The sequence below is a fragment of the Haliotis rufescens genome, unplaced genomic scaffold (assembly GCF_023055435.1).
Source record: "Haliotis rufescens isolate VD_foot unplaced genomic scaffold, xgHalRufe1.0.p SCAF_4, whole genome shotgun sequence".
Lineage (NCBI taxonomy): Eukaryota > Metazoa > Mollusca > Gastropoda > Lepetellida > Haliotidae > Haliotis > Haliotis rufescens.
Genome location: NW_025964112.1, coordinates 9,527,530 through 9,647,056, shown reverse-complemented (window position 1 = coordinate 9,647,056; position 119,527 = coordinate 9,527,530). Strand labels below are relative to the sequence as shown.

The window sequence follows — 119,527 nt, the reverse complement described above, 5'->3', positions numbered from 1 at the left end:
CCAAAAGCAGAGTCAATTGTAAGACAAGCACTTTCCTAAAGCTCGATAAAGATTAGGAACCGACCATTTGGTATTCTGAGTCTGGGACTTTCAAAATAGTAGATAATTTGCTCCTGCAAATACTGGGGAAATAATTGTGCTACAGGCAAAGCTGGAGATCTTGTCGAACGCGTTGTGCAACCAAACTTGTTCGGCTCCTCCTTACAAAAAAGAAAGAAATGTATTTCTTGAAGTAGTGGCAGAAGACATAATCTGTCTCTAACAAAAAGTACAGAACATTGAGTGGTCGGTCTCTCTATCCCTTGTGTAAAAATAATTTAAGCGTCGAGAGTGCTTACATAAAATCTCACACAGGGAGTTCTATTATACACAGTCAGTGTTTACGTCGTTTGCGAAAGTTCATATCGTCTCAAAGATTGTCAGTGTCTAGGATGCGCAAAGCTGATGTTAAAGTACTCATGGAAATGAAAAAGCCCTGTTTTGCTGGATTTAATAATCGACACAATAACAAAACAACTGGAAAAGTACTAGTCTGGATGGGCTCAATACAAAATGTACTGTTGTGTGACAAAACGTGTACACCCATTTTTGTGCTGTCAGTATCGATATCCAAGTATCGTCTGAAAGATTGTCAGTGTCTAGGATGCGCACATAAAATCTGTTATACCGTCAACGCTGGTGTAAGTTGCTATGTTTTGTGACAAAACGCAAGGGCCCAGGTCACATATCGCGTTGATAAGAATTTGTATAAAAGCCGCAATACTATACATCTGTAGTGACTTTCTGAAGATCTTGAAGACTGCCATGCAGTCAGCCATGTTAACTAATGATGAACTCTTAATGTCTCTGGAATCTATCATTCTGAATACGACTAGATAAATCAGTGCAACAATAACATTAAATAGATTTCAAGTAAGTAAATTGAGATTGTTAAACCCAAATGGTAAAACTTGTCCTGATAAAAACCATCGGGTGTGGCAAAAGCAGAACCCTTATGTACCCTCTTAGTAAGTGGAATATGATCATACATACCCCTTCAAAAAAGGTCAAACTTACTCACAAACATAAGTAGTCAGTACACCCACGAGTGTCACAATTGAATGTCTTAAAAGAGGCACGAGCTCCGTTCTAGACTCCAGAAAATAGTGTTGGAAGCAGGCAGAGTCGGCCCTTTCCGATAGGTATCCTGTCCGCACTTGGCAAGTAGATGGGTCGCAAGTGAAGTAGAATGCCTCAAATCGCCCTTGTCTCCCTTGTTTATATGTACAGTCTTCTAGAAACTCTTACCTCTACAAACTTCACGAATGAGGAAGTAGGTCCCGGAAGAGAATCAACCTCGGTAAACAAGCTCATCACAGAGGAACTCTCTGTACCAGGATGATAACGAAGGTGTCAAGGTGACGTATCCTTGGACTGTAAACAACTGCGGCGGGTCACTCTAGTTTACGAGCGCTTCATTCTGCTACTCACAATTGTCCAAAAATAGCCTTATAATATACCCCGCTACATAAAAATGAGCACATAAACGACATGTGCAGCATTAACATGATAACCACATTAATCATGTCACAGCTAGAGCCATCAATCGCCAGACGATTGCCAGCACAATGCCACGTGACCTTGTAACAACGCCTTACAGGATCGGCTCACACCGCTACGTTATTTGCAGGTTACGGTGCATCTACAGCAACCTCTACAACGGTAGCACTTCCAGGATTATAAAGGATATCTGACAGCACCGAACATATAACGAGGGAGATGCAACTGGATGCAGGCTTTCATTGTGGTAACCTACATCCTTATATTCAGCATCAACGTCCATCTGAATTATGTAAGAAGGTGTGATCGCTCAAACCCCCATCGAAAGAGTCTCGCGCCGCTTAGTTTGTTTGTTGTTTAACGCCGCACTTAGCAATAGTCCAGCTATATGACAGCGGTCTGTAAATAATCAAGTCTGGAAAAGACAATCCAGTGATTGCCATCATGAGCATCGATCTACGCATTGGGATACGATGACAACTAAGTAAGCCTGACCACCCGATCCCGTTTGTCGCCTCTTACGACAAGCATAGTCGCCTTTTACGGCAAACATGGGTAGTTGAAGACCTGTTCTACCCCGGATCTTCACGGGTTCACGTCGCTTAGCTGATGGTAGGTGGTAACGCTCACAATCTACTGTCATATGGTTGATGCAGGAATTGGGACTCACCACTTGTTGGCTTCGACGAAATTCTGATATCTGGTATCTATCATATGTTCCTTTGAGTTTTTTAGGTGAACAATTGACTTGGCTTTGCATGTGTTTGTGACGGATGCCACCAGTGGAACTGATGCGCTGGATACCAGCTGGAACAAGTGCGTGACGTTGCTTAGGCACCCAGCGCTGTCCACCTATGTCCATGGCAGCGCTATACATCACCTCGCTGTGGCACAGTGAAAAAGAGCGAAAGTGAATCGCGTGTCCGACACAGCGACAATATGAATCAAGTTGAAATATTTCGGCCAAATCCTACTGTTGTCAATTTGGGTCCCTAGGCCGCAGAGATCTTAACGCACAGATATAGTAACTTGGAACGGGTCCCGCTAGATTGTCCTATAATAAATTGATAAAACATTACAACAATTAAGACAAGGGCGACGCCATGTTTGTTTGGAAACACTATAAGAAGAACCTACCATACCTTTTTATATGTGCATATTTATATATAAATGACCGAGAAACATACCCATTACATGAGTAAACTACACCTACATACATTCCGGTATTAGTTTTTAAATTTCACGAATATTCAGATTATATCGTTGAATCTACATCATCGCTACAGATGTCACTGATAAACAGTGAATTAAAATACAGTAAAATCCAAGTCAAGAGATGTTGTCGTATTGGAATATGAAACAAGAGGCAGAATATTGGTTTTTTTCGAGAGAGAACGAGGGAAATACATGCATTCTAAGACGAATTTGGTATAAACGGTATTATCCTTACTGTATAATCTGATATAGTAAAGATTTAATGTCAACTGGGTCAAAGTGCTGTCAACGCTTATCGTCTATGGCGACTTTGCGATTGTGACGTCATTGCTTATTAGGTCAACGATGAGTTGTTATTACAGGGACACTATACAGAGTCTATACAGACTCTCTGTTATTACGCAGACAATGGCCTTGATATGATTTTAGGTCGCTATATGATTGATAACACCACTATGGATAACGAGAACAGATATGCACTCCTTTGCAATTTTCAAGCATCTTGCAGACAACTTGAGAGGTGTGGGGGATACGCTCACATTTTCTCGAACACCTGTCATCATCACTATATAATTTCATACTTTGAAGTTTACACTGTTTCTTTCATGCTGATTGGTAGAAGGGGTAGTCACGTGATCTGATATTTGGAGTTCACACACCTGTGAACGGACAAAAAAAGTTCACACGATGTGAACAATTTTTGGTGAAATTGATCGTGTGAACTTTTGCCGGAACTACTTTCCGTGGTTTCCCCGTATTCTCAATCGGTGTTTACGATCAACTCGTTTTTCTATTTTCTTTTTAATACCTGCATTTATCAGCAATATAATTAATTTAGTATTTTTGCCTGGTCTTGTAACATTTCATATGACTTATAAATAAATAAATGCTTTGGTTCTGGTTATTGATGTCGTCTGTAGCTGCTACATGAAACAAATGGATTGTCCTTGCGGTGATTTGGATATGAGATGGCTGTCTTTCAATACTAATAACGCAAGTGAAGAAAATTAATTCTGTAAAATTACTGAGGTGAACAAAATTGATTTATTGGGCGATAATGACTTTGATGCCTTGTTTCCGGAAACGACAGGAATCCAGCACTAATGAAAACAATGTCGTATACCCTGCTCAGATGTGGCCGCTGACACAGAGCAAACGCGACTGCTCCTGATCAATCCCAAACTAAAACCCGATTTACTATCGTATCGGGAAAATAATCTAAGATTTTTAGAAACCATAAAACATAAAAGGTAAGGAAAGAAACTTAAATTTAAAAAAAAACAAAACTCAAGACTTGCCTACCGTGTTTATCGATTGGTCATCGGAGACGAGAAAATATCTGCAGACGGAATTAGAAATCTACAATTCCGGTTTCTGAGTTTGCCGACCTACTCAGTGCATTCTAGGCCGAGAAGCGGCGGCAAATGAGGATTTACGGGGCACAGTAAAGAAGCTGGCATCAGTCATACAGTAGGTCCATCTCAGGTGACAAGAAACACCAGCTAAACAAAGTAGTACAGTACACGCGACAAACCCAAAACGCCAAACATAAAACACCCTGACGCTGAAAATTAACACAAAACACACAAGTTTCAGAGCACTCGGTTCAACCCCCACCAGTCCATTCCGCATCGTCCGAATTGGTTTGCGATTATCCAAACACATGCAACACAATCATAAATCGGTGATATTCCCAATTTGCTAGTGCCATGCGAGGGTTCAAGCGTCGGGGTGTTTTACCATAACTGCTCCATAAAAGTCATTTTCAACAGCAGTAATTTTTTAGGTATAAATTTCATCCTCATGCTCCCGTTCGACTCGAAATGCACCGCTTTACAAACTTATGTGATGTCATATATAAATCCGCGCGTGAAGGTTGACCTCGCCTCGGTGCATCGAGGTCATGTTTATATTTTTGTTCACCTTCCTGTAACCTATTTGTAAGATTTGATTTATCCCAAATATTGTTTGTAAATTTGTTCAGAGAATGAAATTATGTTGACATATTTCTAGATTATGTTGTTTATATTCAAAGAACTAATTTTCTTTGCGTAACTGAGTATGAGTGGGGTATCGTATGTGACCGAGAGCCGGCAAATACCGACAAAATAACATTGTTGCAATGTTCTTCGGCGAAACCAGAGGACTTCAAAAGCAAACATTGTTACGATATTATTCGGCGAGACCAGTTAACTACAGAGTATGAAATTATAAGAATTGAACGTCAGTTTGGATGGGTTCATTGAAGTGTGAACGATTGAAAAGCGATGGTTAAACTTTCGTGTGAACCTCTTCGCAAGCTCGGAGGTTCACACAGTTTAACCATCGCTTTTCAATCGTTCAAACTTCAATGAACCCATCCAAACTGACGTACAAATCTTAATTGATACCTATACATAAACACTTAGGATATAGTCAGAATCTTACACTGACATGGACTCTACTTTTATCAGAGATTTCTTCGGAATATCGAAAGGGTTTTGTAGCTTTTATTTACAAGACCACCTGTAATAACCGGTAGCAGTGGAGATTGGTCAATATCCATGCGATTAGACAACGAGTGGCCTGTCGTTCTATGTATAGTGTAGGCCCGTCTGACCTTTTTATTATATTATTATACACAAGTACCAGACGCCCTCAGTATATTAACCTCGGTGGGGACCACAACGGTTCACTGAATAAATGTAAAACCCTACTGACCTAATAACCTTATTTACATCAACGGCAACTGGTATCATGGGGTGAATTGTGAGTATAGTTAATGTTTACTGTTAAATTGTCATTTGAAATCAAACGATAATACAATCATGAACCATTCGTTTCAGAACGACGAAAAGATTTTAATACGAATGATCATTACATTCCTCCTAACACCAATCACACTTCCAATCACCAATTCAATTTTATATTTAATTTTGTTATCGTTTTGAATAAAGAGTGAGTTAATATTTAACGTCACATCGGCAGTATCTCAGCCATATATTGACGAGTTGAATAAAGATAAATGTAAATAGTTTTAGATTCTATGAAAGAAAACACATTATACACGTTTTTTGGAAGAGTTCTATCTTTCATTCGAAACATTGGTACGTATTTCTGCAGAAAAATCCCGCCTTAAAAAAAATCAAAAAGTACCATGTACATAATTTTTAGATAGTCGAAAATTTATTGTTGTTTTATTCAAATGACTGGTAGGTCTGGCTATCCGGTAAAATCTGAATACCTCGCTAAAGTCAAGTTGGTTGATAAGCCAATATTTTCATAAGTAACCTGATGCGTTTGTTAAAAGAAACCGCATCAGTTAATTCGCGATATAATGAATGAGGACGGAAAGCCGCTTATCGATAGTGATGAACACGGATGACTACTTATGTGTGTTGATGTGAAAAGTGATATACCTGGTAGTTGCCGTGATACGTTGAAGAGCTAGTCCTGAGCCCTTTCAAATTCAGATATTTTTTTCTTTACATCTCCCAATAACGAGGTTATCTGTCAGGTCGTATAAATGAGCGAGGTGGTTTGAGCTTAATCAGTTTTCTCGATCACGTACGTCCTTCCACCTAACAGACGGGATGACTGACATAAATATTTGTAGTATCTTACACATTTATATAAATAAAAGCCACACAGCCCTTTCCATATTCATAAGAAATATCTGAAAAAAAAAAGGTCGATGGTACGATTCCGATCATATCATGAGAATGTGTTAATGAATCACTTTCAAATAGTGATAATACCTGGTCTTCGCGAAAGGTGAGCATTTCCTGCCCCACCGGTGGCACCATCACAAACACATGCAAAGGCAAGTCAACTGTTCACCTGAAAAAAACAAGGGAACATAATATTATGGTACAAGTCATCATATGGTAAAATGTCTTGAAATAATGCACATCTCTCGAGCAAGTAATTATATCTGACTTAATTAACACTTACAAGAAAGCACCAATGTCACATGTGAAACGATGAAATATATATTTAATGACTAAAATACTCTTATCTAATATACACTTATATGGGAAAATGGTAGCACAATCTTTTATACCCACAGAGTGGTGTGTGTTTATGTGAGTACAAGAGTGAGTGAGTATGGTTTTACGCCGCTTTTAGCAATATTCACGCAATATCACGGCGGGGGACACCAGAAATGGGCTTCACACATTGTACCCATGTCGGGAATCAAACCCGGGTCTTCGGCGTGACGAGCGAACGCTTTAACCACTAGGCTACCCGACCGCCCCGTGAGTACAAGAACAGTTTTCAGATACATAATGGCGTATTAACATGGTAGATTGCATAATGTGGATGAAAGCCAAAAGTGAGATCGTACATTTGGAAACCCATGTGCGCGGGTATGATCCTGACCACCAAGGATCATAATCAGCGCGAATTAAGAAACGCAACTCTTCATAACAAATTATGGCTTGGTCATATTGTTATAATGATGTAAAACGAGTTGAAAAGAAAGAGGGGCACGGGTGGTCCAGTCGTCTGAGGCGCCGCGATTCGCCGTGCAGAATTGCGTCCCTTGGGCACGCCACAAACCTATGATTGTGAGTTCGAATCCAGGTTCGCCCCGATTATGTTTCTAGGTTTGTCAGCACCATTCCCGTGCTCGCGGGGTTTACCGAAGTGGTAAACGCCTGAGACTTGCATCGTTTCGGGCTTTCCTCCCACATTAAGCCGACACGCCGCGATATAACTGGAATACTGTTAAACCCAACTCACTCACTCACTGAAAAGAAAATAGGTCAGAACAGAAATGACATTGGGTGTAGTCTCATGTGGTAATCCTGAGATCCTTAGATTTGACTGTGTGTTTCTATCTGAATATTGTAGAAGAAAATAATAAAAAAACCCACTGAGATGTACATCAATGTTTACGCTATATAATCTAGTTTGGTGAATCCAAAATGATTAACCCTTTGCGTTGGAGGCGACCTCATTTTTTAATCCGGATTAAGCAAGACACCCACATGACCGATTGCGAGAAAACTTCGCACGACGTCCCAGTAGGGTATACCGCCTCCGTGGTCTAGTGGTAGAGCGTCCGCCCGGAGAGCGGAAGGTCGATCCCCGACCGCGCCATACCAAAAGACGTTAAAAGCTGGTACTTGTTGTTACCCTGTCTGGCGCTCGGCATGAAGGGGCTAAAACAAGGACTGGTCGGCTCGGAGTCAGTATATTGTGTCTGAGTGGGGTATTCATGTTAAACTGCGGCATGGTATCTCAGTGAGCTAGCACTATAAATCGGCATCAGTCCGGACTAGTACAAGCAGCCACACAAACACACACACGTACATGCACGTCGCTATATAAGTGCAATAATCTTGGACGCGACGTTAAACCCCATTTCACCTCACCTCACCCAGTAGGGTATAGGAGTGAAAAAGTTGGTCACTGTCACTGAATGAACCAAAAACAGGTGACTGGCGGGTGCTGCGGCTAGGACATGCTTATCCTTTTTGGGAACACCTGGTGTCATCACTGATTTTCAATGGTCCATTCATATGATTTTCACCGCTCTTTTGCATTTTACGCCCAGCTGAATCTGTTTAGGCAGACAAGGGAGACTGTTTATTGATAATTGACGTTTTATAAATATATTTATGATAATGGGAAGGGTTTTGTCGCTTATATTTATTTGGGTTGACAGGATAAACCCGAAATACGTCTAATCTTGCATTATGATTTGTTTGTATGTTTGTTGTTAACGCCACACTCAGCAATAGTCCAGCTATAAGATGGCGGCTTGAAAAACAAACAAACTTGGACTAGACTATCCAGTGATTGATATTATGAGAAACTGTACGGGTACGATGGCACGCAATCGATCCGTGCTTGACCACCCGATCCATTCGATCGCCCCTATCTAACCAAAATTCCCCACAGGGGGCTTGTGTGATGAAAAGGGTTTTCTCTTTTAACGGTAATGGTTGTGTCGATAACAAACTACATTAAGCACTGGAGCCCAGGGCGTAATAGTTATGTATGGGTGTAGACCAATACAACAATAATACTCCTCAAGGGCGGAACATGTTGCCTTTATTCAACGCCTTAGTCATAAACGTTTTATTTCAATATCAAGGTCATATATTTTCTTTCGTGTGACGGCTGTAACAAACTCAGACAGCAAAACACATAACGAGATCTAGTTTAACCACACCGTGAATTTGAAATATCCTATGATGTTGAAATGGGGCACAGTTTACAGTTGATCCTATTCTAATGGGAAATTTACCCTCGCTCCCAAACATCCATAATTGGAATAAATCCCGTTCAATGCCCCGGACAGCAAAGCTGCCTTAAGGATGGATTAACCTCTGTTGCTGTCTTCCTTTTCATTATCGCTTGTGTACCTCGAAACGACTGTTATAAAAGATGTTGTATCTTCATCAGTGTCACAGATACAGGAGCGTAGATTGTTTTGTTACGATTAACCGACACGGCATTCCTTGTTTAAGCCACGGAAGTAACGAATAAGGCCTAGGCTTTTATTACCTCCGTATGTGTGTTGCTGACATGGGTCTCGCTGTGGGTGTCATTTTCAGACAACATTATTATACAGGGTTACTCTGTAATTTCGGCTCTACGACTTTCTATGAACAGATAATCTTGGTACACTGGTTTTAACAGTATGGACGTTGACGCGTTGCACGAATATATTATTTTCCGGACGGTTACAGAACTACATAAAAAATAACAATTATGTGTTCCTCAGAGTGAAGATATCTGTGAGCACTTGATAAGCGGTTGATAAAAATAACCCGAGAACCCGGGTGACAGTTACAGACCTCTTATTCAATCTGCTTGGAAATGTGTTTATGGACAAAACGACATAATACGCTGACATATTCACAAACACCTGGTATCATCACTATTTGATAGTGATTTATAAAGACACGCTCATTATACAGTTGGAATCAAACAATGGACTCTGTCTTGTGAACATGGAAACGATGGTTTCATCTATATTATTTTGCATGTAAAATATTTATTTTAATGTTTGTATCTGTCGTTAGTCTTAATGTGTGATTCAAAATGTGTTGACTATACGTGTAGTTTGCGCCACGCGTGTCCATACATGTATTTAAGTGGAGCCACCTTTATGAATCAAAGGTGATCCTTTCTTTTATCTTGCAACCTATGCAGCTTCAAATACCACAAATAACTGGCGGTTATCTTGACATGTTAAACTGTAAATCTGTGAAAGAAAGATAAGTTACATGTTTCTATCTAATATATATGAACATGAAAGGCATCAAAACCCTTTTTAATTCATAAGCAGTCTCTAAGTCCATTGAACCTTATATCCCCATTTTAATATTCACAATAAAGCCGATAGCCAGAGATTATTTATGACGAATCCCCAGCTGTTAATTAATCGGTTCAGGTATTTTGAAGTTTTGATAGCTAGTAAAACAGGTAGTTTGTTGTACAGACGGATTGTAGTACAACTAGTTTGAAGGACGGGTATTTTTTATTACAGACACTTTGTCGTACATGTTGTTTGTAGGACAATTTGTAATTAAGATTGATTTGTAGTACAAATAGTTTATAATGCAGGTAGCATTTTACAGGCACAGGCACTTTGTAATACAGAATAGTTATAGTACAGATAGTTTGTAGTGCGCGTACTTTGTGACACACATGTTTTAAAGATTCAGAGTGACTAAACACTCTCCACAAGACTGTATGACAAGAGGGTTGACTTCAACTATTCAAAAGTCAACTTACCCTTCATGTCGCGCAATATTCCAGCAGCTCCGGGATTTGGTCTCCACATTTCACACCTTTGGAGATACAATCGAACAAGCTCTTTCTACCATGATTTCAAAGAGCGTCATACGACTCTTACTCAGAAGTTGTTTGATCAAGATTACCATATTCAAGGCTTCAGAAAAGCTTGCAAAAAGTGTAAGGGTAGACATGTGTAGGATATTTCCAAACTTGACGCATCAGTGACAAAAATGATGTCAGATGCAATTACCTATTTTCACTTGTACCATATGTTCCCGTGTTTTGTTTCAGGTGAACACATGGCTTGTATTTGCAGTGTTTTTGTGACAGTTGGGGCAGGATACGCTCACATTTCCACGACCACCTGGTGTCATCACAGTTTGATAGTGATTCATAAACAGATTACCAGGATATAGTCGGAATCGCACAATCTACTCTGCTTTTAGCAGAGATTTCTATTGATTATGGAAAGGGGTTTTATTAATACAGATAGTTTTGTTATACAAGCACTTTGTAGTTCAGATAGTTTGTAATGCCAGTCGTAATACAGGGTATGTATAGCACATGTCCATAACCATAAGCAATCTCTCCTGAAAAAGCAATATAGCGTTGAAATGTTTGTGAATGCATCACTGACAATCAGAATGACATCAGGTGTTCGCGACAAGGTTAAGCATATCCTGTCCTACCGGTTCCATCCGCCATTCACACAAATTGCACCGTACAATTCGACTCTATCATCAGTATAGGTTTACAAAACTCTATGAAGTAGAGTATAGTGTAGTAGTATATGGCACTATTATGGAGGTAACACAAGAATACATTGTTCTCATGTGGGGAATCGAACCCGGGCCTTCGGCATGACCAACTAATGTTTTAACCAAGAAGTTACCCAACCGCCCACAGACATGGAATAAGGTTATACAATTGTGACGGAGCGAATAACGATGGTTTTAATGCACTTTCATACATTCTGTAATGTAATGCGCTGAACATTTCCAAAACATTATCCAATGTATTATATCTTTACCCTATTATAATGATAGCTTTAGCCAGATTCTAATTGCATGACGCTACAAATTCCATTCATGAGCAAGAGAAATTCTGTACTTAGTTGAGGATACGAGAGATTGAAATGGTGACGTTACTTCCGATACGAAGCTTTGGTGGCGACTGGTGATATACCCTGGATAGTCGAGGATGTGTTATACCTTTATGTTGAGATATGTTTACAGTCATATTCTTTCTTCCAACTTCACGAAGTGTATGTTTAATTGCATATATTTCAATCAGTGGTAAAAGATTGGGGGCACGGGTGACCCAGTCGTCTAAGGCGCGGCGATTCGCTGTGCAGAGTTGCGTCCCTTGGGCACGCCAGAAATCTATGATTGTGGGTTCGATTCCCGGTTCGCCCCGAGTATGTTTCTAGGTTTGTCAGTACCATACCCGTGCTCGTGAGTTTCACCGAAGTGGTAAACGTCTGAGACCTGCATCACTTCGGGCTTTGCTCCGTACATTAAGCTGACACGCCGTGATATAACTGGAATACTGTTAAAAGCGGCGTTAAACCAAACTCAAGAAGAAGAAGAAGAAGGTAAAAGATTATTATTGTGAACTTCAAAATGGATTTTGAACTGGTGTTATGAGTACACGGAGTTTGTAAGTGCCAGACTCAACTTTCCGTCACGTTGGCTAAACCAATCTGAGTGTCCTGTTAAGGTCTTTCACACACCAATAGACACCTATGAAGTCGCCTATAACAACCCTTCTTTGTATTGTGCTAGACATCACACCCTCTTTGGTCTTCCTTAAGCCCGGTTTAGGTTTCAATTATAATAAATAACTTACCCGTTATAAAATATCATCTGAGAAGAGAATTTCTCAGGGCCACCTATAACTATTAACTGGGATTACTTCTGAGGTAAACGAGAGACAAATTCAGAAATGGGAGTATTTCATGCTCTGTTGTTCACAGGGGCCCCTGGGGGAATACATCCTGTTTGGAGTGAAAAGGAGGTTAACGGGTTATTCGTGTGGGTTAGTTCGACCAATAGCAGCAAGGACATCGTTAAGAAAGATATAGAATTTAAGGATTTCTCTTACTTATTTGGATGAAGGAAACTGTAAGCTCTAACAAGCATGGATGACGGTCAGATGTGCCATGAAAACTCACATGATTATACTTGACTCGCTGAATATGTACAGTTATTATCTGTCTCATGACACCCTGATCTCATTTTAGCTCAAGTTAGCACGTCCCTCCTTTATACACGGTAATGAATCATTTACTGGTGAGAAACAGATATATGAATACTGACACTTGACCGTGAAATTGAACATCATGAAGGACACTGCTGGTCTAGGAACGTTCCAGTTAACATAAGTCTCAATGTAGAAGACTTACCAGCTTATATGTGAATAGCATGACGTGTCTGACTACATGTATTCCTTGATTTGTGTCTACCCGTATACACTGTAGATCGGAACACCAAGTGCCAGATCACATCGTTTATTGCGGAGGAACATTCGGGGTTGCAAACAACAGAGTATGCCTAGATACCCCATTATTCAGTAAACCTTGCCTCCGCACGATCACTGTTAGAAACGTATAAAAGATTGCTACGCACTACTGATGAATTAGTCCGGAAAGGTTCTTATATTATGTTATTTTATATTCATATTATGAATGAGCGAAACAACTACAACTTTTATTGCCCATGATATGGTAATTATTCTGCACAACTCTGTGTGTATTTGCCACCAATGTCAGTGTCTTAACGGGTGTGAAGGGGTTGGGAAAAGGAGGTGGATTTCAATGTACACCTATTTTCTTAATATATATTTGGGCCACTGTTTGCGCGGTTGCATCCTTTTGTAAGCTGGATCATGTGTTTGGGTCTGCAAGGGAATATCATTCTAAGAGCTTTTGACCATTAATTGAGTTAAACGTGGTATTCAGGACAAAGGAATATCGGTTTGCCGTGACCTACTTGAATATTTCGTCATGGTATTTACTGGTATTGTTCCCTTAACGTCAAGTTGATGTCATGCGGTCAGATACTCCAGTGAAGGAAGATACTGTGCACGTGATTTATTGAAGCATAACGTCTCATTTGCTGTGCGGGCTACACGGATCTTCTTTTGAAAAAAACCGGACCTGAGAGTTGACAGCCCAGCAGGAGCCTTTAAGATGATAACAATAAAAGAGTAATAGAAAATACGTATGGGCGTAGTCGCAGATCGACAGAATAAGGATAGCTTTGTTCGGAAAGAATGGTTGTGTCAGAATGGTTGTGGTTGTGTTGTTACTGTAAACGGCACCCAAAAATCACATCATATCACAGTGTAAATGACTTCCACAAATTAAAATGTAAAAGGGCTGATCTAGTCTTTGAATGCATCAGATAGTAAGTAATCTATTATACTTATCAATCACAGTGTGCGACCAGTGACACCATTTTGAGAAAATTAACGAATCTTTAACGGAGCAAAAATGTTAACAGCATGGTGTCACCTTATTTTTTTATTTATGTATTTGAAAGAAGTGATATTGTGAAAGATACAATGTGCACAGTGTTTATCGTATACGGTGACAATAATAAAACAAATCGAAACGATCCATGTGACACTATTCCTTGTAAGCTAATAGTTATCTTGTTTTACTTCAATAACGTTCAAGTGAGGAATTCGAAGGTCGGGCTGTTAAATGTATGTTAAAGGGTCTAAGACGATTAGAAATCCAGGCGCTCTAAAATATGTCATCTATGGAAACATAAAACTTAAGCACCTGAAAAGTTCAAATGATATTGTTTTGATATTTGAACGTATAAAAGTATTAAACTCTTTGTACAACTCTGAAAACACAGTACGTGTGAGTGGAACCACGTGGTACCCATGAGCATGGGTATGGTGCTGACAAACCTAGAAATATAATCAGTGCGAACCGGGATTTGAACCCACGATCATAGGTTTCTGGCGTGCCCAAGGGACGCAACTCAGACAACAAATTGCGGTGCCTCAGACATCTTCACGTTCGTTCGAATAACATAACTTATAATATTGAACAAATACAGATAATTCAGAAAGAGATCATTTGTACCCAATCATTTTCATGAGAATAAAGTATGTTTAAGCTTACGCATCAACTATTAGACGTAATGTTAGATATATATATTCAATGTCCTCCATGTGTGGAAGACTACATTCGTTAGTATGGGTCTTGAATTCCGTTGGAATCAAATTTCTCGATCATTAAAAAAAATGTAAGAAATAGGTTGTTGCCAAGATGTCCACAAATGCTGAGCTAGATTAAACGCGGAAGAAGAGATAGATCTATGTTTTATTCATTCTTTTCATTTCATTGGATATGCGATATGGCCTGTTTCTTGTGACAATCTGATCTCAAACGTTTAGGTCTCGTTTGGTCGAAAAACAATATTGTGGCTTCAAGTATGTATGTAAAGTATCACCACACCTGGAACAACGATGCCGCAGATGTAAGCTATTTCAACTTTCATTTAAAAACGCCATAAAATATAAATATATTAAGTGTTTAACATACTTCTGAAATATAAGCCTGTTTGTTTCTGAGAATATAGCATTATCCCCCATTTGAAGAACTATTACTAAAACAAAAGAATTAATCACATGATAAAGTCAAGGATATATCTAATTGTGTATATTCCGTTTTATAGGCCTTGTGGTTTCAGATAGGAGTGGATGAGTGAGTTGGGTTTAACGTCGCTTTGAACCGTATTCCAGTTTTATCATGGCGTGTCAGTTTAATGTGGGAGGAAAGCCCAAGTGATGTAGGTCTCAGACATTTACCACTTCGGTGAAACCCACGAGCACGGACAAACCATGAACAAAGATCAGGGTAAATATGGCCTTAAAACACGTCATCATACTATTTTTGCACGTCGAAGGGAAGCAACTTCGAAGAATAAGGCACCAATGCTCCAATTAGGTAATATTATTAAATATTTACAAATATGCTACTTAATTATTAAATATGTTTGTTTGTTTTATGTCTGTAATACATTTGTGTCTCAGTGTGTTGATACGTGCGACGGACAACTAACACCATAACCTCACTTGGACTTCAGGACTTGTTCAGTTACTGATAATTACTGCAGTTTGTTTTAAGAACGAGCTATTTTACAAAAGTTACATATATTCATTGATAGCTGCTTGCTTTTAAAAATATATAACAAATTCGTAGAGCATTATTGTTTATTGTTTTTATGAAAACATACATGCATGTTATTGACTATCATGAAAGTAATATGTTTTTAAAGATGAAAATCTACATGAGAATTCCTACAAATATCATAAAAGAAATATGTATGGTATAAACTAAATATCTGACAATAAACACCAAACAATTACTAAAAAAATGCGGCAAGCACATTTTCATAATCATAAATATAAAACGTCAACGCAAGAGGATAATCAATCTCGATTATCCATCCAAACAGATTCAGTTGCGTGTGAATGGTAAAATAGCAGTGAATTGTATGTATGGATCACTGAAAATCATTGAGGACAGATGTTTCTTTGTTGCCTGACGCTGTACAGCACTACTCCTGCAATGAGAAATCTCTGCTGAAAGCAAAGTTCCTTGTACGATTACGACCATATCATAAACAAGTGTTTATGACTAACTATCAAACAGCGATGTACATAAACTGCATAAACAGTCCATTGGCATCCGAGATAACAATAACCATATTCTTATCAACCACAGTCATTGCTTTAATGGTATCAGATTGCTGTTACATTCTTTATGAATATCAGTTCCAAATCAATACATATTATAAGTACAGGTGTGAACTGTGAACGTAACATGCTAGTACAAAGAGTATCATAATATACATAGAATATACATGATCTTGCAAAAATGGAATGGAGAAATTACCATGAGTCTCAATGCGTGGCTACAGTTCCCTTCAATATTAAGGTTTAAATTAATTCGTTTTATGGATAACAATATTCCTTATTGTTTCAGCGGTTTCAAGGCTTGACTAAGCGATGAACGGATCCATGAAATGGCGTTAGAAAAAGATGAGGAAGTTATTACTAAAAGAAATAATTTCTTCATGTTTCATAAACTTCTAAATTATAAGAGTTCATGTTCTGAACAGTATATCTAAGTGTCTAAAATCAAATAAATACCGTTGCACATGTTTTATCGAAATCGTTATTAATCGTGGACTACATGTAGGTTGATCGATTTATTTATAGGGAAAACATGGAAATATAAAATTTATCACAGCTTGCTTACTTTGAACTTAGGGGATATATATTTATGACAGTCGAGCATAGTCATTTAAAACTATTGAAATTAGTAAAAGAATGTAAAATAAATCAGCGGAGTGAGTGGTGTTTCTATATTTCTTGTCAAGTGTGAGTATTGTTTATTGTATCACGAGGTATAAATAATTACATTGCGACATCTCCGCCTGTTATGCACTGATGATTATTATGTACATTGCAAGGATTAAACAGTTAAAGTTAATATGCTGAATTAGTTCAACTGTATGGTGTTCCTCTCCCTGTTCCTTTTCAACCATTGTGTTCTCTTGATGTTCGTTCTCAGCTATTGTGTCTTCCTGGCTTCCATCTTTTATGTTCGTCCTGTGTGCCTGTTCGGCTACCGTGCCCGGCTTGGTGTTCCTGCTCAACTATTATGTTCCCTGCGTTGTGGAGGTATCTCTTGAAGTTGAATATTGCCTGAATCGACCACCGGCATATCAAAGTCATAATCCGGCACAGGCTCTGTGGGAGGCTTGCATCCTGGGCTGAAAGATACAATAGGTCTTGATAAATATTGGCACACATCAGGCCATAAAGAAAATCGGGATTAGGCCTTGAAAGTTGACCCATATATATATCGCACAGGTGATACTGATTTACATATATGTAAATATAAATTGTCGAAAGAAGAGAATAACTAGCCTAGATTTTCTGCCGCAGCAGACTCAATTTGGCGCAAGGGGCTGTGGAAAATAGATGTGGAAATTATACGAATGGACAACTGAAAATCAGTGATGAGACCAGGTGTTCGCGAAAAGGATAAGCATGTTCTGCCCTACCGGTAGCACCAGCCATTTATACAATTTGCATAAAAAAAGTAAGTATTTATTGTCGTACTCCTGCCATGCGACGTCAGTCTGTAAACCAGACAATCAATTGATCGATGAACCAGAAACCCAGTGACACGATAGCACCAGTACTGATTTTGTTGAAACTAATAAAAACGATATGTTAATTTTGAATTAAGACGTTAGCACATAAACGATTTGTGTAGCATGAATATTATATCATATATATGGAACGACACTAAATATGTCATTGTTTGGAATTTGAATCGCAACAACCAAAACATACCTAACAAATATTTAACAATACAGGAAAGTGGCATTGGAACATGTAATTGATGTACATGCATGTTGTGCATGTGCAATATGAATATGGCAATAAAAGTGAGAACATTTTGGTTGTTAAAACGTTGTCTGTAGGCATCCGCTGAGCTGCCACGATTGACTGAAGCACAACGGAACAACGTCGTCGGAAGCAGGGCGGCCAGGGCATTCAATGTGTCCCTGAACACCATCTCTAGGCGCCATGCGTCGTACAGCTCCGACAGAACCCGTAGTGCAACCAGTGCCAAGGACAACAGCATCATCGACAACTGCAACAGTTCCCGGATTGTGACAGATATCTGACCGCCATCTTGAGTCTGCTCTCAGAGCTATGCGACCTTCAAGAGACGTAGCTTTGATGCAACAACACCTTCAATTGCCAGTTCATCCACGATGCAATATCGAGTTTATTTAAGAGTTACTGTGTACTGACGTCGGCATGAACTTTTCGCTTTTCTGCTGACAGGAGGTCGACAGATTTGGCGGTGTCAAATGATGTAGGCGGAAGTTTCTGGTGATGAGGTCCTGCAGTTGCACGTTGAGAACCATGTTTCGAACATGCTAGACCGCATGCATCAAGTGTAAAGGCAGCATTCCTATGTACATGTTCACGTGTCCAAATCGCCCCATTTGAACCGGATAGAACACTTATGGAGCGCGATTACTTGGAGCGCCGTCTACGACAGCTGTCACGTCTTGCACAGGAGGCACTTCTCAAGGTGTCATCCGTACTCTCCTATCGTCCATGGGAAAGAGGTGCCAGGCAGTAGCGCCAATGGTGGACACGGGAAACATTGAGTTCTCCTATGTTATTTTCCATGTAATGTATTCCTATTGGACACGTTTTGCCATGTTATGTAATCACTCATCAAGTGTTCAGATGTGCAGTGAAAGCGAAATGTTGCATATCAAACATTAAGGTGGTATTGTTTTCAAATTAGAGTGTCATTTCAAGACAGACTAATACGCACAAAACGACTGAATAAAGGGCTTCATATTGTAACGCCAACATGTTTGTCAGTACCAGTTTGTAAACCAAATGGTGTGGAGGTTTTCATGGTGATCTACAGCGACGCCCTAGCCGTGTTTGGATACGCTGATTGCGGATTCGAATCACAGATTCGCCCTGATTTCGACATGTATAAGTAGTTGTAAGTATAAGTGTGTTTCACCAAAATATTAAACGTCATACGTCACAATGACCATTACTCCTACGTTACTCAGACACCCGGTGGTATACGTGAAATACTTGGCATGAATCCCGTCACTCACATAAAGGTGTTCGATATCAGCTGGGATACCTGACGTATTGTCGCTCTTCTCACGACGGCGACAAACATGACTGCCTCCGTCACTACAAGTGTTGGGTTTAGTGTAATGAGAATAAGCCACAACTCATCGCAAACTAAATAACCAAAACATACCGTTCGCGTAAGTTCCTTCCAGTTGGAGCTCGTGCGTATGCAGGATTTACCACGCCATCTGGCGAAGACTGAAACAACAACACGGTTATCATATAGAAAGTAGAATACTGAAACAGCAATACGGTTATCATATAAGATGTAGCATACTGAAACAACATCACGGTTATCATATAAGATGTAGCATACTGAAACAACATCACGGTTATCATATAAGATGTAGCATACTGAAACAACATCACAGTTATCATATAAGATGTAGCATACTGAAACAACATCACGGTTATCATATAAGATGTAGCATACTGAAACAACATCACAGTTATCATATAAGATGTAGCATACTGAAACAACATCACGGTTATCATATAAGATGTAGCATACTGAAACAACATCACGGTTATCATATAAGATGTAGCATACTGAAACAACATCACGGTTATCATATAAGATGTAGCATACTGAAACAACATCACGGTTATCATATAAGATGTAGCATACTGAAACAACATCACGGTTATCATATAAGATGTAGCATACTGAAACAACATCACAGTTATCATATAAGATGTAGCATACTGAAACAACATCACGGTTATCATATAAGATGTAGCATACTGAAACAACATCACGGTTATCATATAAGATGTAGCATACTGAAACAACATCACAGTTATCATATAAGATGTAGCATACTGAAACAACATCACGGTTATCATATAAGATGTAGAATACTGAAACAACATCACGGTTATCATATAATATGTAGCATACTGAAACAACATCACGGTTATCATATAAGATGTAGCATACTGAAACAACATCACGGTCATCATATAAGATGTAGAATACTGAAACAACATCACGGTTATCATATAATATGTAGAATACTGAAACAATAATACGGTTATAATTATATTGTTGAAAACTGAAGCAACAATATGGTCATCATGTAAGGTGTAGAATACTAAAATAACAATGTGGCTATCATACTATGTTGTAGTAGACTGGTACAACAATAGCTTGTGTAATACATTCATGCGCCTAGTACAATATAGTGTACAGTGTATTAGAAATACTGACAAAGTCATCAACAGTGTTTCATATGCCATACTTGGATGAAACAATAACAGAGTCTATATGAAACTGAACAACGATTAAGCTTTCGATTTTATGCTTTTTGATACTCAAAAAGCGGTTGAGTTGTAGTAATATTATATACAGTCGAACCTCGTTGCGTCGGGGACCTGGAAACATGTTCGAGTTATCCGCCGCGAAGACAACTACAACGTGAATTTCCGTAAACCTAACATCATGTTATGAGATATTAGTAATGTAATGTAGTCACATATTGTGTCATACTACGTTTCAAAGTCGATATCCATGTTGTTACAATTGTAGTGTAGGTTACGTTAATAATGATAAAATAGTGTTAATGTTCGATATGAGACTGGACAACGATTTACTCGATGTAATATGCTACATGAGACTGAAACAAGTAGTCGTCGACATATGGAAGCTGACATATATTCAAGGCTTACTTAATGACACGTGAAGCATAACTACGTGTTGCCTCGCACAATAGTCGAGCCAACGATCTATGTCATTGAATAAATTTGGTCTCACGGAAAGTAAGTAGGTGGATGTGTGTGTGTGTGTGGGGAGGTGGGGGGGGGGGGGGGGGGGGGTAAGGATATTTATTTACAGTGGAAGTCACAAGTCAAGTGATTGGAGACACATCAAACACGCTGGTGTCAATGCTTTTTTGAGTGCGAGATGTTATTATATGTTTTATTAGAAGCAGGGTGTGAAATAGTATCAATATATTCCTGCCCATGTGGGCAAGCTAGCCTTAAAGTTACTAGCGAGTATCAAATTTCACAAGCTTAATTATGCGACAATATATTTTTCCAGAAATTTGAATCTGCAAAGGTATCATTAAAGTAAACCAAAATTGCAATTCATTAGTCAAATAACTTCTTGGATAGGCATTTAGAAGTTGGAGTACTAAGTAAGGATAAGAATTTATGGATGAACAACTTCAAATTGTATAACAATTCTACTCTACTGTATAAACATTGCCTCCTACTTGTATATATACTTGCCAACCACACTCTGTAAAACGCTTGCTTGATAACGGTGTTAGAACCTACACCGAAACGTCGCTCTCAATTGTAATAAAGAAGTTGTTCATCCATAAATTCTTATCCTTACATGAGTCAAATGTTATAAAGGGGTAAGTCTGATCTAGCAACCTCGATTCGTTACGGGTATTAATTTGATGTATGATGGTCGTATTGATTTTTTAGAAGCGGGAGGACCGTTTCGACTTTGATCAACTAAGAGGTGTGTTACAAAATTCACAGTTTGTATTTCAGTAGTCAGTCGGCCTGGGGCATTTCATATTATTTAGCTCGACTGATATTTGCCAGCCACGGGCTAGCGGGCAAGCGTCTTTTTCGCACACTACTTAGAAGTGGTGATAAAACGAGTCATTCTGATTACCTAAACAGCCGTACAATAGAAAGTATATATCCATTTTTAATGGTGGCTGATATGAAATCGTTATTCGATAGTGATGAATTTTATACGAGTATCGTATTTGTGTTATGGCTGAAGTGTTTATTTTGATATCAATAACGATGTTCTTACTTTTGAGTGGGGAGTTTGACATAACACTGTTTCTTACTAACAGTATTTCACGAATGGTCACGCTTGGAACAGTTTTGATTAATTGGTAAACATGTATCGTCGACCTCCTGTATCGATAACGTGTGTGTTACCACGAGCATTACATTTGCTAGAACATATTAGGTATACTGGTACGTACGTATTAGACAGAAAATAAGTCCATTTTAAACAAATTGAACTAAATCAACCTGAGTCCAACAAACGATTGAAAATGCAAACGGGAAGGATGAAATAAAGTGCTTGTGATACAGTTTCGAACTTACAAAGTCTCTCGTTTCATGGCGTTGGTAAGCGTGTTCTGGTTCTTGGACATATTCTCGCAATCCATCGTATTCTTCTCCACGTTTTGTTTGTCTATCTTTGTCGCCTAAACTGTAGTTCTTGCCTTTTTTCCTGTGCAGTTCCACTTCCTTTCTTGAAACACGCCACCTAGTGAGAACGGATATTGTGCGTTAATACATTCCTGTGCATGTGTCCTAAAACGTTTTAATGCATGTAATTAAACATGTATCACGTGAGCGTGTAGTAGATGTCAGTGCGTAATGTTGGCACAGTAGTGCATGCAAGAACACGTCAGTGACTCGGGGTAATTGCTTTGAACCAAGTCAGCATGAAACGTCAGTGCGTGTAACAAAACAACGGCGTAATAAAACAACAGTGTATTAGCCTGCCTCACACTCAGACAAAATAAAATGACAAACTGGAAACATCTAATTTCAACAGTAATATGACAATGACACCAGATGTTCCCGAAACGCTTTTGAGTGCCCTAAACATCGCTTGTGCCTGTCGTGAATAACAATCACGATAACATACAGATCGCTGAAGAACGACGACATTCTCAAAGTGCTGGTGGACGCCAAGCACAAAGCACATCTCGATAAATTCTATCAAAATTGTTTGCAAAGAAGAAACTGATACTGATGACCTAGATTCAATCGATACCTTAGAGTATAAGGATGGACCGTTCTGGACTTTTGTCGAAAAGAAATGTCTTCTGTAGAAATAGAGATGCTTGAAGAGGAATAGAATTAAGGGAAGAATGCCTTGCGGACATAATGCCGATGCAACATTAAATATCATCTCATGTACTCATTCGCCACTAATAAGGGCTATAGGAAGATATACCGAAGTTGAATATACAGGATGACGTACTTGTAACAGCTGACCAGGACTGCAATTACAGCAAGGACCAGCAGTGCAGTGATGACGCCAAACAGAGTCATGAACGTTGCTTTCTGCTCACTGTCCTCCCCCAACCGACTGTATTCCCTCTGTGGGATACACTGGGTGTCTTCCATGTCTTTCAGTGTTATCAACACTTGACATGTACTGAAACAAACAGTTAATGCGTGAAATAGTTATTATAGCAATGGTAATAGTTCATGACACATTGGTCCGACTCCGTGGTATCGTGGTAGAGCGTCCCCCCGGAGAGCGGAATGTCGGGGGTTCGATCCCCGACCGCCTCACACCAAAATTAAAATGGTACGTGCTGTTACCCTGTCATTAAGGAGGTGAAACGAGCCTGGTCGGCTTGGAGTCCGTAAACTGTCCGAGTAGGTGCAGTCACACACACACACACACACACAACACACACATACGTGCAATAATCTTGAACGCGACCTCACCTCATGATATACTGATTTCAGCCACATATATATCACGTCATATCATGTCCCTGTCGTCTAAGGCGACGCAATTCGCTGGCAGAGTTGCGTAACTTGGGCACGCCAGAAATCTATGATTGTGGTTTCGAATCCCGGTGCGCCCCGATTATGAGGTTTGTCTGTATCATACCGTTCTCGTTGGTTTCAGGAAGCTCTGGAACACATCACGTCTGAGACCTGCATCACCTCCTACAATATGCTGACACGCCGTGATATAACAGGGATAATGTCCAAAGCGGCGTTAAACCCAACTCACTCACTCACATATTATATGTCTGGATATGGGAGGAAAGCTCAAAGTGGTGCAGGTCTTTCCCACTTGAAACCCACCAGCTGACAAATAATAAAACAAAATCAGAGCGTATACTGGATTCGAACCCACGATCATCATATCTGACACGCCAGGGAACAGAAGTCTGCATAGCATATTGTGGTGCTTGAGGCGACTGGATCACCCGTATCCTTGGTACTTAATGTGATGAAAGACGTCAACTGCACAGAACTTTAAATAGTTCGGGTAGGTGCGTATGGTTTGAAACCGTTTTATGACATGATTCTAACCATACGTCGGCTTGTATTTGGCTTCTCACACCGTACACTTGTAGGAAGCACTCCAGTGTCTTTTCCGCGACAATCGGACGCTTTAATCATTGTCCCATTAGCACTTTACACCACCACTGGAATTAGCAGACTTTTCTGAACTCTCCCTTCAGTTGATTGATTAATGTATATTTCACCATTATCAGTTCCTAATTATATTCAATTGACAGTTAGGTAGTTGGATATTTTAGTCTCAATATCATTCAAACATATACACATTATGCCACTACTTTAATAGCACTCACACGCATTCAAACTGTATTGTCCGTGCCACCACCATTTATAATTTACCCTAAGGAAGAGAATCCATGAATGTCAACTTCTTTATTATGAAGAAAACAAACGTTTCGGAGTATATGCTTACACCTTCATCAGGTGAATGAATGCCATGAGGCAGAGAGCATATGTATGTACATGTAAGGACAACAATATTAATAAGATAACAAAAGGTAGAAAACTAACAAGGGAAGCCAGCAGATGATTGGCGCTGATAGGTGATTATCAATCGACAATGGAAGCCAACACTTTACAGTTATAGCGTTGATAGTATGGAAGCCAGTACTTAAGTTATCATAGATAAATAATAGGCAATGGACAATTGGCAAAAGGGAGGCCGGGGCTAATTAGCACTGACTAGGTGAAAGAGTGGACAATGGGCAAAAATAACTACCCTGTTTTCGGATAAAGGGCATCGTCTGTTGCTGTAATAGTCAAATTAATGAGGGCATCGATAGTGCTGTCCAGATCATAGTGGAGTGTCATCAATCCGGAATCCGCGGACATCACGAGGATATCCTGAAACCGTATTGAAATAGATATAGTAATGATTATACTATTTGATACTCCACATCCACTCCACCTCCATCGCCCACACCCTCCCCGGCCGCCTTCCTCACGACCTTCGCCCTCTACTTCTTCTCAGCAGGCTCAGGCACCACTCTCTCACTAGAACTTTCGGCAGATAAAATAGGACTTTGGTTTAAAAGAGAAAAAATAAATTACAACAATATTAAAAAAGCCAACAAAGGATACCAGATAATCTTCCCTAACCGAGAATCTTACAACGCAGCAAATAAAATAACTCAAATATTCCACGTCACAGTAATCAAACAAACACCTAATTGGCAACAATATACACGAGGCGTAATTAGGGTTAACCCAAGGGAAACAACTGAGGACTTACAATTATACTCTCTAGAAGCTAACATAAACCAAGACCAAAACCCTCAACCCCTAATCACCAGCACGCGTAGAATAACCTCAACTAGAAACGGAAAAACGGTCCCAACCTCCATTGTCATAATCAACTTCAAAAAGACCGCTAAATTCCCTGAAGCCCCCAAACACATATCCTTCGGAGCCCACACCAACTTAGAAGTCAAACCCTATATAAAGCAGGTTAAGCAATGTACAAAGTGCCTCAAATACAACCACACTGCCTCCCAATGCACATACCGTAAAACTAAATGTAAAAAATGCGCACAAACAGACTGCCCAGGCACATGCACACCCTGGTGCATCCACTGCAAATCCACCCAACACACTTCACTCTCAAACCAATGCCCATACAGACACACACTCACCCAGCAGGCCAACAAACACATAAACATAGACACGGCTAAAATCCAAACACGAAAATTTGCTACACCTGCATCTAAACCACTCCTCCCTACACCACACCCAAACACCATCCCACAAACAAACACCACACCCATAACCGACAGCTCTGTCTGGGGCCCCTACCGAGAAACCGCACCCACCTCACACATACAAGCAGCCACTCAACCAACCACGAACCCTCCCACATCTCACATAACCAAAACATCAACCCCCGCATGCAAAACAAACCTCAAAATGACCACCACAACACGACCCTCATCCAAGCACCCTACAGCCAATATGGTAACAACGCTCTCCCACAAGCAAGCACAACAACAAAACACAAACACTATGAAATCATCAGCTACACCCATCCCACAAACACCTTCACAATCCTCCACATCACATGCCTCCCCCATGGAAACTCAATCAGCTAAACCTAATCTAACCGATGACGAAGATTTCTCCACTACTGAGGAAACAATAGACACTACTCCAACTAAAACAAACCAAACTCCCCAACCAGCCAACACCCAAAACCTAAACAACCTCACCTTACTCCTAGCATACATGCATAGTCAAAACTCACCAAAAGCTAGCATGAAATCCTTCTACAAAGTAGCTTTCAATCTAAAATTAACCGATCTTCCCTTCTTCCTCTTTAACCTCCATCTAAAAGAACTCACCGAATAAAATAAAAAATAAAAAATAAATCACCAATCACCCGAACCCAATATTCGAAGGACTAAATATTTTTCAGTGGAACGCCAACGGACTCACCTCCCACGGCCATGAACTAAAAACTAAATTTAAACTAAATAAAGGCCCTCACATTGCTTGTATACAGGAAACCAAATTCTCAAAAAAATCCAAATTCACACTACCTAACTACAACTCAGTTAGAACTGACAGAGCTAAACCGAAAACAAGAAGAGCCGCAGGAGGACTAATCATATTTATCAGGGAAGATATAAATTACGAAGAAATAAAAATAGACACGCCAAACCTAGAAGCCAACGGCATTAAAATCACATTAAATAACCGAAACATAAACATCATAAATATTTACCACTGGGCGGAACAAAAAGTCCAACCTGAGGATCTAAACAAACTACTCCAAATAAGCGATAAATCTACTATATTCCTAGGAGACTTTAACGCTCACCATCCTACATGGAGCATAGATGATAAAATAGATAATCATGGCAAATTAATCTCCGAATGGATAGAAACAAACGACCTAGTACTCCTTAATAGCAACCAACCCACGAGGTACGATAAGATAAACCAAAAAATGTCGGCTATCGACCTAACCATATGCACCGCAGATCTAGCCCAAAGTACTCAATGGGAAGTGCACGACGTCCCGCTAGGTAGTGACCACTTCCCCATAAACATAACCATAGGAAATACAAACGTACCAATCCAAACAGAAAACCAAGAACCAAAATTCCATTACAATAAAGCTAACTGGGACCAATTCCAAGATATCTGCAACGAAGCTAACCTAAACGAAATAGAAAATAATGATCCAGAAACCTATTGTAAAAACCTAACAGACTATATAATAAACGCAGCCAAAACCTCCATCCCCTTCAAAACATCTAAGACAGGCAAACCGACGGTACCATGGTGGAATGAGGAAATAGAACAGACTAGACGAAAACGTAAATCAGCCTTCAATAAAGCAAAACGCGACTACAAATATTTAAACATAGCCCACGAACTAAACCACCAGGTTCAAAAACTAGTCCAAATAGCCAAAAGTAGAGACTGGAAAAAATTCTGCGAAGGTATAAATAACCGTACAGATGCCAGAACGGTCTGGCGCAAAATCCACGCCATCAGAGGCTTAAAACGACATAAAAAAACCCCTAACATTGACAACTCAACCAACCCCGCCCAAAAAGCAAATAATCTCGCCAACCACTTTTCGGCCGTTAGCAGTAACACCAACTTCAGTAAAAAATTCCAAGATAAACTTAAAACAGAAAACAAACCTACAAAAGAACCAAACAATAACAATCTAGAAATAAATCAACCCTACACAATGGAGGAGCTCCTCTACGTAATCCAAAACAGGAAAAAGGGCACAGCCCCAGGATTAGACCTAACTTCTTACCAAATAATTAAAAAACTCCCCCTAAAACTACTCCAGGCACTACTCAAACTATACAATCTCATCTACCTAAACGGACAGGTTCCTACTCCGTGGAAACAGGCCCTAGTCATACCAATCCCTAAACCTAATAAACCAGCTAATCAAGCTAACTCATATAGACCAATATCCCTAACTTCAAACTTATGTAAAGTAATGGAATCAATGGCTAAAAATAGATTACAACATTACTTAACCCAAAATAACATCATAAACCCAGATCAAAGCGGTTTCACTCCTGGCCGCTCAACCCTAGATAACCTCACCCGACTAGAACAAGATATTAAGACAGGACAGCTAAATAAACAATATACCACAGGCATCTTCTTAGACTTCTCTAAAGCTTTCGACATGGTATGGCACGATGGGCTAATACAAAAACTTAAAAAAATAGGTCTCAAAGGTCAGATAATAAACTACATCCAGGACTTCCTAAACAATCGTAAAATAACCGTGGGTATAGACCAAACTCTATCGGACCAATGTCCCCTAGAAAATGGTACTCCACAGGGCAGTATCCTCAGCCCCACCCTCTTCAATATAATGATAAACGATCTATTCGAGGGCCTATCCCCTAAAGTAAACACATCAAAATTCGCGGATGATGGAGCCATCTGGATCCGCACTAAAAGCATGAACATGGTCCAAAATTTACTCCAAAAATCTCTTAATAAAATACAACAGTGGGCTGACAAATGGGGCTTCTCCCTTAACTCAGAAAAAACAACAGGAATAGTATTCAAACATAAAAACATGAAACCCGCCTCCCCAATCCTCCAGCTAAACAATCAAACAATCAAATTTCAAAAACAAACCAAATTCTTAGGACTTATTTTCGATGAACATCTCACCTGGGATGCTCACATCCAAAACCTAACAACTAAATGCAGTAAAGACCTAAACACCCTAAGATGCCTAACTGGTTCTAACTGGGGAGCATCCAAAGATACCCTCCTCTCTCTCTACATATCACTAATTAGATCAAAACTAGACTACGGCTGCGCCATATACAACACCCTAAACAACTCTCTATCTAAAAAAACTTGACTCAATACAATATCAGGCTCTCAAACTAATTACACGCACCCAACATGGCACCTCCTACACCTCACTTCAGGCCTTAACAGGAGAAATGCCACTAAGTCTACGCAGGGAACAGCTAAGCTTAAATTTCTGGGCCGCGTCCCAATCAAACCCTCTCATCCAAAACTTAATAAACCAAAACATCAGCCCCAAAAACCAAGCTCTAGCTCGTAAACACCCCTTACTTACCCCAATATCCCAAAGAATAACAAACTACCTAAATGAACACCAAATTAAAAATCTTAAACAAAACTGCAAACAATCAAATATCTTCACCCCTAAACTTAAAATACCCAAAATAGACACAACACTAGCTAGCCAAATAAATAAACAAACCGACCCAAACATAGCTAAAACTACCACACTAGCATACATACACGAAAATTGGCCAAATTGGTGTCACATTTACACGGACGGATCCTCAGATCCGACCTCCAAACACACAGGTTTCGGAGTCCATACCACACAACCAACTAAAACCACACAATCCTTCCGACTCCCAAACAACCAATCAATATTCACGGCAGAACTAATGGGCATGGCCTCAGCCCTCCATAATCAAGAATCCAAAAACCACAAAAAAATCCTAATACTTACCGACTCCCTAAGTGGACTGCAAGCCCTCCAAAACAAAAATACCAAAAACCGACCTAAATTAATAAATCAAATACTTAAAAGCTCCAACGACCTAACTAAGGCAGGCAAACAAATAACCTTCTTGTGGATACCCGCCCACGTAGGAATATACGGTAATGAAAACGCAGATAAAGCAGCTAAACTATCCCTCAAAATCCCAGAAATAAGCTTAAACTTACCCATCTCAAAATCAGAAATTAAAAGTGTAAACAAGCAAAAAATCACCAAAAAATGGCATAACCTATATCTAAACTCAAATAGCCAAATCAAAAAAGTGCTCAGCAAACCACTTACCAAACCAAAAATTCTCCATCCATCCAAAAAAATCGACAGAGTAATCACTAAACTCCAAACAGGACACACCAACCTAAATAACCACCTAAAAAAATTTAAAAAACACACTACAGGTAAATGCCCGCACTGCAAACAACCAGAAACCCCAGAACACGCACTCATCCACTGCACACACTACCTAACACATCGAACCGCATTACAAACCACCCTCAATCTAAACAAGGCTCTAACTCTAGAAGCAATACTAAACCCACAAAATAAACTAGAAAACTTCAAGGCCTTAGGCGTATTCTTAATCAAAACGGAACTAATAAAACGCATCTAAAAACACAATAACTCACCAAATCAAAATCACATAAACAAACAAACATCCACCATACCCAGCTCCCTTAGTTCTCCTCCCCAATCCCATCGGCATCTATTCCAAATCTCAAAATTCCCAAATTCTATATAAGCAACCCCTAAAACCCCCCTCTTGGGTTGCACAGACCACCTTCGCCCCTTTCGGAAACACATTAAATGGCCTGGCCGGGCCCGTGTGCGAAATACGCATCAGTCGGAAAGCGCACGTTAAATCTCCAAAGTAAGTAAGTAAGTAAGTATTTGATACATTGCTTTCCGTTTTTACTCTAGTTTTGCCACCGGTGGGGCAGAATAGGCTCATCTTTTCGCGAACACCGGGAATCTTCACTATTTGAAAATGGTTCATAATTGCATGCATTAATTGCCAGAATTGTACAATAGATACTTCTTATGGATATGGAGTTGTGTTTGGTCGATTTTGTTTGCATGTACATCTATGTTTACATATAACGTCAACGCAAGAGAATAACCAAGCTCGATTATCCGAGGAAAACAGATTCTGTTGGCTGTAAAGGGCAAAATGGAGGTGAAGATTCATTATTTGAATAGATCACTGCAAATCTACAGGTAGCACCTGTCACTCACAATTTGCATAAACAACTTACCCTTACGTTTCCGTGTATTATTACATAGGTTATGTTGTCCCCATCTTTATCAATAGCTTTGAAGTCGGGTGGTTTTATTTCGGTGCCTTTACGACTTGTAAAGTCCAATTGTGTACTGTATTGAGCTGGCAAAAGATTATATTCATGAATATATAATTCATATCAATAAGTTATCATATCATATTAATATGCATTGGAACGTTACACAAACATCACTGAACACATTTCTTTTGATGGTACATTACATCATTATAATGTTCAAAACGAATACTATTTAAATATGTATGACAAATGGTTGCCAATGGTTAATTATAAAGAAGAATACCTTTGGTAAATTTAGGAGGGAATTCATTCGGCTCACTGTAGTGAACTGATATCGATACCAGTGCATTGGCAGATGTGTTCTCTTTTTCTGTAACTGATGACCAATGCAGAGGAAGGCTGTCCTTCACGCTAACTCCAAACTGCACAATTAAAGGGTTTAAGTTTAACATTATATATTATGTATTGATCAGGCAATGGTGTTTTTAACATGGATGTTTCAATCCCTATTTTTCGAAGACGAATACCAATAAATGTTGATGATACAACGAGGGAAAGTAAAGAAAACAATACTCTTGCCCTATCATTTTCACGTACAATTTGGGGGGCACGGGTGGCCCAGTCGTCTAAGGCGCCGCGATTCGCTGTGCAGAGTTGCGTCCCTTGGGCACGCCAGAAACCCATGATAATGGTTTCGAATCCCGGTTCGCCCCGATTATGTTTCTAGGTTTGTCAGTACCATACCCGTGCTCATGGGTTTCACCGAAGTGGTAAACGTCTGAGACCTGCATCACTTCGGGCTTTCTAACCACAATATCCTCACACGCCGTGATATAAGTGAAATACTGTTAAAAGCGGCGTTAAACCCAACTCTCTCACTCACTCGCGTACAATTTGACACTCTTAACTATTTGTTTCTGTCATATTATTCCGAGAACCTGGGGATGAGGCTGTGCTCGGTTGGTTTCACACAAACATGGGCATCAAGATGTCATGTCATGGCCTGTAGATGGTAGATCTATATTTGTAGATAACATGAGTCAAACAACGTGATTTGTTTTGATGCAAAAACATACGAGGTAAATACGCATTTTTACCTCTATGACTATGGTGGTTGATGTGACGGAAATATGGATTGACTGGTTGATGGATGGACAATGCCGTTTTCCAATACCATTCATCCATGGCAGGGGTAATTATTCCTCATGACTAAGATAATTTAAATAAATATTGGGCTTGACCAACCCCTGTCATATAAGCATGTGTACCTACCTCGATCTTATAAAACTCTTTCTCGAGATCGATGAGGGGTTTGTTGATGACAATGGTACCATTTACATGAATCAATAACCTTTCATCAATTTGGACGACGTTATAGGAGCTGTTGGAGTAGTGATCTTCGTCGTCATCAATACTCACGACGTGGCCAATCACGCTACCCACTGGAGCAGTCTGAAAACAGTTTCTTTTGTTTTATCTAACTGGATGACATGTAGACGTTGGTGTATTGAACAAAGACATGTCCTTTTGGATAACTTTATTACAACTGATGCAACGTTTCGGTGGACGTTCTAACCTGTCCTTGTCCAGAGTTTTTTTGTGACATTAGTGACAGAATACAATTTAGACACACTGAACAATGACTTGTGTGAAACTAAGAATGAATAGTAGGAGTTTGTTCAGAAATATTCTCAAAAGGTTGTTAGCAGTAGTGAAAAAAACAAGTACTAGTTTGTTTTGTGGAAATTACCTGGACAGTAGAAAACGTCTGATTTTGTAATGATGTGTTAAAATATGGCCTGTTATCGTTGATGTCAGTTACGTTGATGGTAACGAATACAGTCTCGCTCTTGGCTGGATCACCATCATCAGAAGCTTCGATCTCTATTTTCAATGTGTTTCCGGTAGATTCTCTGTTTATTTTTTGGGTCTGCCTAAAATCTCCTGTTCTCTTGTTGATAGTAAACATGCTGGAGAATTCTGAAAAGTACAGGTTATGAAGAGAAAATATAACACCACGATGAAGGGTTTAATTCGGTCGAAATCGTGGGGATTCCATGGACTAGATAGGTCCATGGTAACCCATGCGTGTCTTAAGAGCCAGCGTATGAGGGTCGGATTTAACCAATGTGCCACCTGATTGTTTCCTCTCGTACTCGGCGTGGATCGTTGATAGTTCTGTCAACCAATGGTTGAATAACCAAGAAACGGTTGTTAACAAATTGCTGTGATATACCTGGTACACTGATAACTGCAGGGATAACTTCGACTCACTTACCTTGTCTCAGAAAAAGCAATTACAGGCTCTGTAAGAGATTTAGAAATGGTACCTGATGTCTTAAGCTCGTATGTGCAGTTGCAAATAGTAACCATCCCGTCTTTTCGATCTAAAGCCGTCATGTTGAGGCTGGTTCCGTCAGGGTCCTCCTCTTCCAGGATCTGCATGGTCTGGGTCTTCGGAAACCACGGTCTAGGATTGTCGTCTAGTATTTCTATTGTTATCTATGGAAAATAATTATGCATTATCCCTAAGTCTAAGATTTTATTACGGTATATTTCATTATTTCTAAAAACTAAGCTCCATTCTGTCAAATATGTAGATCTGTAATTTGGCCAAAAAGGTTTATCTTTGCTCCAGGTATATTGATGATGTGATATCGCTCAATGACAATTAAATCGCCAATTCCCTTCCACTGATTACCCACCGGAACTAGAAATTAAGGAGACTAGTGAGATCATTTTAGCGAACACCTGGTATCATCACTATTTGATAGTGATTCAAAAACAAATGCGCATGATATAGTTGGAATCGTACAATCGACTCTGCTTTATGCATTTCTATTTGATATGGAAAGGGTTTTGTCGCTTTATATATATCTGTAATAGGTAGGACACACTGAACAGATACTTCTCAAACTGTAGTACCGTTGTTGTTGTCTGGAGTTGTTTGTCATGACTAGGATTGTCCCGAGCTTCAATTGTAAGAGTGACTTTGTCGTGGTCAAGTCCAGACAATTTAGACCAGATAGAGATATTACCGCTTATGTCATCTATCCTGAAGAAATTGGACCCTGCAAGAAATTGTTATAAGCGAAGAGGTGACTGAAATAAATTGCCATTGTTGGTGTACATGTGATCGCCCAAAGTCATCTGAGATAGGTCAACCGAGATAAATATTTGCATATACCAGGGAGTGAGTGAGTTTGGTTTTACGCCGCTTTTAGCAATATTCCTGCAATATTACGGCGGGGGACACCAGAAATGGGCTTCACACATTGTACCCATGTCGGGAATCGAATCCGGGTCTTCGGCGTGACGAGCGAACGCTTTAACCACTAGGCTACCCGACCGCACCTGCATATACCACTGTTAAGGTGTCTTGTGCAGCTGAGTGCGGCGTTAAACAACCAACCAACCAACCATTTCATTATCAATCATTCGAATCACCAACTTTAATTTTATATTTGTCTTCATGCTCCATCGTTGACTTCTTTGACGATTAATTAGAAAATATAACACATGCTATGTAATTATTACACAATAAATTGTGTACTCTATCCCGATGATCTCCTTTGTTGATAGTCTCTACTCACCAATACCATCTGTGATGTTGTAGGTGATGATGCCATTGCCGTCCTCTGAATCTGCATCTGTAGCTTTGATGACGTCAGTAATAAGAGTTGGGACTGGGCTGTCCCGTGTGACGTTGGCGTTGTAGGGCGCTGCTTGGAAAACGGGTGCGTTGTCGTTTACATCTTGGACGTTGATTCTAACGGTTGCAGTTCCCGTCAAGCGACCCTTGCACTTATCACCAGAGCAGCGACTCATGTCCACCGCGGTGACGTAACACTCATACACATGCGTCGTCTCGTAGTCAATGGAGCCGCCAACAGACATCACACCCACTACTTCCATCGTTGTTTGGTTAAATTCTTTGAAACAAACATGTTCGTTTACACAGAAATATCATACAATACATTTTGTCAAAGAGTTAGTACTGTAAAGCATACAACATCACAAACGCTATTAATAAATATGTTCAGTAACAATTTGGCATCTATCTTTTCAGATAGCGTCCTGTCAACGTGGGCCGTAACGCTCTCTAAACTGTAAATGGTAACTGAATGTAAACTGATCCGTTTCCAGGGGTAATAATAGCCCCAGCTATAAGCCTGGGTGGTGTGGATGTATTGCTACAAATCACCATAGGCATGATTGTTATTATATGTTACAGATTAAAATAAAGAAATGCAGCAAAGAGGGTTGGGGTTCCCCTGCACTGTCAGGCTGGTTAGGCTCATCGACAGCTCAGGGCCCTTGCCCCCTTCACATGCAACACAGGCATTTCGCTTGGTTGACACTCATTTCTGTACTTCACAGAACCATCAACAAAATCAACATTCACATTGAGATGAAAACTGTTAAATGCCTGGTTTTCATCACGAACCTTGACATGCTTCACAAGAGTTCATTAGACAAATAAATGTGTGCAAAAATGCACAATAGAATTCTATCATGGTGAGCCTCCACGTTAATCAAACCACGTCCTCCCACTATAACTGGTGAATGTAAGCGATTGAGGAAAGAGCGAGGGTGGTGGGATGTATTGTCTGACATGAATATTATAAGTAGTATTATGACACCTACTATCTGTTAGACTGAAAGGACAGCTGTTCGTTGGGTCACTGACATTTGTAGTTTCTCTGACGTATGTAACTGTGCCGTTGTCGGAGTCATCGAGATCAGTTGCGAACACAGTTACGTTAAGCTGCAACATCATGATGATTCCCGTCAAAACAATACTTCACGAAATGTTCAAATACCATGGGATAGCCAAATTATTCATTTTGAAGGATAATGCCATTAAGACTTGTTTCTAACAACTGAGATTTAAAGGTAATTAACATTGCATCTTATTGGAAATAGTTGACTTAAACAATGAAAATCAAAGAATGTAGAAAAAAAATTCAGAAGAAAATATAGTTCCGAAATTTCGTTTTCTTTAGCGGATGTGGCAAATTATATTGAATAATTGTGAAAGTTTGATTCATTGTTCAAAAGTTATGTTTCAGATTCAGCTTATGACAAATTATCGCCCTTTGAAAGGAGTGATGTTTGAGCGCCGCCAGAATACCTGCATAAATGTCACTACTTCATCTACAGCTCCAAATTTCCATTTCTCGTGTTAGAAAACATTTTATGCTGAAATATGCCCCTTTAAGTTCAAATTCCAAGACACATAAAAACAATTACCCTGTGTTACTGTGGGTAAAAGCTGTACATGGACGTTGACCATTAACGTGTCAATGAGGAATTAGGTTTCAATACTTGAGCAATATTATAGCAATTGGCATCAGAAATGTGCTACACACATTGTACCCATGTGTTGAATCGAAGCCGGGCCTCTGGGCTACACCACTTTCCCAATAAACTAATACTAATACTATAGGGTGCCTTACCAAAGTACCGTGAAGAGCGTTTTCCTTTATGGTTTTGGTGTAGGATTCTGGGCTGAATATTGGAGCGTTGTCGTTAACGTCCAGTACGAGGATTGTGACATTGGTAACAGCAGACCGGGACGGATTTCCGCCGTCCTTTGCCTGAAGTATGAGATGAGAGTAACTAAACTGCCTGGCAAAAGTATGTATATTCCCATGTTTGATGGTAGATAAAACAAACAAGAAATTGTCATTTAATGGCCTAGTAACGTTTGGATAACGTTTATAACTTTCAAGTGTATACGTTCTTCTCCCAGGCAGTTTACGTTACAGTAGAGAGTGGAAGTGAATTGAGTTTCTTGCTGATCTGTTTGTTTATGCACATGAATGGGAATTTCTGATCGGATTTACAGATACAAAAAGTGAATTTGGTCAAGAAGTTTAACTTGAGTTTCAAATATATCGATGATCGGATATTGTTCAATAACGGTCAAATTGCCAATTCCATTCCACTGATTTACCCACATGAACTAGACATAAACGAGACCATTGAAACCGCCTCATCTTTATTATATTTAGAGCTTTGCATCTCCACAAGACTATATAACAACTTTCCATTTACGTCAAGCGATATTCCAGCAGATCGAGTCTTTGGTGTTTACATTTCACAAATTTTGTGAACATGTTTTTTCCTACAAAGATTTCAAACAACGGCATTCAATGTCTCGGGAAAACTTTCAAAACGTTGTATGGTAGAAATGTGGAGGAAAATTTCAAATTGGACGCGTCAGTTACAAAAATTATGTCGGATGCAAATACCTTTGACCTGCCTTTGCATGTGTTTGTGACAGGTGTCATAATGGTGGCAGGATACGCCCACCTTTTCGCGGACACATGGTATCACAATTTGATAGTGATTCATTACACATGCTTATGACATAGTCGGAAAGGTACAATGGACTGCTTTTAGAAGCGATTTCTTATGAATATGGAAAAGGTTTGTCGCTTATATTTGAAGACTATGAAAATTACTTCTGTCAGATTTTAGCTATTCCGCTTATATGGAGCGAAAGCCTGACGTGACGTAGGTCAGACGTCTATCTATCACTTTGGTGAAACACCAAGAGCTCTGGTATGGTTCTGACAACCAAGTATCTGGAATTAAACTCACCACCAGAGGATACTGACACGGTGCAGGCACACAACTCTCCTGAGCCCCCTTCAATACAGTGTGTTAGCTATAATGTACATACAAGTTATAACTGAGTATATAGCTCTCTTCACGTAGTACATCTATACATGAGACATTCCGAATGAATGCAAGGAAGAATGATAACAGACGTAATGTCTATGCCATCCCGTGGAACGTACTTGAATAGTTAAAGTGTAACTCGGTGTCCTTTCTCTGTCTAAGTTGCCACTCGTCTTCAATTGACCAGACTGTTCATCAATTTCGAATGCTGAAATGTAAAATGAACGATGAAATATTCACTTCAGGGAATGCTCGAATTTGATGACAATCAGGAGTTTATCACTGTAAAGCGTACGCGAGACATAGATGTACTTCGAAAAGAAAAACAGTATTTTATCTGAACTTTGAAATAATTCTTTGGTCCGTATTTACCAATGAACTAAGAGTTCAGAACCTGAAGCCAAATTGTATACTCATCTCTGTTATAATTCAAACAGTAAGATCCTTTATACTGACGCTTGCAGAAGATCTATAAGGCTTTAGTCCATGACATCGATTGTACTTACGCATTAAAGTTTGGAGATAACTTACGGGTCTGTTCGTTCTTGTTCAAGATACTGTATGTTATCGTTCCATTGATGCCTTCGTCAGGGTCACTGGCTGCTATGGAGGATATGACACTGCCGATGCCGGCGTCTTCAGATAGCGTGAACAACAATTGTTCTGACCGAGCCTCAAACACTGGATTGTGGTCGTTGATGTCACGGACATTTACAGTAACCTCAAAAGAATAAAAAGGAATTCCAATGAAATTTATGAATAAGAGCCATATCTGAGTCAGTTTAAGATATTGATTACTCAGGGGATATAGACCGTTTTAAACCTCAACATTTCATATAATACTTCCCACACTTGTAAGATTAACAATGATACTGTGATTATAATGTGTGATTCTACTTTGACGTGATGTATGTGTGTCATCCATTGCCTATTGAGTGGATCGTAGCTCATGATACCTATCACTGGCCTTGGCTCGCCCGGCCATGGGTAATCTATAATACGGCTGAACTTTTGCTGACTGAAGCTACATCCACTCAATTTCCTCACAAAAGAAAGGGAATTCTTCAGTACATATTGTCATCTAATACATGAGTAAAGCTAATTCTTACAATTGCCACGTCGCCACCATCGTCTTCTGACTGTGGTAATACCCGTACCACCAGCTTGTATCGATTGATTTCCTCTCTATCCAAAATGACGTTGCAAAATATTTCTCCAGTGCTAGAATTGATCCAAAACAGCTCTTCATATCCTTCTACAAATGAGTATTTTGCAACTCCTACAGTTACTTCAGCTTGTACTTGTCCAATAATGGCACCTGTATAATTTGTTTCCTCAACAATATCAAATTGGAAATCTGTAGTATTAAACAGTATTGGGTTATCGCCTTCCTTTTGTCCCACGCGAACCTGTACGAGAGTCTTATTGGTATTTGGGGGGTGACCCTTATCGGTCGCAGTTATGTTAAAGTTGTACACTGTTCCCGCAGCTGGTGCACTACCCTTAATTCTCAGTACGCCAGTGGTGCCAGACGTTATGTCAAAGACATGGCTGTAATTGTTAAGGCTCAAAGCAATGTCCGCGTTTGATCCAGAATCCTCATCCGATACCTTCAGAACAAGAATCGGTTTGCCATCAACCCATTCGCCGCGTAGGACGCTGGTATTGTAGAACTGTTTGGAGAAAGCAGGGGCATTATCATTGATATCCAAAACCTGAATCTTAACGGTCAGAGAAGCGCTCATTGGCTCAACACCTTTATCCCTGGCTACAACTGCGAACTCGTGGATGTTCTCGAGCTCGTAGTCAAGGGGAGAATTACATGTGACATATCCACTAACTTTGTCAATAGAAAAGTTGCTGCTCTTGAGCGAATATTCAACCGTTCCATTTATTCCTTTGTCGGGGTCTGTTGCTGTAACCGCAATACTTAACTTCGAACAGTCCTGATCCTCGGCTCTGTAGAATACCATATAAGTGATGCCATTTTCAAACATCGGTGCGTTGTCATTGGTATCATTAATGTATATTGTAGCGTTCTTTTCACAGGTTCTGGAGGGGGAGCCCTTGTCCCTTGCCTCAAAAGTTAATTCTATTACATCGTAAGTTTCTCGATCAATTGGGTGGTTTATGTAGACTTTGCCGTCTTGTCGATCAACCGAAAAAAACCACCCTCCCCCATGTACACTATACATAATTTCTGCGTTAGGTCCTTCGTCAATGTCTGTGGCAGTTAGCTTCGTAAGTAACTCGAAACCAACGTTTTCAAGAACGTAGAATGTTGAAGGCCAGTCATTACAAACGGGATCATTGTCGTTTTCATCCAAAATTGTAATGTTAAGGAGAGTAGAATTACTGTTCCTGGCGTTCGGATCGACTGGATTGTCAGTTGCAGTAAGATTAAGTAGATAAGAGGAAAATAATTCTCTATCTAGAGCTGTTTTCACTTTGACTTTTACATTATTATCCGAATACTTAACAACTTCGAAATAGTCGCTTCCGTTGCCCGTAAGTGTAAAAGAAAGTATTGCGTTTTCACCGATATCAGCGTCAGATGCGTGGATGTTTATCTGAAAAGAAAATTGAACCGTGTGTTTCTTCAATATATTTATTCATATGTTCATGGGTACTGTAATATTTGAAATTGCGAAACAAAGCAAACAAAACTCACATTATCTACAAGCAGTTAATATATATTGGAAGTAACGTGATCATTCCACAAAGCGATCTTAGCACTACGTTTGTTTGTTTGTTGTTTAACGCCGCACTCAGCAATATTCCAGCTATATAACGACGGTCTGTAAATAATCGAATCTGGACGAGACAATTCAGTGATTGATATCATGAGCATCGATCTAGGCAATTTGGATACGATATTATATATTGTTAAACTTCCGATAATACAAGGCGGTTGGGTAGCCTAGTGGCCAAAGCGTTCGCTCGTCACGCCGAAGACCAGGCTTCGATTCCCCACATGGGTACAATGTGTGTAGCCCATTTCTGGTGTCCCCCGCCGTGATATTGCTTGAATATTGCTAAAAGCGGTGTAAAACAATACTCACTCACTCCCGATAATACAGGCTTTTGAAGATTGATGACGTTTTTTTAAAGATTTAAGAGGTATTTGTTCTAATCACAAGGTCCATTTTCAACGCTAGAGTAATTGCTTTTTTGGAAAAGTAATTTTTCAAATTCATGAATCAAAATTACGCATACACGGATACAAGCATACACGCAAGTTAACACTCATATTTTTAAACGACCCCTGAAGATCCGGGGTAGAATAGGTCTTCAGCAACCAATGCTTGCCGTAAATGGCGACTATAATTGTCGTAAGAGGCGACCAACGGGATCGGGTGGTCAGACTCGCTGACTTGGTTTATGCATGTTGATGCATGTTGCGTTAATAGATCTATTCTCATAATGTTAACCACTGAATTGTCTGATCCAGACTCGTTTATGGCTGCAGTATTTAATTTTTACAATAAACAAATAACCCAATCAAATTTATTTTTGTGTCTCACAAGCCATCTCCTTACCAAACCGGATACATCGGTGTTAAGTGGCGAGTTTTCTGGAACTTGACCGTGGTATATCGTGCGACTGAAGATAGGATAATTGTCGTTGATATCTTGCAGTTCGTAGATTAGTCGTCCAAGTGTCTGCAACGAGAGAAGTAGCAGTCTGCTGCATAAATGCATACTTAAAAGTCACTGGCAGTAATATGAGAGGCATGAGTATGACATTGTAAAGGACATACTTAATAAAGCGTCATACGACTATTGTTCAATTGTTGTTTGATCAGGATTACAACATTCAAGGCCTCGGTAAAGATTTCAAAAATATGGAGGACATTTCCAAATTTGACGCATCAGTGACAAGACGCACTCGATGCAATTCTATATTTTGACGTGTACCTTATGTTCCCGTGTTTTTGTGTGTGAATAATTGACTTGCCTAGCATGTGTTTGTGACGGGTGCCAAAGGTGTGAAGTATACGCGCACCTTTTGGCGAACACCTGGTATCAGCACTATTTGATAGTGATTCATTAACACACGGAATCGTACAATGGATTCTGCTTTTGGTTGAGATTTGGAATGTTTTTGTAGCTTTTATCAATATTACTATCCACTGAGTTTGGTGTATGGTAGGGACACTTAATAAGAATATGTTTTGACCAATCATAGAGCGTAACCCAAGGCTTGTTGTGTATCAATTCTGTGACATCTGATTCAATTTATATTATTCTTGGTTTTTTTTATTATCATGATATGAAACAATTATTGACCAAAATTCGGGCAGTATCATGTTTTAGTGACCCAAGAAATTGATATTAACATCGGCCGCTGGCCTCGGTCAGTACCAGATTCCTGGGTCAATAAAACATGTTGTTATACCTCTGTTACGAATCTTGCATTTTCATTGGATAATCCGTACCACGCAACGAAACAATACATTTCAATGTAGACCCCGTAATCATGTGACTGACACGTACCTCGAATATTGACTCGTCACATGATCAGTATTGACCTGTCATGTGATGAATATTGACTCGTCTGCTAGAAAACAAGATGGCGTCTGGTACTAACATTTCAAATTCACAGCTAAATTACTGTAATGAAACAGGGAACGGTTTAAAGACTTCATAAACCTGTGTATTTCGGAATTACAAAACGATGGATTACTCTTAACGAGGTCAATATGCGAAAACAAGGATCACATGATTTGGGGGGTCCTCATTGACATGTATTGTTTCGTCACGTGGTACGGATAAACAAATGGAATTGCAAGATTCTTAATTGAGGTTTAACAACAGAAAGTTCTGGATGCTCTTCTGAAACTACAATTAACCCATTGGTGTGTTCCTTTAAAAAATCCAAAAACAGGGAATTGAGAAACGATTCAAATTTGCTCTTGTTTAGTTAACAAAACTAGCTTAAATTATAAACGCTGGCAAATAAATAGTGTCATGTGTGAAACATTGTATCTGTGTATGTAGGGGCATCATTAACCGTTCAAGGTATATAATGATCAGAAGTGCGTCTTAACTTGCCTGGGACAGCCATAACTCTCCCTTTAACTAGGCATGGAAGCAAATGTGTGTCCTTACCACGGGAGTACACTGATCCTCGTTGTCCTTTCTAGCCTGGACATCAAAGAAGGTAAACGTAGCATCAAGGCTCTCCCTGTCAATAGGTCTTTTTGTTGTTATCTGTCCCTGTGCCAAATGAAGACATGTTCTAATTTATAAGTGGAATAAAAGTACTCTGTCATTAAAGGACTACACGCTCATATGGTATCCAGCCCAATCCCCGTCTATGTCTAGGAATTGTAATTAGTGCCAAGAGTAAATGGTTAAGTGAATGAGTGAGTTAGATTTAACGCCGTTTTGAACAGTATAGCAGTTATACAGATCATTGCTTGATGTGGGAGAAAAGCCTGAAGTGATGCTAAGACTGTCCTAGACGTTGCTGCTTTCGTCAAACTAAAGAGCACGGGTATGGAGTTCACAAACCTAGAAACATAATCAGGTCGAATCTAGGATTCGAACTAAAGATCACAGGCATCGAAATGCAGCAATTTAGATGACATTAGATACACACTGAGTATAAATGAGACAATGCCTAATTAGCGTAATCATTAACTGATTCCATATACTTGATACAAGTTGAATAAACAGACAAGCATAGCAATGACGGACTTACACGGACTCCAAATGTGGGCGAGGGGAGTCTCCCTTCAATTAATGCGTAATGTGACTACCAACTACACAATGGTAAAGGGACGGTTTACCTACAAAGATTGTTTTTTCACGTCTAACCTAACATTGGAATGTGGAAGGGTTTATACCGTTTGTACAATAAATGTCCTGAAAAGCGCAGGCACAACAGCTTCCATTATTAATGCAAAGAATAACATAGCTATGACACATTAACATTACCTGCCTGGCGCTCAGTATTAAAGGGCTAAATCAAGGACTGGTCGCCTTGGAGTCAATATACTGGGGTATTCATGCTAAACTGTGGCATGATTTCTCAGTGGGCTAGCACTATAAAATCGACATTAGTCCGGACTAGTACGAGCAGCCACACACACACACATGCATGCACGTGGCTATATAATTGCAATAATCTTAAACGCGACGTTAAACCCCATTTTACCTCACCTCATATTAACATGTAAATGGCTTACCGTTGTTGAATTAAGGTTGAATAGTTGCTCAGCATGCATACTGTTGAAACGATAGTTGCTGTAATTGGCAATATTAACATTGGTTACCCAATGTCCAGCTGGTTCCTCTTCCGGAATTTTAACAGTAAAGTTTTTATGCAGATTTTCAGAGTCCGGATAAATAGTGATCAGGTTGACATTGACAACAGCTTTAGAGCGCGAGGGTTGCTGTCCATCGCTCGCTGTAATGCTCATACTGAACCCTTCTCCAAATTGTTCCTTTTTCAGATCCACCCTCGATTTTATGGTACCCGATGGATCAACACTAAACCAATCTTTGTACATGCCTTCTATGGTATAATACGTCTGGCCCACAGTGTCAGGGTCAGTGCTGCTTATTATGCCGATAACAGTGGCATTGTATGACCCAGCAAAGATATCGAACACATAGGTAAGTTGATGAAACTGAGGTGCTTCATCGTTCAAATCATTGATGTTCAAAGTAACAGAAATATATGTTTGCCTGACTATAGTTTGGCTTGTCTGGACAACAAGTGAAAAGGTACTGCTTTTAAATTCTCCTTCATAGTCTCTAGATGTCATCAGTTGAAATAAGCCATTGGTATTGCTGATGTCAGATGGCAAACCATGTGGGGTTATCGTAAAACTATCACTTTGGAGCTCATACTGCATGAAAATTGCTTCCTCATTCTCGTTAAGAGCTATCTCAAACTGAGGTCTGAGCACCAATATATTTGCCCGGATGAGGGCCATGGATGAACTTCCGGATGTAGCTATAACCTTAAATATGTACTCCCGTGCAACTACCTGTTCTGATTGTATAATGATATCTTGTCGGCATACGACTCTGCCAGTGTGTTCCTCCACACTGAAAAGCAGTTTTGCGCCATCGGTAGATTCAATTGAGAAAGTATATTGTCCATTTTCAAACTCGAAGCCCTGCGCCCTGACATCCGCGACCAACGTGTTTCTTCTGGTGCCCTGGACCACGAACGTCGAAATGTTTCGTACATTTGGTATTAGTGCTGTGTTTACCATTATGCTGACTGTGTCTGTATCCGTCACGGTATGCCTCGGAGTGGAAGCAGCCATAGTCAGAGCATATATTGTTGACTTTACCAAGGGAACTGTGATTTCAAGTGTTACATTATCAGATGATGTAGTCATTTTAAGATGTACGTCTCTTGGTATTATATCAACCTTCAGGGTGAAGAAGTTCTGTTCGAATTCCAGGAGGCCATCGAAAGGTATACTTCCCACTAGATAGAAAAAAGTGTGAAATTCATTTCAGTATATCAGCTCGGTAGAAAACCACAGGCCTTCTTTAACGAAGTAACATTGAGGTCCACGTTTTCAGTCTAGCAACAGAATCTTTATAATCTATACAATGTCTGGACACAAAAATAAGGTAGATATTTATGAGAAACAAAGAAATATGTGGACCGTTAACATCCGAACACGTTTTAACCCGTTTCACCAGTTTTTTTTTATAAGTAGGTACCTTTGCCAGTGAAGTCTGTGGACACATTAAAGGTGAATGACGATGTCTTGGTCACTAAGTCAGGAGCTGAAGAAAAATAGTTTATACTGATAGTATTTAAGGTGATACTGACGTCGTACTTACCCATGGCTTTAACACATGCGTAACGTATGTATTATGAAATGGTCATGATGCACAGGACAATCAACAGCTTATGTGGGTGCAACAAGCTTAAGTTGCAAACACAGCTCGAAGTTCAAGATGCTCTTGCCTTTGTTCTTTAGGTCGCAACGCGATATAAGTGAATGAGGTGCATATGCTTTGGACATTAATACTTTGTTAGGAAACAGGAAATGGAATGTCCATTTAAGACGCGGTAATTCCATGTAAAGGGTTGCGTCCCTTGCGGGTCACCTGAAGCGGAAGTTACACTTCTTGGCCAAATAACCTTGCTTTGATTTTGCCAATCCAAACAGACCCGTATGCAAAGAACCAATGTAAAGGAGGGGAGCACACTTGGTGTCCATGGGTACCTCCTACCCAAACGTCCCATCCCCAAACCCCACACAGATGTCTTCTATGAGGAACTCCAGCATTTCACAAAATGCTTTCCAAGCAAAGGCAAAACGATATTTACATATACTTTCATTTGTGACAAACGGTCCTCAACCATTAAAGAGAGCGATGTAAGTATATGAGTGATCACCACATTTACTGACAAATACCTTCTGGATAAAGAAATAAAGCTCGCGTGGGGACGTGCCTACAAAGTTAAAAAATCAATTTGGGTGTTACAAATTGTAAATTTAAAAAGTCTTTTTAAACGCAATTGAACTTTTCGGAGATAGCAATTCCACTTGTCTCAAATACTTTCTGTGAATATTAAGTCCTTCATCAATAACAGGAAAGTACAAAGTAGCAATGAACTTCAATGCTAATGCAAGCTTGTCAGCTATTTAATTACTATTGAATCATAACTCATGACCATGTACATGAACTATAGATGCTATGGCATGCAGTTATATACTTCATATATGACAGGGAGCGATGACACGCAATCAGTTTACCCTAATAGAGTGCTGGGGATTTACTCTTAAGTTGGATCCTCGCTGAGCTCCAACATTGAACCGACACAGCCATACATAACCGAAGTGTTGTTCAAATCTGCGTTAAACCAATCACACTCACCCAAACAGTGTTAACGCGAAATGAAGGCAACTATCGCGTCATAGTAAAAATGACAATGCTAACAGCAGGTGTTCTCGAAACGGCTGGGCATGACCGGCCCTATCGATAACATCCGCCGTGAGTGAAGGTCGAGATAAGTCTACAATCATCCATGTATTAGTCTTCTTGTATGTATGATAAGGGGATTTCTGTCAGTTCAATTGGCGGGTTTATCGTTAGGTTGTCGGTAATAAGAAGTCTTACTTGGGAGGTTCCGCGAATACAAAAAAAAACAACCTGCCCTGCCAAAAAGTAAACGCAAAAGTAATTAAAGATGTATATTTTATGTATCATTACAGATGGTAATCGATTGTTAGAAATTGGAATACATCATTGCCATTGGCCCAGGTTCCATATGGCACACATTGAACAGTAGATTTTCAAGGTGTTTGTCATCTGTTCTCAATATCCTATATGGCCAGCATTAGAGACCAGAACTGACTGGCATCGTCGTCCCATGGAAGCAATCAGATCCTAAATTGTGGCCTGGAGAGTGGTCATCCTCTGCAGTGCTTGTGCCAACTGTCGGGGGTTCTGTGGTTGTTGTTGATGTGTTCGCAGTCATTGATCAAATGGATCCCTAAAATGTTCCATTGGGTTTAAATCTGGAGACCTGGAAGGCCATAGCAGGACCTGGATGTTGTGATTCCTGTGAAAGGTTGTTGTTAGTGAGGTCGGGCGTTGTTTTGTTGGAAAATGGCGATTGCTTGTTGCATAATGGGAAGGACATGTGGCCGAAGAATCTCATCCGTGTAACGTTGTGCCGTTAAATTCCCCCAAACTTGCACCAAATCATTTTTACCAATGCAGGAGAAGGCTGATTACACTACCACCACCGAATCCGTCCACTTACTGTATGCAGTTTCATGCATAACGTTCCAAGCGACGCCTGTAAACACGACGTCTACCGTCCGCACGGCGAAGCATAAAACGTGACTAAACCAAACGAGTTGTGGTCATACCCAGTGACTTTGAGACCATTGACGTCGCAGCCGACGATGCAGCTCCGTCAAAATGCAATCTCATTAAAATCCGATCTAAGTTCTCGCTGCAGCTAAACAAAGATCTGGGGACATCCCATTACGGGTCACGTCAGAACGACCTTTCGCGAACTTTGACCGACCACTGAAATGACTAAGTCGATATCAGCCAATTAGAAAGCAGCTTTCTCAAGCTTTACGGCACTCGTTTCAACCTGGCGACTACGCTTGAAAAATATTTTGACACAGTTCTCGATTAAAATTTTGAAAACTGAACAAACGAACATTCCGGAATGTCTAATATATGGTTGAGATTGTATGGCAGCGCTTCCCGCGTACTGTACAACGCCTCCTCCGTTCAAGTGCTTATCCCACAGAAGCGAGAGATAGACGATAATGTTGACGGAATCAGTCGTACGGGCCGTAACTGTCGTTCGGAATACACCGTGTTAACGTTTTCGAGGTTGAATGATTCGAAAACACATTCCGATAGTCACTTTTATTATCTGGTAAGCGACGCTTTGATTGGTCGGATGAAAGGTCGTTCTGACGTGACCCGTAATGGGATGTCCTTTGTTTAGCGATAGCGAGACCTAAGATCTGATTTTAATGAGATTGGTCAAAATGACGCTTCGCATTCGGTTGTCTAGCGCGAATACCTTCAGCGCGTAAACGGTTCTTCACTGTCTGGGCAGATATCCTAGACGTATTCCTGCTATTGTCGCAGTTGTGGAGGAGCTGTGCTTGTTCTTTCACGTAAGTATGAAGCTGTCCTGAACTCTAGTAGTAGCTGGTTGGATCTGGGAAGATCACGTGTTGTCCCGTGTGTCTGATAACGGTTCCAGTCTTGAAATGATGCTTTGTGCTACATGGAAAACCTGGCAACAGATGAAGATGATTCTCCTGTATCCAGTCGGCCGATGGTACTGTTGAGTTGGGTTTGTCAGTCTTGGCATGTTTTCGCTGTTCACTTGCTGTAGGATTGTGATGGTATGCAAATGAAAACCCAACGCTTTCATAGCCCAACAAATAATGGTGCACGTACATGTCATGTTGGTGTGTTTTGACATCAGGTTCTCACGTGATGTGTTTTTGAGATTTTTCTATCTTTCAGCCAAATTTCGGCAGTAACTCATTCCTTCCACACAAATCAATCCCAATCCATGCAGGAATGACAGTTCATTTTCGGTATCAATTTCGGCAACTCTTTGTCAGTATAGTGTAATATAAATGATGAAAGTGTTGTCCCCAATTATTACCCGTAATTTATACGAAACGCTAATGTATAATATAAAACGAGCCAAGGATGTGGGTCACAATCTCAATGTCAATGTCGATTTTGTTGATGGTTATGTACTGCTGGACTCAGACTCAAGGAGAGGCTTTATGTGCACAGCGTTGAGAAGGTCAGCAACCCTACAGAGTCCTTCGCTTGGATGAAGTCGGCTGGCCTGAAAAGTGAAACAGAAGGCTTTCCTTTGCTGCTCAGGACCAGTCACTCCCCTCTCGAAACCGTCCGTCAATGTGTGATTTTGCATCAAAATGTAAATATGAAATGTAGATTATGTAATGATTTTGATGAGACTGTCCAAAACATTGTCAGTGGATGCCCAGCTGTGGCAAAAAACACATAAGCGACATGATGGAGTGGTTCGATCATTTTATTACCGTCTTCGCCATGCTTGTGGTTTTGACAGAGAGGTCCATCAATGGTACGACCCTGAATATGTAGAGGACGTCATGGAAAATGATAAATACAAAATCCTTTGGAATAAGCCCGTTTACAGCCTGAGACATATCCTCAGACAAACCTGATCTTGTCCTTTTTGATAAATTCAATGAAATCGTATATATCATTGAATTTTCTGTCCCTTTTGACAGTAATGTGATTGACAAGACTGAGGAAAAACATGGCAAATATGCAGACCTCGCTTTCGAAATGTCACACTTGAATCCCATGTACCAAGTTGTCCGACTCCCCATTGTTCTCGGTGCCTTAGGTTTGGTACCTCCCAATCTGTTGACTGACATTGGGAGAGTACCAGGGTTTGCTACCAGGAATACAGCCCTTCTGACAATCTGGGTAATGCAGAAGGCCGTAGTGTTGGGGAGTCTTCACATTCTCCGAAAAGTTCTGGGTGGGTTTGACTAGGCAGTGCTTCCTGGGAGAAGTCCCATTCTCTGTCTGAGCAGCGTGTAGAGGGGCCAAGGGCCCTGAGCCGACGATGAGCCTAATCAGCCTGACTGTGCCCGGATCACCCAAACCCTCTTTGCTGCATTTTTAATTTTAATCTGTAAATAATAATAATAATGTGTACCTCTTTTGCAGAATGTCGAATTCGTTTGTAGATATTTATTCACACACTCGCAGGTTCTGATGCCGTCCGCCTTCGTAACGCATGCGCTGTTGACCTGAGCGCAGTGGGCGTAATTGCAGCTTTGTCCTAGGTTCACTTCCGGGAGAGGACCGGAAGGAGGTGTGGGCGCAGGGGTCGTGGTTGCTGGAATATGGACCTTGCTTTATTCTTCATACAAATAGAAGAGACATGCTGTTTGTAACACCGCTAAATAAAGTATTCATAAAAAGTAATTCAGGTGAGTAAACAAACAGAATGCCTCTTTCGTATCACATCTGTAATTTATAGTCTAAAGTTATCTACTACGAGAGATATCGCTTGGGTGAGATCAAGCAATGCCTCCTTGGAGTTATCGTTGCAACCAAAGTTCACTAAAATGCTTTGCAGACCATTTACCATTCTTGCATTCATACTTCGCACTTTGCCATTCATTCTTTCTTACCTGTATTCAACTGATAGATGCCAAGACTCAGATCTCGTTCACTTACCTTCAGCTTGAATGACCATTTTTACAGGAATCAAAACTGGTAAAGACTATGTTTACATGTTGCTTAGAGGTTAGACCTTCCTCAAGGGGGAAGTCCACATCTCCCGTGAGGAGGGGCTCACTGGCTTAAACCACGCGGGCCACGAACGCGATGCGCCTTCTGCGACGACGCAAAACCGCGAACCGATGCTCGCTCCCCTCTCGTCCGACCACGGCGCGTTGCGGGTGGGCCCGCCAAGACATTTGGTGCTATGCACGCTAGTTGTGTAAACACTAATTAGACGCACAGCGAGCTACAAACAAACGATACCGACATCAAGGAGCTTGTGCTGATGGATCGCCACATCGGGAGGCACAGGAGCTATCTGCAAAGAAGATAATTGTTTGAAATGCAATGCTATTTAAAACATATTTTTAAATGAAACATACTTGAGATTTGTGTTTAATCATAGTGTGTGTGTGTGCGTGCGTGCATGTGCGTGTGCGTGCGTGCGTGCGTGCGTGCGTGCGTGCGTGCGAGCGTCTGGACCAGACATGATACGCACAGATGATATTGATGTGTTGCTGTCAATGTGTCAGTCAGTTTGTAAATTGCCTGAATTTTTCGGACTGATTGTTAACTGCCTGATTCAAGTATTCCATGTTACAGAATGCCTACACATTTCAGTCATTTTACAATTTCATTGAAACTCTGTCCATTTGACCGATTAACTGAACATTATTAAAAGGTTGAAAATAGCTTATCAATAGACTAATTAGATAAGGATGATATGGTTATTATTGAGCTTATCATTGAGATTACTGTAATCTCGCATTGTGTTGATAACTTATTGTAATCTAAATGTTGCAACGGAATTTACACAAGTTGAAGAGCAGAAACAGATTTAGTGATGTATGGTTTTGTTGGATACAATAGTTTAATTATATTTTAGTTGGAAGCCAGATAGTCACTGTGTCATGTATAGGCATCTCTGTACGAATGCCTTTCTATCGTTGAGAGATGGCAGACACAATGGAAGATACCTTTCGTTAAGAGTTGATGGAATGAGTGAGTGAGTTTGGTTTAACGCCGCGTTGAACAGTAGTCCAGTGATATCACGGCGTGTCAGCTTAATGTGGGAGGAAAGTCCGAAGTGATGCAGGCCTCAGACGTTTACCACCAGCACGGGTATGGTGCTGACAAACCTAGAAACATAATCGGGGCGAACACACAATCATGCCCCCCCCCCCCCCCCCCCCCCCCCCCACACACACACACAATACCCCCCACCAGTCCCCAACCCACCCGCACACACACACACCACCACCACCACCACCACTCAATATGTAAGCTTTTCGTTTTATATGGGTTACAAATTCTGATCGTAATCTGCCTTATCACAAGACAAGGAAGGACATGCTGACATAGGCTTCTCGGTTAGCATTATACGAGACTTATCTTAGTCGCTGAGGCTATAAATCAACAAAAGCAAACGAAGTTAACAGTCTGGGTAAACATTGAATGGCAGTTGTGAGGGATTTGCATTCGCTATGTCGATCCGAGTTTCAACCCTTACAACTTAAAATTACGTAAGGGTAAGAGGATCGGTGGTAAATTATTTGCATGGTTATCTTGTGTACGGGACGCAAAGGGGTCCCACTGTTCTCCGTGTGTGCGTGTGTGCGTGTGTGCGTGTGTGCGTGTGTGTATGTGTTCTTGTAAGTGATAGAGTTGAAATCAGACAAGGATGGCTGTTGGCTCTGATAAATCCTTCATTATTTCACTAATACTAAGATATTATTTTTCTGTTCGTATATTATTTGCATTATTTTGTGTGGTGGGGGAACAAGGCGGGGAGCATTGGTCTGCCACTGCATCTTACATGATCAAATGTACTCTCCCAATGTCAGTCAACAGATTGGGAGGTACCAAACCTAAGGCACCGAGAACAATGGGGAGTCGGACAACTTGGTACTTGGGATTCAAGTGTGACATTTCGAAAGCGAGGTCTGCATATTTGCCATGTTTTGCCAGTATTTCTGTAACTGTCGTCTCTCATTATCTGTTAAATATCTGTCTAAAACATTATATTGAGAAATCACTTGTGGGAGCTTATATTTAACACTATTTGTATTTACAGAAGGGTATTAAACTTAAGTGTGAGATAGAGCATGGGGGTACATGTGTATAGGTATCGTTAATGTTTGACATATTCTAGCCCACAGTATGTTGGTCAACACAACCAACAGTCATTCTACATATTTAACACATAAATTTATTACTCTAAGCAAGGAATATATAGATACTCTACCTTAATCAAAATTTCACGTGTATTTGAATCATGTCTCTTTCTTTCAATTAGGGGCGGTCGGGTAGCCTAGTGGTTAAAGCGTTAGCTCGTCACGCCGAAGACCCGGGTTCGATTCCCGACATGGGTACAATGTGTGAAGCCCATTTCTGGTGTCCCCCGCCGTGATATTGCTGGAATATTGCTAAAAGCGGCGTAAAACCTCACTCACTCTTTCAATTAGCAGCTGTAATGAAAGTATCTTACCTCAGTGAATACAGCTGATTCTAGTTGCTGTTTCTGCAGAGAAGCGTGTGGTATAACATTGTTTAAACCAGGAAGGAAATTTGACGCCACTCATCACGTGGTGTGTCGCTAAACACCTTTGCACCTGTGCTGTATTTGACTATATGCCAGACCGCGTGGGGTCGGTCTGCAGGATCAAGGTTCTGATAAACTATGCATGACAGTTTAATGCCCGCTATTGACTAAGGAGGGAGGAAAACTGATTAGTATGAGTCATAAAAGCAAGGTAATATTCATGATAAAGATAGCATGCATACATTTATCATTATGTGGATAGGACAAGTCGTATTGATTTTATGCCGTGTTATAACCAATTTATTGGGTAAAGCGGTGTTAAACCCAACCTCATTACACACTCAAAGTGCTTACACTACAGGCGCACATCACAAACAGGGAGGAGGGATATCCTAGTGGTTTATTCGTTCACTTGCCGGGGAAGCTAATTTTTTTCCGTTCATGTAACTCACTTTGAATCTTGTTAAGAGACAGTAATTGATTTTACTACACGGGCACACGAATAGTAACTACTCGTACATGCAGTGGGACGTGACGCGAGTGGAGCACCTCCACACAAGGGCAAGCAAAGCGACTACAGGGCTCACACGCTCACATGCGAATGTGACTGACAGGATAGAGTTTATGAAGCAAGTGGAGGACCTACACATTATGGTAAACGAAGCCAGTATTGGACTCACACACGAGTGGTAATTAAGCTCGTATAGGACTTACATATCAGGGAAAGCGAAGCCAATACAGGACCTCAACATTAGGGTTAATGAAGTGAGAATAGGACACGCATATTATGGGAAGCAAAGCCAGTATAGTACCAACACATTTCGGGTATTGAAGCAAGTATAGAACCTACCCGCAAATATAGGGCCTACACACTACGGGTAATATAGCAAGTTCAGGACTTACACATATTAGGGGCTTGAGAGGGAGTAAAGACGCTACACACGCTACACAGTAGGGGAAGGGCAGCGAGTATTTGGACCTACACACTTGGGGTAATTCAGCAATTATATGACGTACACACCAGAAGCATAGAAAGTAAGTATGGGACTTACATACCCGAGAAAGCGAAGCGAGTATATGGCTTACATGCTTCGGGTAATGAAGAGAGTATAGGACTTACAGGCTAGGAATAATAAAGTAAGTATAGGACCTACACACATGTGGTCATCAAGCAAGTGTAGAGCCTACACACTCGGGGTCATCATGCAAGTATATGACGTACACACTATTGGTCATAAATCAAGTAAAGGACCATCACACTCGTGATAATGAAGCATGTATAGGACCTATCCAATCGGGGTCATCAAACAAGTATAGGACCTACACACTAGGGATAATGAAGCATGTATAGGACCTATCCAATCGGGCTCATCAAGCAAGTATAGGACCTACACACTATGGTTATCAAGCAAGTATAGGCCCTACACACTAGGGGTAATTAAACAAGTATAGGACCTACACACTCGGGGTCATCAATGAAGAATAGGACCTACACACTCGGGGTCATCAATGAAGAATAGGACCCACACACTATGGTTATCAAGCAAGCATAGGCCCCACACACTAGGGGTAATTAAACAAGCAAGGACCTACACACTCAGGGTCATCAATGAAGAATAGGACCTACACACTCGGGGTCATCAATGAAGAATAGGAGCTACACACTATGGTTATCAAGCAAGTATATGGCCTACCCACTAGGGGTAATTAAACAAGTATAGGACCTACACACTCGGGGTCATCAATGAAGAATAGGACCTACACACTGTGGTTATCGAGCAAGTATAGGACCTACACACTAGGGGTAATTAAACAAGTATAGGACTTACACACTAGGGGTCATCAATGAAGAATAGGACCTACCAACTCGGGGTAATGGAGCAAGTATATGGCCTACCCACTTGGGGTAATGAAGCAAGTATAGGACAGTGAGAGTACCTGAACACTAGGACAGTGGGTGAGAGTTTAATCCCTGAACACTAGGACAGTGGGTGAGGGTTTAGTACCTGTACACAAGGACAGTGGGTGAGAGTTAATTACCTGTACACAAGGGCAGTGGGTGAGAGTTTAATACCTGAACACTAGGACAGTGGGAGAGAGTTTAATACCTGAACACTAGGACAGTGGGTGAGAGTTTAATACCTGAACACTAGGGCAGTGGGTGAGAGTTTAATACCTGAACACTAGGGCAGTGGGTAAGGGTTGAGTACCTGAACACTAGGGCAGTGGGTGAGGGTTGAGTACCTAAACACTAGGGCAGTGGGTGAGGGTTGAGTACCTGAACACTAGGGCAGTGGGTAAGGGTTGAGTACCTGAACACTAGGGCAGTGGGTAAGGGTTGAGTACCTGAACACTAGGGCAGTGGGTAAGGGTTGAGTACCTGTACACAAGGACAGTGGGTGAGAGTTTAGTACCTGTACACAAGGACAGTGGGTAAGGGTTGAGTACCTGAACACATTGGCAGTGGGTAAGGGTTGAGTACCTGAACACTAGGGCAGTGGGTAAGGGTTGAGTACCTGAACACTAGGGCAGTGGGTAAGGGTTGAGTACCTGAACACTAGGGCAGTGGGTAAGGGTTGAGTACCTGAACACTAGGGCAGTGGGTAAGGGTTGAGTACCTGAACACTAGGGCAGTGGGTGAGAGTTTAGTCACTTGACACTAGGGCAGTGGGTGAGAGTTTAGTATCTGAAGACTAGGGCAGTGGGTGAGAGTTTAGTCACCGTACGCTAGGGTAGCGGGTGAGAGTATAGTACCTTTACACAAGGGCAGTGGGTGAGAGTTTAGTACCTGTACGCTCGGGCAGTGGTTGCGATATTAGTCACTGTACACTAGGGTAGTGGGTGAGTGTTTATTACCTTAACACTAGGTTAGTAAGTGAGTGTTTAGTATCTGAACACTAGGGCAGTGGGTGAGAGTTTAGTACCTGTACACTAGGGCAGTGGGTGAGAGTTTAGTACCTGTACACTACGGCAGTGGGTTAGAGTTTTGTACCTGTACGCTAGGGTAGTGGGTGAGAATTTAGTACCTGAACACTGGCGTAGTCGGTGAGGGTTTAGTACCTGAACACTGGCGTAGTGGGTGAGAGTCCATTACCTATACACTAGGGTAGTGGGTGAGAGTTCATTACCTATACACTAGGATAGTGGGTGAGAGTTTAGTACATGTACACTATGTGAGTGGGTGAGATTTTAGTACCTGTACACTAGGGTAGTGGGTGAGGGTTTATCACCTGTACACAAGGGCAGTTGGTTAGAGTTTAGTACCTGAACACTAGGTTAGTGGGTGAGGGTTAAGTAGCTGAACACTAGGGCAGTGGGTGAGAGTTTAAAACCTGAACACATGGGCAGTGGATGAGGGTTTAGTACCTGAAGAGATGGGCCGTGGGTGAGAGTATAGTACCTGTACACAAGGACAGTGGGTGAGAGTTTAGTACCTGAACACATTGGCAGTGGGTTAGGGTTTACTGTATCCCCGGGTAGTGAGTGAGTGTTGAATACCTTAACACTAGGTTAGTAAGTGAGAGTTTAGTACCTGAACAATAGGGTAGTGGGTGCGATATTAGTCACTTTACACTAGGGTAGTGGGTGAGTGTTTAATACCTTTATACTAGGTTAGTAAGTGACAGTTTAGTACCTGAACACTAGGGTAGTGGGTGAGAGTTTAGTACCTGAACAATAAGTCAGTGAGTGAAAGTTGAGTACATGTACACAAGGGCAGTGGATGAGAGTTTTATACCCGAACACATTGGCGGTGGGTGAGAGTTTAGTACCTGTATGCTCGGGCAATGGTTGAGACATTATTCAATTTACCCTCGGGTAGTGGGTGAGTGTTTAATACCTTAACGCTAGGTTAGAAATTCAGAGTTTAGTACCTGAACACATGGGTAGTGGGTGAGTGTTTAGTACCTGTACAATGGGGTAGTGGGTGAGAGTTCATTACCCATACGCTAGGGTAGTGGGTGAGAATATAGCACCTTATACTAGGGCAGTGGGTGAGGGTTTAGTACCTGTACATTAGGGCAGTGGGGGAGAGTTTAGTATCTGAAGACTAGGTTAGTGGATGTAGGTTAAGTACCTGAACACTTGGGTTGTGTGTGAGAGTTTAGTACCTGTACACTAGGGTAGTGGGTGAGAGTTCATTACCTATACACTAGGGTAGTGGGTGAGAGTTTAGTACATGTACACTAGGGTAGTGGGTGAGAGTTTAATACCTGAACACAAGGGCAGTGGGTGAGGATTTAGTACCTGTACACAAGGACAGTGGGTGAGAGTTTAATACCTGTACACTAGGGCAGTAGGTGAGAGTTTAGTACCTGTACACAAGGTCAGTGGATGAAAGTTTAGTCACTGTACACTAGGGCAGTGGGTGAGAGTTTAGTACCTGAACACTGGGGTAGTGTGTGAGAGTGTAATACCTGAACACTGGGGTAGTGTGTGAGGGTTTAGTACCTGTACACTAGGGTAGTGGGTGAGGGTTTAGTACCTGTACACTAGGGCAGTGGGTGAGGGTTTAGTACCTTAACACTATGATAGTGGGTATGAGTTTAGTGCCTGAACGCTAGGTTAGTGTGTGAGATTTTAGTACCTTACGCTAGGGCAGTGTGTGAGAGTTTAGTCACTGTGCACTAGCGTAGTGGGCGAGAGTTTAGTACATGAACACTAGGGTAGTTGGCGAGAGTTTAGTACCTGAACACTTGGTTAGTAAGTGAGAGTTTAGTACCTGAACACTGGGTTAGTGGGTGAGGGTTTAGTTCGAGTACACAAGGTTAGTAGGTGAGAACTTCGATCCCGAACACTAGGGTAGTGGGTGACAGTTTAGGGCATGCTCTCTAGTGGTAATCAGAGAGAGTTTAGGACCTCTACACTTGGTCATGGAAACAAAAACCCTCCGTGTTGGTCCGTGAACACCACGTCAAAATAGACGATATGCAACACTGGTGTTTAAAAACATCAATCGCACACTCACATCCGACGGTTAACTTGAATACACATGTATGTTTTAAAACCTACACCATTAATTGTCAGATGCCCCTGCACCATAACGTTCCAGGGCCATCTGATCAGTACATATCGTAATGTGACATAGGTCTTTGCAATGTATGGCAATTGTTTCAGTGTTTAGCTTTGGTATTTTTGGGTACTTCACAACTTTTGAGATACAATTTTGAGATTGCAGGATTTCAAAGAACGTCATACGACTCAAAAGGTCTTTAATCAAGATTACAACAATCAAGGCCTCAGTAAGGCTTTAAAAAAAGTTTTATGGTAGACATGTGGAGGACATTACCAAATTTGACGCAAAGTGACAATACTGATGTCCGATGCAATTCCCTGTTTTGATTTGGATCCGTGTTTTGATATGTTCCCGTGTTTTTTTATGTGAACAATTGACTTACCTTTGCATGTGTTTGTGACATGTGCCACTGGTAGGACAGGGTACGCTCAACATTTTGCGAAAACCTCATCACTTTTTGATAGTGATTCATAAACACATATTCATGATGTAGTCGGAATCGTACAATAGACACTTTATGAAAGGGTTTTGTCGCTTTATAAATATGCACATATTTAAGCTATGTCACAGTTCGATGTGGGGGGTAAACCCGTAGTGATGCAGGTCTTAGACGTTAACTAACACACGTGCAATGACATGGTGCTGACGAACCTAGAAACATCACTGGTGTGACTGTGGGATTCGAACCCACTATCATAGGTTACTGGCACACTTAAAGAACGCATCTTTATACAACATATTACGCCGTCTTCGACTATCCCCGTTTTGCATGTAATAAAATCAAAGGAGAAGACATATCGTAATTGACGTTATCGAGAAATATCATTCATCTGTTTTGAAAGAAGAAACTTTGCACAGCATTAAGATTATACACTGTATTAACATCACATGTAATTTAATTTCATAATTGGATGCTGCTTTTCATGACCGTGTTGGTAGATAAAATGTCATGTTCAATATATAACTAATAACAGTAAGCCTAAGGGATACCTTGATAAAAATGCAGTGAAACCTTTACAATGAGCATTTAATCAACCTGACAGTATCAGTCTCCATGCAATCGTCCAGACTAATAAAAATCTGGATAAATGAATGATTCGTGCTTAGCAATGCATTTAAAATGTCGGTCATAAGAAAGTGTACACGCCAATCTTGGATTTGATCAAACGATTACAAACGTTATCAAACGCAACGAGGCTGAGAACCCTGCAAACAGTGGGCAAACACTGCAAACATATGGTCCACAACACAACTATAATACCCGTATCACATACATCACCATCGAATACACATTTCTTGTTTGTTTTAGTAAAACCACCATCAAACATAGCAGTAATCTTTCTGTAGAAATCAACATTACTTTCTGAATCTAAATGGTATCGTGTTTTCCTTTTTATAGGATTCCAAATATAACTCTTTGTTCCAGTGGAGTACACAATTGGTTGATGCAAGGATAATACATAATACTAAAGAGATACGTCTCCGCCCTTGGATGGGCCAATAGTCTTGAGGGGCATTCATGACAGGCAGACGAGAAAAACAGCATGGGTTGTTTTTATCGAACCTGGGGGCGTGTTTATTCTTGTTGTTTTTTTATAAATAGGTAGGGGTTTGGTTGACGGTCAGAGTTCCTCGGTCCAGGGTAAAGTTGAAGACGATATAAATTACATCTAAATTGGAAGTTTCAGGTAGGTATTAGTTTCTACGTACATTTTCTATACACTTTACTGTCATTCGTGTTTGCATTTTATTCTTTTCAATAAACAAGATCCTTTTGAATGGCAATACTTATTTCTAATATATTAAGTATTTTTAAGATATAACCAATAAGAAAACATAACATGTAAGATATATGTGTTGCTATGAGATATATGTTCCATCTATCACTGCCAATGTGTTTTGTTTTTAAATACAATGCTGCAAATACGTAAATGTGGGCTTTGCGCCTAATCGTGCTTTATACACGACTTGTACACAAACTGTAAATCTTTGTTTAAGTAATCTTCTGTACAGAATAACAGGTTGCACGGTAATGTGAAAGTCTAGCGTAGTGCTGGTTATGTTTCAGCAGGGTAGGTTAGAGACACATGGTTGTAGAAAAGTGGCACTTGCGCATCTTGATGTGCATTCACTTACTTAATATGCACTGTTTGTTTTTACGATTATGGTTGTGCAGGTGTGTCCTCATTGATGTACTGAGATATACCACTTGAAAATCTTTTTAAAAAAAATCATTGGGGATTTAAGTAGCGCTGTGTTCTCTGACAATAACCATTTCTACTGTTGTGTGTTCGATGTATTGATGCAAACAAAATATGTTATTTACTGCGTATAATTCTTTGGGTCACATATATTAATGTAGTCCCTTGCATACCCGTGGCCAACGCATGCTATGACTAAATGAAGGACAGGACAAATTCATCCGTTTCATGGACAAATGGTGTCATAAATAACCTATCCAAACTTGTGGTGAGTGCTTTTCCATCGCTTCATGTTATTTTGGGCTTGAACGTGTTGCCTTCAGAATTCGTAACAAATTGAACATCGATATACATGTATAAGTAGAATTCGAAAATATGTCATGTATGTTTCCACGTATCTACACGTATTTACATACATTAAAACAACATGTGAATATCATATATGAAGGTTATTTTAAAACATAAATGTACAGTACTGTAATGAAATAATTAAACAGGTTTCCTTCTTCATGTTTTTACCAGATAAAGGTTATGTCATGCTGGTGAAAGGCGCAGTAACAACTGATACAATTGTTTCTTACAGGACGTTTCCTTCATGTCCAATAATTCTGAAATAAGCATGCTTTACTTGGTCATGTGTGTTTTTGTTGTACCAGGTAAAAACCAGAGTAGTTAAGGTGAAGTGTTTGATTTTATGGACGGCTCCATAAACCCATGAAGTCCGATGAAGGACAAAGCGTAACATTGCTTTCTTTTTTACCACAAAATATATGGTCTTTCCATCGCTGTATCGGTCTTAGTTAATTCAATTTGAGGCAGAAAAAAATGAAATGAAACTTTCAACATACATGCACGGTTTGCTTAAAGTACCTCGAGTATATATCACATAGAAAGACTTGAAAAGAAAATGCATTCGAATGCAAAATGTTACTGTAATCATATAGATTTATTTATATTGCTCTACAGATAGACACGATCATGCTGTATACACCTCGAACCACTTCTTTCCGTTTTAAAGCATATAGTTTATGCGCAACCGTGAATGTAACGGTTGATGTGCTGGTCCATATTCACGGTTGTGTTGGGGAATTCACATTAGTGTGGCTACTGAACCATAATCTCTTATCATTATATGAATCAGTATTTATGTCATTCACTTAGGTGTTTTGGTTCATGGGTTCCATGATATGTTTCTTTATGTGCCTGTATCTGCCGATCCTCTCCATCTATATTTTTTCTTTCTTGTTTTACGCCGCTGTCGGCGATATCCAAACGCACTGTAACGCACTTTTTAAACATGTTGGCTTTTCATCATTGAACTGTATATTTACATCTCACCTGATCTTATGTCTATGCTTGTTCGGTTCCATCCGTTGAATAATTAATGTCGAACATACAAATGCCCATGTTAGACATGCAATGGGGTGATGTAGCTTCGCGTTGAAGTCTACAGAAATTTGTTAAAGGAGGATACTATAGGATAGATGTTTAAAAACGGCGTATTCTGTACTTTCACTGCGATAGTTAGTTGCCCGTTTTATGCTTATTTGCACTTGGACATTCAACCACATTCTAGCTGAATACGACCATGTGACGCTTCACTAAAAACATTTAACGGGGAACCAATGAAGTCTTCACTTGTACGGATAAGGTTCACACTGACGAGTGATTTGCCGTACACATGCATGATAACCTTCATTCAAAATGTTCAGCTAAAAGCAATTGCTACTGGACTTCGCTTTTTACTACAAATAGTTAAAATAGAATGTATGAGTGAATGGTGATGGCAGGATTCAGCAAAATGCCAGTTAATTTCACAGTGGCCTGTAAATGATCGAATCCTAGACCAGACAAACCAGTTTCCGTGCCTGATTATCCAATCTTCTTTAGTCGGTTCTCACAATATACATGGAGTTCTGGAAATGTATCCGTCTCCGGAATCCCCATGGGGCTGAAACGGTTTAAAGGGAACTATTTATGTGATAAGGGAAGCATTCAACGGTCGTGTTGGTAGTTGTGATTTATTCGGATTAATATAAAATTTCATGTTTGGTCAGTAATATGCTATGCTGGGTTAGCAAAACACAAGAAACGTCATGGATTTCAAACAAAAATCCAAGTATCAGGGGTGAAAATACATTAGCATTGGCACACTTGTTCTCAGGTGAGATCAGATGAAATAGGCTTTAACGTCGCTTTCAAGATTATCGCACTTATATAGCGATGTGCACGCACGTGTGTGAGCGTGGCTGATTGCACTAGTCCAGACTAATGCCAATTTTTAGTGCAAGCCAACTGAGATACCATGCCGCAGTTTAGCATGAAAACCTCACTCAGACACAAACTACTGACTCCGAGCCGACCCCATATTGCCGAGCGCCAGACATTCAACAAGTACTATCTTTTTACGTCTTTTCGTATGTCGCGGCAGGGGATCGAACCCCTGAATTTCCGTTCTCCGGGTGGACACTAGACCACGGAGGCGGCCACACTAGTTCTCAAGGCACTGAACCACATATAATGTTTATCGACATGGTATATACAAAAGATATTGGTAATGTTAGGTTTTACTATATTGCTCAAGAATGAAACTATACCTCAGGAAAAACTATTATATATCCCTCTTTAAGCATCCTCGGACATCCTCATTAATTTGGACCACCGAATAACCACTTCTGTGATGAGTCGATTCATACCCAGTACATGAAGAGAAATAATCCATAAATGGATTACCTTACGCATGAATGTCGGATTTTGATTGGCTGTGAGTATGAGTGAGTGAGTTTGATTTTACGCCGCTTTTAGCAATATTCCAGCAATATTACGGCGGAGGACACCAGAATTGGGCTTCACTAATTGTACCCAGGTCGGGATTCGAACCCGGGTCTTCGGCGTGACGAGCGAACGCTTTAACCACTAGGCTACCGGGCCGCTCTTGATTGGCTGTGACCCATTTTATTATGTCCAATGTACCCCGCTAACCATCTTCCCGAGGCAAGGGAACTGACTATAAAAGTCAAGTTTCCACCCTTGTCGAACTAGTCTGGAATGTCAAGGCTCCATCGTACCAGCGCCGGTGTCTATTACGAGTTATGTCCCTTCTATGTCCCCCCTATTCAGTACTCAGATTCCACCTCTCATATCACTTGCATTTGCTTCATTCAAAATGGCGTCGCCCACTCAAGACGATCTGATTAAATTACTCGAAGAGACGTTTCACATTCCCTGTCCTACAGAAGTCCAGTGCGTGTGGATTGTCGCACAACACCAAAACAGGTAGATTAAAAACATGAAAGGTTTGGACAGTATCTGTTAACGCCTAGTTGAAAGTACACTTGCTTTGCAAATCCTGCAATCGACCGAAATGTTCTTTACAAACAGGAAGTCCATTTGGTTACGCAATTTTGATTGGACTATGCATAAACTCATTAGTCCAGCCAAAAATACAACCAAGGAATTCGGCAAGGATGGAAACTGGACTTTAATAGTAAGTTAACTCCTTTGTCACGGGAAGATGCTAACAGTTGAGGTACATTTCCTATGTTCCCCCCTTCGAATTGCCGAACCGTTGGCATTTCATTTGCAACATAACAACCGCATTGTTTTAAACCTGCATGATATCGTTGTCAGCAGTATTTATGTCAAACTGTCAGTTCTATTCCCTCTTTATGTAGACACCATCATAACACGATGCAAAGACTGCTGCAACTTTTAGGAATCATTGGAATTGCTTTTGTGCAAGTACAATCCTCGGCAGGTAGGTCAGCAGTGCTTTGTATATATACTACAGTCTAAGCAAATACTGTAGCAATCAGTACTAGTAAGATAGCGAAATATCTGTTAAGAGGCTGTTTCTTACACCATGTTAATTACTTGTACGATGTCCATTGTATACATAGATTTGAAGTTAACATACATCTATATCTTCAGACGTTATTGGAATGACAAACATGTTTGATTCTTTTCCTGAGCTTCATGCCTATATTATCTTCAGTCGAGCATTAAATGAGATGTCTGTTAAATAGATCCAGAAGATTGATATTTATCATGAAAAGCATATCTTAATTGGGCTTATAATGTAAATTTGACTATGAATGATAGAATGACGTAGAAAGTTCGTTTCAAATAAACCTGCACTGAAACATGACATTTAAGCAATTCTGAAGACACGATATGGATGTCCACCAAATTTACTTTTATGACGCCGTCATGTAGGTTATATATGCCAGTTTCTGGCCATGTTGTTCACAAGCAGAGGATGAGTTACATTGTAATTTCCCCTACCATTAATCTGAACGGCGCTATTTGGGTGGATGTAATTTATCAATAATCGTTGCATGATGCTGATAATTTCAGAATTCAATTGCTTAAGGACGAGTGACACTTGTGCAGCTGACACATGCGATAGCAACGGAGACTGTGCGTGTGTATCTCCTAATGGCAACTATGACTGTGGAACAGGTAGGTGGTCATAAAAGTCCTGTGAAAGTCCTCCGCAAAAATAGGTCACACACTGGTTGGGGTGAGGTGAAATGGGGTTTAACATCGTGTTCCAGATTATAGGCAAGTGTGTAGTGATGTGCATTCGTGTGTGTGCGTGTGTGTGTGTGCGTGTGTGTGTGTGTGTGTGTGCGTGCGTGCGTGCGTGCGTGCGTGCGTGCGTGTGTGTGTGTGTGTGTGTGTGTGTGTGTGTGTGTGTGTGTGTGTGTGTGTGTGTGTGTGTGTGTGTGTGTGTGTGTGTCTGTCTGTCTGTCTGTCTGTCTGTGGATGTGCTTGTGCTCCTGACTTATAATTATAGACTGCTAGGCCACCGAGATACCATAACGCAGTTTAACCTGGATGCCCAACTCAGTCACATTGTACAAACAAACAAACAAACAACAACATACAAACAAACAACTGTATGCCACACTCTAATTGCTCTGATCTTATGTAGGATGGTTTGTGAGAGTGTGATCTAGGCGTTCGTGTACGAGGTAAAGTGCGCAAATCTTAATTTGTTCTTCTCATTTCTCATCACTGAAACGTAATTCAACAAATGTGTGTTATTGAATTTTTCAGAAATATGTTTACCATGAAAGATGTACATTTAAACATGAAGTTTTCGCTTTAACTTCATAACCGATTTCTTTCAGATACTACATCCGTTGGCAGTGGTTGTGGTTGTGAAAACACCGGGTCTATATGCCTACCAGATGATACCACATGTGTTTGCTCAGAGAAATTCTACGGACCCAAATGCCAGTACAAAACATGTAAGTACATCTTCCGCTTTTGTATTTCACATTTGAGAAGGAAACATCTTTACTAGTTAACCTCTACTGTATGCTGTTAAAGGAACATTGGATGATCATGACGGTGATATCGATTTTGTCACAGTATGTTTACATCCCAATTTGCCCTTTTCCACAACAGAACAAGAACAACCTTTACCATATCAGTATTTTCAAAAAGGTCACTGTTACAAGTCTTAACATCTATGTGTTAATGTCAAATGATAGTTCATCTTTACTTTTATATTAAGTTATACAAGTGCACCTTCTGCTTATATCCATATTTATCCATATATCCTCGTCAGGCAATTTCAACAATTTGCTTCTTGGTAAATCATTGCTTTTGATTATTGAAATGAATTAGTCCTTAGACTTCCGATGTACAAGATTAAATAAAGTTACAATTACATTGTATTACATTACAATTTTATCATTAATATGAAATATTTGATTAATCGCTAGCTGTGTAGAGGGTTGGGTTGCAGGGGGTCCCGAAAATGCCGGAAATAAATATTTGTCCTCGGGTAGCATAAGAGATGCGTAAATTGAACACGGATGTTCGGAAAAAAAATGTGTTGTGGTTCTCCTTCTTTAAAAGAAAGGAAATATGTATGTATGGAAGGGCTAACTAAAATAATAAAACGGCTTTCGAAGTCTTAACATGTATGTGTTAAGGTCAAATAAAAGTTCATCATTACCTATTTATTAAGTTATACAAGTGCACCTTCTGCTTAGGAATGCGATTTTCAAAGATCCGATTGAAACTGTTTCGGTGAATAATTGAGACTGGTTATTTTATGGCGTTAATATTTTACATTTAATAGGGTGTGGAAGGTGTTCACATTCATTATTTCATCTTAAGGAGTTAAGATAATATTTGAGTCCTACAATTACACGCAAGATAAATTAACGACAACACGCTTGATGCCATGGAGATTCCAAGGTAGAATACAGCAGCATAACCAGGCGAAAATAATTCTAGATTAGCTATTATGTGGTCACTGAGGTAAAACAGATTTAATAGTCACGATATGGCTGAAACATTGCCGATGTGACTTAAATCACTCACTCACTCACTCACTCACTCACTCACTCACTCACTCACTCACTCACTCACTCACTCACTCACTCACTCACTCACTCACTCACTCACTCACTCACTCACAAGAATTTAACCAGGTTACCGCCTTAGGAGACAGTCTTCTGTGTTACAACCGCGAAGATGCTTGTCTGATGATTACGTGAGAGGCCACAAATGTTGGTTCATTTACACTCTACTCGAGTGTCTTTGAGTTTTATTGACGCTTTGATCAGTATTTTATTCATACAAAGACGTGACAGCTTAATATGGTAGGAAAGACGCAGGTCGTTGTGTTAAAGTGATATTATTGACTAACGACATGTCACACTCACCACTAATACGCTAACGCAATCCTTTCCTGTGGAATTGCAGTGGATGTGAGTTGTTCAAATGCTGGGTACCACATTCTGAACGTCAACGTACCCGGTACCCCAACGTGTTATGTGAAGGGCTTTGAGAGCACCTGCAGCTTTACCACAACTACACCCACCGGAACACCGGGGGGCTGGACGGGAAACTATGTGGAAGCATCCCTTACAGACCCTGCAAACTGTGGACCACCGACAGCAACTACGGTTTGGAACAACTGTTGTAGTAATTAAGCTAACATAAAAAAGTAAAATTTTAATAGAAATGAATGACAAGGTCATGAAGTAATGCCACTACATACACTGTACTATCCACATGTCATGTGAATAAATTATTATTGTGTTTCTCAATAAACAAAAGGATTTATTGTATGTAATGTTAAATTACAGGACGTCGATGGAGTATCCACTAAGTGCTTTACAGTGATTTGCCGGTATGAAGCCTTGTATCTCACAGGGCTCGATTTTGAGGCCACCTTCTGCTGCGGTGATGCACAGAAGACGGTTACCACCGAAGCCTTGTCCTTGTCAGAAAAGTAAGTATATTTCCGTGTCCTCGTCTCATTAACATACTTGAAAGGTAAAACCCTCCTGACAAGTTAACGAGATTGTGATGGCAACATGCTTGTCAAGATTTTAGAAAAAAATTCCGTACAACATCAAAGCAAGGGCTACATCTTCTTTTTTCTTACAAATATGAGCGAGTAAGTGAGTGATACTTTTTAACACCGCATCAGCAATCTTACACCTTTTCGCGACGATTCTATCAAATATGATAATTGTTACACGATAATAAAATTAAAAGCCTAAATAAGGGTTTTACTTTGTCATAAATAACGTGATATAATGTAGAAAACACAGCTATATGTGTTCTCATTATCTTGATAGACACATATTAACATTGGACATACTGCTCCATGGCCCCGTGCTCTATTCCCCAAATAGCTTTGTTACAGTGTTCACACATCCCTATTTCTGCCATAACATTTGCACTTTGTTGAACTCTAATAATAATACTCCAGTTTATATGCTTCAAATCACTTAAGGATTGACTGTGGATTTTTTTTTCCATTGAGATAGGAATAGAAAAACCGATGTGCAAACTGTATGAGTTCAATTGGACAACGAAAACATGTACAATTGTTTAACAAAAGAGTTGTATGACGCGATTGATAAACATTCCAGGTGCAGGAATACATACTGTGGCGTGACATGAATCTGATGATTGTTTAATATATGCACATGACTTGACACGGCCACAAAGACAGTAGCCAATCAACGGAGATTGGGATCAAAACAAAATTCAAAGAACCTGTTAATCAAGGCAAGAGGTGAGAAGAACTAGGGGAAGATTTTGGGATTCCCCTACATTCCGCAGTAATAAAAGTAGTCCGCTTACTTTTTTTACATTCACTTGGAAATGAATGCAATAACACATGACAAATTCAGGTAATCAAAATTCAGGAATTACAATGAACACAACGAAAATTTAATTATTAATATCTTAATCACAATTTGAATTTAGTAGTTTCTAAAATGTACTGATTTCAGTGGACTGACTCCAACAAACGTTGATGCAGACCCTCCAGGGGATGTTGTGACGGTTGTGATGAAGGACGGTTCTGACGCCCTAATAATCAGTGGGTCTGCAGTTGATATCGGTTCGACGGTTAAGCTGGAATTCACACTTGATTCTGAATCTGGTATATATTGTTTTATTACATTCAAGTTTTAGTAGATACCTTTCCATGCATCATCGCGACACTATCTTATATTTACTTTTTCTGCTTAGTCTTTGAGGACATGTTTATGTGTCATTAGCTTTTACGTTTAAAATAATTTATATGACATTGTCATCTGAGGAATCTGACATAACTCCATGATTCTAAAATGTTCTTCAACAGATTTTGCTGCAATACGCGTCCTCTCGTGCAAAGCCAAAGATACCTTTACCAATGAAGTTGAATTTATTACGAACAGGTATGGTTTTAATCGTCAGGGTAAAAATATTTTTTTATTAATCTTTACTGTCGACAATTTCCATTACTCGAAACTGAACTAAAACTTGAATTCTTTAACTGCAGTTGTCCCGCAAAGACATTTGTTAAAGGCACCACGCGTACAGATGGCAGTCCAGTAACGATTGAAACAACAGCTATCAAGTTCACATCAGGTGTCACCGTCACTTACGAGTGTACAGTTCTTGTCTGCAGACAAATGACCGAATGCGCAGCGGTGAGTGTATATAATATATAATTCTCATTGAGCTTTATTGTCTAATTACAATAAATGTTTGTTATTTAACTGAATAATCAAAGGTTTAAACAGTTTAACAATACAGTTAATTCAACATTTGGGATTCTAGGGCAACGTAGCAGAACAGACTTGTGATTAAAGGGCGGTTATGTGATAGTTTAATTAAACTAAACATACAACTAAACGAAAATGAAGTTCTTACCATTATGCAGAAATCGGTAGGTTAACATTCGTTAACATCCTCCCAGACAAATACAAAAATATAGGACGAGTGTATCGGAGTAACTGCAGAATCACGGATAACATTTTTTTATTCTTGTTTATAGGTAACGTGTACTGATGGAACTGACGGTTTCGGGCGTAAGAAGAGAGAAATAGTTCCCTCGTCTAACTCCACTGAACAAAAAACGCTTGTCACATTTATCAGAGTCAACGACCCATTTGCAGCATCCGAAGGTACGTTATTATCAATCTAAAACGAGCGGATTTACAGTGTTTTTGTTTTGGGGTGAATAGAAAAAAACGGTTTTTTATGTATACATTTTATTGTTTGTGAAATTGTCTCCTTCCAGTAAAGAGTGCTGTTCAAGACGCTGTTGCGCGGACTGGTACAATCAACCTAACAGCCGCAGTGATTGGCCTGGCTGTCGTTGTCCTCGTCCTCCTTGGAGCCTGTCTTGTCCTTGGCGTTTGTCTCATCAACAGGCGGGCACCTGTTACAGACACCAAAGGATAAAATGTTGGCCTGTGTTTCTCTTGCCAGTTACAAATAAAAAATGATTAATCACCATGATGTCCTAATGTTGTAGGATAACTATTATTGCAGTTCTTATATTTTCATTTTCGCTTTTGCGTAAATTGCTAAAATGACCCCGAGCTAAGGACATTATTTTAAAGCTGAACTTTTTCATATATTTTAATCATTCGTTCGCTTACTAAGCATATGCGATTAACATCTATATCATTTATCTTTGTTACGTAATGTAAGTTACTCTCTTGTGGCTAGCGTTTTGGTTCTGTGGATGTACATGGAATGTATATCAGCCGAAGAATTTAATAAATGTATGAAAATGTAATTTGGTGTTGTTTATGAACATATATTCATCTAAGGTAGAGAATTTATGGATGTTAACTTCTTTATTATGAGGAACACACCGTTTCGGAGTTTATGCATGATATCAACCACTGGATTGTCTGGTCCAGACTCAATAATTTACAGACCGCCGTAACATAGCTGGAATATTGCTGGGTGCGGCATTAAACAACAAACAAATACTGTAATGCCCCACAACGTGGTCCTATGAACAGGTATATTTATTTGAGGTTAGACTTTCACTGTGCTGTGTTTTGAATTCTCACCAGCACATCAGCGCAGTCAAAGTTACAGATTTTAGGAACGACTCTGTAAACTAGATGAATGAAGAGTTAACTCCCATGGAACAAACTGTGTCTTCGTTTCTGTAGAAACAGACAACGAAACAGCAATATCAATCCAGCATCACTTCCTTCAATACTGTCAATAATGTAATATCGGATTTTCCGCATTACTTTCGATTTTTTAACTGCATAATAAACTTGTTGTTTGACGGCTCGACACTGGGTTAGATATCAAACTTCTGTTCTAAGTTGTATGGGGGCGGTCGGGTAGCCTAGTGGTTAAAGCGTTCGCTCGGTATGGGTACAATGTGTGAAGCCCATTTCTGGTGTCCCCCGTCGTAATATTGCTGGAATATTGCTAAAAGCGGCGTAAAACCAAACTCACTCACTCACTCTAAGTTGTATGACCAGAGGGGTTATTTCGCCGCCAACAGTGCAATTCGTCTTCATGTCGAGTATACCATCAGCTCCATCTTATGCGGTCTAGTCCAGTTGCTTTGGTACTCATAAGAGCAATTACATACGTCGAGAGGCATTAAAACGCATATTGTGTTTTCACTAAGTATGTTTAGGTTCTATTTTCACGTTTTCAAAACAGGGACGTGATATCTCGAACGCCACGAGGAACATATGTGATGATAATCGGTCGGATGAACAAAAAATCATGCACGTGCATGATGTACTCAGGTTAGAAAACGGCTATCATTCACATTCACAATGCCACGGTTGACCAACGCCCATAGGGACCAAGCTATAGGAATGCTGCAAGCTGGCCGGACACAGAGAGATGTTGCTAATCACTTCCATGTCCACCAGGTGACAGTTTCGAGGCTGTAGCAAAGTCATAGGGCAACATGAGTGAGTGAGTGAGTGACGTTGTGTGACGTCACGAAGACAAGACCAGCACATCGTCGGCAGCCATCATAGGAATCGCTTTAGGATTGCGCGAGAGACTGCTAGTGCAACGATAGTAACGAGACGAAGGCCCATCAGTGAACTGACATTCAGACGTCGTGATGCGGCACGTCACTCCCGATATTTTCGACCCTATTATGGACAGATCCTTACCCAAGGACATCGTCAACGTTTGTCAGCCGCTGTAGGTCATCTCGGTGCCAGACCTTTTTTCCTAATATGCGTTTTTGATGCCTCTCAGCATATCATTCAGTATATTCTTACGAGGGCAAAGACCATTTACTACATTAAATATATAAATGTTACATGGAAGGCGAGATAATGTTTGTTTGTTGTTTTAACGCCAAACTCAGCATTATTACATGATGGGATACTAGGGGATTTGAATATATGGAAACAGGTAGTGTTACCTCAGGCATGGAAGCAGCGATCTTAGCTAGGTCAACAAATGGACATATGGCGGAACCAAATTAGATTAGAATATACAAATGCGCAGAAACTGCAGCAGAACTCACCTTTATAAGCATCGCAAAACTAGGTCGTGGGGTCATTAATATTCATGAGTTATTCCTTTTATGGAACAAGTTCCTAGAATTGTTTAGGTCACATAGGCTTGTATCATGACCGAGTTCGATTCAAGTATGGACATAATTTTCAGGTTCATATCGCCACCGACATTTATGATTAGATTCATGTGTTATGCTGGAAAACATGGATTGGTATTGTCTCTGAAATTTAATTTGATGTACGTTACGGGGGGTTTTGAGTTATTAATTCCATTGGCAAGCAACGTTTTTGATTTTCTGCAAGTTACGGATGGGAAGAAAAATATATATTGTCTTCAAACATTTAATTAAGATTACGGTTTACCTTTGGGATTAGTTGGCCAATTAATAATTGGACCAACGACGAGGTTCAGGCAGGTGTCCCGCAATGCAGTATTTTTTCTGTCACTATATTTAAAATTAACATAAATAGTCTTTCAAATATTTTAAGTGACGCAGTGGATGGATCGCTTTTCTTGACTGTTTTTAATATTTCTTGTTGTAAACATATCCATACCATAGAGTGGCAGTTACAAACCTATATATCTGAATTAAAATTGCATGAGATTGCATGAGATCTCTTGAAAATTTTCTAAATTTAAAACTAATCGTTTACATTTCTGCAGAAAATATAAGCCGCAATAGGACACTGAAATATTTTGAATGACACCCCAATCAAATTGTAAAGGAGGCCAAGTCCTTGGGAATTTTCTTTGATAACCATTTAACTTTCTTACCTAACATTAAATACCTTAAAGCTAGATGTCTGAAGGCCCTCGTTTTATTGAAAGTTTTATCAAATTCAAAGTGGGGAGGTGATCAGACTGTTACAATATCCAGTGATGACTGGTCCATATACCCTTTCTGTCTAGCACAATGACTGTTCCCTGCACATCCGTACTTGTAAATGATGGCTACCGAGTAAACTAGTGCGTAAACGTGCGTCTTGTTGTCGTTTGGTTTAGTGAGTGAGTGAGTGAGTATGGTTTTACGCCGCTTTTAGCAATATTCAAGCAATATCACGGCGGGGGACACCAGAAATGGGCTTCACACATTGTGCCGATGTCGGGAATCGAACCCGGATCTTCGGCGTGACGAGCGAACGCTTTAACCACTAGGCTACCCGACCGCCCCCGTTTGGTTTAGTGTTAGGGTAACACATGATATTGAAACATGGTGACAACGGTGGGATTCCGGACCAGTTGGTCAGTGATAACGGAAATAGGTTCTACTGAGAGGAGTTTCACAAATTTGATATTGATTGGGACATAGAGCACGTAACCTCCAGTCCTCACAACAGTCAAGCCAATGGAAAGGCAGAGTCTGAGGTTACGACTGCAAAGAGACTACTGCGAACAGCAAAAGACAGTGGAAACGACCAGTATATAGCTATATTGGACTACAGAAATACACCAACTCAGAGACTCAGATCTAGTCCCTTGCAACCAACGACTTATGAACAGACGATCAAAGACCCTCCTTCCAAAAAGTGAAACTCTGTTTAAGCCGAGAACAGTGAAGGGTAAAACAGAAAGATTTCGTCTTAAACCACAAAAGCAGACGTCATCCTTTGACAAATCAGCAAAATATTTAAAGCCTTTAGAAGAAGGTAATATTGTTAGGACAAAGCCATTCACAATGAATGACAAAGTATGGAAAAACGGGAACAGTGCTGAAGAGATTTGACGCGAGAAGCTATGAGGTAGACACACCTACAGGAATATTGAGGAAACAGCTTAACAACATACATTGAATCAAACACCTGTAAAAGTTGGGAGACAACATATACTCAGAAAACTATTAGTCAAGAGAACAGTTTGTGCCATCTAACAGGCCTACCAGCAACTTCTCGCGTGACTCCACACCGATGACACCGATGAAGACCGACAGACTGACGACAATCATGAAGCAAGCACATGACTATACCACCGACTGCCAACAGAGGTGGCCGTTCAGTGAAGTTGCCCAAACATCCCAAAGACTTTACTGTGAAGAGTATAGTTTGTGCTCGAGTTCGACAATAATTATTATGTGCTGAAGCCCTCAGTTATTCTATTATGTTAATATGAGTAAATGTTTACAGACCAGGAAGGTCATGGACACTAACTTGATTCACTTACAGTTATAAAGCCCTCATAATTTAGTAGCTTTATTATGAATGCTACCCTAAATGTTACTTCAATTTAAAGTTAACTGACTTCGATGCCAGTATAGTTGTAATATAGTATATTTGAGTGTGTGCCAAAGTATCCTATGGACTCACGGACACTTAAAGAAGAACGGATGCTGCAATATCCTGTAATGACTGGTCCGTATCACCCTTACTGCCTAGCACAATGACTGATCCCCGCACATTTGGGCTTGTAAAAATGATGGCTACCGAGTAAACTAGCGAAGGCATCACGTACGCCTTATTATCGCTTTATTTAGTCTTTGGGTAACACTTGATATTGAAACACGGACAAACCTCTTACACTTATAAAGATCACTGATCCGTTCAAAACTTGATCATGGCTCCGTCTTCTATGGTGGAGCATGTTAAAGTAATTTACAAAAAACTAGATACGAACCATCATCAATGCCTCGGGTTTTGCCTTTCGAACATCTTCCATTCATAGTCTGTACGTGGAGGCGGATGAGTCATCCCTTAAACAACGCCGTCTGAAATTATACTCACAAAACATCACCAAATTAGATTCTAATCAGTCAAGTCCAGCTTTTAATAACGTATTTAATCCTTTTTTACGAATATATTAACAATAAGAAAAAAATCTCTATTCCACCCCTTGGAATAAGAATCAAATCTAAAATTTAGCTAAAATTAACCTTCAAGATATAGCTCCCTTCCAACTTTTGACATCGCCTACTTGGCAGATGATGCGGCTAAATGTCGACCTGACATTAACTAAACTTAAGAAATCTGACACAAACCTTCTAGTCTATAAACAAGTATACAATTAATTAAGAAACCCGTATGACAAGTTGTATCCCCTCATTTTTCCAAAGTTATGGCGACCCGTGAAGATCCGGAGTTAGAATAGGTCTTCAGCTACTCATGCTTGTCATAAAAGGCGTCTAACGGGATCGGATTATTTACAGACAGCCGTCATATAGCTGGAATATTGCTGCGTGCGGCGTTGAAACAACAAGAGAAGCAAGCAAGCAGATTTATAGACCTTCTTTCTTGCTTTCCATCTGAGTGTATACTGCGTGAAATGGGGACAAGTTTTCTCAGACACTACTGAAGTTACATGAATGAAAGTTTGCATGCTTATCTATGAGATACTGTCAAGACTTGGGTAATGCATGTAATCGAATCCCAATTGCGTGGATCGATGCTCATGATGCCAATCACTGGATTTTCTGGTCCAGACTCGATTATTTACAGAGCGCCGTCATATAGCTGGAATAGTGCTATAACAAACAAACAAATCTGATTATAATTAGCTACAAATACATTGTGATTACTTTTGGAGGATGCATGCAGTTTGAATGGTATTTCTTTAATTATTCTTTCATGTTGTTTTGTCAGTCACTCGTTCTAATAGTACTTAAACTGTGATTATGTTTACATTTAAACTCACACGTAACGCTATCAACTGAAAAACCTTGAAATCGAAACTGACAAAACATTCCCACACATATTAGAATATTTTCATCCTTGGTTATGTCTTTGTACAATACGGATGTTTAATAGTATACACAAGTAAACAACATTTTAGACACGTTTTAGAGATGCATATGCGCAGCATTGTGTACAATGTAGGTGTGTCTGTCTTCTAAACCGAATAAAAGTGTTATGGGCCCATCAGTCGGATGTTTAAAGAACAAAAATCTGCAATGGGAAAAAACTTGGACACCACCTCTTACGTCGGCTCCTTTTGATCCGTTATCTAGGCTATTATCAACCACCAACCTGGGCGTGCCATTATGACGTTAAAAGGGAATTACAAGAGTTATCTAGGTTGTTATCTGCAAATACGCTGGGCGTTCCATTTCGCAAAGAGGCAATCATACAGATAAATAACTTTACATATAATACAAACGAAAGAAAGATTATATCCGCAGAGCCACCTGCTACCTGCGAATTTGCGCTTTACGTCATAAACTGGGTCATTTTTATGTTCGACGAGGTGTTTGAACGGCGTTTAATATTTGATATCAGCGATCGCATGTACTTTCTCCATCGATAGAACTACAAACCTGTTCGACAGTAAAAAAACAAATCAGTGTGCAGTTTACGATTCCGACAGAAAATAGAAAGTAGAAACCTTTATATATTCATATGTATGACTGAATTTTAAGAGTAACTGAAAATGGGTAGTACAGCATTGTTCCATAAGTGGGTCTGATAAATATTTACTGGATATCTATACGTATTCGGCACGTTTTGGGCTGCGAAACTGACCTAAATATGTACATTTCCAGGCATAAAAATTACGAAAGATATATATTTCAAAATGAATTTGAGGCTATTTGCTTTTGAAAATATATCAATATTTGGTGGAAAACACAAAAAGCCTACAGTAATAGGATGTAATAATACGGATTGCTGCGCGTTCCAAACTCAATCGTCTTCCAACTTTCAGGAAACGTTGAAAATATATTATGTTTATCTCCAAATCAACCTGATCAGAATTCATTGGGTCTATTACAAAACAAAATCTTTTTCATAATCAAGAGAAACTACATTGAATAATATCAGATCATCGATATACCTGAAGCGTTGGTTAAATTTCTTGGTCAAATTCAAGTATGTTGATTTTAGCAATCCCTGCAGAAATTCCGATTTTTAGCATAAAGTAACAGATCAGCAAGGAGAGGGGCACAGATGGTACCCATGCCCACATATTATAACACATATAATAATTCCACATAGGCGTTATCTAGGAGAAGGTCCAGCATACACATAATGTTTTTTAGTAAAATTCAGATGCCATTTGGTTTAGTTTTTGACAAATTGTCCTAAATCCTGTTGTGTATTCAGGAATGAGAGAGTGAGATTCGATCTGTGCCTCTGTGATTAGTATATCTGTAAGTGGACTGTTGGGGGAAAGATATAGACCATATTTAAAGTCAGGATCTGAATAAGGAAATTTGGAGAAACCATCACGCATACAATGTGTCAACTCCACCGGCCTAATAGTCCCAAAGGAGACATACAAATACAGTAACGTTAGAAGAACTAGGGTTTTGAAAAGCTTGTCAAAGGTCGAAGTGTGTTAAAAAATCAAAATATAACAACAACCGTATTGTATGTAGTTCCGCATACCACATACTTACGGCATATCAATACAGCCGCCGTGGCAGCCAGACTTGGCATCGGGTGGGAATTACGTGAATATTCTTTCGAGACACGAAAATAGCTGGGACTCTTCACACAAAGTTTGAGCTCCATGGGCCTTCACGTTTCAGAGGAAATTTGTCTGATGATCCATGTCAACACTCATGATGAAAACAATACATTCCATAGTTTTCTTAAACGAGCCAAGGACTAAGGATAGAATCTCAGTGTCAGTGTTTATTTTGTTGATGGTTCTGTACTGCTTTGACGGTACGGAAAAGAGTGTGAACCAAGCGAAGTGCCATATCAAATCGGACCAGGTTCGCTTTCTCAAGGGAAGGCTCCCCGAACGACCACTGCACCGAGTTGATGTGAAGTGTGTTGAGAAGATCAGCAACCCTCGCTGTTATGAAGTCGGCCTGCCTGAAAAGTGAAACATGGCTTTCTGTTTGCTGCTCAGGACCAGTCACTTCCCACTCGAAACCGTCAATGTGTGATTTTGCATCAAAATGTAAATATGAAATGTAGATCATGTAATGAAATTAATGAGACTGTCCAACACCGTGTCAGTAAATGCCCAGCTTTGGCACAAACACAGTATCTTAAGCAACATTATGGAGTGGCTCGATCCTTTTATTATCGTCTTCGCAATGTTTGTGGTTTTGACACAGAGGTCCATCCGTGGTACGACCCAGAATGTGTAGAGGGCGTCATGGAAAATGATAAATACAATTTTTGTTTTAATAGGCCCTAAACAGCCTCAGACGCATCCAGGCCAACAAACCTGATCTTGTCCTTTTTGATAAATCCAATGAAATCATTTATATTATTGAATTTCCTGTCCCCTTTGTCGCTGATGTGATTGACAAGATTGAGGAAAAACATGGCGAATATGCGGACCTCGCTTTCGAAATGATACCCCAAGTACCAAGTTGTCCGACTCCCTATTGTTCTCGGTGCCTTAGGTTTGGTACCTCTTAACCTGTTGACTCACACTGGGAGAGTACCCGGGTTTGCTACCAGGAATACAGCCAATTGCGCCACATTCCATTCACCAAGTGGATGATCATAGCACAATACTATTTTTACCCCGGTAAATGGATCAGTGGTCACTCGATTTTCATTCTCAGCTCCCTGGGGAGTATACAACCCAAGATGCCCGTGAGGCGCTAGAAGGCTAACAGCCACCTCATCCTACTCGGTACCCATTCACTGCTGGGTGTATAGGGGCACATGTCCATCAAAATCACTTGCACAAGGCGACAGCACATGTGCTACAAGCGCTTCAGTGTGAGGCAGGAACGAAACCCTAAAAATTCAAACTGCTGAACGCGGTCACCCAACCAACTACTCTCCGAGACCGACGTTGCTTAACTTCACCTTTGTAACCTGTGTGTAAAAGTTTACGGTATGCGGAAAACCGGGCAACGGGACAACAGACAACGTGCCACTACCAGTATGGTGAGCTTACAATATATATTATGTACGTAATTAATTATGGCAAAATGAAGTCGTTTAAATAGTGACATCTGATTGCTCCACTTATGGACAGGAGGATTTTGTTGTACAGCTTACACAATGTTGTGGTTACTTGATAGTGCGTGTGCATTTTAACCATAATTGATCTATAACTTACAATAATTTGTTTAGTTTTCCACAAATAAATGAAATAAATAACATTGATATTAACATTTCATACAAATTTCATCTCAGTTGAAATAATCCCGAACTTCATCTTAAACAGTATCGATATATCTGTGTAACTATAAGTATCTTTTAATAGAAGATTGAGTGGACCTCACGACAGCAGTCAGTGTGGCCCAGTAGACCTCACAAACAACAGTAGTCAGTGTGGACCAGTGCGTCTCACACACAAAAGTAGTCAGTGTGTCCCAGTTGACCTAACATATCAGTAGTCAGTGTGACCCAGTGCACCTCAGAAAAAAGTAGCCAGTGTGGCCCATTGGAGCTCAAAACCTATAAGTGTGTGAGTGTTGCCCAGTTGACCTCACAAACAAAGTAGCTAGTGTGGCCTAGTGGACCACACAAACAACAGTAGTCAGTGTGGCCGAGTGGAACTCACAAACGAAGTAGCCAGTGTGTCCCAGTCGACTACACAAACAAAGTAGCCAGTGTGTCTGAGTCGACCTCACAACAACAGTAGTCAGTGAGGCTCAGTCGACCTCACAACAACAGTAGTCACTGTGGCCCAGTGGACCTCAAAAACAGCAGTGGTCAGTGTGACTCAGTGGAGCTCACAAACAACAGTAGTCACTGTGGCCCAGTCGACCTCACAACAACAGTAGTCAGTGTGTCCAAGTGCACCTCAGAAACAAAAGTAGTCAGTGTGACCCAGTGGAGCTCACAAACAAAGCAGCCAGTGTTTCCCAGTCGAACTCACAACAACAGTAGTCAGTGTGTCCCAGTGCACCTCACAAACAACAGCGGTCAGTGTGACCCAGTGGAGCTCACAAACAAAAGTAGTCAGTGTGACCCAGTGGAGCTCACAAACAAAGTAGCCAGTGTTTCCCAGTCGAACTCACAACAACAGTAGTCAGTGTGTCCCAGTGCACCTCACAAACAACAGCGGTCAGTGTGACCCAGTGGAGCTCACAAACAAAAGTAGTCAGTGTGACTCAGTGGACCTCACAAACAACAGTAGTCAGTATGGCCCAGTGCACCTCACAAACACCAGTGGTCAGTGTGACCCAGTGGAGCTCACAAACAACAGTAGTCACTGTGGCCCAGTGCACCTTACAAACAAAGTAACCAGTGTGGCCCAGTGGAACTCACAAACAACAGTAGTCAGTGTGACCCTGTGCACCTCACAAACAACAGAAGTCAGTGTGTCCCAGTGCACCTCACAAACAACAATAGGCAGTGTGGCCCAGTGACCTCACAAACAAAAGTAGCCAGTGTGTCCCAGTGGAGCTCACAAACAACAGTAGGCAGTGTGGCTCAGTGCACCTCACAAACAAAGTAGACAGTGTGGCCCAGTGCACCTCACAAACAAAGTAGTCAGTGTGGCCCAGTGCACCTCACAAACAACAGTAGCCAGTGTGGCCCAGTGCACCTCACAACAACAGTAGCCAGTGTGGCCCAGTGCACCTCACAACAACAGTAGCCAGTGTGGCCCAGTGCACCTCAAAAACAACAGTAGCCAGTGTGGCCCAGTGCACCTCACAAACAACAGTAGCCAGTGTGGCCTAGTGCACCTCACAAACAAAGTAGTCAGTGTGGCCCAGTGGAGCTCACAACAACAGTAGTCAGTGTGGCACAGTGGATCTCACAAACAACAGTGGTCAGTGTGGCCAAATTGACGTCACAAAAAACAGTAGTCAATGTGGTCCAGTGGACCCGCAATGCCCAGTGGTCAGTGTGACCAAATGGATGAATGGACTGTTGAATGGCCCAGTGCACCTCACAACAACAGTAGCCAGTGTGGCCCAGTGCACCTCAAAAACAACAGTAGCCAGTGTGGCCCAGTGCACCTCACAAACAACAGTAGCCAGTGTGGCCTAGTGCACCTCACAACAAAGTAGACAGTGTGGCCCAGTGCACCTCACAAACAAAGTAGTCAGTGTGGCCCAGTGCACCTCACAAACAACAGTAGCCAGTGTGGCCCAGTGCACCTCACAACAACAGTAGCCAGTGTGGCCCAGTGCACCTCACAACAACAGTAGGCAGTGTGGCTCAGTGCACCTCACAAACAAAGTAGACAGTGTGGCCCAGTGCACCTCACAAACAAAGTAGTCAGTGTGGCCCAGTGCACCTCACAAACAACAGTAGCCAGTGTGGCCCAGTGCACCTCACAACAACAGTAGCCAGTGTGGCCCAGTGCACCTCACAACAACAGTAGCCAGTGTGGCCCAGTGCACCTCAAAAACAACAGTAGCCAGTGTGGCCCAGTGCACCTCACAAACAACAGTAGCCAGTGTGGCCTAGTGCACCTCACAAACAAAGTAGTCAGTGTGGCCCAGTGGAGCTCACAACAACAGTAGTCAGTGTGGCACAGTGGATCTCACAAACAACAGTGGTCAGTGTGGCCAAATTGACGTCACAAAAAACAGTAGTCAATGTGGTCCAGTGGACCCGCAATGCCCAGTGGTCAGTGTGACCAAATGGATGAATGGACTGTTCAGGGGTTTAACAAATTGGCTGACGTCTTCGACCTGCGTCACTTCAGAACTTTCTCCTGGGTCATCTGACTAACCGTCACACAGCACATGAACTGTTGAGATCAACGTTAACATTGAACCTCAACTCAATAAGTTCTTACATTTTCGCCCAATGTGGTCCCATGTGAACTGAACCTTTCTTTCCATAGTGTAAAAGTCAGTTCTGACACTTGATTATAATTAAACGGTATTCAGAAGAACAAATGCGATAATCTAAGATTACAAACAGAAAATATATGTATCATGAAACTCAAAACATGTGGCAATTGGTAATGAAATAATGATGATTTCAACTTTCCAATACTCAATTTTTCAAAAAGCTCCAGCAGCTCTAGCCTTTGGTGTCTACTTCTGACAACTTAGGAGATATACTCGAAAAAGCTCTTTTTATTAAGATTTCGAAGCGTGTCGCACGGCTCTAGCGCAAAGAAGTTTTATCAGGGTTATAACATTCAAGATAAACTTTCAGGATTCATGGTTAACAAAACTGTAAACTGTAACTGTATACCCTCGGTGTGTGGGTGTTTTTTTAGGTGTAAAATTGGCTTGACTTTGCATGTGTTTGTGACAGATGCCACCACGGGGGCAGGATACGCTCACCTTTTGGCGAAAACCTGATATCACTATTTGATAGTGATTCATAAACACATGCTCATGATATAATTATACTCGTACAATGGACTCTGCCTTCACCCGAAAATTCTAATGATCACGTAAAGGGTTTTGTCGATTTTATTTAACATTTTATCGTAGCACACGTGAACGTAAAACATATTGTGAGATGCTGTTGCACAACACATCTTTAATTCTCCAGTCTCCTGAACGTTTACACCGAGGACATCTATATTTCATCACTAACGTTAGTTCATGGTGTTAAAAGGTGTATTTAAAGGTACCTAAAATAGAATGAGATGAATCAAATTGGTGGTTGAGTGAGGATTGGATATACGGCACAGGACACACACCCTCTCAACAGTAGCCAATGACAGGTCGTATCAAATTAAAGAACACACAAATGCTGACATTACCCCGACCCGGAACATGAATTGGGGAGTGGCCTCTCCAGTAGTATATGTATAGAACACGACTGCAACCTGAATGTATACTCATGCTGACACTTCTAGAAGGCGATCAGAAACATAACATATTTTAGGTAAGTGTATCTGCTAAGACTGGAACCAAGGTATATCGATGTCAAATTCTTTATTGTGCATTGGGTATTTATGCATCAACAAGAAGGAGTTGACTTTCACGAAGCTTGGTTCTCGTGTATACCGCGTTCAACTGCTAATCAAATATTCCTTCAATTATGTTAACTTCAGATTGTGTATCATTTGAATGATGTCTTTGGTTGCTGTTGTCTACATTGCACGTGTATTGATTATGTACACGCAAATAGACATTTGGACACCAGCATTTATACAGCATATTCCAAATGCACAGACACATTGTTTATGCTTTTACAAAATAAGAAGATACGTTTACGCCCAATGGAATCCGTTTCGACAGATAATCGAGGCAGATTACTCTATGGCGTTAAGTTTTCTATTTCTAAAAATGACGTAACATATGAAGACCTTGTATTATTGAGGCGGCTACTATATATGCTACTCTTAGATTTAGCTTTGTGTTGGGATAGAAGGGAATCTCAGATAAAAAGATATCTTGGATGTATTTATCTACACTTCTTAGGGTTCAACCACGTGACTTCAACGGTTTATCTAATTTCTGTTGGATCTATGTAGAATACGTAACGAGCTCCCGTGTAATACCAATTTTATGAAACGAGTGAATAGTTCCTTCGCTCGTCGGATACCACAACTATTCACGAGTTTCATAAAATTGGTTTTACACGGGAGCGAGTTTAGTATTTTATTTATCACTTGCCATTTATAACTTTTTTTAGGATTATACTGTCGTGTGTGAATAGGCTGACACCTACACGATCCACGGCATAATCCAACAGAATAAAACCTCAAACACGTCAAAAGCTGAAACGTATTAATTCAATGCCTTACAACGGCCCACCTTTAGAATTCAGGCGTCCGTTCCACAACGCTATCGTAGCGCTGAGGTTATCGCAACTCACATACTTTAGCATAGACTTACGACTGTCGTTGCGCTGCAGTACGGTCGCCTTGTGGCCCCGGGCCCTGCACCACAAAGTTTACAATCACGTCACAATACCCGATGACGTAATTTGGGGAATTTTGTTGCAAGATCCTTCGGCAAAACAATGCCATGTGACGTCAGGCTAGCGACAAGGTTGCTGGGGTCATCGAATATGCATAAGCTCCACTCAGTGATCTATCATCTACACACACGATGTCATTGAATAAGCAAAGGGATGTTGAGAGCTTTCAATATTTGTTTGTGAAATATGTTCCGACAGTACATAAGCACGCGTTTTGGTATTACACAATGTGTAATACAGCTGTATGTTAATTGAAAGGGCGATCTGTTCACGGGTAAGTGATAATATTTTAATTCTACTTCAGTACTGTTTCGCGTGGTTCAGGTGGGAAATCACACTGAATGTATTTCCCCAACACTCTAACGTCAGTGGGGGCAGAGGTGCCCCAGTTGTCTAAGGCGCCGCAATTCGATTTGCGTTCCTTTGGCACGCCAGAAACCTATGATTGTGGATTTGAATCTCGGTTCGCCCCGTTTTGTCAGCACCATGCCTGTGCTTGTGGGTGTCAACATGGTGGTAAACGTCTGACCTGCAAAACTACGGACTTTCCTCCCGCATTAAGCTGACGCACCGTGATATAAAAACGGAATACTGTGGCCTTAAACCTAAATCACTCACCCACTCTAACGAACCTATTGACATGTGCAACTATTTGAATTAATATGAATATGCCATACTATGTTTAAACTTTTATTTTAATACAACAGGCATTAATCTTTTGAACTGAATGTTATATTCATGAAGTATGTATCAAGTTATATGCAAAGTGAATAGACAATAATATTGATTTGTGTTAGTTTAACTTGAACTTTCAAGCCAAATGATGCTCCCTGCACGCACACGCAGGCGACTTACACTGTACGGGGCAATCTGATTTCAAGCTGATGGATCACATATTGCGACCTGTACTAGTCACTATTAACCCGACACTCAACCACATATAATGTTTATCGACATAGTGACACACTACATAGCGGTAATTATTGCACACTTTTGCTTTTAAATGTATGAACACCGTTCACTCAGGGATAAAAAGGTACTAAAATGCCATTCTCCATCAATTAGCTTACTCGAGTCAAGTCATGCACTCTCGACAAGAATGTAATTTCCAAACTTTCCGATTTTTCTTAAATGTGTAACCAAGGAGGCTGGTGAATTGTGTGTCATATCGTAATGCCTGCACATTATTTTCAGCAGTATAAACATGCAAACTGTATCAATTTTATTCACTCTTTATATAGACACCATCATAACACGATGTCAAGGCTACTGCAGCTTTTAGGAATCATTGCAATTGCTTTTGTACAAGTACAATCCACGCCAGGTAAGTCCTTCACCAGTAATTCCTACATATTCTCCCACACGAATCAAATAATGCACTGAACAGTACGAATATTTGAGAAAGATAGCGAAATATGTTAAAAGTTTATTTTGTGCATTTTGTGAATTAATTCCATCTTTAATCCAATTGAGATCCGTAGTACATATTATATTGGTGTAACTTCGGACTTCAAAGGTTACGCGTTGAGTGTATTCGATACGTTCTCAAAGGGAGCTCACTACATCCACTTCCGCATTTCTTAAACGGACAAAATAATAACGAAGACGACCTTATGTTAATTTGATTATGGGTAATCGCTATAAGATTACCTGTAGGTTAACGTTATATATAACTGCAGTGAAACATGACATTTAAGCAATTCTGATGAAGAGACGACCTTTATGGGCAACATTTTTACCTTTGTTACGCTCTCATGCAATTAACATTACGGTATTTTCTGGCAATGTGCTTCACCAACATGAGGTGGCACAAGGATGAGCCTTTTGTGAACTCGCTGTGCATAGTTGCATCACTAAGTAACCGGGATCTGTAGATTCATCGCGAATAAGACCCTTGGTCTTCAGGTCAAACGCTTTAATTAATTAATGTGATTTATGGCCTGCGTTACATATTACTTTCCTCTCCCATAATCTGAACGCCACCATTTGGGTAAAAATGATTAATAAATAATGATTGCATGATTCTCATAATTTCAGAATTCAACTGCTTACGGACGAGTGATGATTGTGCAGGTGGCAGCAGCTGTGCCCCCACTGGAGAATGCACGTGTACAGCTCAAAAGGGCAACTATGACTGTGGAACAGGTAGATGTTTATAAACATTCTCTGAAATCATCTACGGAATATACTTTGTGTGTTTGTTGTTTAACGCAACACACAGCCATATTCCAGCAATATGACGCCGGTCTGTAAATAATCGAGTGATATACATTATGAGAATCGATCCACGCAATTGGGATACGATGATATGCATCAAACAAGTCTGACCACCCGATCCAATTAGTCTCAATATTAGAAACGTTTTCTTTCAGATACTACATCCGTTGGCACTGCTTGTGCTTGTGAAAACACCGGGTTTATATGCCTACCAGATGAAACCACATGTGTTTGCTCAGAGAAATTCTACGGACCGAAATGCCAGTACAAAACATGTAAGTACATCTTCCGCTTTTGTATTTCACATTTGAGAAGGAAACATCTTTACTAGTTAACCTCTACTGTATGCTGTTGAAGGAACATTGGATGATCACGACAGTGATATCGATGTTGTCACATCCCAATTTGCCCTTTTCCACAACAGAACAAGAACAACCTTTACCATATCAGTATTTTCAAAAAGGTCATTGTTACAAGTCTTAACATGTATGTGTTAAAGTCAAATGATAGTTCATCTTTACATGTATATTAAGTTATACAAATGCACTTTCTGCTCAGGAATATGGTTCTCGAACACCTGTTGTCGTCACCGATTGTCAGTGATCCGTTCATATAATGTTCAAGCTGTTTGGGCTTTTACGCCCAATTGAATCTGTTTCTGTGAATAACAGAGACTCTATAGCTAGTTATTCTCTGGCGTGAACATTTTACATTTAATAGAGTTGTGGGATGTGTTTACGTTCCTTTCTTTATTTACGATATTTCCTTAATATATGGAAAGGAGATAAGATAATATCTGAGCGTTCAATTACATGCACAATAAATGGGCTTCACATCATGAAGATTCCAAGGTAGAATATAGCAGCAAAACCAGGCTAAAAATAATTTGAGATTAGGGATTATGTGGTCAAGGATTTAACCAGGTCACCTCCTTGGGAGACACTCTTCTGTTCCAACCGCGAAGATGCTGACAGATGCTTACATGAGAGGCCACAACTGTTAATTCAATTACACTCTACAGCATGCATTTAGTGAGTGTCGTTGAGTCTTCCTGACGCTTTGATCAGTATTTAATTCATACAAAGACTTGACAGCTAAATAGGGTAGGAAAGACGCAGGTCGTTGTGATAAAGTGATATTGTTCACAAATGGCAGGTCACACCCACAATTAATACGCTAACTCAATCCTTTCCTGTGGAATTGCAGTGGATGTGAGTTGTTCGAGTGCTGGGAACCACATCCTGAACGTCAACGTACCCGGTACCCCAACGTGTTATGTGAAGGGATTTGAGAACACCTGCAGCTTTACCACAACTCCACCTACCGGAACACCGACGGGCTGGACAGGAAACTTTCTGGAAGCATCCCTTACAGATTCTACAAACTGTGGACCACCGACAGCAACTACGGTTTGGAACAACTGTTGTAGTAATTAAGCTAACATAAAAAAGTAAAATTTTAATAGAAATGAATGACAAGGTCATAAAGTAATGCAACTACATACACTGTACTATCCACATGGCATCTAAATAAATTATTATTATGTTTCTCAATAAACAAAAGGTTTTACTGTATGTAATGTTAAATTACAGGATACGAATGGAACATCCACTCAGTGCTTTACAGTGATTTGCCGGTATGAAGCCTTGTATCTCACAGGGCTCGATTTTGAGGCCACCTTCTGCTGCGGTGATGCGCAGAAGACGGTTACAACTGCAGACTTGAGCTTGTCAGAAAAGTAGGTATAATTTCGCGTCCTTGTCGTATTAACATACTTGAAAGGTAAAACCTTCCTGGTCACCAATCACGAGGAATTCATACTTATAACATGTTATAATACATGCATGTTGAGTGTAAACCAATTGCTTCGGTTTTGCTGCCCAAATGGCTTCCTTTCCCTGTCGCAAAAACAGTGTTGATTAATGTTCACTTACAAAATTAGACATTTTCACCACTTCTACATTCCATGCTACCAATAAATAGGTTAAGTACAAACACATTCATATACGAAACCGCAAAAGAAACGATTTTAATCGGGACTGTGGGCAGGCAACTGCATGGTTCTGATGCCATTTTGCTGGTCTCTTGTTGCTATCGCAGTGTGGGCACGGGCGTTATCATGCTGAAACTCGTGGTTGCGGCAACGTGCCAAATGAGGTATGGCGTGTGGTCTCAAGACTTGATCAATGTACCGAGCTGCTGTGACACCATTGCCTCTCCCTGGACCGATGTTCTGGAAGGCCACAGGGCCGACCATCTGTGCAAGACCAATTCCACCCCACACCATGATGCTCGGACCACCCCACGAGTCTCTCTCAACAACACAAGCATCCGAAAAACGTTCCCCACGGCGTCGCCAGACTCTCCCTCTGTCATCTACTGTTGAGCTACAGTATCGGCTCTCGTCTGAGAAGAAGACTCTTCTGTGCTGGTGCTGTGTTGCCCACTGAAGACGGTTCCGGCGATGACGTGGTGTCAGAATGGGTCCTCGGTGTAGCCTGTGACAGTGGGGGTGTCTGCTCGTCAATCGTCAACGCACGGTGTCCGCACTAATGTGTCGCTGAGGTGTCCGCATGGTCTGTCGAGCAGTTTCCGCAGGAGTAACAAAGCGATCTGTCCAGCTTGCAATCGTCCAAGGGCTTGGTGTTGCTGATTTCTTGTCAATCTTGGCATGTGGTAGCAATTCAATAACGAATGAATGTTATCCGATCTGGGTGGATTTGTATAGGGCAAGAAATGGGGGAACGCATGGGGGAACGCATGTGCATTTCAATTTGCGCGGAACTCACCTGCAACGAGTTACCCTGGCCATTGCCGTGATGAGTTTGGGCGATCAGTTTTATTGTCATCTGCTTTATTTTTTATCATCAAATTTCATTTTTCTGGAGAAGGTCATGTTAAATTTTAGAAACTTTGAGAAAAATTACCCAGCCAGATATTTAAATGACAACTTTTCATGCAAAGTTACTTAAGGTGACGTTTCTTTTGCGGTTCAGTATATTATTTTCGGTTATCCACAAAGTCGTTTGCCCCTTGTGACCATCCGGGTTAGAATTGATATTAAGTAGCCGATGTCAGTCGCAAGAAGGCGACTGACGTGATGGGATTTCCAGACTCGCTGCCTTGGGTGACGATGTCATCCAAATATTTACAGACCACCGTCATATACCTGGAATATAGCTGAGTGCGGCATTAAACAACAAACGAACAAAACAAAGTCTTTTGAAAGTCTTCCCTCGGCAGAAGTCATTGAGTAATTGAAGCTGCATTCATCAATGTACAAACTATGATAACCCATTTAGAAGTTTACTGCATGAGCATCGTTGTACGCAGTTGCGCCAGGTCGCTCATGTAAACACCTTACCTTAATAAATCGGCTTTCACGTCAAGGTTTGGTCACTAGAATACTGACTTGACTCGGTATGAACACGGGCACGCAAGAAAGATAATAACATATGTGAATGATAATATAGTAGGAAATTTGTGTGTAAGAGATAATTACTCGTTATGTTAGAAACACATTTAATATTTTCTAAAATGTACTGATTTCAGTGGACTGACTCCAACAAACGTTGTTGCAGACCCTGCAGGGAATGTTGTTACGGTGGTGATGAAGGACGGTTCTGACGCCCCTATAACCAGTGGGTCCACAGTTGATATCGGTTCGACGGTTAAGCTGGAATTCACACTTGATTCTGCCTCCGGTATATATTTTTTATAACATTCTAGTTTTAGCAGACACATTTTCATGCATCATCGAGACACTATCGTTTATTTCATTTTCTGTTCGGCCTTTGAGTAACGGAGATATATCTATGTGTCAGTAGTTGTCTATATGTACAATACCAGGCTCAAATGAAGTGTATTCATTTTGTAACTTTATGAACATATATGGAACTAACCTTTGTGTTAGGTTGTATTACATTATCATCTGAGGAATCTACCTTCTGACATAATATGGTTAAGTACATCTAAAATACATTGACTAATTTCATGTTCTACAACAGATTTTGCTGCAATACGCGTCCTCTCGTGCAAAGCCAAAGATGGCGGATCCATGGAAGCTGTGTTTATTACAAACAGGTATGGTTTTAATCGTCAGTATCAAAATATATTAATCTTTACTGTCGGTAGTTTCCATTATTCCAAAGAAAATCGAATTAAAACTTGAATTCTTTAACTGCAGTTGTCCCGCAAAGACATTTGTTCAAAGCACCACGCGTACGCGTACGACTGGCAGTCCAGTAACAATTGAAACAAGAGCTATCAGGTTCACATCAGGTTCAACCGTCACTTACGAATGTACAGTTCTTGTCTGCAGACAAATGACCGAATGCACAGCGGTGAGTATACATGTATATAATGGTACGTTACTGTTATAATTGGGTTTTGTTGATTAATTACGGAAAATGATCATTGTGTCATACACACCGATAGAGCAAATCTTTGTTCCACACTCGAATATTTATATGCCGCCGTGATTCGGCCTCCGTAATGTGCGAAAAACAACGGTTACTCACTCCTTCGAAGATAATAATAATAATTTGTTTGAAATTGTTGATACATTGTTTGATATTGTTTGGTACATTGTTTGATATTGTTTGGTTCATTGTTTGATATTGTTGGTACATTGTTTGGTACGTTGTTTGCTACATTGTTTATGTGAACAATACAAGTAAACCATACTGCAGAAATCGTAAGCTCATTAACCCGTGAAGATTCCAGGTAGAATAGGTCTTCAGTAACCCATGCTTGTCCGAAGAGGCGACTAACGGGATCGGGTGGTCAGGCTGTCTGGCGAGGCTGATGCATGTCAATGTATTCCGATTGCGTGGATCGATTCTCATGATGTAAATCACTTGACAAACAAACAAGCAAACGTAAGCTCATTAAAGTTAAAACATTTTTCTTTATCATTGCACTGTTTCTTTATTGTATGATTTCATCACCATGTTTCCAGATAAATACAAGAATACATGACGAGTGTATCGGTTAACTACAGATCGAGGGATAACGTTTTATTACATGTTTGTTTATAGGCATTTTGAAGTTGGGGATCTTCCGGTTTCGGGCTTAAGAAGAGAGAAATAATCGTCTCTTTTTTCACTATCCTCCCTGAAAACACAAAAATATGCGAGGCATGTATCGGTTTAACTACAGATTCACGGATAACATTTTTATTCTTGTTCATAGGAAACGTGTACTGGTGGAATTGATGGTTTCGGGCGTAAGAAGAGAGAAATAGCTCCCTCGTCTAACTCCACTGAACAGAAAACGCTTGTCACATTTATCAGAGTCAACGACCCACTTGCAACATCAGATGGTACGTTATTATCAAGCATGGCAAACGGATTAATAGTTCTACCGGTAGAGCAGGACATGCTTACCCTTTTGGCGAACACCTGGTGTCTTACTTCATAAAGTGTTCACCACTATTTTGTCTTTTACGCCTAATGGAATCGGGACGGCAGATAAGTTAGATAATCGAGACTTGTTATTCTCAGGCGTTGACGTTTTATATTATATCGTTTGTTTGCACTTCTTTGTGAACATAATTCAAAAACAGAAAATATTAAAACCGTACACATTTGCGATGGAAGTCCAAAGGACCCTGAAAATATCGATTTCATTCATTCATTTTATATTCTATAAAATAACCTCCTTCCAGTGAAGAGTGCTGTTCAAGACGCTGTTGCGCAGACTGGTACCATCAATCTAACAGCCGCAGTGATTGGCTTGGCTGTCGTTGTCCTTGTCCTCCTTGGAGCGTGTCTTGTCCTTGGCCTTCGTCTCATCAACAGGCGGGCACCTGTTACAGACACCAAAGGATAAAATGTTGGACTTTGTTTCTATTGCCAATGACGAATCTAAAGTCATTGTTTTATTAATTATCATTAAGTCCTTTGTTATGTTTATGTTGTAGGATAAATACAACTTTAGCTCCTATATTGTGACAGTTTTATGATTAAGGCCTACGATTTCTCTTGTAAATTCACAGACGAAAACGTCCCCTAAAAACGAAAGTTGAAATTTCTGCGTTAAATCACGTCAAACCTTTTCTAAAAATTTGTAAACACGATTAGACATAAGAAAAAGTCACACAATTTTTAATTGTCCTATTTTTTTAGATATGTCACAATAAAAGATACATATTTAAAGTCGATGAGTTTGTAGATCACATTCAAAGCTAGAAGTTGTCATTAACGTTAGTCATTCGTTCGCGCAAGATGCAATGGTCATAAACATCTGCGTCATTTATCTTTATTACTTAAAAAGCATTTTACTCTTTTGTGACTGCTATTTTGGTCTATGGATATACGTGAAATGTTAAATCAGCCGAGGGATTTAATAAATGTTTGAAGCTGAAATTTTGTATTCATCGATACAAATACATGTATGTGGTAGATATTCATAAAAATGGATTTCCCCAGGAATTTCATCAAATAACATGAATCAGTTTCGGCGGAAAATGGAGAGTTGTTATTCTTTGGCATTGACGAATTATAGAAATAATATTTTCACCTCTGAAGGGTTTTCATGATGCTTGCGGTAGTGGGCTCGAGTACAAAAGAAACGACACACAAGGTTTGGGGAACAAAAGACCACGAAACGATATTGCCCCTGAACACCACGTAACAAACTGACCGGATCCATTTTCATGTCCTTATTACGTAAAAACGTGAAATTATGCATTTCATTATGTAATACATAATCTTAAATTTTTTAAAACTTGATTAGATGTCAGAAAATGTCACACAATTATAAACAGTCATATAATTTAGATATGTCACAACACAAGATACATTTACAGTCGATGAATTTGTACATCACATTCGAAGCTAAATATTGTCGTACGTTTTCATCATTCGTTCTCTTCTCTTGCCCTGCATAGGTGATTAACATCAGTCATATATCTGTGTTACTAATTGTAAGACTCTTGTGTGACTTATTTTTGTGTGTGTAGATATACGTGGAATGTTTAATCAGCCGATGGATTTAATAAAAAGTTGAAAATGTAATTTTGTGTTGTTTATGGAAAGATATACTAAACAAGTATCTTTACGTGGAAGATATTCATAAAACCATTCATTGCTCAAGGAATCTCCTTTGATAAAATGAATCTGTATAATAAAAAAGTGGAATAAGTACACTATTGAAGGGTTTTCATAATTCTTATTGTATTGGGCTGGAGTACAGAACCGACAAAATAGGTTTGGGGAACAAAAGACCACCAGCCCCCGAACTCCGCGTAAGAAACTGACCGGATCCTTTTCATGTCTTTATTACCCTAGGGGTACGTTATATAGGTCTTCAGCATAAAAGCGACTATGCTTGTCGTAATAGGCAACTAACGGGATCGGATGGTCAGGCTCGCTGACTTGGTTGATGCATGTCATCGTATCCGAATTACGTGGGTCGATTCTCGTGATGTCACTGGGTTGTCTGGTCCAGACTTGATTATTTACAGACCGCCGTCATATAGCTGGAATATTGCTGAGTGCGGCGTTAAACAACAATAAAAAAAGAACCCACGATTATCGCTAAAGACGACTCCAGACCACAGTGAAAGACAGCGAAACCACGTTTAATTCGGGGTTTAAAGATTTTACATGTTTCAGGAAGTATTTACAAATATCCAAATTTTGGGGTTTCATAATTCTCGCAAATATCACCCATATGCCGTATTCAGTGAATCTATTTAAGTGTGAAGAAAGCGGAAAATGTTTCTCACACTCCAACCCCTGAGCAGTATTGTGAGGTGCGACGAGGTCAAATGGGATTTAATGTCGCGTTCAAAATTATTGCACTTACATTTCGACGTACGCATGCATGCACGTGTGTGTGGGGCTGCTTGTACAAGTCCAGACTGATGCCGATTTTATAGTGCTAGCCCACTGACATACCATGCCATACCAGTTTAACATGAGTACTTCAGTATACTTACTCCGAGCCGACCTGTGCTTGTTTAGCCCCTTTACACCGAGCACCAGGCAGGATAACAACAAGTACCATCTTTTAACGTCATTTGGTATGATATGGCCGGGCGGACGCTCTACCACGAGATCACGGAGGCGGCCAGCAGGATTGTGATGCTGACTCATCAAGGGCCATGCACAGTCGGTGTTTATCTTAGTCAGTTTTCCTGACAGGTAAGGCACACTTCTGTAAAGCAAGACATGTTATGGTAAAGAGGTAAATATAAAACGTCGACGCCAGAGAATGGCGAGTCTTGATTATCTGGGGAACAGATTTCAATAGGAATAGAAAACAGCGGCGAAAAATACATGTGTATTAGTGAGTGATAGTTTTAACAGTATTCCAGATATATCACGGCTTGTCAGTTCAATGTGGGAGGAAAGCCCGAAGTGATGCAGGTCTCAAGCGTTTACCACTTTGATGAAACCTACTAGCATGGATATGGTGCTGACAAACCTAAAAACATAATCGGGTCAAACCGGGATTCGAACCCACAATCATAGATTTCTGGCTTGCCCAAGGGACGCAACTATGCACAGCGAATTACGGTGCCTCACACGACTGAGACATCCGTATCCCCATGTGTATATAAACGGATCACTGAAATCAGTGATGACGCTAGGTTCTGCCCTTCCTTGTTGGTACTTTATTACCAAAGGCAGTAATACTTAGAAGAAACACAATATCGTATTTAAACTGTTACGGTTTCTCGTCACAAGCGCCCACAACTCATTTCGATAGGAGAGATTGCAAAGTAATTTGTGATGGCCCCACAATTGATATGATAAATTACAAAACATGAAACCGGAAGTTCAGCCGGAACATCGTCCACTAAAATGTTCTCAAAAGCGAGAAAGAGCAACCAATGTTGTGAGGCATTGGGCTTACTGTTTTGCAGTTGGGACGGTTAGTAATGAAGACTAAACACAGTATTACGGCGTAAAATTGCAATAAACTGAATTCTCGAATCCTAGATACCAGTATGTCATTGCAAACTTAAAGTTTGCTAAGGGTCAAGTTTTGATGGTATAAAAAATCATCCAGCAAATAAAGATTGAAATATCCCGACACACATGATTGGGTAGCCCCTACAGAACCTCGGATTCATCCCTTGTTAACTGCTCATCATCAGAGACATTGATTGGCTTGGTGTATGGCTGGACGTCATTGGAATCTGAGGACGTGGCGATGGATCCATTGGTCTGATGAAAGCAGATTTTTGCTGCACGCCAAAGATAGGCGAATGCGGATTTTGAGACACAGAAACACTGCGTATACCCCGAGGGACATTGTACCAATAGTCCCGTATGGTGGAGGCTCCGTCGTGGTGTGGGGAGCAATATCTCATGACTGTAAACTGGACACGGTAAGAGTACGAGGAAATCTCAACGGCGATCGATACATCAGGACACCATCAATCCTGTTGTTGTGCCACAGTTCTCAATCGTGCACTCGCCACTCGACCTTTGTTTTTGAACGACAACGCAAGGCCCCATTTCTGCAAGGACACAATATTGACACTTTGCCTTGGCCCGCTATGAGTCCAGATTTGAATGTTAATGTTCTTGGACATCGGTTGCAAGCAATGGATCCACCAGTACAGAGTGTGGCAGCTATAGAGTCAGCATTGCATCGATAGTGACAGCAGGTACCTCGTGATCGTATCAGAAGACTCAATGGAGGAATGAGGAGAAGGGTAGAATCTGTCATCCAGGCACAGGGCGGTTACACTGGCTTCTGATTTTCAGGATTGTGATTACCTTGTAAGATTCCAATAAACGTTTTTGGACAGTACTTGGTCTTTCATACCTGATCATGGAACTTCCCAGGTCCATACTTTTCGTGGTTATCAATTTTGCTCAATTACAGTACTATTGCAACTGTGTTATTAATGCAAATAAAATATTGAACATTTGCATCATTTTCTGTGTTTTCATTAGTCAAGAGTGAGTGAGTGTGGTGTGACGCCGCTTTTAGCAATATTCCAGCAATATCACGGCGGAGGACACCGGAAATGGGCTTCACACATTGTACCCATGTCGGGAATCGAACCCGGGTCTTCGGCGTGACGAGCGAACGCTTTAACCACTAGGCTACCCGACCGCCCCTCATTAGTCAAGAGTCTCATCTTACACAAGACATTTAATTCTTCACCATAGCCCAGACATGAAGCGAATGTTGGACAGATATGGTCGCAAAACCAGTGGGTGCTTGATTAACTTCTGGTTGTATAGAAAGTCAGGACACTAGGGGTGAATAGAAGGAATTTAGGATACGCTCAGCACGTTTTTAATGGTCATCGTATGATTTATTAATTGCAAATGGAAGATATACATACATATATTAAAAGAGAACTGAGTATTTGCTGTATAGGCCTGTGGACTCTAAGGTACCGAACTATAAATTGACTGAATGTCATCCCGTCCATTAAGACACAATCTTATAAGGAACGCAATATGTTATCCGTTCGTATCCGTTCCACATGGACACTACCTCACAAGGAACACACTATGATACCCGTTTCTTCCTGATAATAAAAAATATAAATATACAGACATGTTTGACATTATAATTCCGAAAAGGAAAACGATATTATACCCGATCCTTCAGAGAACGCCGTGATGGGGAACACTGTGGCATGCATCACTCACACAGTTTGCATAAAGACGTAAGTTTGTGTTCCCCGTCGCCGCACAGCAGTACACCTGCCATGCCACGGCAGCCCGTCAACACAGGTGTTTGAAACCTGTTAAGTATCATTGTAAAATATGCAACTACATTTTTAACGTTTGTTCTCAAGGCAGTATCTTGTGAAAGATCGCAAAGTAATAAATATGTGTACCGGATCTTTTCAGTGTATACGATAGAATACGCCCTTGTTTTTCAAGTTAGAACTTTTTTTTATATCGCCTGTGATACGGATGACTGCTGGTATGTCTTTTTGTTCGTTCCGTTTCTCGGTGTGTCAGTCATTGGAGGGAAGTACTTTAATGTAATTCTAGATCAATCCCTGATATTATATGACTTATAATCATAAGGTAAAAAGGATTTTTATGTGAAAAGATATCTGATTATGTATATTTTTCTCATCTTTGACATTTACTGGTTGTTTACTCTTCACGACAACAGTAAACAAGAGTCGCCCTGCAACGTCTTTAGCAATGACATAAATGACATTGCCTACAGTTCTTATACAGTGCAGTTCGCCTACATTGTAGTTACTTTCAGTTTAGTTCGCCTACATTGTAGTTACTTTCAGTTTAGTTCGCCTACATTGTAGTGATGTTCAGTTTAGTTCGCTTTTATTGTAGTAAGTTTTAGTTTAGTTCGCCTACATTGTAGTTAGTGTTAGTGCAGTCTTGATTTCAGACACGCAATTTTTGTATCGTTGACGTCAAAAGTCGGATTCCTGTGGCAGCTCTGAAGTTGTTCCTCTGTTCTGGTGCAAGTGGCATGCAAATAACCAGGATGTGTTGCTGTGGACGGCATTTACAAATGTGCAATATGTAAAGTTTGAGCGAGTTGCCTAACCGCGTTTAGTTACTGTGTCTCGTTAGGTGAAATAGGGTTTAACGTCGCGTCCAAGATTATTGCACTCGTCTGTGTGAGTGGTTGCTTGTACTCGTCCGGACGGATGCCGATTTATAGTGCTAGTGCACTGAGATACCATGCCGTAGTTTAATGTGAATACCCCACTCAGACACAGTATACTGACTCCGAACCGACCAGTCCTTGTTTTAGCCCCTTAATGCCGAGCGCCAGACAGGGTAACAACAAGTACCATCTTTTAACGTCTTTTGGTATGACGCGGCCGGGGATCGAACCCCGGACCTTCCGCTCTCCAGGCGGACGCTCTAACTCGAGACCACGGAGGGGGTCCGTGCAACAAAGCTGGTTATTGCATTCTTAAAGCTGAAACAACAGGGGTTCTTTTACATATTGTTCCGCGTATATATATTAGTGCGCTTCTATCAAGAATCTCCCATATTCTTAGTCTGGATAACGCATTTATGAGTCGAAAGTAATATTATTGTTATTATTAGTTACAGATTAAAATACAAATGCTGCAAAGAAGGTTTGGGTGATCCTGGCAGTCAAGCTGGTTCATCATCAGCTCAGGGTCCTTGCCCCCTCAACACGCAGCCCAGACAGCGAATGGCACTTCTCACAGGAAACACTGCCGAGTCAAACCCACTGAGAACGTTTCGGAGAATGTGAAGACTCCCCAACACTGCAACCTTCCGTATTACCCAGTTTGTCAGAAGGGCTGTATTCCTGGCAGCGAACCCAGGCCTAAACGCCCTCTACATATTCCGGGTCGTAACATGGATTGGCATCTGTGTCAAAACCACAAGCATGACAAAGACGGTAATAAAATGATCGAGCTTCACCATCATGTCGCTTAAGATCTACTGTGTTTGTGCCAAAGCTGTGCATCCACTGACAATGTGTTGGACAATCTCATTACATTCAATGCATAATCTACATTTCATATTCACATTATGATGCAAAATCACACACTGACGGTTTCCAGTGGGAAGTGACTGGTCCTGAGCAGCAAACAGAAACATTGGCGATTAGGTGCCTCACTCTGGCAATGTGGGTTCGAATCCCGGATGAGACTCAACCCAAAAAAAGGACGAGAATCTGTACTTTACTAAGAAAGTGTTATCCCAAACATAACATTTGTTACTGTCAACTGTTTGACAGATGTGCAAAAGTATGCTTACATCGTAAGGTAAACACTGACATCTCGCAACGTAGGATAGCTTATGTTCAGCGCTTTATTTTGATACTTACATCTCCAGTCTATATATAATAGTCAGTTTGCTGTTCGTATTTTCCCCACGTTTAGAAACTCACGTTAGCTTGTTGTCCCCGTCAGTTGTATTCCCCGGTGGTCCCATCTCCTCCGAGGTTTATTTATGGACTTTCCAGCTGGATCTCGTATCTTCACACTCCAGACTCCGATAAATCGTTCACGATGTCTCGCTACTTGAGTGGTCACGTTCGAAAATCAGGTTTCGTCAGTAAGTGGGTTCGGGGCTTTGTCGATTTATATCCTGACTTAGTCTGGTTGTGCTGAACGTAGTTACTGGGGTTTGTAATACTGAGTTTTGCTGGTAATCCGTAGATAAACAATTTTCTCGTGATTCCTAAACTCTAAGTAACTAGTGTTTCTAATACTTAGTTTTTCTAGCGGGGGCACGGGTGGCCCAGTCGTCTAAGGCGCCGCGATTCGCTGTGCAGAGTTGCGTCCCTTGGGCACGCCAGAAACCTGATGATTGTGGGTTCGAATCCCGGTTCGCCCCGATTATGTTTCTAGGTTTGTCAGCACCATACCCGTGCTCGTGGGTTTCACCGAAGTGGTAAACGTCCGAGACCTGCATCACTTCGGGCTTTCCTCACACATTAAGCTGACACGCCGCGATATAACTGGAATATTGTTAAAAGCGGCGTTAAACCCAACTCACTCACGCACTAGTTTTTCTAGCAATACGTGGATAAGCAACCATCCCGTGTTTGACTAGGCGCTTAGTGACTAGTGTTTCCAATACCCGTTTTTTTTCTAGTAAGCCGTGGATAACCAACCTAGGCCTTCCCGTGATTAACTTACTATTTGGGAACTTTAGTATTTGCCTTGTTCAGTGAAAGTGACAGAAACTTTAGTCGATTAAGACTAGTTGTTTTTCAGACGTAATCATCCAGTTAAGTGACTGAGTTTAGGAATAAGCTCTTGTTGTTTATTTCCCCTTTGTTTATTGAGCCGTGGTCATTCACTCATTAGAGTCTGGAGGTAATGGACTGAGGTGTTAATTAGTCGGAGCCGACTTAATTGGCAGTCGACGCAGCTGGTCCATATCTCGTCAGAGTTCTAGTGTTGTTTTAGCTACCTTCCTTTAATAGCTGTGATACAGTTGCTTATCTAAAAGTTGGTTGTATATTTGCGCTGATAGAATTAATTTGTGATCTGTGTGAGCGCAGATTGGAATTTTTTAAATTGTCAACCATCAGTACAATTAGTGGTTATTTAATGAACCTGAAAACCTATTGCTACGTTTTCTTTATCACTTTATTCTTATTTTATGACACCCCTGACTTTTGGAGCACGGCTCCGTGACACACCTTTTGAGAAATATAAAAAATAAATACTTGTGTTTTATTTGTTATGGCCACATAAATAATTCAACACTGTGTACGTCATGGTACATCATTTAGCACTTTGGAACCGATTACATGAGTCAACCCAATGTCTGTAATCTAAAATGACCCCTGAAGATCAGTAGTAGAACAGGTCTTCAGCAACCGAAGCTTGTGGTCAAAGGGGAATAACGGGATCTGGTGGTCAGGCTGGCTGACTGGGTATGTCATTGCATCCCAATTGCGAGGATTGATGCTCATGATGTCAATCACTGAATTGTCTGGTCCAGATTCGATTATTTACAGAACGCCGTCATATAGCGTGAATATTGCTGAGTGCGGCATTAAACAACAAACAAAACATGTCTAAATAACGCATCTCCACTGAACACATAATCTCATAATCGGTTGTTCCTACAGCAAATGGGAAAATGTTGTCAAAGATTAAAACATTTCTATTCTCTTGTGTTTATGAACACAATTTTCGCTTTGTTTCAACGCTATCAGAGGGAAACTTTTAATGAAAAAAACTACATAGTTTTGTCGTTGACAGACCAACTCCACTCCACTGTCACTCCACTCCACTACAACTGGGGTATCTGACAAGTGGTATGCGACCTCGCAATACAATGGCTCAACACAATATCTAGCACGATAATGATATATTTGCGGGATATTGCGTTGAGTCATTGCATAGTATGTGGACCGAAGACGTTAAATACAATGAAAGATTGAGTGTTCTGACGCTGCTGAATTATCATCTCCACACAACGAGCTTCAAAGATATTGTAAGACCCCCACGAACCGAAAAAGGATATCATTTGACAATTTTGCATTATTAGGGACTAGCAGCTGTGTTTGTATCCGTAAACAAACGTCATGCACAACGACACACCTATTCCAGGAAACACTTAAAGCAAGAGACTATCGTTATTTACACCTTTACAAGTTTGATAATGGTGACGCTAAGGCATTTATCCCCGGGATAAGAAAACTTAGTAAATGCAGTAATTGTTACATGTCCTCCTTTGATGTGACATTTGATTCAGTGTATATATTTTATTAAAATGACATACCATTGTTGGCTTATTGCGTTTGAATAATAAAATGCAGCATGTGGATGAAGCAGGCAATCACTTTTATACCCAAAGTAAAAGGGTGTCTGAACTGTGGGAGGATTGTCAGTATTTAGATAATTGACACCCGAATGGTCTGAGCGTTATTTGTGGGGTGCGTATCTTACCCGTTTGATGGCCCAGTCGTCTAGAACCTAGACTTCGAGGCTATTAAATGCATGACCCATGACGATCCGGGTAATAATAGGTCCACATCTAAACTGAACTGAGCTTTACTCAGGCCGCTATCAGCGGCATCAGAGGTACACAATTATTTCAGAAACATAATACATATACATATAAATATTGAATATATACAAATACATCTTGGCCGAGTATGCATGCATATTTATACAGATTTACTATGGTACCAATAATATAAGATGTTTGTTTGTTTGTTGTTTAACGCCGCGCTCAGCAATATTCCAGCTATATGACGGCGGTCTGTAAATAATCGAGTCTGGACCAGACAATCCAGTGATTGATATCACAAGCATCGATCCACGCAATTGGGATCGATGACATGTATCAACCAAGTCAGCGAGCCTGACCACCCGATCCCGTTAGTCGCCTTTTACGACAAGCATAATCGCCTTTTACGGCAAGTATGGGTTGCTGAAGACTTATTCTATCCCGGAATCTTCACGGGAAAGCAATAATATAAGAGCGCGAGTTACTTGACATGACATGACATGATGATTTTACAGAATTTGGACAGTTTTCTCAACGTTACTAGTCGTGAATTATTGAAAAGTAAATTCATTTTACACATATTGGGTTTAATGTAGTTGAATCTGTGTAAAACATTTTTCTTTCGTTTTCTTAAGATGGACAAATAAACAAATAATGACATTCATCACCCATGTCAGTGTTTTCCTGCAGTACGTTTAAATAATATTCAAAATTTAGGCAATCATTTTTGATGATACTATACATAGTGCCTTTTGAAGACTTATCCCTTGCACTTGTCCAACATTGTAGGTTAGTGTCATTTAATTTTACATGGACAAGATGTTTGGGTATGTGGGATTTTTGAAACTTTGTGAAAACCAAATGTAGCTAAGTCCAAGTTCATCAAAAGTTCGTTCGATATATGTAATACATTTTCAAAATAGGTCTTCATTAAATAACAACTTGTATACAAGAAAGGATAATTTAGATGATTTCCCTGAACGTAATTTTGCCCCAAAATGTATCATTTTGACGATGTGTGACAGATGGAGTCTTCCAAGTTCCCAATGTACCATGAAATTTGGAGTACATTTTCTTAATGATAAAAGATATTTTAGGAAACGCAAATGTAAACTTTCTAGAGCTGAGATGTTTTCAAATCCCCACACTTCGCATCCATAGAGAAGAACTGGTACAACCATACTGTCAAAAAGCCGCAGTTGACATTTAAGTGACAAATTTCAGTTTTTGATCCACCAAATATTAATATTTTAGTTTTGGTAGTATTAACCTTAAGCCTCCAGTGTATACAATAATGATGAAATGAGTCTAACATATGTTTTAGATCATAAGCTTTTGTGTCCATTAGCACTGAATCATCTGCGTACAGTAATACAAATAAAAAAATCGATTCGATCATAGAATTCATCTGGTTTCAATTGGACACCTTTACATAAGTCCCGTACAAGAGATGCTTCGAGGTCATTTAAAATTATTGCAAACAATATTTGGCGACAGATTTTCTCCTTGTCTTACTCCAGATTTACATGAACAGAAACCTGTTAAATTACCATTAGAGGAAACACATGATTTGATATTCTGGTACATATTATAAATAACGTTCAAACAGTTTCCAGATATGTTATTTTGTAATAGTTTTTGCCAAAGTTCTGATCGCCAAACTGTCAAATGCTTTCTGAAAATCTACAAATGCACAAAAAAATTCCTTTTTCGTAGCTTTTGATAATTCCATGAGGTTGTATAGAGCAAAGATGTGATCACTGGTAGAATAACTCTTTCTGAAACCTGCCCGAGCTTCCGACAATATGGAGTTTGTTTCCATGAATGTTTGCAAACGGTTATTTACAACTGCTGTAAAATGTCTGTAATATTCGGGATTTTGTGGGTCACCTGTACCATTTAAAATGGGTTTGATAACACCTACTAACCATTTTTCTGGAAATGTACCAGTATCAAGAACCATGCTAAAAAGTTTGATATAAATATCTATGAAGACATCAATTGTGTTTGAAATATATTCATTAATTATATTATCAAGACCAGCAGCTTTGTTGTTTTTTAAATTCTGCACACAGTTTATAATTTCACCTCTTGTTACAGCTGCATTAAGTATTGCGCTTTCTTCTATGTTTACTTTACGTAGGTTATCAATATCAAAGTCGTCATCTGCCAAAAACTCATTTAAAGATTCAAAAGGGCTGAATAATGATTATCTGCTAGGTTTTCATCGACAGACTGCCTTTGCTTAAGAAGTTTCCAAAATGAACGGGGGCCATTTCTTTCAACATTATATAATTTAAGTAAGGATAAGAATTTATGGGTGAACAACTTCTTTATTACATTTAAGTTCGACGTTTGGGTGTAGGTTCTAACACCGTTATCAAGCAAGTGAAATAAAACCTACACGAAAACGTCGCTCTTAATTGTAATAAAGAAGTTGTTCATCCATACATTCTTATCACTACTTAGTACTCCAACTTCTATATGCCTATCAAAGAAGTTATTATATAATTTGTCTTGAAGTTTTTTTTAAATGCATATTTGAAAATTTATGAATGCAGTTATTATAACTTTTACTTGCTTTTACTAGTCGTTGTTTATTTTGGAATGTTTGACTACGTTTGAAATATCTCTTGGCCTCAAAGTAATTTTCACGGGCGATTTTACGTTGTTTACCAAACCAAATTTTAGAGCTCTTGTGGGATGTTGATTTTCTCTGACTCTTTTTAAAAAATCCGAACACTTTGCCAGCAGTACGAAGAAGCACATCACTTATTTTGTCATTTATGTTTGTTATAACATCAATTGGATTACAGTAATCAGCACAAAGTAGCTCAGGTTCAATGGTTTGTTTAAGCTCTTTGTTAATAGAGTCGACATATTCAGTAGCAAGCGTCCTATTCAATTTTCTAACGCGGGGGCTTGTGTCGTTCTCTGGTCGCAACGCTTGTGATGAAACAGGCCTATCGGTGTATTTTGTTAGTGAAGAGAGAAGAGAGAACATTGTTTATTAAAGTGTCACATGTTATATACACTTCGTGATAGGATATATACAAAACAGTAAAATATAACATCCGGCCAAATATGGCCTACGAGACTATAAAACGTATCAATCATAAACTATTCAGTTGATAAAAAAAAAAATGTAGCACACGGACACATACCTACGTGAAGCTACTTTTCAGCCACACGGAGGCGCGTACTCATACTTAACATAAACCGCACATATACATACATCCATAGACACATATACTTAAATACATACCTCGTAATACAGGCGCGGAGCACGGCCGTGGGGCGGCTTCAATAAGGAGCGCACCAGTATGCCAGAATACAGGGCAACTGACTTCGAAAGTCCTAAGTTAAAAAGTGCGCTCCCCCTTGACTCCCCCCCACCGCGTTGCGCCGCGTTGCGCTCCCCGAGTGTACAATTACTCACCCTGCACACACACACACACGCACGCACGCACACACGCACACACGCACGCACGTGCGCATGCATGCATACATACAAACATAACAGTCATACAAGTCATACATACATACTTGGCTTAAAAATGAAATTGCCTTCTTCTAACCATGTTGTCAATTGATTTGGCTAAAATACATTGAAGCGATTGTTCGTTCACAATAAAAATAAACTTTTCTAAACTACTCATATAAATGCATTGCTTCTTTAGCTAAGTTGTATCTTAAATCATCATGAAATGGACATTCTATTAAAAAGTGACATTCATCTTCAACATAATTTACATGATCATTTATAGGATTGGCCTGACAGTATTTACAAGTCAGTGTAAGTGTTACAGTGATAGGTGAGTGGATAGCTGAGAACAATGGTTCAAAATCAACGACCTCGAAATCTTCTATTTTTGGGAAAACATTAGCTCTCGCTACAGCATAATCAACCAAGTTTATATAATTACTCCTTTACATGTAACTTTGCCATGTCCAACTCGGCCATTGACAATGTATATATTATTGTTTTTACATAAATCAACTAGCTTATAACCATTTGATGTTGGAATCCCTACATCCTGACTTGACCTTTCTAAGACATTATCATGATTTAGTCTTTCAACATCATTCATATAGTCATTACAACAAAATCGTTGGGGAATATATCTTCGTTGCTAGAGTTGGAGTTTGTTGTAATACAATCTGACAAAGTACGTGTCCTTGAATTGAAATCACCAATGATAAAAATACTATTGTCGCTGATAATTTACACGAGATTTCATTATGTAGTTTTGGAAATATTTTGTCAGAGTAATATGGCGAACCCTCTGGTGGGATATATGAGATACCAATATATACATGTTTCTCAATTACAGGATACTTTTAATATTTCATGGGAAGCGAAACCATATTATAGCATATTCCGAGGATTCGGCTACGTATTCATGCTTCATAGCAACGGCTATACCGCCTGGTTTTCTACCAGTACTTGTAATTCTAGGTTTATGAAACATTGCATATCCAGGAATGTCAATACATCAAATTCATCTAGTTTTGTTTCAACAAAGCATAATATTTCATAGTTTGTAATTGTAACCGGGGGTGTTTATAAATAACACAGGTCGTTAATTGTCGTGAGGATTTATTATCAGAACACACAATCGCCCTGAAACATATTAAATGTAAAGATATATATACACGTTAATATATATGTATGTTAATATACACAAACACAGATATATAAGAGCACATCACATTATATTCATTCACATCGTCACACCGACGACATCATAGAAATAGATAGAACTCTTGCTTTCAACAAATACATTGAAGGATGTGTTATTACTTACAATAACTATATATATATTTGTATCCCTATACATGTGTAATAATATGATAAATACAATTAATTAATTTCATTAATACACAAGCATACCCTGTAGGTGAAACTGGGGCGGGAACTGTGTTCACCAACGCAATGTGACAGGACTTATGGTGCCTGCATCTAAATACAAATACAAAGACAAATATACTTACTTAGGTAAAACGGGTTACCGTAGAAAACATGAATTATGTGTTACACATAACATACCAATGACTGCTTTACATTATACATAAATGACATTGTCATAAGCAAACACATACATCATAAATACATACCCACTCGCTCATTCATTCTCAAATGAAACATTTAGGAAAGTCGAAGATATACAGTGCTAACCTAGTTAAAACATTTACATGGCTGCAATTATATGACTACATGTAATGACCTACCTAAATATGTATTAAGACTGTGTAACACTACAGCTGATTACACAAATAGATGCAAGTACATTATTACAATACGTATAGAAACATTACTAACCTATTTGGACGGTCTCAGATGAAAATACTACACAGAGCAGAAATTTGTTGTCCGCATGGCAAGGTGTAGTGGCTGGTGTGCTGGTTAAATGCTGTGTGTTAGTATTTGAAACAAGGCCAATCAGGCGCAAGCTATACTTAACAAAGGACCGACCCAAGCTGCCTACTCTACCCCACAACCAGTAGAAGTTAAAATAAAAGAAAACTCCACGCAGAGAACAAGTCGTTACACAGAGCTGTAGAATACAGCAGCCATACAGGTTTATTTAATTCAACATAATTAAAGGTTAAAACACCATTTCATTACAAAACATTATATGTATACCATGTATACAAATATATAAAATACAGAAAATATGCATATATACAACACTGCCACATAATAAAATTCGTAAATTCAGGAATAAGTAATCTAGATTTCATACCACATACATTTAAATAAATCAGTTTAAAATGAGAACCATCACTGTCACGTGATATGAAAGCGTCTGTTGGCGAGGGCTCATTCATACCCAGGCTGCTCTGTAGGTATATCATTATCTGCATGTACACGAATATCGTCACAATTAGATTCACGTGCTTTTTTGTTGTTGGGTGACACATTATTGTTATTTGTAACAACACATCACAATGGTCTTCACGCACAACATTTAGCGAAATATTTACATTGTCATTTGCATTTACAGTGTTAGGCCTACGTTCATTGTATGCCTAGAGATGTGTTATGTCACGGTCCTCTTCGATTCGTCGCGTCTTGCATGGTTGTTTATCTCGGGAATGTTCATGAACATTGGCATACGAAGGTCTGAGTGACCACATAGACTGTCTCGAATCTTCGCACGGATTCTCACCAGGGAAACAACCTCTGTTGTTAATAAACAGTCTATCAACAGTTCGACTTGCCTTAAGTCCTCTGCGTTAGGCCTCTCTCGACAAAGGGAGAAGCTCTCGTCGCCGTTCAACACTTTCGGGTGGGAACTGTTCACTAATACCAAACTTTGTGTCCTTGGGGTTCTTCGCACTGGTCAGAACGTGCCATCTCTCATCAGTTAGAGAACTTAGCCACTATCGCACGGGGTCTGTTTTCATTTCGTGGTCCCATTTATGAACTCCCACAAGGCCAATCTCTGTGTTACACTTCATCTCCCGCTTTATGAAGTCCTTTATGATATCTTTCAGCTCTTCGCCAACCATCTCCGGTATGCCATGAAATAGGAGGTTGTCTCGCATTGATCTCACTTTGAGATCAACTACAGCCTCCTTCATATCCCTCTGTTGTTGGTACAGGGAGTCTACATCGTAATATATATCATCCACATCCCTACCGATTCTAGCATATTCCGACGAAGTGTAGTCAGTATGCTCTGTCAGCCGCTTTCGTTCTTTAGTGCTTTCAGATTTAAGTTCTAGGCTTGCTGAGACACAATTCTGGACACAAGACTCAACTTTAAGTACTCTTGTGATGGTCTGCTTCAGGGTATTTTTCAAGCGAGGTCAGTCTACCATCAATCATTGTGAGTTTATCATCAACGCTGCCTACTCGCTGCACTCTCTATTGTACATAGTGTACCATGCTAGTCAGGTGACGCATCTGATCAAACAATGGCTTGACCCAGCTAGTACTATTCGAATCAACATTGACCTGGCTCTGAGATCCCGATATATTCAGCTGGCATGAATAGTCCATATCCTGTGGATTTCCCAGTGTTATTGGTGGGTTAGGCAGTTGTTAAGTAAATCCTTGGGGGTTCTAGATGTCATATTCAGAGCGATTTGTCTATATTATAGAGATATGACCAGTTCGCTGCACCATTTAGCCCAGTTACGTCACGTACCTTCTCATTCGCGAGAGCCAGGAAAACACGTCTGCAGTGCTCGGCATCCAAGCCCAAACCCATGCTTGCCGTAAAAAATGTTTCCCATGTTTGTCGTAAGAGGCGACTAACGGGATCGGGTGGACAGGCTCGCTGACTTGGTTTGATGCATGCCATCGTATCCCAAATGCGTGGATCGAGGCTCATGACTTTAATCACTGGATTGTCTGGTTCAGACTTGATTATTTACAGGCCGCCGTCACATAGCTGGAATATTCCTGAATGCGATGTTAAAAAAACAAACAAAAAACAAATCACAAGATTGATTGATGTGAATAAAGATATGGTAATGTTGATATGCTTGTTCATTAATTATATAACAGTATTCATTTTCTGTTACATTTAATTTACAAACCATCGATTTAGTGATATGAACAAAGCCCAGTGTAGTTGGTGTACGATGACCAAACGCATCTAAGTCGCCTCACTTGACCACTAGATCCTCTCTGTCGCCTCTTCCAATAATTAAGCACAGGTTGCTGGGGACCTTTACCAACCTGGAATCACTTAGTGAATGTGATAAATCAGGTGACATTCGGGCATTGGCATCATTCATGAACTTAGCATAAGTATTTTATACATGCTTCATTCAACCCCATACATTCTACCGACCTTCGTGACAAACCATGATTATACTAATTTACTTAATTAACCAAATAGATGTAATGATGTATCATCTTATGCTACTACGTGTATAAGCATGTGGTGCTATTCATACGCCAGTTAATCGCATGGCTCTTCTAATTAACTGTATTTGATACCCTCCCCTATCTATCATTACCGATACATGTATGTAATGTGCTTGGTACCGACCCTTACATTTTTTATAATTACCTATGGCATATACAGTAAACTACGTTTATAACGAACACGCTTATAACGAACAGACGGATATAACGAACTGTTTTTTTTGTCCCGGCCACTTTCTGTGTAGATGCTGTATATATGCTTTTAACGAACTACGGTTATAACGACCTAAAATTAGTCGTCCCTTTGAGTTAGTTATAACCATAGTTTACTGTATATAAAAATGTATTTTGGTACAAGTCCTACCCTCTATCATTACCGATGATCGATATGTATTGTACTTGGTTAACACCCTTCCAATTCTATAATTACCCATGGTCCAAATATAATGTATCTTAGAACATATCCAACCCTCTGTCATTATCGATGATCTGTATGTTATGCATTTGGTACATATAATCTACTCTGTCATTACCGATTATCTACATGCAATGATTTCAATACATACTATCTCCCATCTATCAATATCGATGATTTAAATGTAATGAGCTTGGTAATATCCTCCCCTCTATCATTATCACTGATCTATGTGTGAAGTACTTTTGATACATGCGTCCCCCCAGCCCTCATTTACAATGATCTACATGTAATGTTCTTTAGACTCTCCCCCGTGCATTGTTACCGATGACCTATGCATAATGTACTTGGTAAGACGTATTACCCTCTCCATCTACCGATGTTTTAGATGTACTAAATATGGTATAGATATGTATCGTGTATAATTTCAATTGTTCAAGTCATAAAGAATACTCCAAATCGTATCTTCTATTTTCCTTCAGTTATGGACATATTATGTAGTCCCCCAACTTAACTGTGACTGACATTGGTAACGAAATCTACACCAGTCATTGAAGCTGTTTTCACACACAACCCCAGACAATGTTCGTCAGACCTATGTCGAAATGAATAAATTACAGACAGATAGCCCATACCTTTTGTCTTCCTGCAGTTACATCAACTGAACCAGAAAAGATTGAAAGCTCTCGTAAAATCAGCCGAAGGTACGATTTTAAATGTCATCCCAAAAAGCAAATTGTCTGGGTGTTTGCTGTCAATACGAAAGAGACATGTATTTACGCGAAGTGGTAAAACGTTGGGTTGTATGATAAGATTGATGACTTCAACCTTCCAGTTGTCAACTTTCCCTTTATGTAGGACAATACTCCGGCAGCACCAGATCTTTTGAAGTACAATCGAACATGCTCTTTCTACGAAGATTTCAAAAACGTCATAGGACCCTTGCTCCAACGTTTTATTATCACTGTTACTACATATTATGTCGTCCCCAAACTAAAAGAAAATCATGACTATTGCTGATTGTAGTTTTGCAACAATGTTATCATTTTTTCGTGCTGTGACTGACATTGATAACGAAACCTACACCAGTCATTGAAGCTTATTTCACATACAACCCAGACAATATTGGTCTGACCTATGTCGAAATGAATAAATACCAGACAGATAGCCGATACCTATAAATGTCATCCCAAAAAGCAAATTGTCTGGGTGTTTGCTGTCAATACGAAAGAGACATGCATACTGAACCGCAAAAGAAACGTCACCCCAATGCAAGTTACATTGCAGAAAAAGTTGTCATTTAAATATCTGGGTAATGTTTATCAAAGTTTCTAAAATGTAACATTACCTTGTCCCGAAAAATGAAATTTGATGATAAAAAACAAAGCAGATGACAATAAAACCGATCGCCCAAACGCATCACGGCAACGGCCATGGTAACCCGTTGCAGGTGAGTTCCGCTCAAATTGAAATGCACATGCGTTCCCCCATGCGTTCCCCCATTTCTTGCCCTATAAAAATCCACCCAGATCGGATAACATTTATTCGTTATTGAATTGCTACCTTATTTCAAGATTGACAAGAAATCAGCAACACCAAGCCCTTGGACGATTGCAAGCTGGACAGATCGCTTTGTTACTGCTGCGGAAACTGCTCGACAGACCATGGGGCACACACGCGACACATTAGTGCGGACACCGTGCGTTGACGATTGACGAGCAGACACCCCCACTGTCACAGGCTACACCGAGGACCCATTCTGACACCACGTCATCGCCGGAACCGTCTTCAGTGGACAACACAGCACCAGCACAGAAGAGTCTTCTTCTCAGACGAGAGCCGTTACTGTAGCTCAACAGCAGATGACAGAGGGAGAGTCTGGCGAACGTTATTCGGATGCTTGTGTTGTTAACAGAGACTCGTGGGGTGGTCCGAGCATCATGGTGTGGGCTGGAATTGGTCTTCCACAGAGGGTTTGCTCTGTGACCTTCCAGAACATCGGTCTAGGGAGAGGCAATGGTGTCACAGCAGCTCGGTACATTGATCAAGTCTTGAGACCACACGCCATACCTCATTTGGCACGTTGCCGCAACCACGAGTTTCAGCATGATAACGCCCATGCCCACACTGCGAGAGCAACAAGAGACTTCCTCCAGCAGAATGGCATCAGAACCATGCAGTGGCCTGCCCTCAGTCCCGATTTAAATCCCATTGAGCACATGTGGGACGGCTGAATGACGTCCGATTAAGGCCGACAACTGCAGCTGAACTGCGTCAGGCGTTCCTCAGAGTGTAGGCTCAAGTGCCTATGGCCTTCATCAACCGCCTCATCCATTCTATGTATCGGCGTTGCACGGCGGCCATCAATGCACATGGCGGACACACGAGATACTGACTTGTGATGCCATTTTCTCAGAGACTAGTGTTGTGTTTTACTTTCAGAACATTTGACACTTAATTTTCAACTTTGATGATCAGTTTTGCCAAGTTACATCTTGTTAATCCATCTCAAAGTATGTTTACAGTGTTTGGACAAATAAGGTTTCTCATATATCTATCTATGGTGACGTTTCTTTTGCGGGTCAGTATATTTACGCACAGTGGTAAAACGCTATCAAGTGGTATTTAGGTGGATATAATACTAATCTATAGATGTAAATCCATTTGATGATACATCTGAGGTTTAAGTTGATTTTGACAGCCCGGGCCAAGTCGGACCGAACACTTCTGACATAGATTTTCTTAAGAAAATACAGTTAAAATATGCTTGACTTCGAGCCCCTTTTTTTCTTTCAATACGATGTACCGTGACATTATAAAGTGGTATATAGGTAGATTTAATACTAATCTATAGATGTAAAATCATTTGAAGATACAGCTGTGTGTTTAAAGTAGATTTTGACCGCCCGGGCCAAGTCGGACTCAACACAAGCGAAACACTTCTGATAGAGACCATGTTGAGATTGTCGAGGGAAAAGGGCTTCACTTTGAGCCCCTTGTTTTCTTTAAGTACAGCGATCTGAGCCACTATAAAGTGTTATTTAGGTGGATATAATACTAATCTATAGATGTGAATCCATTTGATGATACATCTGAAGTTTAAGTTGATTTTGACAGCCCGGGCCAAGTCGGACCGAACACTTCTGACATAGATTTTCTTAAGAAAATACAGTAAAAATGCTTGACTTCGAGCCCCTTGTTTTCTTTCAATACGATGTACCGTGACATTATAAAGTGGTATATAGGTAGATTTAATACTAATCTATAGATGTAAACACATTTGAAGATACATCTGTGTGTTTAAAGTAGATTTTGACCGCCCGGGCCAAGTCGGACTCAACACAAGCGAAACACTTCTGATAGAGACAATGTTGAGATTGTCGAGGGAAAAGGGCTTCACTTTGAGCCCCTTGTTTTCTTTAAGTACAGCGATCTGAGCCACTATAAAGTGTTATTTAGGTGGATATAATACTAATCTATAGATGTGAATCCATTTGATGATACATCTGAGGTTTAACTTGATTTTGACAGCCCGGGCAAAGTCGTCCGAACACTTCTGACATAGATTTTCTTAAGAAAATACAGTAAAAATGCTTGACTTCGAGCCCCTTTTTTTCTTTCAATACGATGTACCGTGACATTATAAAGTGGTATATATGTAGATTTAATACTAATCTGTAGATGTTAACACATTTGAAGATACATCTGTGTGTTTAAAGTAGATTTTGCCCGCCGCGCTAAGTCGGACTCAACACAAGCAAAATACTTCTGATAGAGACTATGTTGAAAATGTAGAGAGAAACGGGCTTCACTTTGAGCTCCTTGTTTTCTTTAAGTACAGCGATCTGAGACACTATAAAGTGAAGTTTAGGATATTTAGTTTCAACTTATACATACTTACGTGTATAAACTACTATGAAACAGTGGGGATAACAGGTGTTTGCAAAAAGGTGAGAGTGTCCTGCACCACCGGTGGTACAAACACATTCAAAGGCAAGTTAGTTGTTGAACCCGAAAAACACGGAAACGTATGGCACAAGTCAAAACAGAGAATTTCATCGGACATAACTCCATTTGCTACTTCTGTGGTAGTCACCAATCAACCTTTTTATACTTCCAAAAATAGCTTTAACCCTTTTAAAGCTTTCGAAAAATTCAAAAGTATGGTTATGGTCTGACAAAGCAAGAAGCACAAATGGGGCAGGTTTCGGCCAATGATTGGAGTATTCTTGCAAGTCTAAGGGTCCAACAGGAGTTATTTCTGCGACATTCTATTTCAAAACCCAAAATTCAGAGTGATATTTATGAATAGAAAAATTGAAATAATACAAATATAAATTCCTTCCAGGTGAAGGCTATCACTTGAAATCAAAATAACAAAGCCGATTTTAGTCAAAGTCACATCTCTTGGGGTAGAACTTCATCTCTGTCACCATTCTATGGTATTTCTGGAAAGGAAAGTTAACTTACAAAGTTGTAATATACGTGAAAGGCTTAATGTTGCTGATTTAGCGCAAAGATCTCACTGACTGCTCAGTAACATTCATGTAATATTATTAATATTCAAATATGTGTACTTGTTCTTGGTGTGTGTGACGTGGATACATATATATATAAGCAACCAATGTATTATGATCAGGGTCCATTGGTATCCCTTCAGCAAGTGCGAATCAGGTCCTAACACATGTTTTGTCATGTATCACGCGCTATACAGTCGAACCTCGCTTATCCGGACAATTGCTTTTTCTAAAACGCTGTCCTGATAAACGAATTTCTGGATATCTGAGTACCTTGTTAACTGACCAGAAGTCCTTCCCCTACCTCAATTCTACCGAGGCATGTGTGAAATGAATGGCAAAAATATGATTTATGAAGGATCGACCAATTACTATTACAATACATTGTGCTGTACAGACCTACACAGCATGCTGTGACAGCGCACTGCATTATTGAAACGGCTGAAGAAATGCATATGTAGCCTAGTTTAGACAATGCACTTGTTTTGTGTACAGATGTGACGGCGAGGTTAGGGCAACCTGACACACATGAGCATTAAAAGCCATGTTTAACTGTACTAGTTGACTGCCAAGGTTGAACTCATTCATGTGTGAAATATGTTGTCGAGGCATCTGTACATCTTCTTTGTCGAATTGCATTTATCATTAAAGTACATCAAGGTGAAGCATCATATGCATCCATAAATATTTGTTGAGCACGAAACCATGAAGTGTAGCCCGGATATTTCCTCGAAACTATGGGCGGTCATGCAGCTTCAATATCTTAATAAGTTATATCACTGAACATTGGTCAAGGTGTTTTCAGTAAACAAAGATCTGAGGGGTGAGTTTGTGACTTTCTAATCTAATTGGGAATCATGCAGTTGTTAGGATAACGGATACTAACGAACTAGCACTTGTTTGGCAGGTAGGTTTTGTTAAGATTTGTTATCTTGTTCTCTCACTACCCTCTACTTCCTTAATCACAATTTAAATCCTACATAGACTTTCGGGGTTAACACTGTGGCAAGTTTAGACCCCCTGTTTCTGTATTTACTTGATCTCATTTCCCCTAATGTTTACATCGTCTCATAAGACATCAATGATGTCAAAGCTGTCTGACATGTATCTTATGAACAGTTTATGAAGCTACACAATGCCCAAGTGACTTAAGCACAAACAAACGAGCTATCCATTTGATCGACATTTGTATGTGATTTTTGGGGAGAGGAGGTGCTAACTACTTCTTAAAAACAGAGATCATATTAGATTACTAATGAGATGGTGATAAGGCTCAGGTTATGAAACAATCTGAACTCACAGTCTTGAATTACTACACAATACACTGCCTGGGACCCCAGCTTCAAAGTGTGCAAAGATTGTTTGTGAATGAGATAAGCTATACTGTTAGATTTAGTTCTCAGGATATTAGTTCTTGAAAAGCATGACGTAGCAGACGCCTCATGTACTCAATATATGCTATTTCAGAATCCAAGTATCTTCAGGCGACATTTCCCATTTGGAAAATATTCATCCGTATTCCAACACAATATTTACAATATTAAAATGAGGAAAAGAGACAAACGATTTCTGTGATGAGTGAAGCACTGTATGTGTGTGTGTGTGTGTGTGTGTGTGTGTGTGTGTGTGTGTGTGTGTGTGTGTGTGTGTGTGTGTGTGTGTGTGTGTGTGTAAATATATATTGTGCACCATGTTTCCACAATGACTTCAAGTGTAAAGTGTTCATTTCCGATACGAAATATTATGTTTAATTGTATATAGCGTGGAAGTGGCAATAAGTATGGCACTTGTGCCCCGTCCCTTTGTCTCCTTGGACAATAAATATTATTTGGAACAAATAAAAAAACACATACATCATACCATATTACATGTCTCTTATTCCTGTGTGTAGTATATTAGATACACTGCAAAAAAAACTGAACAAGTATGTGTGTAGACTTTATGGTCAAATGCACAGAGCGGATTAGCAGTCGGAGGTGATTGCATTGGCGGTGACTTCTTTACAGCGGCGGTACTGGAGCATTTATCTAATGTCATACAATACAGAATAGTACATCAAGGATGCAGTTTCCATATAAAGATGATGTATTTCTGAAGCTATGTACAATATATCTTGATAACTGTTTTTGATCTTAGATCTTTTGTGAAAAATAATAAAGGAAATGGTTGAACTGGTTGAGTGACTTATTCTACGTGATTTACATCATTAAAATATAAAAGAATCTACACAGTGATACAAGTATAAATGGCGAGTAGTGATTTATTTAAGAACGAAGTCAGTAATTGGGGATTTAACTTGCGCTTTCCGACATTATGCGTATTTCGCACACGGTTTAGAACGAATTGTAATTCATCTATTTATGCTAAGTGCGAATGCATCAATTCACCCGTGTTGTATCTACTTACATGTTCATTAATGCCAAAGGACACCAACATCACAGGACAAAGTAAATAGTTTGTTGAATGTTGTTTCGTGACTACACATATTGTGTAACACATTCCCAGAGCACAAGCCCAAATGGGCCGTCCTTTTGTGACAGGTATTAATTAGAGAATGTATTGCCGCCACATTATGTCCCGGCACTTTTATGTCATGTAATGAACCTAGTCAGTCCATGGGTCTGTAACAACTTTATAACTTTAAAGTAACACGAATGTTACGTAATTTGTATTAAATCAAAAATTGACTTATAGGTTATAACATGAATATTATTGCGCTTTTGAGGATAAAGTGAAACTTTTGTTTTGGGATGAAAGTAACAAAAAATGCCCTTAAAAAGACATGATTAAAGAATTTCAGAATCAACTGTATTTATGCACGACTTCACACAAACTGAAAAAGTATACATATGTTTATATAGCTATATTTACATGCATGGCACAAAGATTAACATGAAATAGTTATGTTGGTCATGTTTGTTAATTTCTACATTTCATTGTTATTGGTATTCCGAGAATGTTGCATTTATACATGGGTTCTGGTCTTCTTTGACGTAGAATACAGAACTGGTTGAGTTTCCTTCTACCATCAACGAGGATTACCCACACATATACCCACAATCCTTTGACAAAGAGAAAGAAAGGAATCCTACAGATATCATATCTACCTGGTACTAAAAGTTCACCATCAATCTCCTCTGATAACAAACTTTTACATTTTATATCCCCAAGCACCAATACTCAGTAAGTAGTATAGGTAATGTTGATTCTGGCTCACTTCCACTGGAGCCAGATTTATATACCTATACTGCTACTACAGATGGATTTTTTTTATGTGTAAACGATGATGCGATTCAACAATCGTCATGAGATTAAACTAAATAGTAATGAAAATATTCTCTATTATTTTTACTCATACGCATACCATTATTTTGAACAAAGTGATATTCAACATTTTTACTAAGTTCTTCGTTCATTTTACTAGGAGACCAGACCATATACCCTTTTTCGAAATTGGAAAGAAACAATTGATGACCGTATTTGGTTGGTTTGACATCACTGATATAATGTATACCTTGTGGTTATTCTCTCCATTTGATAATTTTGTCCTGGAGCATAAATGTTGTTGACATTATTATATACTTACGTGTATGTAAGCATTTATCTAAATTATTGTGGTGTGATCAAACGTGATCAAGCAATCTATTTTTAATCTCCAACCAGTTCTTTGGTTTTGGCACGGAACAACTGACGAGCTTGTTGTCTCCCCTGTTCTATGAACTTTTTTTTCTCGTCTTCGCTAATACCACTGGTCTTATGAGAATTGCATCAATCTCCTGCTTATTTGGTGAGTTCTGACAACACTAAACGAAACTCCTCCTCGGATATCTTACAATCAGCCAGTGCTGTTGAAATATGATCCTCAATGCTGTTCAACTTTGCTTTGGCTGGTTTTCTGAATATTATCATGTTTTAATGCTTTCTTTTGCAACTTACGTGAAATGAGACTCTGGCGGCTACTTCCATACAAAGGACAATAAGCGTGGCGATTATAGTTGATAATAAACCAACACCAGCTACAACCGAGTCCCATGCCAGTTGTTGCAAGCGCAGTGTCAACTCCATCGAGAGCATTGACAGCTCTGCGATACTTTTTATACAATCCAAGTCTCAACTCCCTCTCCTTCTCTATTCGATGTTTCATGTTGCTTATTTGATGTAATCGAAATCCATCAACAGCATCCATCTTTTCAGATGCTTCATTGAGCGCCGGATATAAACCCATAGTATATATTATTATATCATATAATAGTCTTTAATTGGTCTTGCCTCAATGTTTTGAGAGTTTACATCAACCTGATTAAATGTATATTATACGGCATAAATATCTTAGTAAGAGAAATGCTGTCACCTTTAATAATTTGGACCCCCTCAAGGGTTGCAACGGGTAATACTCCCATATAAATAATACTGCAACGTCGACGCTCGTGTTTCTTAAGCCATTTAATTGGTAGACTTGGTAATATTTCGAAGGTATCTTCCGATGCATCCCCAAACAAGACTTCAATAATATAATTGTAGAATGATCAGGTATAGCGTTCAAGTTATCTTTTTTATGTCATTGAATTCAGTAACCAAATTTAAACACCACCTTTTTTTATGGTGGACGACTCAATAACATATGACCTGGGTTTTTTGGCAGGGGAGAGACTAACACCCTTTTTCGTTTTGATGGGATATAAGCCCCGAGTACGATCTCACTATTTATTATCTTAGTTAAATTATGTGCCTTACCCATCATCACATACGGTGGGGTAATGACCATATTCAGTAGCCACTCGATATTTGCTTCGACCATAGTCCATTTATTATCATCGTTGCGAGTAAGATTGTATGAAGTGTTTTTATTGAGTCTACTCACGTCAACATCACTTAAATCTCCTAGATTACCTGTGAATGTAACTTCTTTCCACTTGTATACATTATCTTGTAAGTGTTAAGCGTATAACTTGCCATCAGTATCTGGTTTACCACATCCTTTTGTGTCTCTGAGATCGGAAATCGCAATTGTATTACATAGTCTAAGGTTATGCGATCCAGGGCCTAATGAATCAACCATTATTTATAATATAGAGTGTTATATTCAAGTATCCTATGTTAACAGATTGGTGTTTTACATCTAATACAGAAATTTTGAGGTCTGAAATGATACCCTGCTTTAACTTTTTATTTTGTAATGATGAGAAAGATTCCGTTCTATCACTATTGTATTTTTCATCTGTGACTGGAATAGCTCTCAGCAGAGTTGAAGGACTTTCGAGTTGAATATTATCCGTTGTACTGATCTGATCAAGCTGAATGCA

The 119,527-nt window shown here is 40.0% G+C and overlaps 3 protein-coding genes across 3 annotated transcripts; 2 read left to right on the top strand and 1 right to left on the bottom strand.

The window, feature by feature from the left end:
- Nucleotides 1-15,720: 15,720 nt before the first annotated feature.
- Nucleotides 15,721-53,067, bottom strand: LOC124135812 (protocadherin Fat 4-like). The gene is made up of 24 exons (XM_046501386.2): nt 53,026-53,067; nt 50,802-50,856; nt 49,966-50,148; nt 45,462-45,527; nt 43,961-45,219; nt 42,879-42,986; nt 41,307-41,429; nt 38,877-40,337; nt 38,299-38,488; nt 37,887-37,975; nt 36,537-36,677; nt 35,725-35,845; nt 34,671-35,009; nt 34,003-34,148; nt 33,408-33,579; nt 32,828-33,057; nt 32,350-32,529; nt 31,361-31,499; nt 31,036-31,160; nt 24,968-25,092; nt 23,183-23,359; nt 22,291-22,456; nt 19,340-19,407; nt 15,721-17,291 (listed from the first exon to the last, which is right to left on the bottom strand). The coding sequence occupies exons 5-24, from the start codon at nt 45,125-45,127 to the stop codon at nt 17,171-17,173; spliced, it is 5,388 nt and encodes a 1,795-aa protein (XP_046357342.2). The 5' UTR covers nt 45,128-45,219; nt 45,462-45,527; nt 49,966-50,148; nt 50,802-50,856; nt 53,026-53,067; the 3' UTR covers nt 15,721-17,170.
- Nucleotides 53,068-59,702: 6,635 nt separating this feature from the next.
- LOC124135884 (EGF-like domain-containing protein 2) lies at nt 59,703-70,348 on the top strand. Its single transcript, XM_046501553.2, has 11 exons — nt 59,703-59,781; nt 63,969-64,051; nt 64,651-64,755; nt 65,430-65,549; nt 67,021-67,223; nt 67,407-67,552; nt 68,568-68,719; nt 68,921-68,996; nt 69,101-69,251; nt 69,599-69,728; nt 69,845-70,348. The coding sequence occupies exons 2-11, from the start codon at nt 63,985-63,987 to the stop codon at nt 70,006-70,008; spliced, it is 1,314 nt and encodes a 437-aa protein (XP_046357509.1). The 5' UTR covers nt 59,703-59,781; nt 63,969-63,984; the 3' UTR covers nt 70,009-70,348.
- Nucleotides 70,349-82,599: 12,251 nt separating this feature from the next.
- Nucleotides 82,600-93,001, top strand: LOC124135813 (EGF-like domain-containing protein 2). The gene is made up of 11 exons (XM_046501387.2): nt 82,600-82,724; nt 85,007-85,089; nt 85,803-85,910; nt 86,138-86,257; nt 87,189-87,391; nt 87,575-87,720; nt 89,535-89,686; nt 89,990-90,065; nt 90,169-90,325; nt 91,176-91,305; nt 91,651-93,001. The coding sequence occupies exons 2-11, from the start codon at nt 85,023-85,025 to the stop codon at nt 91,812-91,814; spliced, it is 1,323 nt and encodes a 440-aa protein (XP_046357343.2). The 5' UTR covers nt 82,600-82,724; nt 85,007-85,022; the 3' UTR covers nt 91,815-93,001.
- The last annotated feature ends 26,526 nt before the right edge of the window (nt 93,002-119,527 follow it).

Coding starts and splice junctions, on each gene's coding strand:
- LOC124135812 (XM_046501386.2), bottom strand. CDS start 45,127: ATGACTACATCATCTGATAATGTAACACTTGAAATCACAGTTCCCTTG. Junction 38,489..38,876: donor ATGGTGGCGACGTGGCAATT/GTAAGAATTAGC, acceptor TATTCTTTTGAG/GTTACTGTAAATGTCCGTGA. Junction 37,976..38,298: donor GAACAAGAACGAACAGACCC/GTAAGTTATCTC, acceptor TTTACATTTCAG/CATTCGAAATTGATGAACAG.
- LOC124135884 (XM_046501553.2), top strand. CDS start 63,985: ATGCAAAGACTGCTGCAACTTTTAGGAATCATTGGAATTGCTTTTGTG. Junction 67,553..68,567: donor GCCTTGTCCTTGTCAGAAAA/GTAAGTATATTT, acceptor TACTGATTTCAG/TGGACTGACTCCAACAAACG. Junction 68,720..68,920: donor CACACTTGATTCTGAATCTG/GTATATATTGTT, acceptor GTTCTTCAACAG/ATTTTGCTGCAATACGCGTC.
- LOC124135813 (XM_046501387.2), top strand. CDS start 85,023: ATGTCAAGGCTACTGCAGCTTTTAGGAATCATTGCAATTGCTTTTGTA. Junction 85,090..85,802: donor ACAAGTACAATCCACGCCAG/GTAAGTCCTTCA, acceptor TCATAATTTCAG/AATTCAACTGCTTACGGACG. Junction 86,258..87,188: donor GAAATGCCAGTACAAAACAT/GTAAGTACATCT, acceptor GTGGAATTGCAG/TGGATGTGAGTTGTTCGAGT.